This window comes from Mesoplodon densirostris, chromosome 13 (genome assembly GCF_025265405.1).
Source record: "Mesoplodon densirostris isolate mMesDen1 chromosome 13, mMesDen1 primary haplotype, whole genome shotgun sequence".
NCBI lineage: Eukaryota > Metazoa > Chordata > Mammalia > Artiodactyla > Ziphiidae > Mesoplodon > Mesoplodon densirostris.
The window spans coordinates 58,297,392-58,441,570 of record NC_082673.1 but is presented as its reverse complement, the minus strand read 5'-3'; the positions used below and the strand labels follow the sequence as shown (position 1 = coordinate 58,441,570).

Below are 144,179 nucleotides of genomic sequence, written 5' to 3'. Positions count from 1 at the left end.
AGTTTTCAACACATGCCTGATTCTCAGGGTCTGCTCCTTATAGAAACTCACTCAACAGTTCTGGGATAGGAAGTGAGTGAGCACATGTGGCAGAGACTTCTTTTTTCTTTTGGTTAACAGCTTTATTGAGATATAATTCACATATTTTACAATTCACCCATTTAAAATGTACAATCCAGTGGTTTTTTGTATATTCACTGAGTGATGCAACCAAATCCATGACCAATTTTGGAACATTTTCATCACCCCCTAAAAAAAACCCTGTGCCCATTCATCATCAGTCTTCAATCCTGCTATCACCCCAGCCCTAGGCATACACTAATCTACCTTCTGTCTCTATAGGTTTACCTATTCTGGACATTTTATATAAATGGAATCATATAATATGTTGTATTTTGTGACTGGCTTCTTTCACTTAGTATAATGTTTTCAAGGATTCATCTATATTGTAGTATATATCAATATTCAATTCCTTTTTATGGACAAATAATATTCGATTGTATGGATAGGCCATCAATTACTTATCAAGCCATCATTTGATGGACGTTTGGGTTGTTTCCAGTGTTAGGCTATTGAGTAATCTGCTATGAACCTTCATGTATAAGTGTTTGTGTGGACAAGAATTATTTTTAAAGCGCTCCCCTAGATCAGTGGGAACACTTTCTCAATCAGGGGTAATTTTGCACACCAGGGCACCAGGCAATGTGGAGAGAAGTTTTTGGTTGTCACGCCTGGAGGAGGAGTGCTTCTGGCATGGAGTGGATACAATTCTCTAGAGTGCCATTATTATGTGCAATTGCTTATATGCAGCCAAGGGTTACCAAAATTAGTTCTTTGCTAGTGTTTCCTAAGGACTGATTTAACATTCAATGGGGGAGCCTGGATGGCAAACCCTGTTCTCAGGTGTTGCCATCTCCCACTGTGCGTGTGCATGGCATAGGTGGAATTCCTGCCAATTTTAGGTGGAAGCTTTGTTGTTATTGCATCATCAGTGTTGTTTAGAGAGGATCATGGTTTTCTCTTGCAGTTTTTTCTTGCATTTTAATGATAACTTTTTGTTTCTTTTCATCCTTGGCAATCTGGTTCATTGTGGGTTTGTGTTGTCAGCCCTGGAGGTTGTGGTAGGGAATGTTTCATTAACACTACTCTGTCACTTAGGTTCTAAGTTGTGTGTATTTATTTTTGCACCTAACTGTCACTTTAGCCTATCCAGCTTCTGCTTTCATGCAGAAACAGCACTCCAGTTTTACTTTGGGGACCCCTTCCCCAACCCTCGTGTGCCTAGTCGGGCTGTGTAACTTGGAGTCTTGCCTCCCCTGCCTCCCTCCTTGCCCCTGCCCCGGGGTGTTCAGCTACCCAGGCTAGCCAAGAAGAGCACATCCTTCTTCTAGCCATAGTGAGCCTGGGTTCGGTGATGGGGTCTCACCCATTCTAGACAATCAGGGTCCTCACTATGAGTTGGCAAATTGATGCTCATTAGGAGGGAGCAGGCTGCCCTCTTCCTCTAGGACAGTGGTTCTTAAAGCCAACACTTCCTTTTTATAAATATTTTGTTATTATCCCTTTAACACACCAAAAGGGAATTCATAGATAATACATATGCCGTTAAAAACATGTTGCCCTATCTCTAATGCAAAAGAGAAAAATCGCTCATAAAAAATAACATAATAAAAATAGTTTATAGAAACAGTTTATAATGGAAGAATAATGCATCAATATACACATGCATGGGCATGCCTACACTAGAAGATATAAGATAATTATATGCTTGCCCCAAACATATAGAATCACTGTGAGCAGAGCAGTGACAGAAGGAGACATGTACAGGTGAGCTGTATGGTACCTCTAATACCATTAGTGACATTACCATTGGTGATGTGATACCTGAAATAGTGAACAGCCTTGTTAAAATTCCAAACAAAAGAAAGTACAATTTTTCCCTCACTTTACACATGGTAGTATTCATGGACAATTTAGTGTATATTAAAACTGTACAGCAATGGGAAAATATGTATACATATAGCTGATTCACTTTGTTATACAACAGAAACTAACACAACATTGTAAAGCAATTATACTCCAATAAAGATGTTAAAAAAAACCTGCACAGCATATCTAGGGGCCTACCAATGTTCTCTCTCGGGACGGGGGCCAGGGTACTCTATCTTTGCTCTCTGTTCTTCTGCCTCTTTCCAGGTCACCAGTATCTCCCAGAAAGGAGCTTAGATACTCTTCTGGCCTGTGATTTTGGTAGTTGCCATCCAGGGGACTCCTCTAGATCACCTGGCTCTGGTGGCCAGTGGGGTTTAAGCTTGTGGGCCCCATAGAACTGTAAAAATGAAGAGTTCTTAACTGGCTACCACCCGCAGGGAGAGTAGAACAGCAGAGAGGCAACAGACTGAGGAGCCCAGTCTTTCTGTGAAAGAGGCCTATTAGCTTATCTCCATAGCTATGGCTTGAGGCTCAGGCTTCTCATTAGACACACACCTAAGGCTATCCGTAACCCTCTCCAAAGGCCTCAGAGTGTGGGTGCTATCTTCGCGTTAGTCCTCTGCCATGCTTCAGAATGCAGGTACTCTTGGCAGCGCCCCAGTTTTTACATCTGTTACCCTGGTTTTCGTGGCTGCCACCCAGGGGACAGGCCTATGTCACCTGTCTGGGGTGGCCAGCGGGGCTTATGTTCACAAGTTAAATAAGATTGTAGCAAAGAAAGAAGCTATTCTTAACTGGCTATAACCCCAGGGCTCAGTGCAAAGGGAGCAGACAGAAACAGCCATCTCAGTCTTCCCCCAGAAAAAAAAAATTTACATACTTTAAAAGCTGCAGCCTGAGGATCTACTCTTCAATCAGCCTGAATCTAGGTGCTGACTGAGGTCATCTCCTCTGAGACCCTGACAGGTCTTTGCACACTCTCAACTACTAGGAGCCACTTAAAAAAAAAAAAAAAAAAAAAAGGCTGCACAAATGTTTGAGGACAAAAAAGAGCTAGGCAGGGTTGAACAAAAAGGCTCATCTCCAATATGAGGTTATTCCTTTAAGACTGGAAATGGTGGTTGCTTTATCTAATGCATAGAAACCAACACAGAGAGTCAAAGCAAATGAAACAGAGGAATATGTTCCAAATGAAAGAATAAGATAAAATTTCAGAAAAAGGCCTTAATCAAATGGAGGTAAGGGATTTATCTGATAAAGAGTTCAAAATAACGGTCACAAAGATGCTCACCTAGCTGAGGGGAAGAATGGATGAACAAAGTGAGAATTTCAAAAAAGATATAGAAAATATAAGGTATTACCAAATACAAGTCACAGGGCTGAAGATACAATAACTGGACTGAAAAATACACTAGAGGGGTTCAACAGCAAACTAGATGTAGAAGAAGAAAGGATCAGTGAGCTCAAAGAAAGGGCAATGGAACTTACCCTATCAGAGTAGCAAAAAGAAATAAACAATGAAAAAGAATAAAGCAAGCTTATGAGACTTATGGGAAAACATCATGTGGACCAACATTCACATTATACGTATCCCAGAAACAAAAAAGAGGGGCAGAAAACTTATTTGAAGAAATAATGGAGAAAAACTTCCCACACTGGGGAAGAAAACAGATATCCAGATTCAGGAATCCCAGAAAATTCTAAATAAGAGGAACTCAAAGAGACCTACATCAAGATACATTACAATTAACATGTCAAAAGTTAAAGAAAAAGAGAGAATCTTAAAAGCAAGAGAAAACAACTTGTTATGTATAATACAAGGAAACTCTGATAAGACCATCAGCAGATTTTTTTTAGCAGCAACTTCACATACCAGAAGGGAGTAGAACAATATATTCATTCAATTGCTAAAAAAAACAAAAAGCCAGCCAAGAATATTCTACCAGGCAAAGTTGTCATTCAGAATTGAAGAGATAGAGTTCTCCAGAAAAGCAAAAGCTAAAGGAGTTCATCACCAGTAGACTGGTCTTAGAAGTTAAAGGGACTCCTTTAAGCTAAAAAAACAAAAGTGTGCTAATTAGTAACAAGACATGTGAAATAAAAAATCTCACTGGTGAAGGTAAATATTAGTAAAATTCAAAATAATCTAATGTTGTGGTGGGTTAATTAGATTAACCTAATCTAAAGGAGGTGGGTTAATCACTATAAAGCAAGTGTGAAGGTTAAAAGACAAAAGTAGTAAAACTAATTGTAATAATTTAAGGGATACACAAGAAAAAAAGATGTAAAATGTGAAATTAAAAGCAAAATGTAGGGGTGGGGAGTAAAAATGTAGAGCTTTAGAATGTGTTCAAACTTAAGTGATCAACTTAAAATAGATTGTTATAAATATAAGTCGTTTTATATAAGCATCATGGTAAACACAAAGCAAAAACTTCTAGTAAATACACAAAAGAGAAAGAGAAAGGAATCTAACATACCAGTATAGAAAATCATCAAATCACAAAAGCAGAAAGCAAGAGAAGAAGAAAGGGACAAAGGAACAAGAAAACAGCCATAAAACAATTAACAAAAAGGCAATAAGTACATGCCTACCAATAATGAAATATAAATGCCTTAGATTCTCCAGTCAAAAAGCAGAGTGGCTGGAGCAGAAGAAAGAAGGACAGAAGCAAGAAGAACGACAGAAGCTAGAAGACCACAGAGAAGCAAGAAAGACTACAATCCTGCAGCCTGTGGAAGAAAAAACACATTCACAGAAAGGTAGACAAGATGAAAAGGAAGAGGGCTATGTACCAGATGAAGGAACAAGATAAAACCCCAGAAAAACAACTAAATGAAGTGGAGATAGGCAACCTTCCAGAAAAGGAATTCAGAATAATGGTAGTGAAGATGATCCAGGACCTCGGAAAAAGAATGGAGGCAAAGACTGAGAAGATGCAAGAAGTGTTTAACAAAGACCTAAAAGAATGAAAGAACAAACAAACAGAGATGAACAATACAATAACTGAAATGAAAAATACACTAGAAGGAATCAATAGCAGAATAACTGAGGCAGAAGAACAGATAAGTAACCTGGAAGACAGAATGGTGGAATTCACTGCTGTGGAACAGAATAAAGAAAAAAGAATGAAAAGAAATGAAGACAGCCTAAGAGACCACTGGGACAACATTAAATGCAACAACATTTGCATTATAAGGGTCTCTTGTAACCATACAATACAATACAACACATCCTTCTCAAACTCTTCCAAAAATTGCAGAGGAAGGAACACTCCCAAACTCATTCTATGAGGCTACCATCACCCTGATACCAAAAGCAGACAAAGATACTCCAAAAATGAAAATTACAGACCAGTATCACTGATGAATATAGATGCAAAAATCCTCAACAAAATACTAGCAAACAGAATCCAACAACACATTAAAAGGATCATACACCATGATCAAGCGGGATTTATCCCAGGGACGCAAGCATTCTTCAGTATATGCAACTCAATCAATGTGAAACACCATATTAACAAATTGAAGAATAAAAACCATATGATCATCACAATAGATGTAGAAAAAGCTTTTGACAAAATTCAACACCCATTTATGATAAAAACTCTTCAGAAAGTGGGCACAGAGGGAACCTACCTCAACATAATAAAGACCATATATGACAAACCCACAGCAAACATTATTCTCAATGGTGAGAAACAAAGCATTTCCTCTAAGATCAGGAACAAGACAAGGATGTCCACTCTTACCACTATTATTCAACATAGTTTTGGAAGTCCTAACCATGGCAGTCAGAAAAGAAAAAGAACTAAATGGAATACAAATTAGAAAAGAAGAAGTAAAACTGTTACTGTATGCAGATGTCATGATACTATACATAGAAAATCCTAAAGATGCCACCAGAAAACCACTAGATCTAATCAACGAATTTGGTAACGTTGCAGGATACAAAATTAATGCACAGAAATCTCTGGCATTCCTATACACTAATGATGAAAAATCTGAAAGAGAAATTAAGGAAACTCTCCCATTTACCACTGCAACAAAAAGAATAAAATACCTAGGAATAAACCTACCTAGGGAGACAAAAGACCTGTATGCAGGAAACTATAAGACACTGATGAAAGAAATTAAAGATGATACCAACAGATGGAGAGATCTACCATGTTCTTGGATTGGAAGAATCAATATTGTGAAAATGACTATACTACCCAAAGCAATCTACAAATTCAGTGCAATCCCTATCAAATTACCAATGGCATTTTTTTTTTTTTTTACAGAACTAGCACAAAAAAACCTTAAAATTTGTATGGAGACACAAAAGACCCCAAATAGCCAAAGCAGTCTTGAGGGAAAAAAATGGAGCTGGAGGAATCAGACTACCTGACTTCGGACTACACTACAAAGCTACAATACTCAAGACAATATGGTACTGACACCAAAACAGAAACATAGATCAATGGAACAAGATAGAAAGCCCAGAGATAAACCCATGCACCTATGGTCAACTAATCTATGACAAAGGAGGCAAGGATATACAATGGAGAAAAGACAGTCTCTTCAATAAGTGGTGCTGGGAAAACTGGACCACTACATGTAAAAGAATGAAATTAGAACACTCCCTAACACCATACACAAAAATAAACTCAAAATGAATTAGAGACCTAAATGTAAGACCAGACACTATAAAACTCTTAGAGGAAAACATAGGAAGAACACTCTTTGACATAAATCACAGCAAGATCTTTTTTGATCCACCTCTTAGAGTAATGGAAATAAAAACAAAAATAAACAAATGGGACCTAATGAAACTTAAAAGCTTTTGTACAGCAAAGGAAACCATAAACAAGATGAAAAGACAACCCTCAGAATGGGAGGAAATACTTGCAAACGAATCAATGGACAAAGGATTAATCTCCAAAATATATAAACAGCTCATGCAGCTCAATATAAAAAAAACAAACAACCCAATCCAAAAACAGGCAAAAGACCTAAAGAGACATTTCTCCAAAGAAGACATATAGGTGGTCCAGAAGCACATGAAAAGCTGCTCAACATCACTAATTATTAGAGAAATGCAAATCAAAACTACAATGAGGTATCACCTCACACCAGTTAGAATGGGCATCATCAGAAAATCTACAAACAACAAATGCTGGAGAGGGTGTGGACAAAAGGGAACCCTCTTGTACTGTTGGTGGGAATGTAAATTGATACAGCCACTACGGAGAACAGTATAGAGGTTCCTTAAAAAACTAAAAATAGAATTACCATATGACCCAGCAATCCCACTACTGGGCATATACCCTGAGAAAACCATAATTCAAAAAGACACATACACCCCAATGTTCATTGCAGCACTATTTACAATAGCCAGGTCATGGAAGCAACCTAAATGCCCATCGACAGATGAGTGGATAAAGAAGATGTGGTACATATATGCAATGGAATATTATTCAGCCATAAAAAGGAATGAAATTGGGTCATTTGTTGAGATGTGGATGGATCTAGAGACTGTCATACAGAGTGAAGTAAGTCAGAAAGAGAAAAACAAATATTGTATATTAACCCATATATGTGGAACCTAGAAAAATGGTACAGATGAACCAGTTTTCAGGGCAGAAATTGAGACACAGATGTAGAGAACAAACGTATGGACACCAAGTGGGGAAAGCAGCGAGGGGTGGTGGTGGTGGTGTGGTGAATTGTGAGATTGGGATTGACATGTATACACTGATGTGTATAAAATGGATGACTAATAAGAACCTGCTGTATAAAAATAAATAAATAAAATTCAAAAATTAAAAGTTTGCCCCCCCCAAAAAGAGTGGCTAAATAGATATAAAAAAAACAAGACTCATTACATGCTGCCTACTAGAGCTTCACTTCAGATATAAGGATACACACAGGCTAAAAGTGAAGGGATGAAAAAAGATATTCCATGCCAATGGAAACCAAAATAAAGCTGGAGTAGCTATACTTAGACAAAATAAACTTTAAGATAAAGGCCGTAATAAGAGACAAAGAAGGGCATTACATATGCTAAAGGTATCAATCCAATAAAAAGATATAACATTTTAAAATGTTTATGCAGTCAACATAGGAGAACCTAAATATAGAATATTAACAGACCTGATGAAAGAAATAGATAGCAATAATAGTAGAGAACTTTAATACTTCACTTTCATCAATGGATAGATCATCCATACAGAAAATCAATAAGGAAACATTGGTCATAAACAACACGGTAGACTAGATAAACACTTAGAGAACATTCCATCCAAGTAACAGAATACACATTCTTCTCAAGTGTATGTGGAACATCCTCCAGGACAGATCATATGTTAGGCCACAAACAAGTCAATAATTTGAGAAGATTGAAATCATGTCAGCATCTTTTCCAACCACAATGGTATGAAAGTAGAAATCAATTACAAGAAAAAACCTGGAAATTCACTAATACATGGAGATTAGACGACATGCTACTGAACAACCAACGGTCAAAGAATAAAAAAATACTTTGAGATAAATGAAAATGGAAATACAACATACCAAAACCTATGGGATGCAGCAAAAGCAGTTCTAAGTGGGAAGTTCACAACAATAAATGCCTACATAGAGAAACAAGAAAAATCTCAAATAAAACATCCCAATGTTACATCTTAAGGAACTAGAAAAAGAACAAACGAAACCCATAGTAGAACTAAGGAAAAAACAAGGATCAGAGTGGAAATAAATGAAATAAAGCCTAAAAAGACAATAGTAAACATTAAAAAAAAACCCTAAGGTTTTTGAAAAGATAAAACTGACAGAACATTAGCTATGTTCATCAAGAAAAAAAGGACTCAAAATCAGAAATGAAAGAGATGTTTCTACCAATACCACAAAAATATAAAGGATCATAATTACTATGAACAATCATACACCAACAAATTGGACATCCCAGAATAAATTCCTAGAAACTTACCAAGACTGAATGATGAAGAAATAGAAAATCTGAACAGACCAAATAGTAATAAGGAGATTGAGTCAGTAATCAAAAACTTCCCAACAAAAGTCCAGGACCAGGTGGCTTAACTAGTGAGTTCAACCAAACATTTAAAGAATACCAATCCTTCTCAACTATTCTAAAAAATAGAATGTCCACTTCCAAACTCATTTTATGAGGCCAGCATTACTGATACCAGAATGAGACAAGAACAGCACAAGAAAAGGTCAATATCCCTGATGAACATAGATGCAAAAATCCTCAACAAAATATTAGCAAACTGAATTCAACAATACATTAAAAGTATCATACATGATAAAGTAGAATTTATTCCAGGGATGTAAGAATGGTTCATTATCCACAAATCAATGTGATACCACATTGATAAAATGAAGGATAAAAACCATATAATTATCTCAATAGATGCAGAAAAAGATTTGACAGAATTCAACATCCATTTATGATAAAAACTCTTAACAAAGAGGCTATAGAGGAAATGTACCACACATATATGGTGCGTTTAATAAAGGCCATATATGACAAGCCCATAGCTAACATCATTCTCAACAGCAAAAAACAAAACCAAAAAACCAAAAAACAAGAAACCCCCCCCAAAAAAAGTGAAAAAATTTCCCCTAGAATAAGAAACAAAACATTTCCCCTAAAATCAGGAACAAAGCAAGAATCCCCAGTCTTGCCACCTCTATTCAACATAATGTTGGAAGTCCTAGCTACAGCAATTAGTTAAGAAGAAGTAAAAGTTATTTAAACTGGAAAGGAAGAAATAAATTGTCATTATTTGCTGATGATACGATATTATGTATATAAAATCTTAAAGATACCATCCAAAAACTTGTTGGAACTAATAAATGAATTCAGTAAAGTTACAACATCTATACACTAATAATGAACAGTCAGAAAGAGAAATTAAGAAAAATCCCATTTAAAATAACATCAAAAAGAATACCTAGGAGTGAATTTAACTAATGAAGTAAAAGACCTCTATACTGAAAACTATCAGATATTGATGAAAGAAACTGAAGACACAACTAGTTGCAAAGATATTCCATAAGAATGGATTAGGAGAATAGATATTGTTAAAATGTCCATACTACCCAAAGCAATCCACAGTTTCAACATAATCCCTATCAAAATTCCAAAGGCATTTTTCACAGAAATAGAAAAAATTCTAAAATTTGCATGGAACCACAAAAGGCCCTGAATAGCCAAAGCAATCCTGAGAAAGAAGAACAAAGCAGGAGGCATCATGTGCTCTGATTTCAAATTATATTACAATGCTCCAGTAATCAAAACAGTATGGTATTGACATAAAAACAGACACACCGATCAATGGAACAGAATAGAGAGCTCCAAAATAAACCCACACATATGTGGTCAATTAGTTTATGGCAAAGGAGTCAAGAATATACAGTGGGGAAAAGACAGTCTCTTCAATACACAGTGCTGGGAAAACTGGCCAGCCACATGCAAAAGAATGAAACTGGACCACTAATTTACACCATACCCACAATTAACTCAAAATGCATTAAAAACTTAAACATAAGACCTGAAACCATAAAACTCCTAGAAGAAAATATAGGCTGTAAGCTCCTTGACATTGGTCTTTGCAATGAATTTTTGGCTGTGACACCAAAAGCAAAGATAAATAAGTGGAACTAAGTCAAAATAAAAAGCTTCTGGGGCTTCCCTGGTGGCGCAGTGGTTGAGAGTCCGCCTGCCGATGCAAGGGACACGGGTTCGTGCCCCGATCCGGGAAGATCCCACATGCCGCGGAGCGTCTGGGCCCGTGAGCCATGGCCGCTGAGCCTGTGCGTCCAGAGCCTGTGCTCCGCAACGGGAGAGGCCACAACAGTGAGGGGCCCATGTAAAGCAAAAAAAAAAAAAAAAAAAAAAAAAAAAAAGCTTCTGCACAGCAAAGGAAACCATCAATAAAATGAAAAGGCAACTTACTGAATGGGAGAAAATAACTGCAAATCATATAATCTGATAAGGGGTTCACACCCCAAAATATATAAAGAACTCATACAACTCAAGAGCAAAAAAAAAAAAAAAAAATCTGATTAAAAAATGGGCAGAGGACATTCTTTTCCAAAGAAGACATACAGATGGCCAACAGTCACATGAAGACATGTTCAACATCACTAATCATCAGGGAAATGTAAATCAAAGCCACAATGAGAGATCACCTCACTTCTGTTAGGATGGTTATTATCAAAAAGACAAGAAATAGGGCTTCCCTGGTGGCGCAGTGGTTGAGAGTCTGCCTGCCGATGCAGGGGACACAGGTTCGTGTCCCGGTCTGGGAGGATCCCACATGCCGCGGAGCAGCTGGGCCCATGAGCCATGGCTGCTGGGCCTGCATGTCCAGAGCCTGTGCTCCGCAGCAGGAGAGGCCACAACAGTGAGAGGCCCATGTACCGCAAAAAAAAAAAAAGACAAGAAATAAATGTTAGTGATGGATGTGGAGAAAAGGGAAGCCTTGTGAACTTTTGGTGGGAATGTAAACTCGTTCAGACACTATGGAAAATAGTATGGTGTTTCCTCAAAAATTAAAAATAGAACTACCATATGAATCTGTCAATTCCACTTCTGGGTATTTATCCAAAGGAAACAAAAACATTAATTTGAAAAGATATGCACCCCCATGTTCAATGCAGCATTATTTACCATAGCCAAGACATGGACAAGTCCATCAATGGATGAATGGATAAAAAGATGTGTACACACACACACACACACACACAGGAATAATATTTAGCCTTAAAAAAAAGAAGGAAATCTTGCCATGTGGCAACATGGATAGGCCTCGAGGGCATTATGCCAATGAAATAAGTCAGAGAAAGACAAATACCATATGCTTTTACTTATTTATGAAATCTAAAAAAGAATAAAAACCTGAGCTCACATATACAGAGAACAGATGGTGGTTGCCAGAAGCAAGAGTGGAGGGTGGACAAAATGGGTGAAAGAGGTCAAAAGGTACAATCTTCCAGTTATAAAAAAGTCATGGGAATATAATGCGATGGTGACTATAGTTAATACTATATTGTATATTTGAAAGTTGTTAAGAGCATAGATCTTAAAAGTTCTTATCACAAGGAAAAAATGTGTAACTATGTGATGTGATAGAAATTAACTAGACTTATTGTGGTGATCATTTCACAATATATATAGGTATTGAATCATTACGTTGTATGCCTGAAACTAATGTTATGTCATTATGTTATATACATCTCAATTAAAGATAACCCCATTTTATATATAAAGTCATTTGCAGAGTCTAGACTCTGCAAACTGTGTCTAGACTCAGTTCATTATAAATAGGCTTTCCACCTACATGAATGTCCAGTGGTATGTTAGAAATTTGTGTAGAACATGAGAGCTCTTCTTTGTATAGGAGTGCTCCGTACTCTGCCGGATGTCTAGCATGAAATTCAAGCAGTAGCTCCCCACCATCATTGTGACAACTGCAACCATCCCCGCAGATTTCCAAGATGACTTCCAGGGGAGTGCTGCTGCCGCCCCCCACCCCCGCTCCTCTCATTGAGTAGCACTGTTCCAAGATGGTGAACTTTACGCTAGGGCTGCCTGCGGTCCTCTCTCCCAGCTTCATGGAAGCAGCCATTTGTGGAAGCTACGTATGAAGCCAACGTGGAGAGGATGGCAGAACGTAGGGGGGCAAGAGAGAAAGGCAGAGTCCTCAAGATATTATTTGAGCTCCTGGATCCAGCTATGCCTGAAGTCAGTCTAACATCTATACTTCCCCCTTCACATGAACATTAAATGTCCTTTTTGTTGTGTTTGGTTTCCGACATGTGCAAACAAAAATTTAGTCTAATACATGCTTCAAAAGGCAGTTGTAGGCACAACTTAACTTTTTTTTTGCTTGTTCAGTTTTATTTTATCATTACTACTGACTTATTTTTTCTTCTGCAAAGTAGGAATAGAAAGGGAAGGTGAACTCTAGGGTGTTACGTTCCAGTAGGTCAGACTTAGTGACGCATATGAGCAAATGACTCTACCTTCTCTTTTTCTCATGGAATTGATCTACACCCTGCCCCCCCCACACACACACTCATGAACTCTAGCAGGCATATTCATACACTATGGTCACGTTCTCTGGGTATAACTGATTGGACCAGGGATGCACCACTCAAATTCTCTTTCCCTGGAATTTCAACCCAGGGCCTGGTGGACTGAAGCACTCTCTCCAGGGCTGGAACTGTTACCAGGTAACAATGAGCACTAGGGTCGGGGAAGGGGAGAGCTGTAAGGCAGCTTTATTCTGCCAGGTGACTTCGGGAGATAGGGGAAACTGATTAGCAGATACATAGAAAGAGGAAAAGAGACAGAGTTTCAGGGCTTCCCTGGTGGCACAGTGGTTGAGAGTCCACCTGCCGATGCAGGGGACACGGGTTCATGCCCCAGTCCAGGAAGATCCCACATGCCGCGGAGCGGCTAGGCCTGTGAGCCATGGCTGCTGAGCCTGCGCGTCCAGAGCCTGTGCTCTGCAACGGGAGATGCCACAGCACTGAGGGGCCCGCGTACCACAAAAAAAAAAAAAAAAAAGAAAGAAAAAGAAAGAGACAGAGTTTCAGGAACGTTCTAGTTCCAAGACCCACTGCTTCCCAAAAAACAACTATAGTCTGCTCTTGGGCTCTTTAAGAAGCCCTGTATCTTTAAGTGAATTTCCAGTCTTTGTTTACATCTCCAGTGGGTTTCTATTACTTGTCTCTAAAGAAGTCTAATCTAACACTTTATTCCTATAGGTATTCTAAGTTCTCTCCTCACATCAAATCAGATCACCAGGAAGCCACACTGCATGGTGAGGGTAAGGGGGTGGGTCGTCCCTGCAGAACCAGGGGGTTGGGAGAGGTGGTGGGGAGCTAAGTGTTACCCTTGGCTTTACTTTTAATTTTTTTTTCAGAGTTCCTTTTCTTTCTTTAAACATCTTTATTGGAGTATAATTGCTTTACAATGGTGTGTTAGTTTCTGCTTTATAACAAAGTGAATCAGTTATACGTATACATATGTTCCCATATCTCCTCCCTCTTGTGTCTCCCTCCCACCCTCCCTATCCCACCCCTCTAGGTGGTCACAAAGCACCGAGCTGATCTCCCTCCCTGTGCTATGCGGCTGCTTCCCACTAGCTATCTATTTTACATTTGGTAGTGTATATATGTCCATGCCACTCTCTCACTTCGTCTCAGCTTACCCTTGGCTTTAATCAAAAGTCAACACAAGAAACAACCACAGGCCTTCGCAATCAAATCTAGAATCAAATCTTCGCAATCATCAGCTGTTTCTTTAGGTAAGTTACTTAACTCCCCTGATCTTTCAACTTGGGCAATAGTGACAACCTGCCTCCCAGGGTTGCAATGGCAGCTCAGTGAGATGAAGACAGAAATGTGCTCAGCACAGTCGTCTGGGCTCAGTAAATATTTCTCCTACGTCCTCCCCTTTCCTCGTTGCCACCTTGCTCTTAGCTGTTAACCAGCTCCTCAGTATCGGCACAACAGGTAATGCCTCTCTTGCACTTGAATTTTAATCTGAAATTCTGACAAAGCACAGAATGATAGAGGAGGATTGGGTCTTAAAGGTTATCTAGTCCAATCCCCCCCTGTTTAATTTAAATTTTTTTTAATTTTTAAAAGGTTAGAGTTGCATATAGGTTAGAGAGTCAACTAATTCTATAAGGCTTATGAAGGCAAACAGCAGTCTCTAGACCTCACCACCATCTTACCCTCCCTAGAGGCCATCTTTCCTTGTATCTGGCTGATAACCTCCATGCCAGCAAATACCACGCTTGTAATGCCACATATTTTTCGGGATCAGGCATCATCTATTGACCTCTCACTATAGAAAATGAGGACCTGCTCCCTTATTTTGCAGATCAGGAAGCTGAAGTGGTTCAAGACCAGTGACTTGCCCAAGGCCCCACTTAGATAATTTGAGGTGGAGGTCAGCATTGTTTTTTTCCAAAGCTTCTAAGCATTGTCTCACACTCCATGCAAGTTTGAGAGTGGCTGCCAAGGCAGTGAGAGCTTCGGAGGCGGAACTTCAGCATTGAAGTCTTGGCTCGGATGCCTCTGGCTACGTCCTCTTGAGAAAACCTTTTCTGAGCCTCAGTTTATCTCTAAACTGGGCACATTTTAAAGGACTTGCAGGAATAAAGGGGGACGACATGGTCAAATGCTGTGTGAAGATGAATGATGACTGTCAGTTCCAGCTACAAAAGCATAGGCACAGTAGTGGCCTCCCAGAGCCTCATTTTCCTCATCAGCACAATGGGCCTCACCTGGCCCCACCTTACCTCCTGCTCCTCCACTCTGATTCAACGGCCTTATTTCTGTTTCTCCAACTGAACTAAGGGCTTCCTCCCACTTGCCCATTTTTCTACCTTAAACACTTCTCTTTCTCACTCTCTTCACAGGCTCTTCATCTGACTAATCCTGACTCACACCTCAGGTCTCAGCTAACTGTCCGTGGTTCAGGGAAGCCTTAGCCTTTGCCCCTGACTCAGCGATGACCTCCCCTTCCCCAACCCCATGCATGCTCTGTGCTCTATGCTTGTCCTGCATAGAACAGATCGTGCTTAGAATCTATTGTGTTTTTTTCTTGCTGAATGTCTGAGACTGTATGAGCACTGAAACAACATCTGCACGGTCCCCAGGTACCCACAGCCCGGGCACAGGGCAGACACATGGTAGATCTCCACTAAACATTCTCTCTCTTGGCTGAATACCAGTCCATCTTGCTGGACCAGCTCACTGCTGGAACCACCAGCTCAACCTTGCTCTTTCAACTCCCCAACTAGAGATGCAGAAAAGCTGGTTGTCCTCAAGTTCATGTTTATTTCAACAAAAGCAAAGTCTGATAGTTGAATAGGAAGACAGGCTCAGCAGGCAGGGCATACCCAGGCAGGTTATTGTTTACAGAGTGTCCTGACCTGGCTGGTAACGCACTGTCTTCATCGCCAGCCATGGACCTGTGGCTCTCATTTCTCTTGAAGGAACCAAATCTTCTTTATATGACTCCTTAAACAATAGAGGGTCAAGTGGCAGGGAGAGCCCAGCTCTGCTGCAGAGCTGCGGGGCATCACTGCAGTTCACATGGTATCCTTGCAACTGAGGAATAGCAGCCAAAAAGAATCAAAAGCAGAAAGAAAGCTTTTCCGAAAAGGCATTCCAAGAAAACCTGTACCCTCAGAAAAGGGTGGCTTGGGTCATTTCCAGTTGTACTGTCGGGAAAAGAGTTCTTTTTCTTTTTAAACTTTCAAATACAAAGATACTATTCAGTGGCAATCATGTGTTCCTGATTTTTGTTGATTTTCAGAAGTCAAAAGTATTCTTTTAAAAAGATAAGGCCAGGGCTTCCTTGGTGGAGCAGTGGTTGAGAGTCCGCCTGCCGATGCAGGGGACACGGGTTCGTGCCCCGGTCCGGGAAGATCCCACATGCCACAGAGCGGCTGGGCCTGTGAGCCATGGCCGCTGAGCCTGCGTGTCCAGAGCCTGTGCTCCACAATGGGAGAGGCCACAACAGTAGGAGGCCCGCATACCACAAAAAAACAACAACAACAACAACAACAAAAAGATAAGGTCAGCTGTGTTATGATAGTCTATCACTGGAACAGAAATTTCTAGTGCTAAACAAATTCATACCTAGAAATATTTTCCATTCAATGAACACCTGAAATAGAAGTTGTAAGGGGACTTAAGCATGAGGCAGGACCATTTAGCTGACAAATTATGGCAGTTATTAAAAGCCTGGGCACTACAAATACAAGGTACAACTGCCATCTCCCCACCCCGACATATGACAGGGGTGGCTAAGTTTTGGTAACAGTTAAGCAGGACAGTTGAGAATGTTGGCTCTAGAATCATGCTGTCTGGGTTTGAATCCTGTCTCTGCCCTTTAACACCTGCATGACCTTGGGCAGTTTACTCAACCACATAGTCCTTCAGTTAGCTCATCAGCAAAGGAAGAACAGAAGAGCACCTGCCTCCTATTGTGTGATTGGCTGAATGACTAAGTGATTTGAGATATACACATATACACATATATATATATTGCACTTAGAAGGGTGTTTGGCCCAAAGTAAGTACTCAAAAAATATTAAGCTCTTAAGTCAAAAACTAGACACATCCCATGTGCCCATCAGCAAGCCAATGGATAAATTGTGGTATATACATACAATGGAATACTACTCAGCAATGAAAATAAAAACTATTAACACACACAAGAACCTGGATGAATCTCCAAATAACCGTGCTGAAGGAAAGAACCTAGACCAAAAAAACTATATGATTCCATTTACACAGAACTCGTGAAAAAACGAACAAATCTGTAGTGACAGCACATCAGAGGTTTCTTGGGACTGGAGAGGTGGGAGCGAAGAAAAAGGGGCACAAGGGAACTTTTGATGGTGATGGATATGTTTACTGTCTTGACTGCGGTGACGGTTTCAGGAGTGTATGCCTATGTCAAAACTGATCAAATTATACACTTTAAATGTACGGCTTGTATGTCAATTAGGTCTCAATAAAACTTCTTAAAAAAAAAGTCAGCCATTACAATTTCCCACTAATCCCACCCTTGTTTACACAGTGCCCCAGGTGGTCATTAATGAATCAGTCACTCAATTCTAGTCCTATTGGTTATCCCTGGTTTAGATGAGCTTTTCTGATTCTCTCCTACTTTTGAGAATTTATGATTTTGTAACTTACTAGTGCTCTCACCTTAGACAAGTCACAAACTCTGAGCCTCCATGTTTTCCATCAGGAACATGGAAATTCTATCTACCTGCCTTTCTGGATAGTTGTGAAGGTTGAATGTGGAAATGTTCATCCAAGTGCTCCAGTACAGTGTTAGGCAAACACGAGGGACTGACATGTGCTGTATTCGTTTGAATATCTGATGGATTTGCCAGGACTTGGTCTGCCAGCAGTTTGATACTAAGCACCTCTTAAAGCAGCCCTTTTTACAAATACTACTTGGATTTATGGGTTTTGCATGAATACCGTTTTAGCTCATTTTTATGGTTACTCATCAGGCCGTGGAGAGGAGGATTCAGAGGTGTCAGTCTTGAGGGACCCAGGCCAGGCCACTTGGAGAGGCATGGCCAGTGTTAGCTGGATCATCTTATACAGGAATTTTCCAGGTGGAGACTCTGCTACCTATCAAAGCTTCTTCCTTCTGGCCAGGGCCCCTTGCCCTTTGATGAGTTAAAGTCTGCTGTTGAGTGGTGTAGCAGGGCCTGGTTTGATCCCTTGTGTTAGAAAAAGACAATTGTTTAGTATCACTCCAGAGAGCCTGCAGGGGTGTTTGCAAGAAACAGCACTTGTTAGAAGACCTCATTTTAGGGGTGAGAGGAAGTTTATAAACCCGGAGTGAAAAAGACTGGAAAGATACAAACTAAAATTGTACCAAGTATGTGCCAAGAGGTATAAACCAAAACACTAACAGTGGTTACACTTTGACTTAGGGTTAAGCTTTTTACTTTCTTCTTTCAGCTTATCTGTATTCTCCCAATTTTCTACGAGTGGACATCACTTTTTCAATAAGAAACTTAAAAAAAAAAAGCCAAACCAAAGTATTTCTGGTATGGAATTGCTACCTTTGTTCAGAAAAGCAAGAAACATTCTTGTTACCTCTAACCAATAAAGATAACATCAGCTGTAAACAGAAAAAGAATTAAAATGCCTAAGTATGATCTGCCAGCTCAGGCATCCGCCTCTGAAACCTGTGCCACTGGGTAGTTTCAGGAAGGTCCTGCTATGCCCCTTGACACCCAAATGAAAAAGATAAGGCTGTCCCCAAGCCTCCTTATGTCCCTTAATGCTAGATCTTGCTATGTAATCCATACGTTAACCTCAATTCATCTTGAACCCACATGTTTTCTACCCGTATGACTCAGCTTGAGACTACTCCTCTTGTATCTTGAATTCCCCCAAGACTATTAGTCACTGGGTCCCACCAAGAGTGATGAAACACTGTCACCAGTTCATGGCCATCCCTGCTCAAACCGAGACCAGAAGCCACCGCAAAGAACTTCCTAAAAAGTATGGTGATCCCAGGAGCATTTCATGTGTCCACTTTGGCTATGCCTCACCGTTGTCCTTTTGTCTTACATTTCACTGCAGAGCCCAAACAGTCGAATTTCAAATCCTGGGATTTACCAGCTGTGTAACCTTGGGTGAGATACTTAATTTCTCTGTATCTCAGTTTCTTTATCAGTAAAATGGGCACAATAATATCTTTCTTTGGACTAGTATGAGAATTACGTGAATTGATGTTGAAAGTGCTCTGAGTCGTGCCTGGCACACAGTAAGTACTCATACATGTGAACTATTTTTGTTCCTGCCCAGCGCCTCTGCTCAGCTTTTGAGCATCCACTTACCTCCCTCAGTAGGTCCCCAGCAGCATGGGAAGCAAATCTTCATTCTGCAGGTGAATGAAAAAAGACTTTGAATAAAATCCCAGGCGATGCTTCACAGACTTCAGTTTTATCTCAGCAAGCAGCTTGGATGAAGCTCTTAATGCAGCCTCCTAGGTAGCCATCTCTTCAAGACGAGACGTCATCTCGCACAGAGCAAGCTGGAGCCAAACTCAACCTTCAGAATCCTGAAAACCTACGAGGGACTCTGACTCTAACGGCTTTTATTCACCCTCCCGTAACTTTCACACCTGGGAAGTTTTAAAAACCAGATGCCCAGGATGTAGCCTCAAACCAATTAAATCAGGATCCCTGAAGGTGGGACTTAGGCTTCAGTATTACAAGCTCCCCAGCTGATTCTAATGGGCAGTCAAGGCTGAGAAGCGCTGCCTGGGTCTAAACCAAATGTCATGGGTTTATGTTTTCACAGTAGTAATGGGTCACAGGTGGTGACTAATGTGTTGCTATTTAAAGATATGCGATGCTAATAAACTGGCAAGATTGGGGGGCAGAAAAGGTTCAGGAATGGAGCCCTTTAATGAGACAGGCTGGGACTTGGGAACCGTTGCTGCAGTGCTTGCACCTGGACAGACAACTCTTTGAGCAACACATTCCATAAGGTGTTACGGATAAAACCCGAACGAACGTTTTGGCCAACCCAATACAAAGACACTATAAGGGACTAAAAATAACTGCCTGAATGCTCAGTTAGGGCAAATTATGAACAACAGATACAAAAAGACAAAAACCCAGCTTCCACTTCTGAGGTGCCAGGAGCAAAAGCAGGAGCTGCGCATGATCCCTGCACACGGCGCCACCCAGGGGCGGGCAGACCACCTAAGCCGCCCCTCTGGCCCGACCCACCAGTCCTCCCCCACCCTCCCTCCATCTAAGGGACCAGCCCACTCCGCCTGGGGGAGGGGGCAAGCAAGGGCACATGTTACTCGTTTTCGCTTCTTCGTGCTGCAGCAGGAGTCCCAATAAAGCCTTGCCTGAATTCCTCATGCGGCCTCTTAGCAACTTCTATTGATTAGAGAGTCCAAGAACCTAGATCAGTAACGTTAAGATGTCAAAGCTCCATAGTAGTTGATCTCCTTTTCAAGAGATGCTTGGTTTGGGGGGTCCTCAGGTAGTACTGCTTGTGTTCTTGTAATTTACAGAGCTTTAGGGGAACAGTTCCCTCTTGTTTGCTAACACCCGTCCTGCTCTCAGAACCTCCTACGTGAACCCAAAGGCAGGGCTGGGCAAAGGCAAAGCTGAGCCTCGCACTTCCGAAACGGCCCTCACGGAGGAGAACTGATGTATAAAGGGGAAATGACCAACCGCCCCGCACATGCTGAAGGTGCAATGGGAGCCGCACCTGGAACATAGAGAAGGGGGCTATGGAGAGTCCCTGAAGAGGTGAGAGGAGGCTGGAGGAGGCCATGAGGGAGGGATGAGGGGTGTGTGTCCCTAAGAAAGTTTCTCAACCACACTGTGCCTGTTTCTTCAAAGGTCAAATTGGGATAATAGCATGTATCTCAGGGTCACTGTGAAGACTGAGTTAATACAGTATATGGAAGGTAGATAGGGCTTGGCACGAGAAAACCCTTACAGGTTTAGCTGTGCTTATTATCATGACCAATATTAAGTAGCAGTGGTTATTCAGACTCTTCTACAACCTGGATTAAGTTTTCCTTTGAGAAACTTTTTTTTTTTTTTTGCGGTACGCAGGCCTCTCCCTGTTGTGGCCTCTCCCGTTGCGGAGCACAAACTCTGGACGCGCAGGCCCAGTGGCCATGGCTCATGGGCCCAGCCGCTCCGCGGCATGTGGGATCCTCCCGGACCGGGGCACGAACCCATGTCCCCTGCATCGGCAGGCGGACTCTCAACCACTGCGCCACCAGGGAAGCCCTTGCACCCATTTTTTTGTAACTAACTGTTTTATAGGAAAGATCTGTAAATGGCACACATAACTTTTGCTCACAGGCTCCTGGGAGGAACTTAGCTGCAAGGCTAACACTAAGTTTCAACTCTTACCTGAAATGCATCTGCACAGATCCTGTTTCCAAATAAGGTCACATTCAGAGGTTCCAGGCATACGTGAATTTTGGAAGAACACTATTCAACTGATTACAGTCAGTCTCTGGGTTTAGGTGTTCCAGATCAGAAAATCACCCAGGAACCATGGATATTTCATAACTACCCATTAGTAAAATTTTGCAGCTCTTATGTTTTCTCAAGTTCCAAAGGACCCAAAACACTCAACATAGCCCAATACAGGTAGAGTCAAGACAAAGACAGACACACAGCCCAAGCTCTCCAGTTTACCTTTCTGACTCACCTGTCCGAACCTCAAAGGACTAAAGAGAATGCTGACAAATGAAGAAAAATAGGGTGGGAAGATTTCATTCCACACCCCTTGTCTTATGCCTCTTATACCTTGGTATATTTGCTCAGAAAAGCTTCCCACCGAACCAGAAACTCTTGCATGTTTGCTCAGGTACCTTTGTTCATATGGCTCACGGCTTTGACTATTGGTGCCCAAAGACTGGGCTATAAGAAAGGAGGGAGCAAAGAGCACTTATGCACACATTGGATGGGTCCCTGCAGTGTACATGAGAGCACCAGCCATTAGGAACCACCCAGCTGGCTCTCTAGGGGACCCCCACTACACTGCGCATCCCAGAGGCCCAAGGGTATGAAGGACTCAGGAGAGGCAGAAAGCTCAAGCTCATTATCCACACCCTCAAAAGAGTGTGGGTACCATACAGCAAAGGACCAAAAAATTACACAACGTAGATAAGGGGCTATATGCAAATAACGTTTAAAAGGCTTAAAAAGCAGTAGATGGATTGCGGCAACCATGATGCCAAAACGAAAGAAGCAGAATCAGCAGCCGTCACCGCCGCAGCAGCAGTCCCCCCACCCCTCCCCACTGCCAGAGCGGGAAGAGCCGGGAGATGAGGAGGATGAGTCCCATTGGACCCCCCAGCCTTCTGGGCCCTCCCCCAGGGCCAATGGAAAGACTGGTGACCCCAAGTCAGACAAATTCGACCGCCCTGTCTGCCGACACTTTGCCAAAAAGGGCCACCGTCGATACGAGGACCTCTGTGCCTTCTATCACCCAGGCGTCAATGGACCTCCTCTGTGAGACTGTGCCTCCCCATCCACACTGGAAGGAGCTCTCTGACCTAGCGGCCATATACTTCCCTGTGGCTGTGATGGCTACCATGAGGCTGTTCCACCCGCCACCCTCAGTGAGTCCAACCCCACCACCACGTCCTTTACTTGGGGTCCAGAATCGTGTTCCATCACTGGTGCACGGTGTGCACCCTTTCTTCCGATCCAGCCTCTAGAGACTCGCCTCCCGGACCCTATCTTTGCTCCATTCAACTGCCTCCTGGATCTTCTTCCCCCTCGCCAGCTGACTGTGGAACAGGAAACCTCTTTGGTGCCATTTCTTGTGCATCTATCCACCCAGCCCTCGGTATTGCCCTGGATTCCTGAGAGCCCTGGAGCAGTTTCCTACCATTCCCTTCTTCAAGCTGCTTGTTCTAAGTCCTTTTTATGTGACACCCCCTCCCCCCCACATGTTGTCAGCTGCTCTGTGCCACTCACCAGGTTGTCTGACCTGGGGTCAAGTTGGGATGACTGGTGCAGAGTTACTCCTGAGAGGCCACGTTCCCTGCTTTTGGATTTTGTGGTTTCTGTGACAGCAGCGTGATCCCCACCACTGTGGTCTGTGATCACTGTAGCTTGTGAAACTGTGCATCCCCTCAAGGCGTTTCTCCTTGTCCGCGGCATTTCTGTGACTTCCCAACACTAGAGTAAGTTTGTCTGCCAAAATGCGTGGGGCCGTTAGTGCCCTCTAAACTTTCCCCACCTCCTGACATGGGAGAACTGTGAAACTTCCACAAGACTGCCTCCCTGGTCCTCCCCATTCTTCTGGTGTCGGTTTCTCTGGGTTTGACACAGGCCCGAGAGATGTCCTCTAAAGGCTTGGATGGGCCTACCCTATCTCCTCTCCAGCCCATTTTAGTTAGACTACATTATTGTTAGGCCACCAGCCCTTTCGTTTGAATTCAGTGAATCTCCACTTGGTCTTCCTGTGGGGGAACTTGGCGACAGTACTGTTGCCCTCTTCCAACCGTCTTCCCCTACATCCCTGGCACTGGTTATTTCCTGTGAAAATGGCAGTGAACAGGTTCAGTTTTGAACTGGCCCTGACGAAATGTGTCGGGAGTTGTGTAGGCAAGAGGGAGGGATGAGAGCTGTTGGAGAACTGAGAATTAATATTTTTCTTTTTAACATTTTTTATATTAGTAATAAAGTCAGTGGGAACAAAAAAAGCAGTAAATGGTGTATATGTTTGGTAATACTACGGATCACACTACAGAAATAGCCTTTAAAAAAAAATCTATAAACTAGGCTGTAGGTTCTATGAGGTTGGGATACTGAATCTGTCACGGCAGTGCCCAGCCTATAGGAGGCATTCAGTAAATTGTCCTTGACTGAAGGAGTGTTAAGCTTTTGTCGAATGCCTACCATGTGCCAGGCACAGAGTAAATTAAAATACCCCTTAAAAATAATATAGAGTTGAGGCTTCCCTGGTGGCACAGTGGTTGAGAGTCCACCTGCCGATGCAGGGGACACGGGTTCATGCCCCGGTCCAGGAAGATCCCACATGCCGCGGAGCGGCTGGGCCCGTGAGACATGGCCACTGAGCCTGCGTGTCTGGAGTCTGTGCTCCACATCGGGAGAGGCCACAACAGTGAGAGGCCCGTGTACTGCAAAAAAAAAAATATATATATATATATATATATATATATATATATATAGAGAGAGAGAGAGAGAGAGAGAGAGAGAGAGAGTTGATTCAGAGATTGAGCACCATAAAATTTATTTACTTAAAACTGCATTAACTGTTAAAAACTATAAAGGGCATCATGGTAAAGTAATGGCAGAGATTTCACAAGGCACCCTTGAAAAGCAGCTTCCTAGAACATGGACTGTAGATGCAGACTGCCTGCTTCATATCCCAGCTCCACCACTTACAAATTCTGCCATTTGGAGCAAGTTTCTCAAATGTTCTGTGCCTCAGTTTTCTCATCCATATATCAGGATAATATTAGTACCTACTACATGTGGTTGTCGTGAGAATTAAATGAGTTCATTTATGTGAAGTGTTCAGAACAATGCCTGGGAGAGTAAGTTCTTAAAGTGTTAGCTATTATTATCATACTTATCTCTTGGACATGTTTGAGCAATGTATCTTGCATAGTGCTGGGTACACAGAAGGAGCTCAACAATGTTCTTTGATAAATTGTAACATCAATAACCTAAAATGTGAGGGGAAGAAGCAGAAACATAGAATTTCTATATGCTATCAAATTTAAGTTATCAGCTTAAACTAGGATGTTATATTTTATGTAAGCTACACGGTAACTACAAAGGAAAAACCTGTAGTAGATATGCAAAAGATTACGATAAAAGAATCAAAGCATACCACCACAAAAGGCATCAAGCCACAGAGGAAGACAGCAAGAAGGACTGAAACAAAGGACATATAAAACGGTCAGAAAACAATTAATCAAATGGCAATAATAAGTCCTTACTTATTAATAATTACTTTAAATGTAAATGAATTAAATTCTCCAATAAAAAGACATAGAATGGCTGAATGGATTAAAAAAAAAAAAGAATCAATGACATTCCCCCTCAAAGAGACTCTCACTTTAGACTGAAGGACACACAGGCTAAAAGAGAAGAGATGAAAATATATATTCCAAGCAAATGGTAACCAAAGGAGAGCAAGGTAGCTATAGTTATACGAGAAAAAATATACTTTAAGCTAAAAATTTAACAAGAGACAAGGAAGGTTATTACATAATCACAAAGGTGTCAATTCATCAAGAAGGTATAACAAATGTAAATATTTATCAACTCACATAAGAGCACTGAAACATATAAAGCAAATAGTAACAGAACTAAAATGAGAAACATCAGTAGAATAATAGTAGGGGACTTTAATACCCCACTCTCAATCATGGATAGATCATCTAGACAGAGAATCAATAAGGAAACAGTGGATTTGAACAACACTATAGACCAAACAGACTGAACAGACATGTATAGAATATTCCATCCAACAACAGCAGAATACACATTTTTCTCAGTGCACATGGAATAATCTCTAGGATAGATCATGTTAGGCCACAAAATAAGTCTCAACAAATTCAAGAGGATAGAAATTATATCAAGTATCTTTTCTGACCTCAATGGTATAAAATTAGAAATCAATAGGAGGAAATATGAAAAATTCACAAATACATGGAAATTAAACAACACTCTCCTGAACAACTAATTGATCAAAGAAGAAATCAAATGGGAGATTAAAAAATTCTTGAGACAAATAGAAATGGAAATACAATATATCAAACTTAAAGGATGAAGCAAAAGTAGTTCTAAGAGGAAAGTTTATAGCCATAAATACCTATATTAGAAAAAAGAAAGATCTCAAATAACTTAGCATTATGACTTGAAGAAGTAGAAAAAGAATAAACTAGGCCAAAGTTAGCTGAAGGAAGAAAATAATGAAGATTGGAGCAGAAATAAATGAAATAGAAAATAGGAAAAAGACAAGATAACAAAACTAAGTACTGGTTCTTTAAAAAGATTTAAAAATTGACAACCGTTAGCTAGACTAACCAAGAAAAAAAGAAAGGACTCAAATAAAATCAGAAACAAGAGATGTTACAACTGATACCACAGATTTAAAGGATCATAAAAGACTACTATGAACAATTATATGCCAACAAACCGGGCAACCTAGAAGAAATGGATAAATTCCTGGAAATATACAATTTACCAAGACTGAATGATGAAGAAACAGAAAATCTAAACAGAGCAATTGCTAGTAAGGCAGTTGAATCAGTAATTTAAAATCTCCCAAAAAACATAAGTCCAGGACCAGATGGCTTAACTGGTGAATTCTACCAAACATTTAAAGAAGAATTAACACAATTCCTTCTTAAAATCTTCCAAATCTAGAAGAAGGAACACACCGAAACTCATTGTCCAAGGCCAACAATACCCTGATACCAAAATGAGAGAAGGACACCACAAGAAAAGAAAGGTACAGGCCAATATCCCTGATGAATATAGATGCAAAAATTCTCAATAAAATATTAGCAAACTGATTTAACAATACATCAAAAGGATCATGCACCATGATCAAGTGAGATTTATTCCAGGTAAGCAAGGATGGTTCAGTATCTCAAATCAAATAATATGATGTACCAAACTAACAAAATGAAGGATTTAAAAAATCATATGATCATTTCAATAGATGAAGAAAAATCATTTAGAAAATTTAACATTCATTTATGATAAAACTCTCAATAAAGTGGGTATAGAGGAAACATACCTCAACATAATAAAGGCCACATATGACAAGCCCACAGTTAATATCATAATCAATGATAAAAAGCTGAACGTTTTTCATCTAAGATCAGGAACAAGACAAGGTGCCCACTCTCACCACTTTTATTCAACATAATATTGGAAGGCTTAGCCAGAGCAATTAGACAAGAAAAAGAACTAAAAGGCATCTAAATCAGAAAGGAAGAAGTAAAACTATCACTATTTGCACAATACATGGTATTATACATAGAAAAAACTAAAGACTCAATCAAAAACCTGTTAGAACTAATAAATGAATTCAGTAAAGATACAAAAATCAACATGTAAAAGTTTGTTGTGTTTCTATACACTAACAACAAACTACCAGAAAGAGAAGAAAGCAATCCTATTTACAACTGCATAAAAAAGGAATAAATTTAACCAAGAAGGTAAAAGACCTATACAATGAAAACTACAAGACACTGAAGAAAGAAATTGAAGAAGACACAAATAATTGGAAAGATATTCCGTGTTCATGGATTAGAGGAGTTAATATTGTTAATACCAGAACTTCCCTGGTGGTGCAGTGGTTAAGAATCTGCCTGCCAATGCAGGGGACACAGGTTCGAGCCCTGGTCTGGGAAGATCCCACATGCTGCGAAGCAACTAAGCCCGTGCACCACAACTACTGATCCTGCACTCTAGAGCCTGAAAGCCACAACTACTGAGCCTGCATGCCACAACTACTGAAGCCCACGCACCTAGACCCCATGCTCCACAACAAGAGAAGCCACAGCAATGAGAAGCCCAAGCACTGAAACAAAGAGTAGCCACCGCTCAATGCAACTAGAGAAAGCCCGCACGCAGTAACAAAGACCCAACGCAGCCAAAAAAAAAAAAGTAAATAAGTTAATTAATTTTAAAAAAATGTCCATACAACTCAAAGCAATCTACATATTTAACACAATGCCTATCAAAATCCCCATGGCATTTTTCACAAAAATAGAACAAACAATCCTAAAATTTGTGTGGACACACAAAAGACCCCCAAGAGCCAAAGGAATCTTGGAGAAGAGGGGCTTCTCCTCAGCTGTGCCTCCTTCACCCCTAACCCCCAGCAAGGAGCCTGAGCCGAGATGCTGGGGCGGTGTGGGGAGTAGTTAGTGAATTACTCATCAGGCAGGGGCACGGGACATCTATGCAGCTGGAGCAACGATTTTTAACTTTTGTGGGTTCGAGGGACCTTCTGAACATCCGATGAAACCCTGGACCTTCTCCCCAGAAGAATTCCATCACCTCACCCATCCACGCACAACTTTCCCCAAAGAGCCCCCAGGAGTCCATAGACCCCAGGGTGAAACCCCTGGCCCGAGGGAGGCACTGGCACTTTCTAGAGTCTCTCTACCCTGAATTGCGTCTCAGGCTCCGCCTCGCACCTGGGAGCCCTGCCCGGGGCGCAGGCCTGCCTGGGGTCTGTGCACGGGGCCCGGGCCCTTGGCCGTGGCCGCGCTCCGCCTCCCTCCCTTCCCGGGACGAGAGTGGCGCAGCCAGAGCGGGGCGTCGACCAGGAGGCCGGCCCCACCTGCGGACACTAGAGCCGAGGGGGCAGCGGGAGCCCGGCCCCGCCCCGGACCGCGGGGCCAGCCCACTGCACCCACAGCCGCGGGGCTCAGAGCAGAGGACCGCGCCGCCGCCGCCACAGGTCCGGCTCCCCCGCCGATAGCGGAGTCCGGATTCGCTAACAGCGCCGCCGCCGCTGCCACGGGTCGGGTTCCCAGCGCCGTTCCCGGGCCTCCGCCCAAGCCATGAAGATGCATTTCTGCATCCCAGTGTCTCAGCAGCGGCCCGACGCGCTGGGGGGCCGCTACGTGGTGCGCCGGGGGTCGGGGTCCGACTGAGCAGGGAGGAGGAGGCCGGTGACAAGGCGGGGGCGGGAGCTCACCTCGCTCGGCTAATCCGGACGTGATGACTCTGTTTGCAGCTGTACTCGGTGTACCTGGACGGGTTCCTGTTCTGCAAGGTGCGCTACAGCCAGCTGCATCGCTGGAACGAACAGGTGAGCGTATCCGAGGCGGGTACCAGCCCGCCCACCTGAGGCAGGCGAGGAAAAGTGCGCCCAGGGGGTTCTGGATGCTTGACTCTGGCAGGACACTGCACCTCTTGAGGGCTTCAGGCTCTTAATCCTGGTTGTGGTAACAATTAATTGTGAATTGCTTGGCATGCAGCTCAATGAGTACATGATATCGCTCCTAATCACCTATAGCTGTGAAATGAGGGAATAGGGCGCAGGCAATTATCCCAACCCGTTCCAGCCCGGTGATCCCCACCAGCCCCACCTGGGCTCCATCTCAGTGCCCGCTGTTCCCCCAGGACAATATCCCTGTTCAAAGTAAACAAACCAGGGCTTCCCTGGTGGCGCAGTGGTTGAGAGTCCACCTGCCGATGCAGGGGACACGGGTTCGTGCCCCGGTCCAGGAGGATCCCACATGCCGCGGAGCGGCTGGGCCCGTGAGCCATGGCCACTGAGCCTGCGCGTCCGGAACCTGTGCTCCGCAACAGGAGAGGCCACAACGGTGAGAGGCCCGCGTACCTCGAAAAAAAAAAAAGAGCAAACAAACCAAGTCTAGATCAAGGCATAGTCTTAGGAATCTTGTACATGGGTATTTAATCTCCTTTCTCCCAGAGTTTAATTGCCCCCTCTTTAAAAAGTTGTGTCTTTATTTTTGTTTTCAAACGAAGGTATTCATAGGCTTCAAACACGGGCTGTCTGGAAACCCAGGAAACAGACGACTTATCAAGTCAGAAGGCCATTTCTCACTCTAGTGTCTCACAAGTCCTGATGGCATTTTCTTCCCGGAGGTAGACTGATTTATTAGCCTGCCCTAATGGGTTTTATTTTCCTAATAAGGAAGTGTTGCAAGTCTTCAAAGTGGGTTAGAGGAGTACCTGGGAGTTTGAAATGAACTCCACCCTTCCCCCACACTCATGCACAGTGTTTTTTGGTTTTTTTTTATTTTTTAAGATTTTGTGTACTGATTATAAAGAGCACATACCTAAAGTTGAAAGAAAGAAAGAGAGAGAGAGAGAAAGAAAGGAAGAAAGAGAGAGAGATGGACGGAGGGAGGAAGGAAGAGAGGAAGGAAAGGAAGATGCTTGCCTAGGCAACAGCTATTAACATTTTGGGGAGAGTCCTTTCAGACAATCCTGGTTTCTAGTGAGTAGATACATCACGTTTCCTTTAAGACCATTTTCTGTTGATAGCTCAGTTCCACTGTTCTATTAAAAACATCATTGCAGTGAGCCTTCTTACTCATACATCATAGTGCATTGGAAAAGTCCATTTTCAAGGTATGACTAAGTTTCTTTGGAGTCAACAGAAACAGGTGTCATGTGGTTGTTAGTTAATTTTTGTGCTTGTCTTTGAATCGGTAGCACCTAACACAGTGCCTGTGACCTGGTAGGTCCTCAGGAATGATTGTCAATGGCTGAATAAAAAGGGCATGGATTCAGACCTCTGAAGGAGGACAAGCTACTTGTGACCGAAACATGTCTGGGGAGCTGGGAGGACTGCAGAGGAAGGCAGATGCAGATCTCGAAGGAAGAGAAAGTACGGGTCGTTTAGGCATTTGGAGGAGGAATTTGAGGGTCATATCCCACCCTCATCTGTCTTCCTGTGTGTGAGGTGTGATCAGGGAGGTGACTATCACAGGGGAAAAGCAGGAAACGGCCGGGAGGAGCAGGGAGGGTGTGGGATTGACTGACCACTTCCTGGCTGGACACTTCACCTCTTCTCTGATCTTCAATTTCCCTTTCAGAAATAATCAGGTAATTGGTTATGGATGTCAACTTCACAGAGCACTTATGAAGATTAGGGTCCAGTTTCTCACAGAGCGTGCACATAGTTTACGTGCTCAGTAAACATTTACTGGCTCAGATGCTTGCAGAATTCCTGAATCTGGTCTTTATTAACCAACAGACACAGGAAAATGCTTGTTTTCAGGAAAATTTGGACCTATCCAATCTTAGAAGGTCCAGAAGTGGAGATATAAAGCCAGTTCTTTTGACCTTCTATTTTGGAAGCCATGAACAGGAAACTGTCTGTTATTCAGTACAGTGGACTTTTTTTTTGGTTTTTCTTTATTTTTTTGGCTGTGTCAGGTCTTAGTTGCAGCACATGGGATCTTCATTGTGGCGTGCAGGCTTCTCTCTAGTTGTGGTGTGTGGGTTTTCTCTCTCTAGTTGTGGCACGCAGGCTCCAGAGCGCGTTGACTCTGTAGTTTGCAGCACACAGGCTCTCTAGTTGAGGCACGCGAGCTCAGTAGTTGTGGCGTGCGGGCTTAGTTGCCCTGTGGCATGTAGGATCTTAGTTCCCCAACCAAGGATTGAACGCTCGTCCCCCACATTGGAAGGCAGATTCTTTACCACTGGACCACCAGGGGAGTCCCTGCAGTGGACTTTTACATATGGAATTGCCACAGCCCAGTGCCCTCTGTGAAGTATACAAGAGGTATTAATGAATACTTCATATCTGTCCCAGGTTTTTCAAAATTCTAAAGTGGGGATTTCTTTATCCAGTTTCTAACTACCTTACACGTGTCATTGCTTCCCTTTTCTGTAGGAACAACTTCATTTTAAAGAAACTATTTAGATCTTAGGAGGTGGCTATTGGTATTATTATTAATTTAAAACAATAACTAACATCAGTTAGTCTGTGCTAAGGTTGGTGCCAAGAGCTTTCCATGTCATATCGTGTTTAAGTTTTACAACCGTCTTATGAGTTAGGATTATAATTAGCCCCTTTTAACAGATGAGGAAACTGAGGTACAACTTGCCCAAGGTCATACTGTTAGTAAGTGTTGCAGCCAGGATTTGATCTCTAGAACCTGCTCTAACCCATTACACTTTGTGGTTCCTTATCAAAGTTGACAAAATAAATTGCATCAGAAAAACAATTGCATCCTAAACTACCATCCTGTGAGGCATAACATAATAAAATCCCCCAATTTTATGTATTGTGTGAGGAATTTTGGTAAATGTATAAAATTACTACCACTATAATCAAGACAGAGAACAGTTTCCACATGCATAATGTTCCCTTGTCCCCTTGCCCTTGGTCCCCTCCCTCCACCTCTAGCCCCAGACATCTTATTTCTGTCATTAGAGTTCCAGGTACAGGATTTTATTCTACCTGCCCAGGAAACCCCTGTAAGGTTGGTATTGCAAGATGAAGAGTCCAAGTAAGGTTGCTAGACTTAGCAAATAAAAATACAGGATCCCCAGTTAAATGTGAATTTCAGGTAAACAACGAACACTTTTTTAGTATAAGAATGTCCCGTGCAGTATTTGGGGTACTCTTAACTGGTCATCCTCTATTTGATCTGGCAACCCTAAGTCTGAGACTGAAGGGTTGGGTGACTTCTCCCAGCCACTTCTCAGCTAGTTTTTATTCTTCCTATTCCATGGAAGATGTGAAATGGCTCAGAATTCTTAATCTGATTTAATACTAAGCACTACAAAAAGGGAAACAGTATAAAGGCCCCATCTGTGTTTGTGTGTGTGTGTGTGTGTGTGTGTGTGTGTGTGTGTTATGTGTATGTTTGGTGAGTATAAGTTCATTTCCAATTGATTTTTTGGGAAGTTCTGCATCACAATAGAACAGAACTTTCATCTTAATAGAATTAACTGATTTACTATTTACTTAAGAATATTTACTAAGTACCTATTACATACCAAGCACTATGTTCAATTAAGTGAAGACTCTTGACTTTCACATGTGTGATTTTTGAATGTACGAATTGGATTTCTGTTTTGTATATTGGAGAACTCTACAATCAAGGAGGAGAACCTGGCCCAGGTGAAGTGGCCCCTGCTCCTCTCAGCCAAGCTGTGTGGAGGCTAATGCCCATAAGACTGACCTGAGGAGAGATGGGTGTGTTTCCCAGAGGTCAGCTGCGCTCTCTGAAGTCATCACTGGCAGCCCTGTCCCCACTGAGGTTCCCTTAAGGTCTGGCGGCTTCCCTTGGCTGCTGAGTCCTGCCCATCTCTCTGCTGTGTGAACTGCCTGACCTGACTGCTTTCTGTGCCTTTAGATGAACAAAAACAGTTTGATCTATGCCCTTGTCTGTACCGCCTCCCTCAAGGGGACTTAAAGAAATCTGTAAAAGAAACCTTTAACTAGCTCATTTTGGCCATCCTGTGTAAGTGAGGCTAGACTCTGTGGGAAGGATGCTTGCCTCTTTGAAAACACCCTGTCGATGCCAGACATGGCAAGGCAGACAAGCCATGGGAGCTTGCAAAGGATCCTTCAGTGGGAGAGGAGGGCTACACACCGCTCAGTCCTCCTCCCTGCCGAGTGCTGACTCAGCTTCGCTTCTTCCCTTCTTTCACCTGATCTCCCCTCTTTCCCCCACTCAGACCCTCTGTTCTCATCAAACAGCCCATTGCCTCTGCCTGGCTCACTTCCCCCTTCTGAGAAGACCCCTGCTTTCTGGCCCATGGGTTAGGGACCAGCCCTTTCTCAAGGCTCACCTTAAGCCTCACCTCCTCTGGGAAGTCCCCCTGGATTGCACAAGATGCCTTTCTCTGATTCCTGTGCCACTTTATGTTTAGACCTTGTCACGTTCCTTTTGAGTGTGTGAAGATCTTGTTTCCCCTGTTTATTTAGTTGAAAAACCCAAATACTTAAATGAAGGAATGAATGAAGGCTGTAGGCATAGTGTATCCGGCACAGAATCCTGCTTTAGGAGATGCCCAAGAGATCTGAGGGAGGAGGAGGATGGGAGGAAGAGAGGGCAAGTAGAAGGACAAAAGAGTAAAAAGACTGTGTCCAAGTTCTGCTGCTGTAGGATCTTGGTTTAAGTCACTTCAGCTGCCTGAGCTTCAGGTTACTCATATTGTCAAGTAACCTTGTTGTCAAGGTGGAAGGATGTTGTGAGATTGCCCTTGTTGTCAAGGTGGGAGGGTGACAGTGTTAATGGCAGGGATGATCATCTACCTCACAGGACTGTTTTGAGGAAGAAGTGGAATAATATACAAGACTAGTGTTCTTTGGTGCAAGATATCACAGTCCAGATTGCTTTGAGCTTGTGGCCCTTTATCTGGAGAATCTGAGATTTTTATTACCAGGGGCCTTGGAGAGGTGGGATGAATGAGTCAACAGTAGAAAAAGAGACTGTAAAAAGGACAGCATTTGTGACTGTACTTCTACTTGTCCCAGGTCACTACTGTGGGATGGGAATAGGGGGCTGTGAGTGCATGGGATGGGGAAGGAGGTGACATTTTCAATTGGCCAGTGAAGTTCTCTTCATGTTAAGAGGTAGAACTGTACGATGGAGAAATTAGAACAGGAAATTGTGCCGGGATTTTTAAAATATGCTATCTGAACATGGTCTTTCAAAGCAAACAAACAAGCAAAAACACCTCATAATAAATGAATGGAAGAGGTGTGTTTTCCTTTTGATCTCTTGAAACAGTTTTTGAAAGAGTGATGGAGGTAAACTCTAATGCCAGATAATTCTTAGTATGTGAGTGTTTTAATAACTAAACTGTGTGCTATTTGAGACCAGTGGAAAAGACTGTATTTTGATAGAGTTGAAGAACTTGTGGAGTTGGTGATTGACTTTTGGTGGACTTAACTGTTCAGTTTATTGTGTGTTTATCTCCCCCCTTAGACCAGTGCTCAAGAAAGGAGGGGAAAGATTCCTTGAGAAGTCAGCTCAGGTTGTAAAACCGGCTGGGAGAGTTTTTGCTCTGGGTTGGGTAGTAGGACCTTAATCCTCGTTGACTTTTTCCCCAGCTCTTGGCCTGAGGGCTCCCCCCTCCAGATGCTCCCCTGTAGATGGGTAACCCAGGCAGCTCTACTGGCTCAAGGCTGCTGTGATTCCAACCAATTTGGGAGCATCTGCTACATTTATGAATACATGCCAAGGAAGACAATTGCCTTTTAACGATCACTCACTCAGTTCATCAGGAAATAATTGCATGCAAAGAGACAAATTCCTGCTTCTACTTCATGGAATTAGCAGAGATGGGGTGCATAAATTCCAGGTCGTTTGAGCAGCCCTGCCTGGGGTGGTGCTCTAACTGGGGGGCCTTTGGACCATCTCTGTCACAGTAGGAAAATTTCCTTGAATTTAAAAGAAACGTATCATTGCTCTAATATTTTATACTACTAGATTTAGAGGAAAGATGGCAAACTAAATGGCTACTGGGGTCAGGCAGGTAATTTAAATGAGAGGCACGGATCAGGTGAGAGGCAGTGGTGGGTGGTGGGAACAGCCTGAGAGAATATAAACTTGGTGATTCCAGACCTTCCGATTCTTCAAGAGAAGCCAGAACATCAGTTTTTCTTTTTTAAATAAACATTATTTTTGTGACCCAATCTTAGATTTATTTTTAAAAAATGCGAAGATAGTACAGAGAGTTCCCATCTACCCTGCACCCAGTTTCCCCTGTTGTTTTCCATGAGTATTATACTTTGGTTACAGTTAATGAAGTATTGATACCATGTTATTTATTCAGACTTCTTTAGTGTTTACCCAATGTCCTATTTCTGTTCCAAGATCCCACCCAGGTCCCACATTACATTTAACTGTCATGTCTCTTTAGGCTCCTCTTGACGGTGACAATTTCTCAGACTTTCCTTGTTTTGAATGATTTTGACAGTTTTGAGGAGACTGGTCAGGTAGTTTGTGGAATGTCCCTCTATTGGAATTTGTCCAATGTTTTTCACATGACCAGACTGGGATTATGGTTTTGAGAGGAAAACCACAGGGGCCAAGTGCCATTCTAATCACATCATGGCTAGGATACTTGATATTGACATGACTTAACACTATCGATGTTTACCTTGGTCACCGGGCTGAGGTAGTGTTTGTCAGGTTCCTCCATATAAAGTTACTTTTTTCCCTCCTTTTCCACAGTGTGCTCTTAGGAAGGAAGTCACCATGCACAGCCCATACTTAAAGAGTAAGGATTTATGTTCCATCTCCTTGTGGGATAAATATCTACATACATTATTTGGAAATTTGTCTATTCTCTCCAATTTGTTTATTTATTCAATAATTTATTTATTTTTAAAATACATTTATTTATTTATTTATTTCTGCCTGTGTTGGGTCTTTGTTGCTGCGCGCGGGTTTTCTCTAGTTGCGGCGAGCAGGGGCTACTCTTCGTTGCGATACATAGGCTTCTCATTGTGGTGGCCTCTCTTTGTTGCAGAGCACAGGGCTCTAGGCGTGGGGGCTTCAGGAGTTGTGGCTCGCGGGCTCTAGAGCGCAGGCTCAGTAGTTGTGGCACACGGGCTTAGTTGCTCCGTGGCATGTGGGGTCTTCCCAAGCCGGGCATCGAACCCACGTCCCCTGCATTGGCAGGTGGATTCTTAACCACTGTGCCACCAGGGAAATCCCTAAAATCATAATTTTTTTATAGACGGGTTTTTAAGTCTTCATGGGAGGGATCAGCCTGCATTCAGCCTTAGCTTTTAAGGTAAGTTGATCAAGTGTGGGTCCCAAGCGGGGAGGGCAAGTTCTTGCTAATTAACAATCATCCTTTTGGTGAATTAACATTTTTCTGGAGCAGCAGGAGGAGCAGTGAGGCAATAGATCAAGGGGCTTAGGAAGAGGAGCCACGTAGGCCACGTACCAGGCCACGTAGGGCCACAGTGGACATTCTTAGTCCTTACATGTCCCTCACACTGCCCAGAACAGTGAGCAGGTCAACCGCATAACAGGGCAACAGGGACATCCTGAGGTGGGTGTATAAAGAAGACGGACAGGACATTGGAAACAAATCACTGCATACGGCAGTGGAACCAGTGTCAAATCTAGGGTGACCCCAGTGACCCAGTCCGGATGCCTGGCTTAGTGCTGCTGTCCCTGTGGAGAACTTCCCAAGCAGGAGGGTGCTTCCGGGAGATGTGCACTGGTAAAAATGAAGCTGGAGACCCTGGTGGAGACGCAGATGTCAGGTGTGGGTAGTTCATGGTCAGGACACAGCAAATGGAGGCCTTGATCGGAGGGGCAGGAGAGAAGCCAGTGGACGGGTGCAGTGTGTACATGAACCACTCTCATCAAAGGCCTGGCAGTAGTGAGCCCTTGTGGAAGTCCCTCAACCTCTCTGAGCTGGACACCCCTCCTTTCATAAATGGCAATAATAATAACTGAGTCACAGCACTGGTTTGGTTGGGTAGATAAATGGAGTCAGTCACAGGAAAGTCATCAATATTGGTTCCCAGAGAAAAGATAATCCTGTCCACGAGCGCGGGGCTGGGGTATGAGCAGGACTTCTGATGTGGGGATCGGCTGGCAGAAGTGTCAGGATGGACAAGGTGTTCTTTCAGTCCCCAAACCTGGGTGGGGGGCAGGCGAGGAGTGAAGTGACCAGACTCCCGATATCCTGAACCAGGCAACCTGGCATTGAAGCCCAGATCCCTGTCCATTTCTGGGAGATCACAAACAGATGACACATCGTCTCTGTGCCTCAGTTTCCTCTCTAGAAAGGGTCCATTAGCTGCACAGGTTCTTCTTACTCTCTTACCACCTGAAACTCCTCCAACATCACTGCCAGCCATATGTGCGATATCCATAAGGCCCTTTCTCCAGTGTGAACTCTCTGATGTTTAATCAAGTGGCACCTTTGGGTGAAAGAGTTACCACATTCCTTGCACTCAGAAGGCTTTTCTCTAGTGTGGATTTTCCTATGGATGCAGAGGAGCTGTCTTTGCTTAAAGGCTTTCCCGCATTCAGTGCACTCATAAGGCGTTTCTCCAGTGTGAACTCTGTGATGATCATAGAGAGAGGATCGAGTAGTAAAAGATTGCCCACATTTACTGCACTCATAAGGCCTTTCTCCACTGTGAACTCTCTGATGACGAAGAAGGCTAGAGCTACCAGTAAAACATTTCCCACATTCACTGCAGTCATAGGGCCTTTCTCCACTGTGAACTCTCTGATGATCATGAAGGCCTGACCTAGCAGTAAAAGATTTCCCACATTCACTGCACTCATAAGGCCTTTTTCCACTGTGAGCTCTCTGATGATATTGGAGGCCACTCCTAGCAACAAAACATTTCCCACATTCACTGCACTCATAAGGCTTTTCTCCTTTGTGAACTCTCTGATGTGCAAGGAAATTGGATTTGCGGGCAAAACATTTTCCACACTGGGTGCATCGATAAGGTTTTTCTCCAGTATGAACTCTCTGATGTTCAATTAAGATGCACTTTTGGATGAAAGATTTAGCACATTCCTTGCATTCATAAGGCTTTTCTCCACTGTGGATTTTCCTATGTGCTCTGAGGTACTTCCTTAGGCTAAAGGATTTCCCACAGTCACTGCAGTCATAGAGCCTTCCTCCACAGTTAACTCTCTGATGTCCAAGGAGACCAGATCTGTGGCTAAAATATTTTCCACAATGGCTGCATTCATAAGGCCTTTCTCCAGTGTGAACTGGCTCATGCTGAATAAAGTTACATGTTTGGGTGCAGGCTTTCCCACGTTTGCTGCACTCACAAAACCCTTTACTAGTAAGGACTCTCTCATCCTGAAAAAGTATTTCTGTGTGGCTGGAGGCTTTCTTGCCTTCTCCCCAGCTGTGATGACCTGTTCCACTGTGAAAAACAGCTCCACACTCCTTACTGTTGTTCGGTTTCTTCCTGGTATTAGTGGCCTGTGGCTGAAGTCCCATGTTGGCCACGAAGTCGTTCCCAATCTCCAGTAGGTAGGTAGATTCCCTATTGTGTGGATTGTGCAGCTCTTCCAAAATGAGGATCTCCCCATATCATATCACATGAGATTCTCTCTAATATGCGGCTCCTGGTGCTCTTGAAGGTCTGCAGTGAAATGGAATTGTTTCCCGCATGCCCCACGTGTGTATGCTTTCTGCCCCCTATTTGTTCCTTGCTCCTCAGCCAAGTGCAAAATGTCTCTCAAGACTGGGGTGCACGTCTTACAGGGCTGGGTCTTCTCAGGAGACAAACCTGCTCTGGGGATCCTCATCTGTGACACTCCTTCTGCAGATACGCTCTGTTCAGAAGGTGTCTCTTCATCCTCAACTCCAGGAAAAGAACCTGCAGGAATTCCCTGGAAGTCCAGTGGTGAGGACTCAGAGCTTTCACTGCTTTAGCCTGGGTTCAATCCCTGGTCAGGGAACTAGGATACTGCAAGCCTGAATCCTTAGCTGCAACTTTGGGGCTACTGGTGTTAGGGCACTAAGGAGTAGGGATGCACTCTGGCTAGCCATAGTAACCACAGCACATGACCAAGCAGTTGAAGAAGAAAGCAGTATCCATGGTCCAGATGTGAGAATGACACAGCAGCCCCTAGGGAAAAGGAGGAAGACAGAACCTAGCTCAGAGGATAGGGGTGGGTGTGAGAGCCTTACCCAGCATGCATACAAGTGCTAAGTTCTCCACCATGACATCAAGGTACAGGTGTATCTGAACCTCATCAAGAAGACACCATTCCTCCCAGGAGAAGTACATGGCCACATCCTCAAAGGTCACACTGCCCTGAGGTGGGTCCGTCAGCGCAGGCGCCGCCATCGGATCCTTTGAGCGGAGCGGAGCAGCGACAGTCCAGCAACCGGGTCAGACTCGGCATGGTTACTCCCCACCTATTCAATAATTTATATCTATGTAGACTCCTAGATATTTAATTTATACTTTAGGTTGTACTTCAGTAAGACTTTATTTTATTGTTCGAATTGTTCCAGCTTGTCCTATGGGAGCTCTTCCAGTTTGCTCCTGTGTTTCTTTGACATACCCCTATTGTTGACTTTTGTTTGTTTTGCCCACTTTCTTATTTTCTGGTGCTACAAGATGCCCCAGACTCACCTTGTATATTTCCTGCCTTGGTCCTGGAGTCAACCATTTCTCCCTGGAACGCTAGTTGCTTTTTGGAGAATGATATTAGAAACCAAGATCTGGGCACCAGATGTGTTCCCTGCTACTGCAGTGTCATTTCTTCTAGGCCCTCTCAGCTGACACAGCAAGAAAATATATGTGTATATATGCATGTCTGTAAATACTTCTATGTGTAACCATCTGTATGTATATCAAGTTAAACATGAGTTCATACCAACATCTCTGACAATAATCCATTACCTCATGGCTTACTCTAGCCTATTCCCTTTACTTACCCGAAAACTCTCATTCCAACAGTGAGAAACCTGACTCCCACCGTCTGCCATCCATTTACTTAATTATTCTATTCTGTACACACATATAGTGGTATTAGAATTGTTAACCTGTACCTGTGTAGGAAACAAGTTTATCAGCTAAAGCGCAGTGCTTCTGTACAGCTTCTTTTGCCTTTACTGTTACAGACTCCACTCATTTGCAAAGTGACTTAGGTCAGCACCTTTTCCCTCACTCCCTTCATTGCAGTTGTTTCATATATTTGTAATATAGTTAAATTGTTTTCTCACATTCTGCATTCCATCCTGGGTTTTTCCCCACTACCTAAATGGTTTTTAAAAATATTTGGACACATTAAGGTTGTATTGTAAAGTTCAGTAGGTTTGACAAATGCATAGTCTCATGTATCCACAATGACAGTATCATACAGACTAGTTTCACTGCCCTAAACAATTCCATGTGCTTCACCAATTCAGTACCCCCATCCCAAGCTCCTGGTGATCATTGATGTTTTCACTCTCTCTATAATTTTGCTTTTTTCCAGAATATCATATAATTGAAGTCATATAGTATGTAGCTTTTTCAGACTGGCTTTTTATTTATCAATATGTATTTAAGATTCCTCCATGTCTTTTTATGGCTTGATAACTCATTTCTTTTTATTGCTGGGTAATATTCCATTGTAGGGATACACCAGAGTTTGTTTATCCATTCACATACTGAAGGACATCTTGGTTGCTTTCAGCTTGTGGTGGTTATGAATAAGGCACCATTTGTGTGCCGGTTTTTATGGACATAGTTTTCAACTCTGTTGAGTAAATAACTAGGAGTGTGATTACTGCACTATGTGGTAAAACTATGTTTACTTTGTAAGAAACTGCCAAACTATCTTCCAAAGTGGCTGTACCATTTTGTATTCTCTCCAGGACATAACTTAAAAATTTTTTTAATTACAAAAGTAAATGTTGGCATCAAATGAAAATTCTTTAGTAGTCAAACAAACAACCTAGCACACCAAACAAAACAAATCAGGGAGCTGTATCTTCCCTACAGGTAGGCAGTTAATAACATTTCTAGGTGTTAGATCAACACTGTCCAATAGAACTTTATGTGCTGGTGGAAATGCTCTATATCATTTGTGTCCAATTCAGTAGCAACTTGCCACATTCCTAGTGGCTATTGAGTATTTACAATGTGGCTTGTATGACTGAGGAACTGGATTTTAAATTTTATTTTATTTTAATTGAAGTAGTCACAGGCAGTTAATGGACATCTTATCGGATGGTACAGTTCTGGGCCACTCTAAGGATTTTGGCTTGTACTTGAGTGAGATGGGATGCCATGAAGGATTTTGCACAGGGCAGAGGAATGATCTGACTTACATTTTTAAGTTATAACCTCAGATTCTGTATTAGAAATAGACAGAAGGGAGCAAGGGCAGAGGCAGAGAGATCTGTTGGAAGGCTACTGCAGTAAACTGGAAGAGATGATGGTGGTTTGGGCCAGGGTGATGGCAGTGGGGGTGGAGAGATGTGGTCAGATTCTGGATGTATTTTGAAGTTAAGGCCTATGCAAGGTAAATATTTGCCAAACACACACTGTATTTTTGACAAAGGTCATGGAATGAAAGTTCTTATTTGTTTGCAGTCTCATTTCTCTTAGATCTGCTTTCATTTTCTTTAAGCCACTGAGCCTTCCTGCTCCAGAGGTACCATGTTAAAATCTCAGTGGGTTTCTTACTGGTTTCCTTTCTCCTATTTTAAAGAGAATGATGAGGTATCTTATCTACAAGCTATCACTGTAAGCGTAAGGCTAGAATGAAGGAAGATGCACTTTTGGTTATCTTAATTTAAAAATTATTTTTGATGCATCCACTATGAACTTGCATAAAAATAATTTCTGCCATGGTCTTGGGTCATATGTGTGTGGGGAGGAGGAAGGGGCCTGGCTGGGTTTCAATCAGGATCATATGTCAGCATTATAGGAATTCTAGAACCCAGCGCTGTCCACTAGAAATATAACGTGAGCCACGTATGTAATATAAAATTTTCTGTTAAAATTTTAACATGTTAAAAAGCATAAAAAGAAACAGGTGGAATTAATTTAAGAATATATTTTATTTAATCCAACAGATCCAAAATATGATTTCAACAGGTAATCAATATAAAAAATTATTAACGAGATGTTTTGCATTCTCTTCTCTCTGTACTAAGTCTTCACAGTCTGGAGTGTATTTTACATTCACAGCACATCTCAGTTCGGACTAGCTGCATTGTCAGTGGCTACCAAATTAGCACAGCTGTAAACACCTGCTGTTATGTTCAGATTGGGTGGGGGGCAAGGTGGGGGAATTAAATTCCTAACTCTCATTATTGACGTCACAGATACTATTGGGGAATTAATTAAATATTAGTATTGTATGATGTAATATTAAGATTGTGTTGTATGGATATTGTATGATGTGACTGGGGGGCAGTTTTGTAAAAACAAATGAAAAAGTAAAAGGTACACCAAACCTACCAAACTCAGACTGGAGTTGTCAGTCCATGATATTTCTAATAGTGTTCTAGAAACCTATACAGAAATAAACTGCTCCTTAAGAAAATCGAGGTATCTCCTTTTGGCCATCAGGAAGGGTTCATTTTGAATAAAGTGCTGGAGAGAGACTTGCCCTAAGAGGAGGCTTTGGTATCTCACCAACCCTGAATTTCAGGCGCTTTGCCTTAACCGTGTGTTTTCTGGATCTTTCAGCTGAGGCGGGTGTTTGGAAATTGCCTGCCACCCTTTCCACCAAAGTACTATCTCGCAATGACCGCGTCTATGGCTGATGAGAGAAGGGACCAGTTGGAACAGTATTTGCAAAATGGTACGTGTTTGGATTTTTTAAAACAGATTTATCGAGATGTGAAAGTCACCCATTTTATATATATACTCAGTGGTCTTTAGTATATTTACAGGATTGTGCAACCATCACCATAATCTAATCTGAGAACATTTTTACCACCCCAAAAAGAAATTTTATACCTATTATCAGTCAATCCCTGTTTCTCTCCTCCACCAGCCCCTGTCTTTATACACTAATTTCTGCCTTTATAAATTTGCCTGCTCTGGATATTTCATGTAAATGGAGTCATAAAATATGTGGTCTTTGTATTTGGTTTAAAAATGCTTTGTTTAGATTCACCACCCCGCAGCCCCTGCCCCCGGGGGCTCTGTGTTGGCTTTGATTGTAGAAGTCAAAGAAATATCTCTGGATTAAGACTGAACAAACGGATAAAATGAACTGCTTACGTGAAAGCTCTCAGGAGATAGCAGAGATGTTTACTGGCAGCACCAGAGTTGGTTATTCCATCTCTGTCTTCCCCAGGAGCCATGCTAAGGCACCAGGGATACTCGGAGGTCTGCTCTGGCCCTGTGAGGCTGGCAACACAGAGGTCCTGGCCCATTGCTGGGTTCCTGAAAAGTGTTTTGCACAGCAGGACTGAGCTCTCACAAAGAGAAGGGGGTGGGGAGAAATAGAAACATTGGCATTCAAATATTTAAAGGTTTAAAAAGGGGGAAGTGGTATAGACATAAAATGTTTTAAAAATATAACCCGTCCAAAGAGTATAAAATGAAAGGTACATTCCCTTCCACCTCAGATTCCCAAGCCTCTAGAAGAAAACACTATTACAAGTGGCTTGTGTGTTTCTCAGAAACCATCATGTGTATTCTAGTGTGTGGGTACATCCCTGTTGGTTAAACACAAATTGAAACTTACCTTATACACATTTCCGTATCTGAGTTTTTGAAACTTTTTATTCTGAAAGAATTTCTGATTTACAGAAAAGTTGCAAAATTGATGCAAAATTTTCTGTGTTCTCTTTACCCAGATTTCCCAAATGTTAACATTTTACATTTGCTTTATCATTCTCTCTCACTTTCCCATGTCTGTGTTTGTATTTATGAATGTGTGCATACATATATATTATATATAATTTTTTGAGATGCTTGTTTTGCATATACAAGCCAGTTTACCCTTAGATACATCTATGTGTATTTCCTAAGATCGAGGACAACTCTTCTGTAACTACTGTATAGTTATCAAAATCAGGCACTTAGCATTGATATAATAATGCTATCTAATATAGAGACCTTATTCAAACTCCACCAACTACCCCGCTAATGTCCTTCATAACAAAGGAAAAAAGCTTTTTCTTCTGTATGCTATTTTATTCCTTTTAAAATATTACTCTTACAGGTCATTCTAGGTGAGAGATTATAGATTTACCTCATTATTTCTCAGGGCTGCACATATTTTTTTTTAAACATAGTAAATAGAAATTCTAGAAGTCATCTATTTTCCATTCATCTTTTGTAGTGGAGATTATACCTCTTTTAGACCTGTTAAATAAACCCTTTCAAGCTCAAAATGTAATATCTTTTGAATTTTCATTCCTTCTTGGTTTGTGTTCTCATATCTTCATGAAATACTCCTTTTAACAGCTGGCCTTTTCACAAATGATCACACTGCTTAAAGGGTCACTTCTCCAGGCCTGGCCTTTATCTGTAGTCAGGATGCTTCGTGAATCCTCTTGGAAGGTAAAGGAAGGAGACAGTGCAGCATAGTGCTGTGACTGTGAACACAGGCTCTATTCAGACCTAGAGTCAAGTCCCAGGTTTGCACCTTGCTGGCTGTGTGACCTGGGGCAAGACACTTACCTTCTCTGAGCTTCAGTGTCTTTATCTGTAAAATGGAGATACTATTTACTTCAGGTAATCTTCTTTTGTTGTGAAGATTAAGTGAGCTCAAATATACCAAGTGCTTTGCATAGTACCTGGTACTTAACAGTTGTACAGTAAATACTAGTTGGATGAACACTTTTTCAATAGCTTTCCCCATCCCCAAGGATCCACGCTAATGATTATAATGATTAGTTTGCATACATGGCACACATACTCCAGAAAATAAGACAAGAGCTTTTTCCACCTTTAAAAAAGAGGGAGTACCTTTTATTAAAAAAAAAAAAAGTTTCTCCTGTTACAGAAACACTCTCTCTCTTAGTTACTTTATTTTGAAAAACATGGCATCGTTTGGGAAGCACTACCTCAAATGACCTCAGTCAGTGCTAGTTTTGAATGCTGGTAGAAGTTATTTGACAAAATCAGTAAAACAGCAACAAAAAGAAAGACATTTAATACAGATTTAGAAATTGGATAAGTTTAGCTCAAGTGCAGGGTCCAGGAGAGGACTTGTGGGGAGGAAGATAAGAAGTGAGGAAGCCGCTGAGAAGCACTTCACGGGTGAGTGTGAGGTCCTCAGGGGAGAGTCTTGGCCCATCTGCTCGGGCCACAGCGCTGGGTATTGGTATCTGGAGCTTTAAAACTAAGGAGGAAATTGCTCTTATAAGTATAGAAGAATGACATTTTAAATATCTGACAGCCTTATAATTGCTTTTTTTTTGGTAACCTCTTGAGAGCTCCCGTCGTGAAAAGAAGTCCTCTCAATCAGTGTTTCTTGGTTGATTTAAAATTTTCAAATTACCAAGCATCTTGCTAAAGTCAGAGTCTAGGTCCAAGATTTTAGATCTTACTCTACCTCGTATTAACCTCATCATCCTTCTAGTAGGGGCAGCTAGATGGATATTGGGCCAGGGGTGTGCATGAATAGAGTAGGATTCCTGGAAACAGTCAGCCGGATTTGTGTGATGGGTTCATGCTGCCTGCGATGCTGCCTGGAGGAGGCGGGCTTTGTAGATTTTCTTGAATTTGAGAAGTCACAGGCTCCATCGCCTTCAAGGAGGCAGCGGTGCACTGGCAAGGCCTGGAGGGCTTCCTGGAGGACAGAGCAGTTTCACAGAGCAGTCAACCCAGCCCAGTGGTAACCTGGCTTGCTGTCCCTGTTTTTCAGTAACCATGGACCCAAACATGTTGAGAAGCGATGTCTTCGTTGATTTTTTGAAACTGGTGCAGCTGGTAAGCTTGCTTTTCTTGACTAAGGTCATTATTTCACTGCAGAATATATCTCCATGTGTGCTTTTCTGGTCATCAGCCCTACAGAGCCTGGATTCAGATAAAATACATTCGTTTGGAGTAACAGGAAAATGGTTCCTATTTTGTTGCTTTGGAAGTTTAGATTCTAGATGGAAAATTAAGTGTGTCACTTGACCTTTTGCCCATTTTATTTAAGCAGATACCTTTTTTCCTGTAGCTTAACATTGTGCATCTCAAAACTGGCCATGGAGAAGAGAACCTTTTACCATTAAGGGCCCCCATGACAATTGTGGGACCCTACTTTTGTAGCTGGGACTTCCAAGTGTGCCACAGTGAAGACCTCAGGACAGCAGTAATAGCCATGCCAGCTATCACTTGTATATTCTCTGCTCCTAACTTTATCGTAAACGGATCATGGAGAAAATTCAGTCTCAACAGAATGACAGACAGCAACACCCTTTCCTTTGTTAGTCTAAAGAACAACTGGCCTCTTGTCCCCTAGAGGCTGGAACTTGGCCAAGTACATTTGTTTAGCACAGCACCCATTCAGGTGGTACACATAGGAACATTTTGCCTGCATGTACATTCTTTTTTTTTAATATGTAGATTTAATTAATTAATTAATTTTTGGCTGCATTGGGTCTTCGTTGCTGTGCGCGGGCTTTCTCTAGTTGAGGCGAGTTGGGGCTACTCTTCGCTGTGGTGCACAGGCTTCTCTTGTTGCAGAGCACGGGCTCTAGGCGTGCGGGCTCAGTAGTTGTGGCATGCGGGCTTCAGTAGCTGTGACTCGCAGGCTCTAGAGCACAGGCTCAGTAGTTGTGGCGCACAGGCTTAGTTGCTCCGCGGCATGTGGGATCTTCCCGGACCAGGGCTCGAACCCGTGTCCCCTGCATTGGCAGACGGATTCTTAACCACTGCGCCACCAGGGAAGACCTGCGTGTACATTCTTGACTGAATGGAAGAGCTTCAAAAGGATTGAAATTGCACAATGACGTGATATTATTGAACTGGCTCCTTAGGTCAGGGAGGAATGGTACCTTGATCAGACGTGTAAAAACTGGGAGCAAATTTGCATTTACTCAGTTGTTCAAGTGTGTTGACAAACTTACTGGCCCAGCCAACTGAGAAATGCCCCTAGAGCCTCCCCTCCCATGGTATAATTGCTCGTACTTTCACATACACTTAATGGTATGTGTGTATATATATATACGTATATGTATATACTTTTCTTTTCTTTGAAAACGTTGTTTTTGAGGCGGTGCTGGTGGTAACATTCCAACAGCACAAAAGGGTCTATGATGAAAGTAATCTCGCTCCCACCACGGGTCTCCAGGCGCCCCCCTCAGAGACAACTGTTGTTTACAGTTTAATGTATGTCCCTTCTACACGTTTCCATGCACATGCAAGCATTCATATGTATGCATATCCTTTTTTGCTTTACAGATAAGCGCACACTCTACCCACTTTCTGAACCTTGTTTCTCAAAGTTTACATCTTGCAAGTCATTCTGTGCGAACGCATGGAGGTGCAGTCAGCCGTGGTTCTGTCATCTTTGTGTGCATTATGGTTTTTGCTTTCAATGCTTTCTAAAAGTCATTCAGAGGGTGGCAGTGTTTGGAGCTTTGTTTTGAGTGTCTTTTTTTCCTGATAATTTAAAGGAGTTTTTTTTTTTTTTTAATGTGTTTTTCTTTCCTCCTTTCTTTCTTTCTTTCTTTTTAATTGGGATATAGTTGTTTTACAATGTTGTGTTAGTTTCTACTGTACAGCGAATTGAAATAGAGTTCCCTGTGCTATACAGCAGGTTCTCATTAGTTATCTATTTTATACATATTAGCATATATATGTCAATCCCAATCTCCCAATCCATCCCACCCCACCTTTCCCCACTTGGTGTCCATACATTTGTTCTCTATATCTGTTTTATTTGATTTTAGTGCTCTCAGTATTTTTTTATCTGTATAACGCACAGAAACCTTTTGCCCCCGCTGCATTTTGCAGCATCTCCTCCTGCTTCTTCTGATGAGATTTTCACTTTTGCAATGGCTTTATTTTTCGCTTCTGTTGCTTCCGTGAACTTGGCCAGCTTCCTTTCACATCTATTCGCTTACCTCTTTTTTGAGACCTTGATCTGTTCTTTGAGGTCTGAGTTCAGAGAAGCCTTATTTTGATTAACACAGCCATTGTTTTCATCTCCTTGGTGGCATCAATTTTGGGGGGGATATATTTTTCATCCTTAGTTGGTCATGTTTCTTTCCTCCTTTCTTGCGGGATTTTTGCCTCTGGTTCTTCCCAGGTGATCTTCAACTTTGAAGGGGGTGCATTCAGTGAGCCAGCTGATGGCTGACCCACGGTGTTGGGAGTTGCTGGAGCTGAGCTGGTGGAACCTGTCTGCCGTACTTCTGGATCTTGCCTCTCCATTTCTGAGGACTTTCTCACTAACACTTTGCCCCAGGCCAGAGCAGCATGTCTGCAGTGAAACCCAAACCACAGTTCCTCTTATCAAGATCACATCTTCAACCATCCTGCTGACTAATCAGCCTCAGAACTGGCTTAGTGGTTAGGAGTGCAGGCTCAAAGTGAGATGGCCAAGGTTCAAATTTTGGCTGCCCTACTTTGGATTTGTGTTTACTTAGTCTCTTTGTATCTCAGTCTCCCCATCTCTAAAATGGGGAGAATGGCTCCTCTCTTAGTGTTGTTGAGAGGATTAAGTGAGCCAGTGCTCTTAAGGCACTTAAATGTAATCTGGCCAATGTTATAACACTTATGAGGTCCTCCTGCTATTACCAACGCCAGTCCTTTTTCCTCTCCCCGGCCTGCTGAGAGATTGCTTCCGGCAAAGATGGCGGGCCAGCACATCTCTCTCCAGACACTAGGTGGTGTCAAATGGGCCCAGAGTTGTGCTCCCAGACCTGCCTAGTGCCTCCTGATGAGCTTCTTTAACACAGCTTCTATGTGGCTTGAGTCCTGCCCGCTGCATCTTTGTACCTCTGCTTCCCTCCTCCCTGACCAGACCCAATGTTCACCAGAGACAGCCCCTCTGAAAACCCAGTTGTCTAGGCTTGGGACCATTTTCAACTTCTTCAAAGATGGTGAGGTGTGGGTCTGCCAGACCATTAAAGGAGCCCAAGGAGCAGGGATTGGGAAGTTTCCCCACCTCAATATTATACAGACCCCACCTAAATATTTTCACTGCCTTTGATAAGTGCCTGGCCTGCAGTTTCCCAGTGGTTATTGTCAAATAATCACACGCTCACGGGCGTGGCTCTCCAGGACTCAGCAAGTACAAGCACATCTTCCTGTCTCTGGGCAGGGACACACTGTGTGAGAAACGTGAATACATGTGACCACGTAGGAGCCTTCCGAGGAGCCTCTATCAAGGATGGCCAAAGGCAAGCTGCAGTCATCAGAGGGGTTGCCTCTACAGGGCATTCAATCTGGGCCGGACCCAGTGCTTTCGGTGTGGTTTCTCATTCCTCCCTCACAACGTGGTGAGGACGGTGCTCTTAGCGTCTCTTTTTCAGGTTAGGTACTTTGTCAAGGACCCACATCTTCATAAGTGGAAGCCCAGCGAGCCTGGATCCACTGAGGTCATGAGATATTTCTAGAGTGGTGGCAGCCCCCCAGCCCCGCCCCCTGCCAGGTACCCCTTGTTGTGTGTGTCTAGCCTCCACCCCCACCCCCCTGTCCCCGACTTACCATGCTCTGTGCTTTTGCCCTGCAATTGCCTCTGAGATGAAGGGACTTTTGAAAAGGCAAAACCAAAGTCTTTAGACTAAAGACTTTTTATGTTCCTGGTTCTTAATCTAAAGTGTGGACAACATGTCTGAGAAAAAGGAGACTAAGAAGGTATTTGGAATGGCTTTTGTATACTTGGGAAGTTAGGGGCAATTTATGTATCTGGGAGGTGTTGCCCACCATAGCTCTGGGGGCTCTAGGAAATGACTGTTTCCCCATTTCCTCTTAAGAATGTTTTCCGGGCCTCCCTGGTGGCGCAGTGGTTGAGAGTCCGCCTGCCGATGCAGGGGATACGGGTTCGTGCCCCGGTCTGGGAGGATCCCATATGCCGCGGAGCGGCTGGGCCCGTGAGCCATGGCCGCTGGGCCTGCGCATCCGGAGCCTGTGCTCCGCAGCGGGAGAGGCCACAACAGTGAGAGGCCCGCATACCGCAAAAAAAAAGAAAAAAACAAAAAACAAAAAACAAAAAACAATGTTTTCCGTGTCCCTTGGAGTGAAATGATTAGGGCCGAATATTAAGTGTGATGGAAATTTAGAGGTTAGCGAGTCCAAATATGGATTTTCTTGGATAATAAAGCTCAGGATAAGCAAGTGGCTACCAGACATTCTTCTGCCTCAGAGCAGAGTATCAATAAAGCACACTGATGGAGCTTCTTTGATAAATTAAACAATTTCTCAGGGTGTTACATTCGATTTGAAAAGAATTAGCACATGTTTCAAAATGTGTTAAGGCAGCCCATGGTACTGGAGAATTTCTAAGTTTCTTAAAGATAAATGCATTCCATTTACTACTGTGAATTTTGTGTTTTAATTCCTGATCTGCCCTAGATCAAGATGAGTTAAGTTTTGTTTTCCTACAATCCGAACCCACCACTTTGGTTTTCTTCCTCTAATTGCGTTTTTGTATGGCTTTTACATTTTATAAATTATATATATACAAGTAAAATTCAAATATCACAAATAGAGCCAAATTCCTCCTTGATCACCACTCCAAATGTTTTATCTGTTGTTCACTTGCTTTTATCTCATAATACAAAGGTTTTTCAATGGTTTATTTCTCCTGTTTACCATATTGCTCTAAAAATGTTTATTTTTTAAATCAAAGCAAAATATGCTGATAGTTTTAAAGGTAAAATGGTGCTAAAAAGGATTTAAACGTAAAATAGTGCTAGAAAGGACTATACTATAACCATCTCCTGCTTTCCAGAGGCAATGGCTTTCAAATCTTTTAGCTTTTTCTTTAGATATTTAAATATCTAGAGGTTAATGATATACATCTCTTTCCCCTGTTCTTCAATTTGAAGACATTATCCACTGACTGTCTGTTATGGGGGACGAGGATTCAGCTTTCTTGTATCACCTTCTTTCATTCCCCTCTTCTCCCCAATTTTGTTATATTACAATTAAAAAAAATTAAATCCTTAGTCAGTATTTTGGTCATTATAATACAGAAATATTTCTTACTACTGAACAAATAATGTTTATGATTACCTTTACTTTCTTGAACAACTTTTGTGGGTTTTTTGGGGGGGGAGTTAAAAATGGCATCATTTAAAAGAAAAAAAAATGTGCGGGCCTCTCACTGTTGTGGCCCCTCCCGTTGCGGAGCACAGGCTCCGGACACGCAGGCTCAGTGGCCATGGCTTACGGGCCCAGCCGCTCTGCGGCATGTGGGATCTTCCCGGACCGGGGTACGAACCCGTGTCCCCTGCACCGGCAGGCGGACTCTCAACCACTGTGCCACCAGGGAAGCCCATACTGAGAATCTTAAAGAACAGAAATTCCTAAAACTGAGAAATCAATTCTTTGTGTGTGTGTGCAGAGAGAGCAAACTCTGTGGTGTCTCTTCCTACAAGGAAACTAATCCCATCATGAGGGACACTTAACCCTAATCACTTCCCAAAGGCCCCATCTGCAGATACCATCACATTGGAGGTTAGGGCTTACATATGAATGGGGGAGGAGGGACACAAACATTCACCGCAAGGCAATGCTGGACCAGCCAGGAGATAAGTCCAACCTAGTTGAGCCCAGGCTGTAGAGTCATGAGGAGCTGGCCTTGAATCCTGCCTCTGCCACCACCTAGCAGTCTGTCCTGCAGGAGTAAGTTAACCTTTGTAGACTTGTACTTCATCTGAAAAAGGGGGCTTAATAAGTGTATATCCCTCATGGAGTTGTTATGAGAATTACATGCGCTACTGTCAATATATGTGAAGCAGTTAGCACAGGGCACAGTTATCAGTATCGTGATCTAACAATATATTTGTATGTAATAAATACATAGATATTATATTATATTTACTCATAAATGAGATGCTATCTCTACAAGTTGCCTGTGTATGTGGATATAACACATTCACAAACTGCTGCTTTTGTGGACGAACCCTTTGAATTTGGGAAACAGCAGCATTTCTCTTCTAAAGTACTTAGGTTCAGAATCATAGACATTTAGTGATTGTAAGTAAGTGGGTTCAGGGCAGGCGTGGTTAAGATTTAAAGTCAAAGCTTGCCCTTGGATAACAAAATTAGGAAGAAATAAGCCTGTCACTAACATGATGGACCTTTTGAGGTACCTGGGCGGTGCGATTGGGTTGTTGGATTTCCTGGTTCCCTACAAAGCCTGGTGCCTAACCCGCTGTGTCTGTGAATGGCAGGGGGTGGTCAGGAGGACTAAGGAGGGCGAGGTGCTGCCTGTTGAGGGGAAAGGGGGTCTCACCTGGTCAGCTGACCTGAGCCCCAACCCCGTGATCCCCCAATAATCTTCTGATCAGTCATCAGGATCTTCCCTCCCCCAAACGGATACCAGGAAGGAGGTGACCTGGATGTAAATTTTCTGGTCACTAAAAAGAGATACTGCCTCTCCCCCCATCCCCCCTGCCCCCATCCCCACACACTGTGTTGCTAATTACTAATATTCTGGCTTATATAGCAGGCTCAGAACACAGAAAATGATTTGAATGGCTCTTTTCTCATTTCTCCCAAGGATGACACGTCACTAGTGCTGTTCTAAATGCCTAGGAGAGAAGTGAACACATTGCATGCAGTGGCTGCGTCAGGGTTTAGTCCATCGTGGAGCCTGAGATGAGAACACTGTGACCGGGATCAGCCTCCCAGAGACAAGCAGCTCTGTAGACTGACAGGGTCCCTTTCAGAGGCACTGAGGACAGCCACCCCCAGATACAGCTGCCCTGGAGGCCCGTGTGGGCAGCCACTGGCCCTGCCTCCCCGCCAGGGTCACTGTCTCTATGGTAACTGAGTGCCAACCTCAGCCTCGCGCTTTCCTGAACTCGGACGGGCTTCCCTGTCTGTAGCATGTCTCTGACATCCTAGAATGCTCCATCCGAGAGGTTCACAGGTCCCCGGATTCGCAGTCCCCTCTGGCACACACGCAGCCCCTCACAGAAGGCCAGAATGTGAAAGTGCAGGCAGGGCTGTGCTGAGCTGGGGTGTTGGCCCCTTAGCTGGGTGCCCATTCACCAGATAGAGACCTGATCCCCACACAGGCCTCAGAGTTTGCAGCTTCAGAGTTTTGCTGCAGCAGAACCATAAATTAGTGCATATTACAAACTTTTAGGGATGCCTAGCAATATTCAATATGAGTTAAAATCTGCGATGACCAAGAGTCATGTGGATGATTTTCTCAAAAGCTTTTTTCCTAAGACAGATGCCTTGTTTATTTGGAAATTATTCAAGCTGCATGCCATTGCTTTGCCTGAGCTCCTCTCCACCCTCTCCTCACCCCCACCCCACCCCCAAAACCAGTCCCCCAAATCTCTGCACTTGGCTTTCATTTGCTTTGGATACTGTATGCCCCAAGGGCCCACAGAGAGGAAGATGACTGTCTCCTGCCTCAATGTGCCCCACGGAAAGGCGCCAAAGCTTATTGTGCTTCCTTTTGCTTATAGGACACATTTAGCATCACTACCAAGAAAGCGTCTCTGGATATATTTCTGCCCGATGGAAGGAGCATTAAAGTCGAAATTCTAACATCAGATACTGCCGAAAGAGTCCTAGAGGTAAATTCTATCCAAATTCCAGCCCCAGAACTGAATTTAGGAATCATTCTGTTTGAAGGCAGGGACTAGGATTCAGTTACCTTCCAGAAGCTTCCTGCCTATCATTTTACTCTGGATGACTTATCTGTAGAGATGCTGGCTTCTTCTGACAGACTGATGGAGGAATCTCAGCTACAGCCAATCCCCAGGGTCTCTTTGGGTTTTTTTCCCCCTCTGTGGGGGAAAGGACCTTTCCAGGTCCTTGCTTAGGCTGCTGTCGGTTCTCTGGAACTCAGCCAGGGATGTGCCCTGCAAATATGCCAAGTGCTTTATTACGGGGTGTCCCTACTTGGGAGCAGGAAGGAGGGTGGAGCCCAGATGAGACTACCCAGGTGGGCTGGTGACAGCTTCTGGCAGAGAGTGACCGTGGGGTTGTCAAAGCCAGAAAGAGTGGTCCCTCCTCCCTCACAGGGGAAAACCCCTGAAACCAATGCCCAGCACTTCTAATTCTGGGTCCACAGGGCCAGAACTGAGTTCTGGTCCGTTCTCTGAGGACTCAGAGGACGAGACCCAGAAAGCATCCTTCCTTCTCCAGATGCAGCCATTACCAGCTCTGTCCCAGAGGCCTTTCCTTCCTCGAGCTGGGCTTCAGAGAGGACTCCGTCTTCTCTCACCCACACACTGCTCTAGGGCCAGCTCCCAGGTCCCTTGCCTTTGGAGGATTTTAGTTTGTCAACTTAAATAAAAAGGTTAAATGAGGCAGCTCAAAACTGTCAAGAAGGTGAGTGTGTTTAGGGATAGCAGAGGAATTGCAGCTGGGGACGTGAAAGCTGGAAAGGCTGCCCAGGTGTCCGCTGAGGGTTTGGGGGAGGCTTTATTTATGGGCCAGGGATGTAAAGAGGGGAGAGTCTACTGAAATCAAAACAAATGGAGACCAGATTTGAAAATTCCCCCAGCAGACAAAACCGGTCCGGTCACACAAACAAAGCTCAATTCCACTTATTTTGTGAGACCAACCTGACCTGGGTCATATCTTGTTTGGGTCTCTGGAAACCATAAGCAAAATTTCCCAAGACTGATATGAAGCAACCCCGGACTAACTCCCTATCATTTAAGAAAATTCCAATATTATCTGTTTTCTGTGAATTAGGCATTTATGGGAAACCAGCCTCTCAGTCCTTAAGTCTTGTCTTCCTGAGGCACACTTGTGGGGCTTTCCATCTTATATCCTCCGGTTCCATTTAGATTGAAATTCTTTCACAAATTCTAATCCTCCAGAGAAACATTCAAGGGAGAATAAGAAGTTATAAACAGGAGGAAGTCGGAAAGTTTCTAGGACCTTTCCAAGGATGGAAGTTTCTTGTGCTAGGGTCCTGGTGTCTGCCACCTTCTGAGCCGATGACCGGAAGTGCTCCCTGCTGGGCTCCCAGCTCTTGAGCCTGCCTCTACCTGAGACTGTGGGACCTTCCTCCTGCATTATGGCTCCCCTTACCAGCCTGGAGATTTGAGCCCACATACGCCCTCCTGGTTGAATCCCCAGATTAGGAAATACTCCTTCTCTAGATCTTGCTCTGCTCGAGAATGATTATTTTGCACCTTTCTTCCTACTCAAGTCACTACATACACCCTTTTCTTGGCTCCTGGATTGTGACCTGGTTGCACGGTATCAGCAGCCACCTGGTTGCTGAGGCCATCCATTGACAAGTTACCCTGGGTCCTCCTCCTTCACCCCCCAAATCCTACTGACACTACATCCCAAGTCTCTCTCCTCTTCATCCCCATGCCCCTAGCCGCTCCCAAACTAATCTCCCTGCTTCCAGTCTTGCTAATCTGTACGGATTTCTAGAATGATCTTTCTAGAAATTATCAAGGGCCCTTGATGCTTAACACTTGAGTGGATTTATACCAAGAGACCCCAAAACACAAAACACAGTTCCCTAAATTGCCCTCCCAGGACTTACAAAGTGGGAGATAGACACATAAAAGAAAGAAGAGAAGACAGTAATAGTGAGGGTAGGGACCACAAACTCAGGTACTCTGTGGCCAGGCAGGTAAGTCAGGGGTGCAGCTGTAGGATATAAGCTCATTTGGAAATGGTTGGGCCTACAGAGAACCGGAGAGTAGCTGCCCCGCCCAAGGACACCATTATTGATATGTTTTACACACACTGGGCTCGCTGGCCAAACTAGACATAACTGTAGCTGAAGATGGCTGCTGGTGGGAGTATGGGGTCTCCTATCTGCTGGGGTTAGGACAAGTCCCAGATTCAAATTACAGAGCTGCTACATGTGAGTTTGGGTAAGTTATTTAATTTTTTGAAATGATGTCTAAGTAATTATAGCAATAGCTCACGATCCATCAGCAGTGGTGAGTATGGTTCTTTATCATTATTGGTATGATGTTAGAGGGAGTGCTGAATAAGTATTGAGTAGGGCAGTAAGTCTAGGGTTCCACGGTGCCACTTGTTTTGTCCGGTTCCCCTTGTAACTGATAGCAGAAGTTGAATGAGGTACATTAACCTCAGAAAAATGTCCTTCCTCTCTTCCATCACATTGGCTCGTGAGAAATTCAAATCCATAGCATGGACATCATTAGCAGTGGAGGTAAAATGAAGTAAAGGAGTTTCTGTATAAGGTAAAGCGAGCACTTGGCCAGGCACAGATGTGAATTATCTTCCAGGGGCTGGGAAATTCTCTAGCTGACATAAAAATGTAACGTACATTTTGTAGTTAAAAATTATTGTCCGTATCTTCTCAAGCATACTTGTCACCATGCTCACTTTGCTTCTCCAGCCATCCTGATGGGCTCTTTAGTTTCTTTTTCTTTTTCTTTTTTTCTTTTTTTTTTTTTTTTGCGGTACGCGGGCCTCTCACTGTTGTGACCTCTCCCGCCATGGAGCACAAGCTCCGGACGCGCAGGCCCAGCTGCCATGGCTCACGGGCCCAGCCGCTCTGCGGCACGTGGGATCTTCCTGGACCGGGGCATGAACCCGTGTCCCCTGCATCGGCAGGCGGACTCTCAACCACTGCACCACCAGGGAAGCCCCTGATGGGCTCTTTAAGGACCAGCAACAAACTAAAATCTCTTTTTTGCTTTCTATGCATTTGTGCTAATGTCGTTTTATTGGTGGTGTTTGTGTCTTGAAGCATCATTAACATTTGCTAAGAAGGAAATACTATTGTGTCTCTTTTTGTGCTGCTTTCTCCTCCTCGAAAGGTGTCTGTATTTATGTCTTTATAAATTATAGAAAGTGTCTCCGTTCCCACTCCTCTATCTTCCTTGGCATGTAAGCTTGCTGTTTTCACTGAATGAGGCAGAGAAGAGAGAAATCTCATCTGAGTGGGCATGGGTTCGTGTTTACTCTAGGAGAAGACGACTTTGCAATGTTACCACTGGTGCACACTCAGCCCCACACACAGAGGTGCCCTGTGTTTTGGTTCAGGGTTTTGCTTTGTTTTGTTTTTTTGTTTTGCAAGGGCATGGGGAAGAGAATAAGGTAGAAAGAAAGAGAATGGGGATAAACATTGAGTAAAAGTTGTGAAAAGTTCCCAGGCTCTTCTTTATTTTCAGAGCTATACTAGAACACCTACTCATACCATCCACCTAATCAGACTGTCTCCCAAGGTAATTTACAGACCTCGGACAAGAAAGTACCCCTTTCAGGCTGGTACAACTGCCAACTTGAGAACTTGGAGCCATGGTCAAGGGGTCAGCTCACGCACAGAGCCATACAGGTGGACCCCCGCGCAGAGGGTTGCAGAGGTGATCTAGCAAATTCAGACTAGGCATGCAAAGAAATCACCCAGGAACCCAGCCTTAAAGAGGGGGTGGGCTGGCCGAGTGGAGAGGAAAGAGCCTGTGGAAGCATGAATGTTCCTACTAAGGGAGGGTGAATGGATGTGAAATGTTTCGAGGTTACAGCCTCATGACCAGTTGGTAAAAACGAAAACACTGGTGTTGAAATGAAAGCTGTTTGAGGTAAAGGTCAAAGAGGAATATGAAATGAGGGCAGCCTGTGCCCGGGATCTGAGGTTTCACTGAACAAAAGCCACATAAATTAGACTTGAGCATCACAGCAGACATCAGAGAGAAGCAGGCCTGGAGTGTCATAGGCGGACATTAGCCTGTATACTTTTATATGCCAGCCAGTGGTGGGGAACATCCCTTTTCCCAATATCTGGTAATCCAGCCCCCAGGGAAGGTACATTGGAGCGTGGGCCCCAGGGGCAGGTATTACAGAAGGGCTGATGATCCTGGAGAATGGCTACTGCCCTCCAGTGGACAATAGAGACCAAACCAATCTGGGAGACGAGTCCTTATCCCAGATGGGACAAACCAGTCTCAGCTGGGGCCAGTTCATGTCCATTGTTGGGGGGACTGATTTTTTTTTTCCCTGTAATTTTTAAAAATTTCTAAAATAAGTATATACCATTTTTAGATTCAGAAAAGATTTCTCTTAATACCCACTGGCCCCTTAAAGCTCTTTTTATTGATTTTACAGGTGGACACTCATAACTTTTCCCTCCTCTTTCTCATCTTTGGTTAAAGGTGGTATCACACAAAATTGGACTGTGTCAGGAGCTGCTGGGATACTTTGGACTATTTCTCATTCGGTCTTACAAAGAGGGCAAGCTGTCTGGTAAGGAGAGAAGGAAATGCAGGCGGCCTGAGATGGGGTGGGCAGGTGTGGGCAGGCACTCAGCCAGGAGATGTGGGGTTGCAGCTGAGGGGCCAGTCACCCCCCAGGGGAACGCCCCAGTGTGTGGTCTCTACTATGACTCTCGGCCCCTGAACCGGACATTTGGGGATGGGGGGCTGTGCCTTTGTTCAAGGTGAGCTGGGGGTGAGCAGCTCCAGAGGGGCAGCATGGTCAGGAACAAGACATCAGTTCTCTCCAGTAACCACACTTCCTCTTGTGCCTCCTGAGCCCCAGCGCTGCTGTCCGGTGCACCTTTATCCCTGCACGCTGGGGGCTGCTCTCCAGCCACGCCACAACACCCTTGTGGATGGAGTGCTGGACTCCGGGCATCAGCAGATCCCATCAGACCTTGTTAAGGAATATCTCCTTGTTGAGGAATATTTGCTATGAAATGTGCATGATATAAATAAGTTCTTAGGTTCTTTAAAAAATATACATGCAGTGAGATAGTGACCAATGACATTGTTTCATATAGCTTTTGCTTTTCTCTACAGTGCATTTCTAGATATTACAATTATTTTTGTTGTGAGATGGTATCAGTTGTCTTCGAGTAGTTTACATATGTCCTCAGAAGCTGTGGGGAGGTGATTTGGAGATGGAAGTTAGCTTGGCCACCAGGAGCTGTGTGGTGTGCTGGTGAAGGCACTGGACCTCTCTGGACCCCAGTTTCTTCATCTGTGTCACAGTGAAAATGTCCCCTACTCAAGCCATTGGTCTTTTATGAGAATCAAATGCTACTTATTTTTAAAATAAACTTCAGAAAGTTAAAAATTACATATAAATGCAAGACAGTATTAATTATTCTTCCAATAGTAATGCTCTATTTTATCATTTTAAAGCACTGCACTGTATGAAAACTATCTGTGCTGTTTCAACCAATAAGACTCTTTTCCCTTTCTCTAGTCATTAAAAAATTGGTGGACTTTGAACTCCCTTATGTTAGCCTTCACAGTTCTGAAGTGGAAAACTTCAAGCTTGGACTCAGGAAGTGGTGAGTAAGCATTTAGTGTGACAGAAGGTATCTCAGGATATCTTAGCTTTGCAGATCAGAGTTTGTCAGAATCTCCCACATCCAGCTCACAGCCTGACAGCTCTAGGGAGCTCAGGAGCTTGGGGAAGGTCCAGGAAAGCAATGAGGAAGAGAAAGGAGCGAATGAACCAGAACATTTGTCCTAAAGAATAGGGCGCTGAGGATGACTTTCACTGGTCTCAAGTTAAAAACTTGAGGGATATTATCATGAGGATGGCAGCCATGAAGTTAAGGCTGTGGGTAGGGGGATTGGGGATTGAAGCAGATAATGGTGAGGAATTATAGGTCGTGTGTTTGCTTTGGAATAGATGACTGACTGTATTTAATTGAAGGACTTTGTTGATGATTACAAGCAAGTCTGATTTATCTGTTGAACTGTGGTATTCCCTGAAGGCAAAGAGTGGACTCAGCCGATTCTCAGTGAATTTTTTTTTTTTTTTTTTTTTTTTTTTTTTGCCATGCCACACAGCTTGCAGGATCCTAATTCCCCGACCAAGGATTGAACCTACCCGCCCTCGGTGGTGAAAATGCAGAGTCTAAACACTGGACCCCCAGGGAATTCCCCCACAGTGAATTTGAACTCTACGTATTTGGCTTATATTCCTAAAGGATTCCAACAATACATGCTTATTTACTAGAGCCAGACATATTTTCTTAGGTTGATAGGACACAATCTAGGAAAAAAATCTGCAGTATTTTTGCAGAAAATACTTTTATTTCTCGTAGAAAGAAGGGGTCCTCTGAAGAACAAACAAAATAACAATGGGGGGGCTACCCTGGTGGCGCAGTGGTTGAGGGTCCGCCTGCCGATGCAGGGGACGTGGGTTCGTGCCCCGGTCCGGGAAGATCCCACATGCCGCGGAGCGGCTGGGCCCGTGAGCCATGGCCGCTGAGTCTGCGCGTCCGGAGCCTGTGCTCTGCAACGGGAGAGGCCACAACAGTGAGAGGCCTGCGTACTGCAAAAAAATAATAATAATAAAAATAACAATGGGGGAATGGGGGAATTAATCTGTAATTCCCAATGTTTATTACTGTGGCTGTATTGGATTGCTTCTTTGGCTCACTCTTGCCCAGCCCAGTTAATCTGTAATCTGAACACAGAAGTTTTTAAAGAAAGGCATTTTGACATCGAGGAATAGTAGATATCTTGACCTTGTGATGCCTTGCTAGAGCTCCAGGCTGTGGCTTTGAATTTCGGAAGAAGATTCCCAGCAAGGCTAGAAGTTCATATACTGCTATTCAAAAGTATTCTGAGAAATGGTCAAAACCTGTGGCATGGAGCCCTGAGAAGGGGAAAAGGATGCAGTTCTGTCTGAGAGTTTAGAGAGTAGTTATTCTTCTGGAAGCTGCCCATAATAACAGGTGGTTAAGCATAGTTGTTCCTGGGAGCTGAGTATGTGAATTGCAGGGTTTAGCTGAACTTTAGTCATGTTATTCAAGCTCTCTAAGCCTCAGTTTCTTTATCTGTAAAATGGGAAATAATAATAATAGGGTCTATCTCATAGGATTATAGTGAGGGTTAAATGAAGTAATCCTATATGCTCAATAAATTTTGGTCATGTTTATTATTGTTATATTGATGATAATAATGATGATCATAGTAACCCCCCACCCAAATCCCTGGGGCTTAGACTGTTTTGTCCGTGGGCTCTCCAGAGAACTCGAGATCAAAGAAGAGATGAGGATTCTGTCCCTCACCTCGAAGCTTGAATTGGAAATTGGGCTTTGCCTACGTCTTCATTAAATAGATAACTTCTGGATCATAAGTGCAAGACAAAATGTCTACCCCATCACCAGCCTGTATCTCAGATCTGGGCAGATTGCCTTTGCTCCTGGGGACTGGGAGGAAAGGAGGTCCCACTTCAGCTGTTAGAGCTGAGGATGAGGTCCCTGGAAGGGGAGAGCCTGGAGAAAGGATCCCGCAGGTGCCTGGCCCTCTGTCCAGAGTGAGGTCTTATTGGGTTGGAGCAGGGAGGCTCGCTTGACTAACACTAGCTGTGGGATTCCCAGCTGGTGAGGCCTCGCAGTGAGACCTAGTCAAGTTTTAGGGATTTTTCTCTGTCTGTGAATTTCCTGGTGCATCTCTCCAAAGATGCTATAGTTCCTTCCAGACCAGAGGGTGCCTGCCCTGGCCTCGCAGGGCCCCAGTCTGGGGTGGGTCTGGGAGTTCTCCAACTCTGGTGCAACAGTTGCTATTCTCTGCCACACAGGGCACCTGGGGAGAAGGGGTGAAATAGCTAAGTGGAATACAGGGAGGAATACTTCAGCTTCTCCTCCCCAGCCCCTAGAATGAAGCTGATCTTTAAGCAACATTTTCATCCTTTTCCTGGTCTAGGCCGATCCCACTGTCTCTGCCCCCTCCACTGCTGAGTGCCCTGATTCTGCTCACCTGTGCCTTCAGACTGGTGATAGATCAGCCCTGGCGCACCCTCTCTTGGTGGTTTCTGTCGGTTCTTAGCATGCCACTGGGCTCACACAGTACTTGTAACTTCACTTGTAACATCCTGGCAATTCTAGAGCTGTTAGACAGACATGAGGCTCTGCTATTTGCAAGTCCCTTTGCCAAGGTCCAGAGGGGCAAGTCTGAATAGGACCCAGCACTGATCTAAGGGGTCTTCACACCTGGTGTCAAGATCCGCTTGATCAGAGCAGAAATCAGGATAAACTCAGCATGCTGAAGAAGCACGGGGTGGGGGGGTGGGGGGGTGTTTGCTAACACAGACTTGAGGAGTAGGGACCAGAGGAGGGCACATGAGGATGAAGCTTGTGGGAGAGGCGGGTAAGGCCGGGAAGGAGGCTGCTGAGGCGAGTGGTCTTCGGGGTGGAGGGAGAGAAGAGAAAACAGGGTCGGAATGTAGAGTGTGGGGGAGGGGAGAGAGGCCAGAGATGGAACTGGAAATGACATTAGAGTCTTGGGAGCAACCAGGATAAATGCTCTAACTCCTGGGACTATGAGGGTCTGAAAAGTTACTCGGGGAAGACCACTCGAGTTAGAATGTGGAGTGTGGGACTGAGGGAACACAACCAAGGCAGAAAGTCTGGTGAGGAGGTCACCGGAGCAGCTCAGGCAAGAGATGACGTGGGCTGGGTACCAGGCAGTGATATAGATGTGGGTACAGGGCAGATCGTTATGCCAGGAATTGCCGGTGGGGAGAGGGCGTGAAGACTTGGTGGCCAAGAGGGGAGCTGGGTGTGAACAGTGATGTGCACCATTCCCTTCAAGCTATTTTTTTTTTTTTTTTTTGCATTTCTATTCTCAGAGCCCAACAGGTAAGCTTACAATATAAGGACAATAGGAAACAGAAGAAATGGAAGGACAGTTGAAGACTAGGCAAGCAGAGGGTTGTGGCTTTGCTAGAAGAGGGGGCCTTGGTTCAAGGCGTCGAGGACCACCACTTCAGAGAGCATGTACTCCCAGGTTTGTCCATTAGCCATGTCATGAATTAACTGAACGCTCCTGAATCATGCAGGTACCTGGATCCATCCCTCGACGCCAGGCTGATGGACTGCAGAGCAGCTGTAGATTTGATCTACATGCAGGTGAGGCGAACCAAGAGCTATCAGAACACCAGATACTATAGGCCTTTTGAGTTTGAAACCATTACAGAACACGTGTGGCAGTTCAGAATTCTACCTCCATACCTAGAAGAGGCAAATTCATATAAACAGAAAGTAGAATAGAGGTTACACGGGGCTGGGAGAAGGGGAGGCGTTATTGTTTAATGGGTATAGAATTTTTGCTAGGGATGATGAAAAAGTTTTAGGTATAGAGAGTGGTGATGGTTACACAGCATAGCCAGTGTTTCTAGTGCCACTGAATTGTATACCTATAGATGGTTAGAATGATAAATGTTATGTATATTTTAACCACAGTAACTAAATAAATAGAATATAAGTAGGTAAATAGATAAATATTTTTAAAGAAGTAGAGTTTAGAGGGAAGAGAATTCTACCCCATTCTAACAATCTCTCCGAATTGGCAGCTGATACTCCATCACCTAGGCTAATTTACACGAGCCCGGAAAGGATATCCCTGCTAATTTAAAGTCACGCATGGTCCCTAAATCTCACTTTAGCATAATCTTCTTTTTCCCTAAACCAACAAGTAGCGTACCTGCCCCCGGGGCCAGCCTCATGGGCAAGTGGCCTGTGGGGCTGCACTACCCCTGCCCTCCGAGCGCAGACGGCCCCAGGCTTGTTGAATGCTCTGCTGTCCCATCTTGAAATTCTTAATTTTTTAACAAGGGACCCTGCATTTTCATTTCGTACTAGGCCCTGCAAATTATGTAGCTGGTCCTGCCTTACCCCTGCCCCTCCGTCTCCAGAAAAGTAAATTTAGTGTTTGGCCTCCTTTCCTTGCCCGACTTAATGTGGTGAAGGCTCTGCTCAGCCGTGGTCAGCAGAGGCTGCCTCTGTGATGCACCACTGGTTACCCCCATCTCAGCTCCTGCCTGCTTCCCCAGCTCCCCGCCACTCTTCACCCTCAGCATCTTCGGAGGCCTGATCCTTTCCCAGGCCTGGCCTGCCAGTTGTGGGAGGGAGGTTTGGAAACTTCTTTTAAGGTGTTCCATGAGGTTATCCCTCAGTTTGTTCTCAAGCAGCAGAATGGTGGGTCGAATTCCTGGCCTGTTCAAACCCTCCCACGGTTTTCTATTCCCTCAGACTAAACCCCACATCCTGACGTACTTGCTTTATCTTCTCCTTAGCATTTCCACCATTTCACTATATATAACATTTTTGTTTACTGTCTCTGTCCCTACTAGAATGATTTCTCCATGAGATTGGGAATTTGTTTTGTTCACTGCTGTATCTCCAGAGACTAGAACTATTCCCAGCATGACCTTAGCATTAAGCCTCCTGGGGGGCCCCTCATAGTACTAACTGTTTTAAATGCATTGTTTCATTTAAGCTTCATAATAATTCTGTCAGGCAGTTGGTACCATCTGCATTTTTAAGAAAAAGAAAAAATAACGTTTGCTGACAAAGGATTGAGTAGGCTTAGAGGTGGAGGATTTAGAAAAGGGATTTAACACATTTGCAGGTGGCTTTTATGTAGTGCGGTTCTAAGCTGCTGTACTGTGTGGCTTTTCATAAACTAAGTAGGTAAAATTGAAGAGAGGGGAGAAGTGTCGGGTCAGACATTACTTTTAATGAGCTTTGCAAGGGGACAAGGAAACATTGATAGAACCTCCTGAAGTACTTTGGTTGTAGCAAAAAAGTGAAAGGGTGGATTTTGATGCTTTGGTTTACGAAAGAGCATAGAAGAGGAAAAGCACATACTTCTGGTTTTGTTTTAAGCAATTACATTGCTTTAATTGGATTCTTTTAAGCAATTCTTCATTTTGGAGTTGTTTGTTATGCAGCAATAGCTAACTGATACATAGCTGTTCATACTGTTTTCCCTTTAGTTGGATTAGGTGTGTTGTTGACATATGTGTTGAGTCTAATTGTCATGTAAACTTACTTCATAGAGTATGATTCTGCATGGAATGGGAGTTATTGCTTACACAGAGAGGCAAAGAGTGGGTGGCAGTGTTCCCTTTTACACTGGAAAAGCAAATGTTCATCTTTGAAGAAATGACCACAGTTCCATGTTTCACATTTTCTCGCAAAGCAACAACCAGGTGCTTTATGTTCCCAGAGAGAGGAAACTGCTCCGTTTTATACTAAGATTAAGCAAAAGGACTGCCTAGCACAGGCTGAGCAGTGCTGCTGAAGGTGAAAGAATTTGCCACATGCCTCAGAAGAAATGAAAGCAATTACCAGCTGGGAGAGACTGGCATGAGCAGTTCATGCACTGCACAGTACTGCCACATGACACTGTGTTATAATTCAATTGGCTGTGTTTTTTCTTAGTGTCACACAAGACCATCATATTGTAAAACCAACGGAATCATCAGTTTGACAAAATAGAGCATCATTTGTGTATATATCTCCCCCACTAGACCACCAACTCCACACAGGGACCTTGGCTTTTTCAGCACAGGGCAGAGAACCTGGGTGTATGATTGAACAGAGCAGACCCCAGCAGCCAGAATGTCACAGGACTCACAACCTTAATACACATTTCTCCTTAGGTGATTTTTTAAGAGACCAAGACCATCTAGTAAATGATTTCCATGAAACTCTTCTAAATTCTAAGAAGGCAAATCAAAATATCACTTATTAAATAGTTAATGTTCACTATGGTATTTTTTATGGCTAGGATATAGTTTTGAGCTCGTTTCATATCCCACTTTGATCCATGTATAACCATGTTCAGTGTACTTACACCCCTGTTACATGAGCTGGAACATAATTTACCATTTTAAATGTTTACTGAGGCTCTGCGCCACTGTATTCTTGCTGTTATGATACATTATTAGTGTCTGTTTTTTTTGCCAGCACATCCTTCATTGAGAATGCATCACCTAATTCTAATATTGTTTCTGTGGCATGGTTTCCAGGGATACAGAGTAGTGAGAATTAGGAACTGCTAGCATCATAATATGATATTTACCTGTCTTCATTAAGGAGTTGTAAACCAGAGAGACATCGATGGTGTCTCCTCGTCTTATAGCTGGGGGAAAGATGGCTTCATGGAAAGCACACTGAATTGTAGTTTCAAAAATGCATTCTAGGGCTTCCCTGGTGGCGCAGTGGTTGAGAGTCCGCCTGCCGATGCAGGAGACGCGGGTTCGTGCCCCGGTCCGGGAAGATACCACATGCCGCGGAGCGATTGGGCCCGTGAGCCATGGCCGCTGAGCCTGCGCATCCGGAGCCTGTGCTCCGCAACGGGAGAGGCCGCAACAGTGAGAGGCCCGCGTACTGCAAAAAAAAAAAAAAAAAAAAAAAAAAAAAAAATTCTATCCCTTGCTCTGTCACTGGCTCTCTCTCTCTGGGTGACCTTGGGACAGTCCCTTCATCCTTCTGGAACTGGAACTACAATTTCTCCCTGTGAAGCGACGAGACTGAACTAATAGTCTCTAAGTAAGTTTTCTTCCAGGTTTAACAGACTGACATTCAAACCTTAGCTCTTTGCCTGGCAAAGTCTTCAAAAAACTGTAGTTGATGTCATAATAACCTGTGCCATTATCATTCCTTGAATGATATTAGATCAGTGCTGGGTCCTATTCAGACTTGCCTCTCTGGACCTTGGCAAAGGACTTGCAAATAGCAGGGAGCCACTGAGAAATGGAAAGGGGGCCCCAGGCCAGCAGGAGGGAGGGAACCACAGTGCTGCCTCCTTGGGGAAGCCTTACTTGCCTTCTCCCTCCCTGCCCCCCTGGTATTTTTTTCTGCCCTCCATTATGGTGCCCGCACCTGGTATTGTGAATACTGGTTCACATAGTTATCTCCCTAGCTAGACTCTGAATGGCCAAGGGCACAGACTGTGTCCTGGGTGCTTAGGATATGTGAGTGAAAAGCAATCATCCTTTTAAAAAGTTAATGGAAAAAGTTCTGAGGAGTTCTGATAAATAACAGTGCCATCATAATTAACCATTAAGGAATACTCTCAATTTTTTTTAAAGCAAGCATGTCCAGTGATGTCCCACAAGCCAAGTGGGCTCCCGCAAGGTGTTTCCTTCCTCCTTCTTTAAAAAAATTTTTTTTAAATTAATTAATTAATTTATTTTTGGCTGTGCTGGGTCTTCGTTTCTGTGCGAGGGCCTTCTCTAGTTACGGTGAGCGGGGGCCACTCTTCATCGCGGTGCGCAGGCCTCTCACTGTCGCCGCCTCTCTTGTTGCGGAACACAGGCTCCAGACGCGCAGGCTCAGTAGTTGTGGCTCACGGGCCCAGTTGCTCCGCGGCATGTGGGATCCTCCCAGACCAGGGCTCGAACCCGTGTCCCCTGCATTGGCAGACAGATTCTCAACCACTGCGCCACCAAGGAAGCCTCTCTTTTTTAAAATTTGAGTGACATTAAACAAAATGGAAGATTGCATATAAAAGTATAAGTTTCTGGATTTTCTAAAAAATACTGAAGGCTCAGTCAATTCTGGGCCTACATTCAGCAGGGCCACCACTGGCCCATTTACAATTTGTGCAAATTAGAAAAAGGTGCCCCTTCCCCCAGGCAGGCCCAGCCCTGCATCAGGGCCCATGGTATGATAAGGGGAGTGTGGGCTGACCACTAGCCTCCTGATACCCCCATGGCTCAGTGCCCTTGTATGGGCCCAATCTGCTCCCGCATCCCTGGCCTTGCTCTGCTCAGCCTCAAACACCCGGAGCCAAGTGGCTGATGCCTTGTTTAAAAAGGCCTGCACTCTCCATTTCTCCCTACAAAAGCCTCTGCAGAGGGCACTAGCGTATGTGTGATTGAAGCTCATGAAAACCTTGACTTACGTGATTTCATGCAGTTTTAAAAATTAGGTTCCGCGTGAGTCTCCATCAGCCAGTCTTCGGGGAACCATATAACTGAATAGAGACATTTATCTAAACTTGACTCTCTCATTGCCTGGAGTGAGGTACTGTATATAATACATTTGAGTGATGACTTCTGAAGTCATAATCAGGGGCAAAGGTTTTCAAAGGTAGTAAAACAAAAACAGTTATGTTACCTCTCCTGTAGGATATGTAAATCTCTGTGTTTGAGACTCCCAGATCTTCTAATGATGAATGATGTATCTTTGGTTAGTACTTACATACTAACCGCCATGATTGCTGTTTACCTTGTTTTTTTAGCCATGTTTCTCTTTGACATCGTTGCCCTGTTCTAACAGTCCTTACAGGGCTCTAAGATCAAGTAGAATTCTGGAAAGAAAAAGGTGTTTTCTTCTTCACACCCATGCTGATTCCATTCTGGTGTGGTATCTAGGTTCAGTTTTGAGAATAGTTGGCAACAAGGAGAAAGCCTTGGGGTGTGTAGCTGCCTACATGGTCAGAATTCAGTGTCTTGGGCAATAGGAGAAGGGATTGGTGGAGTGGCCAGATCTGGGTTTTAATCCAACCCTTGCCACTTACTTACTGGGTTGTCTTGAAAGTCATAACCTCTCTGGACGTTGATTTTACCCATCTGTAAAATGGGGGTAAATGTTCCTAACCCACAGAACCGTTTGGAAAAAGTCAATGAGAAAACTTATGTAAAACAGGTTCTCAACAAATAATAGTTATTCTTCGTCTCCTCTCTAAATCCATCTCCTTTCCTCCAACCTAAAGAGCAACGTCAAAAATTTATTCAGCTTTTCTTTCTCCTCTTGGAGATAAGGCATAACCTGTCCTTCAGTGATACGAGGAACATGACACATAGACTTACATTCAGACTAAGATATAAATAAGTGCTGATAATTGGCAAAGAATTGTTTGCAGTTTTGCTGTATGTAAGACATTGGACAAGATACACTGAGGTAAAGGACTCAGGCTCTTTCCTTGAGGTGTTAACAGTCTGAGGACCACTGGAAAACTCTTTTAAAGCATGATGGCAGCATAGCACAGGCTACGTGTATGCAGCTGATGAGATGGAAAGCTGATCTCAGAACCTGCCCTGGGGCCAGGCGGGATAAAGGGGTAAGGGAGGCTGGATGCCAGGAAAAGAAAGGAAGAGCACAGAAGAAATTGCTGAGGGCTTAAGTTGTCTTCAGGTAATTTCTCTCTTTAAGACCAGCGTTGTTCTGCTTAAATCATCAGTGCAGATTAGGAAACAGAACTGAGCAGCCCATCAGGGAGTTGGAGTTTGGGAACACTAGCTGGTGGCAGTTACCCAAAGCTGAGCAAAAAGGGCCTAACAGGGGCTTCCCTGGTGGCGCAGTGGTTGAGAGTCCGCCTGCCAATGCAGGGGACACGGGTTCGTGCCCCGGTCTGGGAAGATCCCACATGACGCAGAGCAGCTGGGTCCGTGAGCCATGGCCGCTGGGCCTGCGCTCCGCAACGGGAGAGGCCACAACAGTGAGAGGCCCGCGTACCGCAAAAAAAAAAAAAAAAAAGGGCCTAACAGTATATTCACTTTTTTTTTTTTTTTTTTTGCGGTATGCGGGCCTCTCACTGTTGTGGCCTCCCCCGTTGCGGAGCACAGGCTCCAGACGCGCAGGCTCCGGACGCGCAGGCTCAGCGGCCATGGCTCACGGGCCCAGCCGCTCCGCGGCATATGGGATCCTCCCAGACCGGGGCACGAACCCGTATCCCCTGCATCGGCAGGCGGACTCTCAACCACTTGCGCCACCAGGGAGGCCCTATATTCACTTTTAATTGTTTTTCAATTGTAAAATTGTTTTCATCTTATAAAAATATGGAAATATGGAAGAGCGCAAAAGTAAACATCATCCCAAATCTTAAATCAATCATACGTATAAACTCAACTTTTTTGATGTGTTTATTTTGTATACTACATTTCACTCATACGTACATCCATTTTTTTGACTCCTAAGTGTGGATACAAGGTCTTTTGGCTTTTGTTTTACATATATTTTTTGTTTTATAAATATCAGGATCTACTACTATGCCCTTATTTTGTAACTTGACATTTTTTCATGTATCAATGCATCACAGACTTTCCTCATGTTGTTAAATATTCTATATAGTTTTAAATGATAGCATAAGCTATTATTTGGTTGTACCTAAACTCAATCACCTATTTTTGGGTATTTCATAATAGTACCTATTTCATAGAGTGGCTGTGAGGGTTGACTTTTTTCTTTATGTGGGGGGTGGGGGGTGGGGAGGAGCGCTAAAATAGTAGAAATTTATTCTCTCACAGTTCCATAGGCCATAAGTCTGAAATCAAGGTGCTGGCAGGACCATGTTCCCTCTCAGGGTGCTAAAGAAGTTTCTGTTCCTTGCCTCTTCCATCTTCTGGTGGCTCTGAGCATTCCTTGGCTGGAATACTACTCAGCCATGAAAAAGATGAAACCCTGCCATTTGTGACAACATGGATGGACATGTTGTATTTCACTCAGTATTTTGCTGAGTGAAATAAGTCAGATGGAGAAAGACAAATGCCATATGATTTCACTGAAATATAAATTAAATAATCAATAAATAATGTGATAAAATAAATGAACAAACCAAACCAAACAAAAACAAATGCATAGATACCGAGAACAAATTAGTAGTTACCAGAGGGGGAGGGGGTGGGATTGACTTTTGTTTTAGAGCAATTAGAACATTGCCTGCCTGACACATAGTAAGCACTATACATGTGTTTGCCACTATTAATAGTTGAAAATTTTTCAGTATTACAAACAATAGTAGTAATAGCCTTATCAGTACATTTTCCCCACGTCTATGTTTATCATGCCTATAGGTGGCTTTAGATTTATATGCCAAGTCATCTCCATAAAATTTTACCAGTTTAAATTGCATCAGATCCATATGAAACTTCCTGTTTCTCCAAACCCTTGCCAACTCTGAATATTATATATATTTTTTGTCTTTACCAATTTGAGAGGCAAACAGATTCTTTGACTACTAGTGAGGTTCAGTCTATATTTGTCATTTGGAATTCCTTTTTATTAATTGCTGATACATATCCTTTGTCCATTTTCCTATTAGGGATGTTTACATTTTTACTGTTGGTTTACGTAAATAAGATCAACTCTTTGCGACATATGATGCAGTCATTTCCCCTGGTTTGCCATTTGCTTCTTAGTTTTGTTCTTGGTGGTTTTATATACAGAAGTTTTTGTATTTTTATGTAATTATACATTCATTTATATGACATTTTATCTTTGTATCTTAGAAAGGTATTTCCTATCACAAGATCAGATAAAAATACCTTTTATTTTCTTCTAGTTCTTTTATGTTTTTTACGTTCAAATCTTTAAACTATCTGTGTTTATTTGATTGGATGGTGTGGGGAAAGAGCTAATTTTATTTTCTGTCCTAAGTGCTACCAGTTGTCCCCAAACCATTGAGAAATTGCTTCCCACATCCAACTAATTTAAAAAGTAACCTTTATAACATGCTAAATCCTTATATGTGTCCACTTGGGTCTGTTTTCATAGCCTTTCATACACGAGTATGTTTTTGTCAGATTAATTCATTTCTGTTAATTTTGCTAATTTTACAACTTATATTGTTTTAAGGCAATACAGGACATTGAAAAAGAATGGGCCAAACCCACAGAGGTGCAGAGGCAGAAATTAGAGGCTCTCCAGAAAGAAGACAACCAAACTAAGGTGAATGAAATATTGCACCAAGAGAAATCTCTTGGAAGGGAGTTAAAGAAACAGGCTGGAATTGAGCTGTTTCTGTAATTTATAAACCCATGAAGCACTAAAAATGGGGCCTTTTTAAAGATGAGAATACCTTCATCGATTTTTCTTTTCATAAAATTAATAAAGGCTTATTGTTTAAAGATTCTAAAAAATACAGACAATATATTGTGAGTTCTTTGCCAGGTTAATTAATATAGACCTTTAACATCATTTTTAGTGACACAGAGTATTCCATTTTATAGTTATGTTATCATTTAGCTAACCAATTTCCTATTATCGGAAGTCAGGTTGTTTCCAGGATTTGCTGCTATAAATCACGTTGGCAGTGAGCACCACGAAGCCCAGGACTGAGTCTAATTTATACATACTCTGTGTGTTCCCAACACCTGGTATGGTTCCTGGCTGAAAGTCCCTGAATACAGCAGCCAACATCCTCTGTCTTTGAATACATGTTCTATTATTCTTTAGGATATATTTCTAAATGTCCATTTTAAAAACTTACATAAATATGATACCAACTCACATTCCCCCAAGCAGTGTATACGAGTCTGACAAGTCATATTTTAACAGAAGAAATGGCCTTTGCTTCATTGTGTTGTCTCTTTTTTTTATCCTTTACACTTAACCAGTGTTCACCACCAAAGCACTGATTTTGAGGAAAATGCCAACAAATTTAGAGGACTCATTTATACTTAGGTTGATATAGAAAGTAATTCTTCAAAGTCTACCATGAGAATTTTATTGATGAGCTGCAAAAAAAGAGAAAAAGCATATACTGCCATGATTTAGTATTGCCCCCCTTAGTATTCCACCACAGCTTTGTCTGAGAAATTTTGAAGTTCAGTTTCTCTGTGTATTTGTAAATTTTTATAATTACAGCTTCTATTTTGATGGACAGCATATTGCTACTACTTTGGATACAGTTACCAATTCTAAGGACATTTCTGCTCTATAAACTTCTTAATTTAATAAGAATGCCATTTTTAACCATGCTGCTTTGCTCTACCAAAATTTGTATCTGTATTTTTGCCACAAAACAAATTTTCTTTTCTTTTATTTAAAAATGTTTTATTTATTTATTTATTTATTTGGCTGCGTTGGGTCTTCATTGCTGTGCATGGGCTTTCTTCTAGTTGTGGTGAGTGGGACCTGCTCTTCCTTGTGGTGCGCAGGCTTCTCATTGCGGTGGCTTCTCTTGTTGCAGAGCATGGGCTCTGCTGCGGGCTTCAGTAGTTGTGGCTCGCGGGCTCTAGAGCGCAGGCTCAGTAGTTGTGGCACATGGGCTTAGTTGCTCCGTGGCGTGTGGGATCTTCCCAGACCAGGGCTTGAACTCACGTCCCCTGCATTGGCAGGCGGATTCTTAACCACGGCGCCACCAGGGAAGCCCTAAATTTTATTTTCTATGTTGAATGTTTTACCTGATTTTATCATAATATTTTGATAGTGGTCTTTTAGAAACCTCACTTTGAGTGTATGAATTTAGTCCTCTAAATTTTCTTTGCATTTTGTTCAAAATCAATGCTTTAGTGGTTAACCAAATATAAAGAATAAAATAAGATAACACAATGAAGCAGAGGCCATTTCTTTTGTTAAAATATGTCTTGTTTGTCAGACTCATCTATACTGCTTTGGGACAGGGTATGTGTGGGGTTTTTTTTCATTTGAAAAAATATTGAACCATTATTCAAGTTAACAAATTATTTTCTCTTGAAGCATCTGAGAATACTGCTATAAAACCAGCATTATTTAAGTGTTTGTGAAGTTCTACTAATGGAGTGAACACATTAACAGCTATTGCTTAATTTTACGCACATGTACAAGAAAACTTGGAATTGAAAATGAGTGAGATTAATCTAAAGGAGCAGTCATTTGATCTAAACCAGAGAGAGGCTAACTGTGGCCCATGGGCCACTGTTTGTGTAAATGAAGTCCACGGGCACACAGCCACACTCATTCATGCATGTATCATCAAAGGCTGCCTTTGTGCTAGAGTGGAGGAGGTTAGTAACTGCGATAGAGATCATATGCCCACACAACTGAAAATATTTACTATGTGGCTCTGCAGAAAAGTTTGCCAGGGCTTCCCTGGTGGCACAGTGGTTAAGAATCCACCTGCCAATGCTAGGGACATGGGTTCGAGCCCTGGTCCGAGAAGATCCAGCATGGCGCAGAGCAACTAAACCCCGTGCCGCAACTACTGAGCCTGAGCTCTAGAGCCTGTAAGCCACAACTACTGAGCCCACGTGCCACAGCTACTGAAGCCCGGGCACCTAGAGCCTGTGCTCCACAATAAGAGAAGCCACCGCAATGAGAAGCCAGCTCCACAATGAAGAGCAGCCCCCGCTCGCCACAACTAGAGAAAGCCCGTGCGCAGCAATGAACACCCCATGCAGCCAAAAATAAATAAATAAATTTATTTAAAAAAAAAAAGGTTGCCAAACCCTGATCTAAATGAAAATACATAACCATACCTTCGGCAGTTACACATGTTAAATTATCTTTTTCAGGCACTTTTTTTTTTTTTTAGGCCACGCCATGCAGCATGCGGGATCTTAGTTCCCAGACCAGGGATCAAACCCATGCCCCCTGCACTGGGAGCACAGAGTCTTAACCACTGGACCACCAGGGAAGTCCCTATAAAGTACTTCTTAAAAGAGCTAATTTTCAGGAATTCCCTGGCGGTCCAGTGGGTAGGACTCTATGCTTTCACTGCCGTGGCCCATGTTCAACCCCTGGTTGGGGAACTAAGATCCTGCAAGCTGTGTGCCACAGCCGAAAACAAAAACGGAACTAATTTTCAAATAGATAATCCTTTTAGATTTCTGTCCTCTGGTTTTCACACAGTCAGGAATATCAGTGCACCTCCTTTGAATGGCAAATGCCAGCCAGCATTTTGAGCAAAGTACTTATTCATCAACGACTTTCTTGAGAAATGGAGCTTAACTTTTAATTAAACAAATACTTTCATCTCTTTTAGAGCATTGCAGCCAAGAGTTTATTACAAAAATTTTTAAGTGTTACCAAAGAATAAACTAAAGGAAATTTATTTTAATTTAAATTAAAGATTTATACCATATAATAAAAAAGAACTTTTGTGGTAAAAGCCATGAAACTATTCTGAATGCTCTGTGGCAAGATTGCTCAGCCCCGGTGCCCACCCACACAGGTAGGTAGCATCTACTTACAACCTGTCATTTCTGTTGTTGCCCACTGACCCAAAGGGAGGCCCGGCAGCTTAACGCATCTCCTAAGCTGAATGCATGCGCTGCAGCACAATGAGCTGGTCCAACATGTGGCCGGGAGGGACAGTAGCCTGGAATCCTCTGCCACCTAGTAGCAAGCGTCAGCTGTCCCTCACCGCATATGTCTCAGCAGGTTTCCCTTTATCAGAGAGCGTTCACGTGGTCCTTGAAAGGGAGGTGTAAGTTACCTTGCTTCAGGGAAGGATTGGGAGAGAGCCAGCTTGTCACTGGGTGGTCCTTCTGACTTAACCATGTGGTAAAGTGAGAACTATCTTCTCTGAACACACGTCTCCCACCCCATCAGGCAGGACCATGGTGAAGGCTGGAAGAACAAGGTGGAGGTCACTAAACTGATACCAGGTTATTTGGGTTTTTTTTTTTTTTTTTTTACATCTTTATTGGAGTATAACTGCTTTACAATGGTGTGTTAGTTTCTGCTTTATAACAAAGTGAATCAATTATACATATACATATGTTCCCATATCTCTTCCCTCTTGCATCTCCCTCCCTCCCACCCTCCCTATCCCACCCCTCCAGGCGGTCACAAAGCACCGAGCTGATCTCCCTGTGCTATGCGGCTGCTTCCCACTAGCTATCTGTTTTACGTTTGGTAGTGTATATATGTCCATGCCTCTCTCTTGCTTTGTCCCAGCTTACCCTTCCCCCTCCCCATATCCTCAAGTCCATTCTCTAGTAGGTCTGTGACTTTATTCCTGTCTTACCCCTAGGTTCTTCATGACATTTTTTTTTCTTAAATTCCATATATATGTGTTAGCATACGGTATTTGTCTTTCTCTTTCAGGTTATTTGAATGCAGTCATTAAAAATCACTTAAAAAAAAAAAAAGTCCTCAGTAGACATTAACAAGACAGGATGCCAGGAACACAGGTGTGAAATGCAGCTATCCTCTGTTCTGGAGTAACATCAGAAGCGGAGGGAAAATCTAAACCTTAAGCATCACTAACATTAAACATTCCCTTGACACCTTTGGGCTGTGGAGCTCAACCTAGAGAGAAGTCTCACTCTTGCCCTCATTTAGTTGCCATTTCCAAAAACTCTGTCTCTGACAATTAATGCCACCAGCATATAAAACAGCCTGTAAAAATGAACTACTTCCCTCCTATACTGATCTCAGCTTAGTTTTTTAAAACACAGCATTTTAAATATACACTTTTTGTTTATTTTGCTGCTATAATCTGCTGAGATAGAATCCTAGCTCTTCATTCGATTTCCTTCTACTCTTTTCTTCCTTCTTCATTCACGCATCGAATATTTTTATTTCCACGATGTCTGAGCACTGTAACAGGAGCCGGGACACAATGGTCAACAAGGCAGGACACACCATGAACGTGGACGGCCTTTATTGTCAGCACAAGGGGCATTGTCTTCATTTGTATCGTCCAGAAGATAAAGGTGCTTTCACTGTGACTCCATTCCATGTGTTGCATTAGAATGGTAGTAGCTTCTGACATGAGATTTTCATCTGCTTCAAGCAGTCTTTTGCTTCCTCCATCCCCCACCCCCCTTTGGAGCAGTTTTTGGAGCTATCCCAAGAGGTGTGGCACTATGGATACATACAGCTGGATCCCTGTACCTGTGACTACCCAGAACCCGGCTGTGGGACCGTTCTTTCTGTTGGCAATAATGAGATCAGCTGCTGCATAACCCTGCCTGATAACCAGACCCAGGATGTCATTTTCCAGATGAACAGAGTGAAGTGCTGGCAGGTCACTTTCCTTGTGAGTATCTTGGCAGCTTGCCTTACCCATGATTTAAAGCCTCCACCCATGATTTTAAAATCCTAGTGTTCTTGGATGAGAGCAGTTGTATTGGGGAGACAGATTTGCCATTCGAATCAGTACCTTGAGTGGACTGGCATCTAAGCCACAGGACACATCACCTAGTGGTAAAAACCTGTCTATTTTCTGGTACAAGTTCCCCACCCTTGCTATAGAGACAACCATCTTCCCACCTTCCACCTTCAGGCTTCTTTACTGCTTGAAGGGTGTTTAAAGTAATAACAACGAGTAGCAATAACAGCTACCATTTATTGAGCGCTCAGTACATTCTCAGTACCGACAAGATCTCTGTGCTTGGAAACTGAACGCTGCCCATCATGATCCCTGTCATCGTACCTACATTGCCGTCTCCTCCCAAGAGAAACCCTTCTGATCAGACTTATTGAGTACCTACTTTGTACCAGGTGCTGTGCTGGGCAATGCCACATCTGCTATTTAATTAAGTTCTTAAAAATAACCCAGCGAGGGTTTCCCTGGTGGCGCAGTGGTTGAGAGTCCGCCTGCCGATGCAGGGGACACGGGTTCGTGCCCCGGTCTGGGAAGATCCCACATGCCGCGGAGCGGCTGGGCCCGTGAGCCATAGCCGCTGAGCCTGCGCGTCCGGAGCCTGTGCTCCGCAACGGGAGAGGCCACAGCAGTGAGAGGCCCACGTACGGCAAAAAAAAGAAAAAAAAAATAACCCAGTGAGCTAAGAGGGATTATCCCCTTTACACAGGAAATGGAGGTTAACTAGTAGAGGATGAATGCTACTAGAGCAACCATGATACCCAGTTGCTAAATCCATGAAACCCACAGGGATTTTTTAGCTGGCTTGGTACTAGGTCTGTCTGTGGCATTTGATACAGTCAACCATGTCTTCCTTTTCAAAACTTCCCCTGCTTCCTCCCCTAATTTTGTGGGCTGCCTCTCCCTCTGACTCCTGACATGCTGGTGCTTCCTGGGGCTTCCATTTCTAGCATCTTTCCTCTACACATTCCCTGAAATCAAGTACAGATGACTGGTTAAAAGTCCAGTATTTCCTACTGCATTCTTGACATCTTCACCAAGTGTTTCATAGACACCTCAAACTCAACCTTTCCCCAGACCAGACTCATCTTTTCCCTCTCATGCCCATCCTAAGGTTCTTCCTCCTGTGTTCCCTGTCTTGATAAAGGGAACCTCTACCACCACTCCTTAATTGCCAAACCAGCAATCTTGAAATAATCTCTGGCTTTTCTCTTACCTTACATGTTTTTTTTGTTTGGTTGGTTTTTTTTGCGGTACATGGGCCTCTCACTGCTGTGGCCTCTCCCGTACATGGTTTTTTAAAAACCCTTACATGGTTTTTAAAAAAAATTTTTTTTTATTGAAATATAGTTGATTTACAATGTTTCAGGTGTACAGCAAAGTGATACAGTTTCATATATATATATGTATATATTCTTTTTCAGATTCTATTCCATTATAGGTTATTATAAGATATTGAATATAGTTCCCTGTGCTATACAGTAGGTCCTTGTTGTTTATTTTACATAGAGTAGTGTGTATCTGTTAATCCCAAATTCCTAATTTATCCTCCCCCCACCTTATACATTTAATTGCTGATAGAGACCTATCTATTCTATGACCCTGCTATCCCTCAAAACTCTCCCTTTCTCTCTGCCCTCACAGCTTGGTCTCAACATTTCCTGCCTGGATGAAATTCACAGCCTCCTAACCCTTCTTTCTGTGCCACTCTTTCCCTCTGGGGGTCAGAAAAAAATATATATCATATGATTTCAGGCTTTTTAAACTATGGGAACTTGTTTTGTGGCCCAAAGTTTGGTCTATCTTGAAATGTCCAATGTGCACTTGAAAAGAATGTAAATATATGCTGCCACTATTGGGTAAAATAGTCTATAAATGTCAATTATGTCAAGCAGTTGATGGTGTTCAAATAGCCTCTGTCCTTACACATTTCTCTCTACTTGTTCTGTCAGTTATTGTGAGAAGTGTTAAAATCTTCAACTATAATTGTAGATTTGTCCATTTCTTTGAGTTTTATCAGTTTTTTCCTTTTCCTGCCTTCTTTTGACTGAGTGACTATTTTATGATTCTACTCATTTGCACCATTGGGGTTTTTTTTGAGCTATACCTTTTAAATTTATGGTGATTTAAGAGATTTTAATATATATCTTTAACTTATTACAGTCTACTTTCAAATATTACACTATTTCACAAAAAGGGTAAAAACCTTACAACCGTGTACCTCTATTTGTCCCTCCTGTCCTTTGTGGTATTTATTGCTCTACTTTATTTCTACATATAAGCCTCATGCTATGTTATAATTATTTTTGCTTTAAACAGTTAATTATTTGTTAGGTAAACTTTTAATTTTGACATAATTGTAGATTCACATGCAGTTGAAAGAAATGGTACAGAGATCCTGCATACACTTGACCCACTTTTCTCCAATTATTACATCTTACAAAACTATAGTATGACATCACCACCCAGGGTATTAATATTGATACAATGAAGAGTCAAGACTTTTCCATCATCACAGGGATCTCTCATGTTGGCTTTTTATAGCTGCATCCACTTTCTCCCACCCCCATCCCTCCTTAAACCTTTGCAACCACTAATCTATTTGACATTTTCATATTGTATCATTTCAAGAATATTATATAAAACTTTTGGAGGTAATGCATATATTTATTACTTGATTGTGGTGATGATTTCATGTATATGTGCATATGTCCAAACTCTTCAAACTGTGTACATTAAATAAGTGCAGTTTTTTGCATATCAATTTTACCTCAACTGAAAAAACAAACACACATAAAACAAGGTTATGTATTGATCGGTTGATGAAAATGTTGTGACCAGAGGTCCACAGGAACCTAAACCTATATTTCCCCTTGGACTGTTTTTCAGTACCCACTAATTTAGTGCTTATGGTGTCATTATAGAACACGACTACTGTGAATAATAAGAATTGACTGTGTTTAGGAGGTAAAAATATAAATACAAGCAAGGAATTGATTACCCTAAAAAATAAAATATTACATGAATATAATCAAACATTATGTAGCTTTTTGGGATTTCCTTTACTTAGCATAATTCTTTGGAAATTCATTCAGCTTGTTGTGTATTTCAGTAGTTTGTTTCTTTTTGTTGCTGAGCAGTATTCCATGGTAGAGAATGGCTATAATTTGTTTAACCACTATCTAGTCATTTCCAGTTTTTAGCTATTATGCATAATGCTTCTATAAATATTCATGTGTAAGCTTTTGTCTGAGCACAGGTCTTCATTTTTCTAGGATAAATGCCCAGGAGTACAATTGCTGGGTCATGTGGAAGTTACATATTTAATTTTTTAAGAAACTGCCAAACTGTTTTCAAGGGGGCTGTGCCAGTTTACATTCCCACCAGTGATGTAGGAGCAATCCAGTCTCTCTGTATCCTCCTCAGCAACTGGGTGTTTTCACTGTTTTTTATTTTATCCACCCTGATAAGTGTTTAATGGTATTTAATGATTTGATTTGATTTGCTTTTCTCTCATGGCTAATGATGTTGAACATCTTTTCATGTGCTTATTTGCCATCTGTATATCTTCTTAGGTGAAATGTCTTTTCATATCTTTCACCCATTTTCCAATTGGATTGTTTGTTTACTGTTGAGTTTTGAGAGTACTTAAATTTATTCTAGATACTAGTCCTTTGTTGGATATGCGGTTTGCAACTATTTTCTTTCACTTTGCAGTTTTTCATTTTCTTTTTCTTTTTTTGTGGTACGTGGACCTCTCACTGTTGTGGCCTCTCCCGTTGCGGAGCACAGCCTCCGGACACGCAGGCTCAGCGGCCATGGCTCACGGGCCCAGCCGCTCCGCAGCATGTGAGATCCTCCCGGACAGGGGCACGAACCCGTGTCCCCTGCATCGGCAGGTGGACTCTCAACCACTGCGCCACCAGGGAAGCCCTTCATCTTCTTAATAGGGCCTTTTGCAGAGCAAAAGATTTTAATTTTGATGAAGTCTAATTCATCTGTTTTTTTATTCTGTTTCTGGTGTCAAGTCTAACAATTCTCTGCCAAACCCTAAAATCCTGAAGAATTTTTCCCCGAGTTTTTTTGTTCGTTTTTTTCCCCTAAAAGTTGTATAGTTATAGGTTATACATTTAAGTCCATGACCCATTTTGAGTTAATTTGCATATAGGGTATGAAATTTAGAACATGGTTCTCTTTTTTGCCTATGGAAGTCCAATTGCTCCAGCGCCACTTGTTGAAGAGGCTATCTTTTCTCAACTGAACTGCTTTTGTACCTTTGTCAAAAATCAGTTGTGCACATTTGTGTGGGTTTATTTCTGGATTCTCTGCTCTGTTCCACTGATCTTTGTGTCTGTCCCTCCACCAATACCACACCATCACTCTCTTCCTTTGTAACAGTTTTAGTGAGATATAATTCATAAACCATGCAATACATGTGCCACCACCCTCCAGGAGGGCAGCATTTCCTGACAGTCCTACCTAGAGAGCCACAGCAAAGAGGGAAATTTTTCCCAAGGGAATTTGAAACTCCAGTACTAGAAGAGAAAGGGATAGATGCTGTATAGCAAAAACCACAGGGGCTTTCTCCAGGCTTTCAGGATCTGGCCCTACCCTGCTTCTCTAAGCCCCTTTTCTCACCACCCTCCATGCCTTGCAGTCTGCGCTTCAGCCACACTCCAGTGTGCCAGGTTCCCTCAGGCCTCAATGCATTTGCACTTGTTTTTTCTTCTACCAGGACCCACTTGTCACCATCACCCCCCTTCCCCCCCAAAAAACATACAACAAACTTGGATAATTTCTACTTCTACTCAAATAACACCGCCCCCCCCCCCCGCCCCCCACCGCAGCCTCCGCCAGCCTTCCTTTACATCCTAGTCTGGATTAGGTGTCCATCCTATTTACTTCCATAGACCTGTATTCATTTCCCTTATAATATTGATACTTATTATATCACACTATGATGATTTGCTTTAATGGCTCCCAAATAGATTGATATTTATAGTTTCTTGAGAATAGGAATAGTCTCACTTGTTTTGATATTTTGCCCAGCACATAGTAGCCACTTACATTCCTACTGAATATCAAATAATATCTTTTCCTTTGTAGGGGACTCTGCTGGATACAGATGGGCCCCAGCAAACTCTCAACCAGAACTTAGAGCTCAGATTTCAGTATAGTGAGGATAGTCACTGGCAGTGGTTTGTTATTTACACCAAACAGGTAAGTTCTTAGGGCAGAGCAGGAAAACCTTCTGTGCTAAAATGCTCTCTTGCACTCTGGGGTGGACAAAGCACATTACCCTAACCCAACTGGATCAGAGTACTAGAGAATGCTACACATGCTCCTTTGAGCCTGTAATGTCATTTATTTTGTTTGGTTTCATTTTATTTTATTTTACTAGTCACCAAAGCTTTCATATCAGTTAGAAATGAATTTAGTTACCAAGTAACAGAAGACTCAACTAACAGTGACTTAGACCATGGGTCAGTAAACTTTTTCTCAAAGAACCAGTTGGTAAATATTTTAGGTTTGAGGTTCATATGGCCTCTGTTGCAACTAGTCAACTCTATTGTAGCACAAAAGCAGCCACAGACAATACATGAATGAATGGGTGTTTCAGTAAAACTTTATTTATAAAAAGAGGTGGGGCGGCTAGATTTGTTTGCCAAACCCTGGCTTAGACAATACAGACATTTGTCATCTTACTTAATAAGAATAGCGGAGGCAAATGATTGGCATCTCTATAATTCTTTTGGCATTTTCCAAGTAGATAAAAGTTATCCCTTTTATCTGGAAAGCCAAAGCCTTACCCCAGAAGCCCCCCAGTAGACTTTCCATTTTGTCTCATTGGCTAGAACTGGGTCACATGGGCACTCCTAGCTGCAAGGGAGTCTGGGAATCAAGCATTTAGCATAGAGGAACTGGATTCATGATCAGTTTAGAATAAGCATCACTGCCTAGAGCTGGGTACTTCCAAAATCAGTGTTCTCTTACGAGGGAAGAAGGAACAATGGCTGTTGGGTAGCAATAATTAAATTTGAAGTAAATTTGAAATAATTGAAATAAAAATCCATTAAAAAATCTAATTTTCTAAATGCCAAATCCAATTGAAAATTATTTTTACCGAGATAAACTATTTCAATTTGGAGTCAAAATTACAAAAGTTCTAAAATGAAACCAAAATATCAAAGTAATCTTTGCATCAACATTGTATTCAGCTTGAGTCCCTGGTGATCATACTCACTTGTGTTCCATGGAGCATTCTGGTCTCAGGCACAAAGCTCCCTTTCAACTCCTTATGGTACAGTGGTGATCAGGAGATAATAGATATCAATGTCCTCTGAAAAACACAAAGTACTAAACCAACATCCTAGGTTAAAGAAATGTCTCCCCAGGTTCACCTTAAATAGAAAACATTCTTAGGGAAATGATAGGATGGTTTGCTGAGGCGAGATCTGCAGTCACTTGGAGAGACACAGAGAGATTTTGGCAGTGAAACCATGCCCTTCCGCTAGCATGTTATGTGCAGTAGTTAAATTTTATTATGGTCTTTTAATCTAGTCCGAGGCAAATGAGTTTAAGCCACTATAGAGAGGTGCAATAAACATTCTTTTAAAGGATTCCTGGTAAGGTCTTATTTCCTTTGGAGTGTGGGTTTTTTGATATGCACCCAAGGGCTACTTCTGCAAAAGACAGAAATGTGGCTTGTGTGCCTTGCAAATACAAAAGAGGGCTGGGGCCCAAATCGTTCCTGAGCCCTTTAAACAGAAGCTCAGTCCCTTCATATTTAATAAACCTTACCTGGCTTATAGCAGAATCCTAACGTACATATCTCTGTAACTTTGTATAGGAGCATGGAAGCAGTCCCCACCTTGCGAGACACCACTAAACACCCTTCCTAGCTGCATCGGCTCAGTTTGTTGTTTAACTATTTCGTACCCTGGTTTTGTGTAGGTTACATATAGGCACAGATAAACAGGGTTAGTTTTCAGCTAAATCAGGAAGGCAAATGTTGTTTCTGTGTATAAAACCCACATCTGTGACTCTTTTCCTTGTTGGTGGCAGCCCTTTCTTTTCCCTTCCCTCCTTTCTCTCCCCTTGAATAAAATGTAACCCATCATGCTCTACAGTCCTGCAAAACTTTGGAATGTTCCCTCTGTGTAGCCCAGTCGCCCTCTAATTCTGCTTTCTATGTCCTGTCCTCCAAGGGTTTTGTATATTGGCTACCACCCCCAGCTGAGTTTTCTCTCCCTCTCCCCCTCCTCCTCTCCATCATTCCCCCAGTCCCCAGCCACCCTGTTCAGTGACCATCCTTGAGCACAAATTTATACTAAAGTTTTATAGCCTCAAGCTTTGAGCTTCAGTTGTCTCAAACCTCAGTCGGGCTGAATAAGAAAAGAACAAGCCAAGAGTTGAGAACAGAAAAAAGAGGGGAAAAAAAGGATTTGTGGGAAAGGAGCAAATGGGAAGATCACAGGGAACCTTAAATTAGGCACATGGGGTGAAGTTCCTGGAAAAAGGAAGCCCCGGCTTTTGTGCAGCAAGATGGATGACATGTGTGTCTTGGCACTAACAGTGATGAGCCAGCAATAAGCTACAGGTGATGTTGGCGGCAACTGACTGTCTTGGCAGTGAATGATTAAAAATACCAGAAAATTTAAAAATGAAGAAAAACAACTAATTTTGTCTTTAGTTCAGTAAAAGCCATAAGGTACTAATATATTCTTTCAAACAGGTTAGTATGTATACGTAATAATAGGTCTCTCAGTCGTTATGCATACAGTTAAATATAAGACTGACCATCAGTTGATTTGATTGCAATTATAAGCAGTTTTTATTATTTGTTGCTCATAAGACATGAGCTGTTTACAAAGTAATAGAAAAAAATGGGATGTAAGGAGGGACTTTTGAAAGGGAAAAAGATTAAAAATGAGATCCTGGTCATTTTTAATCTACCTTTTAAAAAATTACTGCAAATATATCCATGTAATTGAGAAAATTTATGGTTATTTGCTAATTGTATCTTATGCAAATTAATGAAAGTTAAAGAAGAACTCTAAATTCTTAAAAGCATACTGTTGTAGGGCAGAGAACAAAATCTGCTTTGCTGTATGAAGAGGGAAGGAAGAGAATGAGGATCTCTTCAATTGAGAGAGTTCTTTATTTCTGGGTTTCTTAGGCTTTTTTGCTGAGTAGCTGCTTGAAAAAGATGATCTCAGAAAAGATGGCAAAGCAAGCTGCAGAGAATCCAGAAATGGTAAGTGCTCTTATCTGTGTATATGTTTCACTTTATTTCCACCATCAGCTGACACTAAACTACACGGATGAATTCCCTGGGCCAGCAAGTCTGGTCCTCAAGGGAAGAACCCAACTGCCCAGAAGTGAGCTTCCCTGCCTTCCGGGAGCTCAGTCTTCAGAATGCAAGCCATTTTTTTCCAAGGAGAAGTCGTCCTTGGATTGCTGAGAACTCTCTAATCCTCTGCTCTGTATCCTTGTATTTCTGCCTTCCCCCAAACGGAAGACTCCAGATTTACCACAAAAGCAACATCATAAAGACAGGATCTTAAGAGGTCTGTAACACAGCAGCGATGAGCTTACATAAGCTCTGCAGTTTTGTCTCTAGAAAGAACTCACAGCCCCTTAATACTTCCACTGTGCCAAATTAAAATGCCTTTAGCGGTTTGGAGAAGCCATTGAGTAAAAGAAGCTCTCAAGGCTATAATTTTTCCTCAATGTAAAATTTACTTTGTTTTTCTAGTCTTCATCTCTTCAATAAAGGCCTAATTACTCACTGAAAGTGTTGGTGCTATAAAGAGAGTTCCTGAGATTTTAAACTTTCTACTTGCCTTGTCACCATCATTAAAAAGCTTGTGCCAGGGCTTCCCTGGTGGCGCAGTGGTTGAGAGTCCGCCTGCCGATGCAGGGGACACGGGTTCATGCCCCGGTCCGGGAAGATCCCACATGCTGCTGAGCGGCTGGGCCCGTGAGCCATGGCTGCTGAGCCTGCGCATCTGGAGCCTGTGCTCCACAACGGGAGAGGCCACAACAGTGAGAGGCCCGCGTACCGCAAAAAAAAAAAAAAAAAAAAAAAAAAAAAAGGTGGATAATACCATTAGTTTAACATTGATCTTTACTTGACTTAGCAGCTTTTTTCTAAGAAAAAACTTGCATTTTATCCTTATTTCTCTTTCTTATAGAACTGAAAATATTTTCCCAGGGAAGATAAAATTCACTGCCCCTTGGTGTTCAAACACTTCAAAATGTACTAGAAAGTAACAATTCAAAGCGATGAAAGAATCAAGGATGGTTTTTTATTTTTTAATTAAGAACGTGTCTTTTTTTTTTCTTTTTTTGGCTGTGTTGGGTCTTCGTTGTTGCTCATGGGCTTTCTCTAGTTGCGGCTAGTGGGGGCTACTCTTCATTGTGGTGCATGGGCTTCTCATTGTGGTGGCTTTTCTTGTTGCAGAGCACAGGCTGTAGACACGCGAGCTTCAGTAGTTGCAGCACACTGGCTCAGTAGTTGTGGTATGCAGGCCCTAGAGCGCACAGCCTTCAGTAGTTGTGGTGCGTGGGCTCAGTAGTTGTGGCTTGTGGGCTCTAGAGCACAGGCTCAGTAGTTGTGGCACACGGGCTTAGTTGCTCCACGGTGTGTGCGATCTTCCTGGACCAGGGATTGAACCTGAGTCCCCTGCACTGGCAGGCAGATTCTTAACCACTGCGCCACGAGGGAAGTCCCAAGGATTCTCTTTTTAAAAGAGTAATAAAATCTAACCTCCTAGGCAGGATGGACCCTCTTAGGCTCCAATTTACATATTTACATATACATATGATAAATATGTATAAACATAAATATATCATGTCATTATACATATGTGTGTGTATATATATGTAGGGAGAGAGAGAGACAGATACAGAGAGACAGAGAGAGAAAAGTAATTAAAGTAGCCCCATTAAAAGGGAGAACTACTCTCAAATGTGGTTCAGTAAAGTGTAAGCTATTTGTTGCAGGAAATACTCGTACAGTGAATAGCAAAAGAGTTTGCTCTATAATAGGAGAAGGTAGTAGTCTATTTAAAGTTTTAAAGAAAAACAAGCATGCTACCACATTCCTTAGATTTGCACGCAAATTAAAATCTATAGTTATCCCAGTGGCTGACAGCAAAATCAGCATGGTAGTCAATAAAACTTGTACTGTTTTATCCAAATATTCAAGTTTTATTCCATGAACTTTTTATTTCTTCCCTTATTTTGGTTCTTAGAAAGAAAAGTTAAGACCCTTCCTCTTGAAAATTGGATGTTGTAGGAATAGTCCACATTTCAAGAGAATGTTGTAGGAATAGTCCACATTTTAGTCTGGAATTTCATGTACAAACCCCTGGGTAGAATGAGACCCTGGAAGGGAAATAGAACAGACAGATCAGCTGTTTGAACTTCGACTAAGTTCTAGACCTCCTCACAAAGCACAATTGATGAGAACAAGTCATTTTATGGAGCTTAAAGTAGCCGTATAAATGTTTGACTGTGACATTCACTCATTTTCTAGGTAAGCACATAACGTCTGAACTGACACCTGTCGCTTATAGAAGGCTTGTATGGACTAAGATACAGAGGTCTCTAATTTGCAAGGCAGAATAAATTCTAAGATTTTGATAATTGTGAAGAATCTGGGGAGGGAAAGAGAAATTAAGAAAACTGTAACCAAATGAGCCCCATAAATAAAGCAGATGGTCCCTAGGGAGATTAAATAGTACTGTTTTATCCTGGTAAGAAGGAAGGAGTGAAAGAAGAAATTTAGTGCTAAGAAAGTTAATTAGCTTAGTTAGCTTTAAGCAATGCTTTCAAAGGTAAGACTTGAAACATTTATGAAGAGATCATTAAAATTTGATCATTAAAATTTGAAGTCAAACAAATGCACTAAAGAAAAATGTAAACACCCAACTAAAAACATGTTAAATTCTTCAGACAGTATTAATTGAAAACCAGAAAGGGAAAAAGAAGTGTAACATTCTTCTTAGAGCTATGCTCCTACACAAAAAGCTAAATTGTTTTTTTTTTAATATTTGCTACTTGTAACTAGAACAGAATTAAAAGATTATTTTATTTGAAAATAAAGTCTATTAGTTAGGAATAGATTTGGCATCCTGTAACAAAAAACAAAACAAGACAAAATAAGTGTCTTGGACAAAATAAAAGTTTGTTTCTCTCTCATCTAAAAGAAGCCAAGAAGTAGGCAGTCTGGGGCTGGGATGGTGACTCCATGATGTCACCAGAGACCTTTCTGCTCCACCGTCTTCTGTGGGTCTGAATGTCTAAATTGGTTTTCCGAAAAATGGCAAAGAACAGGTAGCATTCTGATTCCAGCTTGCCTCATACCTCCCATCCCCTCCCCAACTACCATTGCCATAAATATTTCTCTCTCCACTCCTCTTTCATTTGGGGCAAGATCAGACTATGTAAAAGGCCGCTGGGTTCAGAGATGAGTGCTTTGAAGTGTGCTTCTGCTATGTGATGAGAAGGGGAAACACCAAGGGAGTGCTGTCTGATGTCCCAAGAATGGTAGCCTTTGCATAGCTGGTCCAGTTCAGAAAACAGAAAATGTACTGACATTACAGTCATCACAAGAATGGTCTGAGCACAGCAGGAGGACAAAGTTTTAGAGAGCCAGGGGGAAGTTACTGTGCAGGAATGAAGGGTTATATTATTAACAGAAATTCTGTTGATGAGAGAGAGAGTGCAGGGATACTGCATTATGAAAAAGGATTACCTTTTTCCCCCAACTTTATTACCCCAGTATATAAAATATATAAAGCCTATTGAAATAAGTCAAGGAAACTGATTATTTCAGAAGTTGCTTAACATTTGTAATGGGTTCTATTTTATTTCATTTCTACATGGGGAGGGGGAGGGGAAGGAGACTAGGAGAGAGAAAAATTCTGGGAGGTTTCTCCCAACTTCTGTATTTCGTCGCACAAGACTACTTACAAACTATAATGTAATACCATAAAATAATAATAATGAAACACATAAGATATCAGAACATTAATTTCTCATTTACCAAGACCTAATAATGATTTTTTTAAACTATTGATATAGGCTTCAACTATATAACTATCTCTGTTGAGAATATTAACCTAAAGGAAGTCCTACATAGCCTTCAAAGCAATGTATTTTATGGCAAAATTAAGTTAAAAGATAATGTTCTTTTGCAGTGTCATGTTATTTATCCCACTTATTTTGTAATGTCCCACTCTATAGTCTCATGAATAATAAGCAATAGTAAACAACTTAGTTAATTCACCCCCTCATTCTGTCATTTACCAATGCCTATGTTTACCATACAGTGGCTAGAAACTGAGAATCCAGTGTTAAGAAGTTTATTTGTTGAAGGAGAAAGGCAATTAGTACAGAAACATTCAGGATTATAGAGTGATACGTTGAGATACGCACATGATGCATAGTTGTTTAATAGCAGTTCTTTTCTTTTTCTATAAGGAGAGTCTAAGAGCACTTTCCCCTAAACCCTGGCTAGGAGACTGACCTTTGTGTGCTGTGACCTTGCCCTCTGACCTCCAGCCTCCAACTGGTGTCACCCAGGGGGAAACCCAGTGAGGTTGGAGAGTGGGAGAAAATGGAGACTGGGGTATTTATTTCTCCAACTCTGTCCCAGCTGGGTCTCTGGGGTTGGCCCGGCCCTCTACTGAGGGCCACAGTTCCTGTAGGCGACCTCTCCTCCCTGCTGCTACGGCCACTCTGGTTCCAGTACCAGCTGCTGCCCTCGCCCCTTCAGGCCTAGAAGCGGTAAGAATTACTCCCACCCTCCCTAGCCCCTCACTGCTAGCCTCTGAGGGCTCCCACACCCCGTCACTGATTCACTTGAATCCTCCCCACACCTCCATTAGGCAGTTCCTTTTAGAAACTCCCCTCAGCTACCCCAAGAGTGGGCCATCTGTTTTCTGCTGGGCCCCTGACCGTTATATTAAGTTTACCTTATGTGCATGAGATATATTCAAGTATTTTAAACTTTGGTTTGATTCTTCCCTTGATTAATGATGCCTTCTGATTAATCAAAGCCCCATCTGGCTTTGGTTCAGCATATGGATTGGAGCTCTGTGGCTTATTTCTGGATTTAGGAGTTCATTTCGTGTGAAGTCCTTTTAAAAGCTGTGTTAAGTCACAAAATCCACAGGCAGCCACCAATGTTAAACATTAAGCTTCACTTCACTTTGGGGGACTCAATTTCTGCAACGCTGAGATACTTGCAAACGAAGGGGGCCTGTGCAGATGATGAGCAGGTGTCCTGCTGACTGGCAGCCTTCGGGACCATTAAGAAGATTATTGTGGAAGGAGAAATGTGCTGGTTAAATAGATTATTTGTGTGCTCGCTTCTCCGGCTGTGCTGACTGACATTTCACTAATCTATTTAGCAGATTGAAGTTCCAGAACAAGGCAAAAGTAAAAAACACCACAGTCAACAAAGCCAGGTCTGTGAGTAAAATTATGTAATGGATATATTATAATTCTGATAAATCTGCCCGTTTTTCCTCTTTAAGTAACCAGTCATTCTACTTTTAAGGTTAAGACAGAATTGTCTTTCACAGAAGCTCGTCCATACACACTGGTCCGGTTGGACACTTATCATAGAAATAGTGTTTTTTACCGTGGTACCCAGTTGGGCGAGGAGAAATACTTTCCTGAATTTATATATAGAAAACTTCCAAGAAGCATACAAAATTCTTTAGTAATTTTCTTCTACACTCCATACATTTTTTAAAACTCCTCTTTCTAGTTTGTATATTTTAGTTTCATCGACTTTCTGTGGTGAACTCTGTATAAAGGAACTTTTAAGTTTATAAACTACTTTTTCAAGCATTTAGGTCTGCTGTGCAGATAGCAATAACAATAAATATCATAATAGAAAGCACTAATAGACACTCATTGCCAGGCACTGTTTGAAGCACTTTTCTGTGGATTAATGCATTTATCCTTACCATGATCCTGTAAGTCAGTTGAGGAAATTGGGGCACAGAGAGTTAGGTGACTTGCTCTAGGCTGTACAGTTATCAGTGGTAGGAGGAAGCAGGCAGTCTGATTCCAGAGCTGTGCCCTTAACTAACTCTTCCTTTCGAGGTTCAAATCCTAGTGTGGGTGAACAAAATAAAGGTAGCCTCTAAGTAGCATTTGAATGGGATTTATTATTGGTCCAGCTCCTGTCACAGAGTCTGCTGTGTATATAAAGATAGTATATAAGTACAGTATTTATAAATATATAAGGTCCTTCCTTGAGTGAATGAGCTCAGAGAAAAATTTTAAAAACAGATTAAATGCAGAACTGTCTCTCCTACATAAGAACGGCATTTCTGGCTGCTTACATCAGAGACAGGAGGTGAGAACTCCACCAATTACTGGCTGTGTGTCTTCAGGCAGATCAAAAAACTAAATGTGTATAAGGGACTCTTGGGGTGCTTACTGAAATACAAATTCCTGGGCCTCACCCCAAAAGATGGATTCAGTATATCAGCATTTATAGCAAGAACTCCAGTGGGAAACACTGCACCAAGCTTCAGCTTCTTTATCTGGAAAATCACTCCGTCACTTAAATTCATCCATTTCGGCAGCATAGTGATGGCATAGAGGTGTAGTTCTCAACCTTAGCTGCATATTAGCACCTGGAGAGCTCGAAAAACTAATGATGGCTGGGCTGCACCCTCAAAGATTCTGATTTAACTGATCTGAGGGGCCTGGCAGCAGAATTCTTTAAAGCTCCCCACGTGGTCTAAAGTACAGCCAGGATTGGAACTATTATCCTAAAACAGTGGTTCTCAGAGTGGGGTCCCTAGACTGGAAGGGTCAGCATCCCTCGGGAACTTACTAGAAATTCAAATTCTCAGGCCCCCAACTTACTGGATCAGAAACTCTGGGGTTGGGGGCCAGCAAGCCCTCCAGTTGAGTCTGATGCATGTTTGAGTTTGAGAGCCACTGTCCTAGAACAACAGACAACACAATAGTCAGCATGGGTGAGCAGCAATGCTAAAGCAGGCAAACCTCCCTCATGCTCTGAGCCGGGCCAGCATGTCGGAAGGGGGCCTGGTGTCCAATTATATTGAATTCCAACTTATTTTAGCCAACCTTTATAGAGAGCTTATCCTGAGATGGGCACTGTTATAGTTGCTTTCCACATATAACTCATTTAATCTTCACAGCAACCCAAGTATTATTATTATCCTTGGTTTGTAGCCAAGGGAACTGAAAACACAGAAAGGTTAAGTAACTGTCCCAAGGTCACACAGCTGGTAAATGATGGAGTTAGTCTCCGTACCCAAGCAGTCTTTATTTGTTATTTAACAAATAAAGTTTATTTGTTCCTTTAACCACTCTGCCATGGGGCCTCTCTATCAAGACAAATCTCTCAGAGAAAAAAGAAAAATTAGCTGCTCTGCCTGGTGAGCTGCCACACATTTATTTCACCAGGGCCAAAGCCCACTCTCCATGGCCCTGTCTTAGAGATTTTATAAACACTGAAAGCCAACTGTTCACTTACTGAAGGTTTGCAGCAACCATAACTTCTTAAAATATTTTAAAATAACTATAATACTTTTTAAAATTTTGTGTGGGATGTGCACTAAAGGTTTTGGGTGAAGTTAACAATTGAAAGTCATATGTCTTTAAGAGAGGGGAAAAAGACAGAGGCAGAGTTCAAGTGTTACCTGGAGAGATCCCAGTGCCTGGAAAGGTGCTCTGGACATGCGTACCTCTCCATACCCATAGGAAGCATTCTCAGCACTAACAGATGTATACCTACCTCAGAAACAAAGCTTCTACACGATAAAGCCATTTAAAACAACCAGTGCTTAACAGATACAACCTTTTAGTTGCCTTTTTTATATTATTTTAAACTTTGGCTTTTTAACCATTATTGTTGTTATGGAAATTATTTCCTCTCATATATATTTCTAACCTCTCTGTTTACTTCGTAACAGAAAGACTATTCTAGTTTTCTGCCAAGAAAAAGCAAGATTAAGACAGCTGAAGTTGACTGTGGTTTGGGGACCATAAAGGAAGAAGGTCTTTGAAGAGAAAGTCTAACTTTTTAAAATGTTCTCAAAGGCTGTCTTGACCATAAGAGAGAGCTTGGGGGTTGAAAGTAGGCTTCCTACCACCAGTGGAAGAAATGTGACTCCTTCCCATTTTTTTCACATTAAGATGGACCATATTCATCAAGACTACTACTTCAGAACTCTGCTCATCTCAAGATTAAAAGGAAATGCAAAACGAAGTTATATAGTGTGCTTTTAGTGACTTATATATGACAAATGGCAAGTCTGAACCAATTAGTACAAAGTTCGTTGGGGTTTTTTTTCCCCTAAAATAGATATTTACCTGGCTTCATGAAGCCTTTTATATGTTCTGATATTGCATGAATGAAAGGCTTAATATAAAACACTAAAAATGCATTTTGGGTTAAGATCGGAGGACATGACTCATCAGCTGTGGCTCTAAGAAATGGAATCATTGAAAAAGAAATCTGGACTTCACTAATCCATCACCAGAGCAAGGAGTTGATGAAATACCGATTTGTTTCTTTATATAATTCTGAGCCTCCCAATATGGATGTACTCAAAGTAATAGGCTACCCAGTTCTCTGTTTCTCCACTGTTGTAGTTGTATTCTGTTCTTAGAATACTGAATTCAGTTCAATAGTCATGACACTATTTTGAATATTTTTATTTTGGAAACCAATGGGCCCCTGCACTTGATATCAGATACCTTAGCTTTAAAACTATGTGTACTTTTTCTCTAGACTTTTTCTTATCCAGTTTCAGTTCATCACTAATTAATAGAATTAAATATAGAACTAAGATTGCAGTAAGGGAGAGGGACAGAGGGATCAATGTAATTAGGTAAAGTATGATATTATAATGTTCTTTTCTAACTGGGTTGTGTAACTAATTATATAATAAATATGAAATATATTCTAGTGAACATAGAATTTATTGATGAAAATTCTGTGAATCATTTTTTGAAGTGTAGAATCTATTAAAGCCCTATAATATTTATAAAGCAATGTCTCTAGCCATAACTTCTAGCACCGTAAAGTTTTATGTTTATATTTTAGGCTGTAGTGGGACATTTTTGCAAGGGGAATCATTAACATCCCAGATCACTTGTGGTGAGTGTATTAATGGGCTAGGATGCATTTTCAGATTAAAATAGAAGCTTATCCTCTATTTCGCCAGTTTAAGAATAGTCGAAGTCTATGTCTATTTAATAGCAAATGCCTACACTGTATAAGGATCTATTGAAGACCCTAGGATTGCAAAGAGAATTTGTATTTGGGGTGAGAAGATGCATATATTAGATCGAACCATATGTAACTGCTGTTTTGTAGGTCAAAAATAGTTGAATGTTACCCATTTCATATGTTGCAACTTGATACATAATTGTGAGTAATCCAAGACAGCATGGATTAGGTGTCCAATGTGTAGTGTGGACCTGTGTGTCATAGGAAGTTGGTGGGTGGGGTGAGTCAGGAAGGCCTGAGGGGAAGAGGGACCTTGAAGAAAGAGTAGAGACAAGTAGAGGCAGAGATGGGGGCACACATGTAAAAGGAAAGGATAGACACTGATGGGAGAGTGAGTACAGTGTTTAGGGAAGGATAAGCAACTGTGCTAGCAAAGTTTGAGATTAAGGGAGTGATTAGGAGATAAGAGGAAAGAGGGATCAGTATATATGCGTACACGACTGCAACATCCCTATAATATAATAGAGCGATTTATCCCCATTTGAAGATGGCAAAAATTGAAATGTTGAATTTAATAGTTTTTTTCCAAGACATTGAGATTATCATCAATATCAGAATAATACAAGTGAAGAAAACTACAAGTGATGAAGTGCATTCCACAGTATATAACATGAAGAATAAAGGAACTGAGATAGCAGAAAATAAAATTCCTCAGCAGCTATGCAAGAGAAGAAGGGGCTGTTAGCCCCTTTGGGGGTTACTGGGCCTATCTTTCTCTAGACGGCGTTGGGAGTTTGAATCACTTGTGGATCAAAGCATTTCATCGTTGAGTAAAAAGCCTAAGCTCCACCTGTCAGAGTGTCCTGCCCTGCTGCAGGCTCCGAGAGAAGATGGAGAGTGAGACCCCGCCTCCGCTGGGGGTGATGCCTTCACTCTTCAGGTGGTGTTGCTGGGTCGGGACCTTCCCAACAGCACAGCCATCCAGCAGGGGAGAAGACATCATGCAGGGCATGAGTTATAAAGGTAGGCAACTGTTGAATTCCTTCAAGTAACTCCTAAGGGGTGCGACGTGGCTTTGCAAATTAGCATATGGTTTAATCTATAGATTCACTCCTCATGGTCCCCACTCAGCCAGATTTTCTCCTGCTACATCTAAATTCACCAACATCACTTCTCTCCACGTGTAGACATATGTATTTGTTTCTACTGAGGTTCAAACTCCTAAAATAAGTGTCATAAGCACTCTGCCCGCGGGCAAACACACTTGGGTTTCAAAATTTCACAAAAATAATTATGAGAAAAAAAGGACAGAGCTGATTAAATTGTAGGTAGGCCCGGAGGTCCGAGCCCCTTTGCGTCCCACGGAGGGAAGCACACGCGGGCTTTGTTTGAAGAGCTGATGTGCTTGCCAAAGCCACCAGTATGTGGTGAGCTTACAGCTTGCACAGGTCCCCACGTGGACAATCGGGAAGCAAATTTTATGTGAAATATGTAAACTAGAAATTACCTTACGTTCCCCCTCAGAGTGATTTTAAGAAGAGCTATGGGATCTTAATTTGCAGAAAACCAAATAGGTTACAAGCCTCAGTGGGAAAATAATGGCCAAAATGACCCTAAAATACAGAACGAAAGAAAACTCCACAGTGGAGGCAGCTACTTCTCCAGATGCTTTCTGGTCATCCCTCCTCCTGCAGCGTGTGGGCAGTGGTCCACCAGGCAGGCTCAAGAAGGGGCCCATGAGGACTCAGGGAGGAGATGGAGTAGAAAGCAATTCTCTCCTTCATGAGGAAGCTCTCAATCCTGCCATCAGTGATCCCAGAAAAAAAAGTCCAGAAAAAGTTACGTACATTTTGCTGGCTCATAACACCCCCAAAATAAGATGTGCTGAGTTAACTTAGAAAAAGTATGGCAAACTAATAATCCCTTATAAGATGGCTTTTAAGTCTTCTAATTGTACTTTCCCCCCACTTTATTGAGCTATAATTGTACTTATAAGTTGCTTTATAATAGATATTTGTTAGTATTTATTTATTACTTTTTTTTTGTTTTACGCAGGCCTCTCACTGTTGTGGCCTCTCCCATTGCAAAGCACAGGCTCCGGACGCGCAGGCTCAGCAGCCATGGCTCACGGGCCCAGCCGCTCCACGGCATGTGGGATCTTCCCGGACCAGGGCACGAACCTGCGTCCCCTGCATCGGCAGGCGGACTCTCAACCACTGCGCCACCAGGGAAGCCCTGTTAGTGTTCTTAATAAGCAAATCATTTGTATAACAATTTTCCAAATAAGAAAAATTAGACAGAGCTATAGAAAAAAATACATAGTGGGCTTGGGTCTTTGGTGTAGCCCCAGCACATGTACATTTTGTAGGGTAGTCTTTAGCTAACCATATGGGCTTTGCTTGTGTAATATTTTAGAAGAGGTTAGACATTCAGTTGATTTAAAGGCACTGACCTGGGCTTCCCTGGTGGCGCAGTGGTTGCGAGTCCGCCTGCCGATGCAGGGGACGCGGGTTTGTACCCCGGTCCGGGAAGATCCCACATACCGCGGAGCGGCTGGGCTCGTGAGCCATGGCCGCTGAGCCTGGGCGTCCGGAGCCTCTGCTCCGTGACGGGAGAGGCCACAACAGTGAGAGGCCCGCGTACCGCAAAAAAAAAAAAAAAAAAAAAAGGCACTGACCCTAGTGGTTTTGCACTGCTTTGCACCAAATGTGGTTCCTCTCCTGGAAATGTGGGTGTGGGAACACAGAGTTGGCTGTACTTCCTAATGGGTTTTCCATCTGTCCACATGAGCACATATTTGATGGGGTCTGTGGTACAGCAGTTGTCTGGCGTGGAAGCGCTCGGAGCAGCAGGCTGAAAAGTCTGAGTTGGCTTTGCTGTCCACATGCGTGCTCTTATTCTCACTAGAAACTGGTCCCTGTGGAATTTCTGAGGCGCTCCAATCCTTTGGAATGGGGTCTAGTGAGCAGAGGAAGAGATGATGTAAATCTACTACTTCGGGGTCCCAATCAAGGGAAGGTCAGAACAAAAATGATGAGTAAGACAAGTGAAATGGCAGTTATTAAACATATATGTTGCAAAAGTCAACAACTTGGAGACGAGTTTTATTCAAAAATCAATTAATTGTAGAGTTGATTCCTGGATTTTGCTTCACAAGAGCTGGTGGAGCTTCATGCTTTCCAGAAGCACTAGGCCAATAAGTACACATCCTTATGTTCAGAGGGAATGCAGTTCCACTCCCATCACTTGTATAGCACCACATTAAGGCAGAAAATAGGAAGATTGTACATCAGAGTTTATTTTCATGTATTGACTGAACACGTACCACAGTGGTTAAACCTAAGATGTTTACAGGTAACTGAATTTATATCCATTATGTATGTAAATATTAGTCTTTTGCAATTAACTACGGGTTGTCTGTATCACAGATGTTCTTTTTTCCCCTTTTTCTTACCTCATCTCCTCTTTTTCCTTTTCATTTGTCAAAATTAAAGCAGGTGACATGCAGTCTGGGGATTACAATGAAGATAGGCTGATTAAGCAAAGCAATGCATTTGCTTAAACCTTTGCAAAAGGTATTCCCTTGCTAACGATCAGTTACTTTACTTTTGGAAAGAAAGGTTAACTAGGGTTAGGCACTATATACATTCCCATCACGTACATTATTTCATCTAACGTATATGTGAAACCCTGTGTGGTTCTGCCATGTGTGGGTAAATGCAAAGAAAAATAACAAATTGGGTTTTCAGCAAGTAGCCGAGCTCGTTCCTTCTTCCCGAGGGGTCTAGCTGTTATTTTAACTCCAGAAATTCAAGGAGACCTATGATGTTTTCTTTGCAATTAACAAAAGACAAGAGATCTCTTTCCGAAAGATTTGCTTGATACTTCATTTCCAATTGTACTGTCTGCTGAAGGAAAATTTTCCTTAGTTTTGCAAATACAATACCTGACACACATACGTAATTCATTTTTTTTCTGGTGGTTTAAATGTTTAAACTGTTGGAGAACTGAAATGAACCGAACTCTGGCATAGATAAATATATGCTACCTATCTCTAATCCTGTGACTTGCTCACTCCATGGTTATGCCTTGAGAGCGCTCAGTGTTGTTAAAAACACCTGATACTTGTTAGCCTGGTGTAGACTGGAGACTGGGGGAAGCCAAGCTTTCTGGGAGCATGTCTCCCTCTGATGGTCATTCGTTAGTACTACCAAAAACTGGAATGCCTTCTGGAAATAGAGCTCAAAACCAAGAAATGCCCTTTCCTTTGTAGATACGGTGTGTTTTTTAAACACCTCTCCATTCCAACACATCTCTTTTCTACTGAGACAACTGGTTACACTGGGGTGGTTGCTAGATCACTCTGAGTCTCTTCTGATAAGCGTTCTATTACAAAGTGTTTTTTTTTCTTTTTAAAAATTTGAGGTATAGTTGATATATGTTACAGATGTACAACACAGTGATTCACAAATTTTAAAGGTTGTACTCCATTCATATTACAAATGTTATTTATCAAACATTGGCTACATTCCCGTGTTGTACAATATATCCTTGTAACTTATTTATTTTAACAATGTTTTTGAAAGACTTTTTTGCGTTTTCTAAGACTGAATAGGAATGTATAATCAAGATGGCCAAAACCCTTCTTTTCTTTAAACAGAAGAAAACCTCCTTAGAGAAAATCCTACCCCAAGCAAATATTTTCTGTCATTCTTTCATTCTTTACTCCTGTGGTTATATCTGACACAGTGGCTCTTAACGCTGACTGCACATTAGAATTCTCTGAGCAGCTTTAAAAACTATGGATGTTGGGCCACACTTCCAAACAATTCTGACTTGGTCTCGGCTAGGGTGTTGGTATTTTTAAAGTCCTGTAGTGACTGTAATGTGCTGCCAGGGCTAAGAACTGCTAAGCTAATAATCTTGAGTACCAACTATGTGCCGCTCATTGTGGTGGTGCTGAGGATTTGATGGCAGGGACACAATTCAGCCACACTGACCTTCTGACATCACTGTATTCCCAGGCCACACATGCTGTCCCCTCTGTCTGAAACACTCCCCCTGTTTGTTGTATAATTAATTCCTCATCCTGTGTATCTCAGTTAAATATCACTTATTCAAAGGCATTGCTGCCCTTCCATCTAAATTAGGTCCTGGACAGTTTGCCCTCATATAACATCTCTCTTCTTCTACTTCATAACACTTATCCCACTTATCCACTTATAATTACAGGTATTCCTCCCTGTTGGAACTCTCACAATCAGAACTCAGGACCAAACAGATTTTGGTAATGAGGAAGAAAAGGTAGATTTACCTGAAGGAAATGGAGTTTAAGCTTCAGGGCCCTTGCGGTGGGCTGAATAACATTCCCCTAAAGGTGTCCATGTCCTAATCCCCAGAATCTGTGACTATGTTAACTTGCATGGTAAAAAGGACTTTGCAGATGTGATTAAAATTAAAGACCTTGAAATGGAGGGACTGTTCTGGATTATCCAGATGTGCCTAACATAATCCAAGGGTCCTTATAAAGATGCAGGTGGGTCAAAGTTAGAGAAGATGCAAGGTTGGACGCAGAGGTCAGAGAGCTGAAAAGATGCTAAGCTGCTGATTTTGAACATGGAGGAAGGGGCCATGAGCCAAGGATTGTAGGTGGCCTCTAGAAGCTAGAGAAGGCAAGGAAACAGATTCTCAGAGCCTCCAGAAGGAAAGCAGCACTGCTTACACTTAACGGTCTCTACATTTTTTCAGATCAAACAAAAGCAGTAGTTCATGAAGGTGGAGAGATTCATTTGAACAGAAGTAATGAACAGGCTCTTGGATTGTTTGATAAACCAATTAATGAAAAGGAGGTAACTGTATGAACACACTAGGAGAAGCCTGAAATTCTTTGCTGATTTGACACAATTTACAGGCATCAATGAATATATAACAAACTTAACACACAACCTCAAGGAGGACATCAATGACAAATTGGTTAATAAATGTCATCAATTCAAAGAGTATTTAATATTTATGATTAGTCACTGCACAAGAAAATATGAAATGCCTGAAATCTTTTTCTTTTAATTAATTAATTAATTTTTGGCTGCGTTGGGTCTTCATTGCTGCGCGTGGGCTTTCTCTATTTGCGGCGAGCAGGGGCTACTCTTTGTTGTGGTGCGCGGGCTTCAGTAGTTGTGACTCACAGGCTCTAGAGCGCAGGCTCAGTAGTTGTGGCACATGGGCTTAGTTGCTCTGTGGCATGCGGGATCTTCGCGGACCAGGGCTCGAACCCGTGTCCCCTGAATTAGCAGGCGGATTCTTAACCACTGTGCCACCAGGGAAGTCCCTGACATCTTATTCTTATGTGAAAGAGATGTGATAGAGGTTTTCTCAAATTTGACAATAATCCTAAACATTTACATGACATTTCCAGGAGCAAACTGTTAGACTGAGTAGTAGCCATTGAATGGAAGGACTTGAGACCCCCCAGAGGGTGGCTTGGCTGAGCGAGTATGCTAGAATTCAGGGGAGGGAGGGTCACTGTGCAGGGCAAGTCTTCTTGGCTGTAGAACTGGAGTTGTTGGTAAGCCGAAAAAAAAAAAGTTTCCAGTAAATGAACTTCCCACGACCTGCCACCTTTTTAGTTCGGGCTGGACACATGTTGCATTTCGTCTGGGAATCCTAAAAAGTGGGATGTAAGTATTCAAACCCTTTTAGAAAAAAGCTCAGGGTCATATTTTAGAATTAGAGCAGCCAGTCGGTAGTTGCTATTACTAATACATCAATTTGGATTATAGAGAAGACTTACCTAAATTAGGCCAGCAACTATTAATTGATGCCTACAGCTCTTGGTAAAACTGTCCTTGCCTATGAAGCCATCATTTAGCTTAGTGGTGGTATGTTTATTTAGAAAAAGAAGTGAAAAATGCAAAATGCTCCTGGATTCAAATCGATGAAACCTCTTTCTGTTGTCTTTCTCTTCTCCCCCGTCGCAGTTTTGGTACTTTGCCTAGTTCACAGCGGAATCACTGAGTTTTTGATTCAGAGCCGGCAGAGCCGCCGTGCGGGATGCCCGCCTCCAGGGGGAGCACCAGCCGCGGCGCAGTGAGGCCGCTCTGGCCAGCTGGGGCCCCCGACTCGTCTCAGTGGCCAGCCTTTCCCCTCCGCCCGCCGCCGCAGGCGCCGCCGCCGTCGGGAACGTGCTGCCGCTGTCACCGCTGCTCGGCCGACTCGAAGGTACCTGGGCCTCGGCCCGCGAGTGGCCTCCGGACGGAAGCCACTGACACCTCTCCCGCCAGCCCCGAAGCACTGGAAAGCATCGGCCCGGGGCCTGGCTGCAGGGAACCAGACCCGTGGTGGTGCGACGGGTGGCTTCCTGGCGGGTCTGTGCCGCTCGCGAGAGCTGGGAGGGCCTGCGAGTGTTCTGGGGGTTTTGTGGGTAAAGGCTGCGCGGTCGGCCGCGGCGGTGGGGCTGGGGCGGGCGTGCTCGCGTGGCTTCGCAAGGTCGGAGGTCCAAGCCGAAGTCTGCGGCCGGCCCGAGAAGGTGCGCTGTGTCTTGGCGTTGGCACAGGTAGTACGTGGCCGTTTACTAGGCGCCCGCAGTCTTAGGCGTAAACAGAAGCTGCTGAGAGGTGAGTGGACTGTCCCGATGGCACACGATCCCGGGTGTCCGAGTTAAAAGACAGCATTGCCTCTTATTCACATGCAATGCTGGAAGCAGATTGTCTTCCAGTACAGTACTCTGCCTCGAGAAAAACACGTTTATTCTTCAGAACGGTCCACAGTGTTCAGAATTAGCTACAGAACATAACGAGGTAAAAAAAATATACCATTGAATAGTAACCCCCCTTCTCACTCTTTAAAAAATGACGGTGGTACCAAGGAGCTCCTAGCTTAAAGAGCTGTATTATCAGTGATGTAGGAATTATAGTAATAGCTCTCTTCAGTGCTTACTATATGTCATTGTGCTGGATGCTTTAAAACCTAGTACCTTTATTTAATCCTTGTAGCAACCGTAGGAAGTACCATTTCCATTTTACAGGTAAGGAAAACTGAGGAACAGAGTCTGAATTTACTTGTCCGAGGTCAGACAGCTAGTAAAGGGTGAGCTGGGATTTGAACGTCATCTCCCTTACTCCTGTGCTTCTACTTGTTACCTGTCAAAACATGTTCCCTAAGACTTTTATTTGCTTATTAATTTGACTTCTAGCTTGAACTGATTTCTCTCAGGTTTAATTTTCATGGCTAAATGCAAGAGTTCTGTACCAACTTGTTTTTAGTTTAAAAGGAGTTTAATGAGAAAAATGTTTACTCATTAAGGAGTATAGTGATAATAAAGTTAAACATGAACTAGGGCCCTCACCACTCTGATGCACGTTGATTTGAAGTAGAGTTGGGTTTATTTGGTTGTTAATGAGCTTCATGACTTTTCTTCATTATTTGCATTTTGATACCCTTTGTAGTGAGTTCACTTTGCCTTTGCAATATTATGTACAGTAGTGTTGAAGGGAAATGAAAGATTTTTCGATGACAGAAAGTTAATATTTTAGAGGATGTAGGAAAGACTGAAATAAAAAGGAATTAAGAGGTTTGGGGCATGTTATTTAGAGCAGATTGTGTTACTATATGGAAGAGAAAGATTTCCAGTTTCTGTCAGTGTCAGAAGGGAAATGGTATTTCCTTTTGATACTGTAGTGTCCTAAATCACTTAGCCTTATCAGGATTTAAGAGTTTGCATATTCAGCATTCCTGTAGGAAATGTACACTGAGTGCCTCCCAGGGCCAAGCACTGTTCTAAGCATTGGGGATGCAAGAGGAACAAAAGAAAACAACATTCTTGTCCTCCGGGAGGTAACATTCCACTGGAGGAAGGTGGGGATGGAGACAGTAAATAAAATACTTTATAAAAATTAAAATATATCCAGTCAGATGGTAACAGTTGCTTAAAAAAAAAATAAAGCAGTGAAGAGGGATAGGTAGCGCCAGAGAAGCAGCAGAAGCAGTTTTTTTGTTTTTAATATCTTTATTGGAGTATAATTGCTTTACCATGGTGTGTTAGTTTCTGCTTTATAACAAAGTGAATCAGTTATACATATACATATGTTCCCATATCTCTTCCCTCTTGCATCTCCCTCCCACCCTCCCTATCCCACCCCTCTAGGTGGTCACAAACCACCTAGCTGATCTCCCTGTGCTATGCGGCTGCTTCCCACTAGCTATTTATTTTACGTTTGGTAGTGTATATATGTCCATGCCACTCTCTCACTTTGTCCCAGCTTACCCTTCCCCCTCCCATATCCTCAAGTCCATTCTCTAGTAGGTGGTCTGTGTCTTTATTCCCTTCTTACCCCTAGGTTCTTCATGACTTTTTTCCCTTAGATTCCATATATATGTGTTAGCATACGGTATTTGACTTTCTCTTTCTGACTTACTTCACTCTGTATGACAGACTCTAGGTCCATCCACCTCACTACAAATAACTCAGTTTCGTTTCTTTTTATGGCTGAGTAATATTCCATTGTATATATGTGCCACATCTTCTTTATCCATTCATCTGTCGATGGACACTTAGGTTGCTTCCATGTCCTGGCTATTGTAAATAGAGCTGCAATGAACATTTTGGTACATGACTCTTTTTGAATTCTGGTTTTCTCAAGGTATATATGCCCAGTAGTGGGATTGCTGGGTCATATGGTAGTTCTATTTGTAGTTTTTTAAGGAACCTCCATACTGTTCTCCATAGCGGCTGTACCAATTCACATTCCCACCAGCAGTGCAAGAGTGTTCCCTTTTCTCCACACCCTCTCCAGCATTTATTGTTTCTAGATTTTTTGATGATGGCCACTCTGACCAGTGTGAGATGATATCTCCTTGTAGTTTTGATTTGCATTTCTCTAATGATTAATGATGTTGAGCATTATTTCATGTGTTTGTTGGCAATCTGTATATCTTCTTTGGAGAAATGTCTATTTAGGTCTTCTGCCCATTTTTGGATTGGGTTGTTTGTTTTTTTGATATTGAGCTGCATGAGCTGCTTGTAAATTTTGGAGATTAATCCTTTGTCAGTTACTTCATTTGCAAATATTTTCTCCCATTCTGAGGGTTGTCTTTTGGTCTTGTTTATGTTTTCCTTTGCTGTGCAAAAGCTTTTAAGTTTCATTAGGTCCCATTTGTTTATTTTTGTTTTTGTTTCCATTTCTCTAGGAGATGGGTCAAAAAGGATCTTGCTGTGATTTATGTCATAGAGTGTTCTTCCTATGTTTTCCACTAAGAGTTTGATAGTGTCTGGCCTTACATTTAGGTCTTTAATCCATTTTGAGCTTATTTTTGTGTATGGTGTTCGGGAGTGTTCTAATCTCATACTTTTACATGTCCCTGTCCAGTTTTCCCAGCACCACTTATTGAAGAGGCTGTCCTTTCTCCACTGTACATTTCTGCCTCCTTTATCAAAGGTAAGGTGACCATATGTACGTGGGTTTAACTCTGGGCTTTCTATCCTGTTCCATTGATCTATCTTTCTGTTTTTGTGCCAGTACCATACTGTCTTGATTACTGTAGCTTTGTAGTATAGTCTGAAGTCAGGTAGCCTGATTCCTCCAGCTCCGTTTTTTGTTCTCAAGATTGCTTTGGCTATTCGGGGTCTTTTGTGTTTCCACACAAATTGTGAAATTTTTTTGTTCTAGCTCTGTGAAAAATGCCAGTGGTAGTTTGATAGGGTTTGCATTGAATGTGTAGATTGCTTTGGGTAGTAGAGTGATTTTCACAATGTTGTTAAACCAAATAAAGAAAAAGAAAAAAGTCTTTTCTTATGCAACAATTAAACTAAAGCGATGTTTCCTAGCAATAATGGATGCCAGGAAGCAGTGGAGTGATAGCCTCAAAGTGCTGAGGGAAAGTAACCGTCAGCTACAATCTTGTAATCACATGAACTATCATTCAAAAATAAACTCAAAGTCACTTCCAAATTTCCAAAGACTGAAAGAGTTTACTACTCACGGATCCTCATTAAAGGACTGAAGAATGAACTTCAGTCAGAAGAGTGAATCTACAGGCATGGGATTTTTTTAAAAAGAGTGGTCTGATTGATAAAATGTTGATAATTTAGTTAACCATTCTTTTAAAAATTTGGTGTTTTTTTTTTTTTAAGGTAAAATTAAACTCTGGACAACAGTCGTGAAATGGAATGTTCTGTAGTGGTTATAGTGGACTCAGAATAAAATTTCTGGATAATTTTAGACTTTAAGAAAAATTATTAGCATGTATGTCAAAATAACATTTGTTGATAATTCTAACATTCAGGTGGAATAGGGAATGGCAAATAATTGTTACTTTGAAGAATAAATTTGGGAGACTTGCCATACAAGATACCAAAAACTATTATAAAGCCAGAGTAATTAAGACAGTGTGGTATTGACACATATATGTCCCATAGACTGTGGGAACAGAATAGAGATACACATAAACAGAAATTTGTTATATGTTAGAGCCACATTGTCCAGTACATAGCTATGACCACATAAGGCTTATTTAAAATTTAAATGTATGGTACCTAGCATTAATAACTGCAACACTGGTTCTCAGCAGTCTGGTGTTCTTGTATTTAGTAATATTTTAAAGTATTTTTGAAGATATATCTTTGTGGGGTTTGGGGATTTTTTTTTTTTTTTTTTTTTTTTGCGTTACACGGGCCTCTCACTGTTGTGGCCTCTCCCCCTGCGGAGCACAGGCTCCGGACGCACAGGCTCATCGGCCATGGCTCACGGGCCCAGCCGCTCCGCGGCATGTGGGATCTTCCCGGACCGGGGCATGAACCTGTGTCCCCTGCATCGGCAGGTGGACTCTCAACCACTGTGCCACCAGGGAAGCCCTGGGGATATTTTTTAAAACCTTATGTATATATGCCTTGGGACATAGCCAGGGAATTATATGTTCTAATTTCAAACTGAATGGTGCTACATGTGTTTTAAAAAAACTTCTCTTCTGTATTTCCATTATCTCAAAAGGAGAAAGAAAATTGTCAAATCAAATCTTCTGTTGTAAAAATAATCCTAACTAATTCAGAAACTTTCCAAATAAGCAAAATTTAAAATTGAGAGTACTGAAATTGATTGAGATATCCCTGATGAAATTAAGAGATGACAAATTGGAAATGTTTTCTCTGACACAGCTAAAAGCTCATTAGCAATAATAAGATTGCAGTTTCTGCAAAAATAAAGAAGTAATTAAAAGAAGAGATCAAACGATTTGAAGATGGAGTCAGAAGATGTGGAATTATATTACCGTTATGTTGCCTCCAGTTAATATAGAGAGATTTTTCAGCAGCTGGAAAAATTTGCACAAAAATATGCTCACAACTCATTTGCAGTGCTAGTAAATGCATTTGTAAAATTATGCTGTCAGAAAAAATCAAATTCATTTTTCGTTTTCAATTTTTTGGGATTCTTGCCATTTTTATTACTTCATGTGGTTTATTTTTAGATAATATTTCACTTTATTTTTCTGCTGATTTTTATTAGGATGATAGTATATGCCCAGTTATATTTTTATCAGTTTATATTTTATTTGATGCTCTGAAATGTTATTAATGTTTTTGAGGTGTATTGAACATTTAATTTTACTTGTTAAAACATGAATTCTGAATTTAAAAAAATAAAATAACCAGTATTAATGCTAATATTTCCATATTATATAAAATAAGTATTGAAATATCCATACTTTCATTTTGCTTTAATATTTCATTTCTAGCTAACATGTGCCTGCTATGGAAGGAGGTAACAAATATTGGTTTATTATTTCTAAGTAATTCCTACTTCTTAGACATCAAAAGACTTTCAAGAAGTAGTCATATGGGGCCTCCCTGGTGGCGCAGTGGTTGAGAGTCCGCCTGCCGATGCAGGGGACACGGGTTTGTGCCCCGATCCCGGAGGATCCCACATGCCACGGAGCGGCTGGGCCCGCGAGCCATGGCCGCGGAGCCTGTGTGTCCGGAGCCTGTGCTCCGCAACGGGAGAGGCCACAGCAGTGAGAGGCCCGCGTACAGCAAAAAAAAAAAAAAAGTAGTCATATGAACATGGTTTCCCTTTTTTTGTGTATGTGAGGTTTTTTTTTTGAAAAATTTTCAGCTTTATTTGAAATCAGTAGTAGACAAAGTGAAACAACATTTTATTATTTTCACCTAGAAGATTAACAAAGATCAGTCTCACCATGTTGATGAAGAGTCACTATCTCTTTTTTTTCTTTTTTTTGGTGTTTCATGTAACTTTTTAAGAAATTTTATTTTATTGAAGTATAGTTGATTACAACATTGTGTTAGTTTCTGGTGCACAGCAGAGTGATTCAGAGTGATTATACACATATATATACATTCTTTTTCATATTCTTTTCCATTATGATTTATCATAGTATACTGAATATAGTTCCCTGTGCTATACAGTAGGACCTTGTTGTTTATCTTTTTAGTGTAGTTATAGTCTGTGGCCACCTTCAGTGGGTGTCTTCATTCCTGTTGTCACCATTTAGGCATTATGTATGCTAATTTCCAGACTCCACTGAACGTATGTTTGAATGCATACTTTATATTACATTTGTACCATACATTCATTTAACCAAAAAAGTATGAAATGAGCACTTAGTTTGCAGTAGGCACTGCTAGACACTGTGGATCATGTTATCAAGACAGGCAAGCTCCTGCCCTCAAAGAACTTATTTTCAAATGGAGATATACAGGAAATGATTAACCAAATAAGCAAATAATAAAATTATAGATTGTGGTAAGAACAGGAATGAAGTAAACAGGGTGATGTGAGAAGTAAGTTGTGGGGATAAGTACATTTGAGCTGAGACCTGAGTGCTGAGAATGAGCCAGTTAAGTGAAGATCTATCCAGAGGAAGTACATTCCAGTAGAGGGGAGAGTAAGTGCAAAGGCCCTAAGGTAGAAAAGAGCTTCAGGGTGCATGAAGGAGGCAGGCGGGGCTAGAGTATAGAGAGCAAGAAGGGGGGATGGTGAAAGCTAAAATTGGGGAGGAGCGAAATCATTCAGGGCTTTTGCAGGCCATGGTAAGGGTTTTAAATGTTACCTTAAATGTGTTGTGTTGCCATCGACTTATTTAAAGCAGAAGAATGGCATGAAATGATTTGTGCTTTTGAAAGATTTTGCTTACATGTGGAAAATGAATTGTAGAGGGGTGAAGGTAAAAGTGGAGAATGGTTAGTAGTTTATTGGAGTAGGCTAGATCAAAGGTCATACTTGGACCCTGGGAACCACTAAAAAGTTTTTTTTTTTTAGCTTGGAAGTGATGTTCACAAAGAATGAAATGAGAAGATGAACTTGGCAACCTAATGTAGATTGACTGGGATGGGGGTGACAGGGGAGAGAACGAGACTGAGAGACCAACTGGGAAAGCACTGGAGAACTTCTCACATAAGGTTGTTTGTCAGAACCCAAAGTAAGAGTGGAAGTAGTGTAAATGGAAAGGAAAAGGAATTTGAGAGACAACGAAAGAAGAGTTGACAGGTCTTTGTGTCTGATTCAGTGTCAGGAGAAAAGAAGGCATCAAGGATGGTGATTAGCCGCGTGGTTTACTGGAGTCCCGTCTGGATGTCTTGCCTTCACCTCAACAGCATATCTGCGTACACACACACACACACAAACACACCCCCCCCAAACAAAAACCCTGTACCACTGACAGAAATTTGGAAGTGTTTTTGTTGGGGTGGGGGTGTGTGGAGTGGTGGGTGTTGGATGTGATGTGGAAGTGGAGGCAAGGTATGCAGATGGGTCTGTGTACAGAGCTGCCCTGTGTACTCACGTTCCAGTGTACGGTACTGACACTGTCTCTTTCCATTTCTCTGCTCACTCTGCCCTTTCAGAGCACAGACTCTTAAGAACGGCCCCTGAGCTCCTGCAGGGCAGAAATCTTTTTACCTGTTGTTACCAAAACGTGGAAATACTTTTACCCTTAATTCAGGCTGAACTTCTTTAAGGGGAACTTTCACTAGGAAACTAAGCAAAAAAATCTAGCATTTTATATTTATATATTGCCTTATAGTTTTCAAAGTCCTTTTGTAGAAAAACACTGTGAAGTAGATAGGGCAGATATTATTATCCCAATTTTACAAATGAGGAAACCAAGGCTCTTAGAGACTGACTGCTTAAGATCGTACCCTAGAAAATGGCAGTTAGGACCTAAGATGCAAATCTTTTGATTAATATGTAGTCCTCAGTGCCTATCATAAAGAATAGCTCTTGATAAATTCACAGAGCAAAAATCTCTTGATTCAAGTCTTTAGGTCTGCCTTTACTGTTTATAGCTTATGATCACCTAACTGGTTAGGTTTCTAGCTTCAATCTTACCTAGATTGAGAGGGAAGTGGTACCTTTGGGTTAGCAGAACCCTGACACTGAAATTTGATAGAATTCTTCATTTTTTCTGGAAGTTATTTTTTAATCTTTTACCCAGTTGTCAGTCCCCTTAGGCCTTCCCCTCTGGCCTTACACTTACACACACATTGTCTTTGCTTCTATATGTCATGGTCCTCTGGATGGGGAAGGCACCTTCTTCCCTGGTGGAAATGGGAGTGATCCTTAGAAGTGAGTGAGCCTTAGAAGGAACCAGAAACTGGCTGAAGAGATGGACAGTTGTACAGACAGATTTCTTCCTGCTCGAGGTAGCCAAAAGGGGGCTAAAGAAGAGGTTGAGAGATGTAAATGGGAGACATTTTGGGCTTCCCTGGTGGCGCAGTGGTTGAGAGTCCGCCTGCCGATGCAGGGGACACGGGTTCGTGCCCCGATCCCGGAAGATCCCACATGCCGCGGAGCGGCTGGGCCCGCGAGCCATGGCCACGGAGCCTGTGTGTCCGGAGCCTGTGCTCCGCAACGGGAGAGGCCACAGCAGTGAGAGGCCCGCGTACAGCAAAAAAAAAAAAAATATATTTCCATGGGAAACTGATACAGGGATTTGCCAGCCCCTATTCCCGTTTCTGAAAGATACCCTAGAACCTGATTACACCAGACCTAAGTAAACTGAGCCAACTCACAGATCCAATGTGTGGGAGCCAGGTCTCAGTCAGAAAGAGGATTGCTGTGATTCATTGTCCCTCTATTCAGAATTGCTGTTCTACTAAAGAAGCTACCAGGCCTGCTGGTTCAGTTCCACTTTACAATACTGGCATTTCCCACTTCTTGCCCCACATCTTAGGTTCCTAAGTGGCAGCATGAGGAAAACTCCAGCCAAAAAATAACAGCTTCTTCTTGTAATCCTATACTTATTTTTATCCTCATAAGCTGGGCTAAAAAAAAACAGAAAAAACCTAGTGGGAAAAAAAAATCCCTATTTCTCTTTCTTGAACCTAGAGCCATTTCTAAGCATATAACTCACTACTTTATTTTCTCAGGGTATCAAAAGATGCCTCCTGAAATAGGTTACCCACAGTCCAAAGGAGAGACCGCAGGAAAAGAACCAAAGGCTCCCTTTAAAGCCTCAGACACTCCTCAACTTTCTTATTAAAACTCTGTACTCACTTCCTACCAAAGGTCTCATCCTTAATTCTTATTTCCAGTGGGGAGAAAGAGGAAATTACTACCCCATATGGTATCTATACATAAACATGCCGTTTTTGAAGGTTTGGCTATGTTAGCCCCTTAGGCCTGTCTTTAGTCATTTTTTCATTGCACATTCTTATTATTTACCAGGGTCCCTAGAGGTTGGAATGAGTGGAGTAGGATGTGGGTCTAATGATGATGTGTAAGGAGTTCCTGATTTTTAAGGGTCTACCTAGGCCATAAGTGTAAACATCATGGAGCTCTAGACTAGAGTGATTTGCATAGCCTTACCAGCAGTCAGACCACACCTCAAAGTCCGCTAGGTCCTCTCTTGGGTTGTATAGCTTAGGGAGGGTCCTGTGTCACTAGAACGGGTGTTTTATATTAAGGATGCAATACAAGCTAGCTTCCATCTAGCACATAATTCAGAGCATGAATGGGAGCAGATTATAGGAGAACTGTGAAAGCCTATTATGTTGAAGATGATGTACCTTATATTTCTACCATAGATCATGAATAGGGCTAGAACCTTAGAGGTGAGGGTTGGCATGTAAAGTTACAGCCTCTCTGGTTCTCAGTATCCTTATTTGTAAAACAGGGAGATTGGGTTCGATGATCTAGGTTAGATGATCCTGGATGGCCCTTCAACTGTAAAAATTTCATAGAAATACTTAAGTTTCTCCTAAGAACACAGTCTTGTGCTTTCAAATTATTTGAGCTGAAGTCTGGTTAAATTTTGTGAACTATTTAGGAAATAAGGAATAATTTACAAAAGTTGTAATTCCGGGCTTCCCTGGTGGCGCAGTGGTTGAGAGTTCGCCTGCCCATGCAGGGGACACGGGTTCGTGCCCCAGTCTGGGAAAATCCCACATGCCGCGGAGTGGCTAGGTCTGTGAGCCATGGCCGCTGAGCCTGCGCTTCCGGAGCCTGTGCTCTGCAACGGGAGAGGCCACAACAGTGAGAGGCCCGCGTACCGCAAAAAAAAAAAAAAAAAAAAAAAAAAGTTGTAATTCCTATATTTTAAAATAACACCAAAGAAATGAATAAGAAAGTCATTTTTGTAGCACTTTAACAATTCTGTGTAAATGAAGTCTGATAAGGTGGGTTTAATGAGGTTTAGATTTTTTTTAAAGGCCTGGAATCATATTTATGCTATTTATTTGCTTGGTAAGCTGGTCTTTTTTTTTTTTTTTTTGGCCGTGTTGCATGGCTTGCGGGATCTTAGTTCCCCAACCAGGGATTGAACCTGGGCCATGGCACTGAAAGCGCTGAGTCCTAACCAGCGGGCCAGGGAATACCTCTTTTCTTTTCTTTTCTTTCTTCGTTGAGATATGATTGGCATACAACATCATATTAGGTAAACTTTTCTTTTTTAAGGAAAATTGAACTTCATCCCAATTCTGAACAGTTTCAAAATTAGTGAGAATTATAATAAGTGACTGTGAAATGGGACAAAGGGAAACTTCAAAGGCCCTCACTCCTCTTGCTTGTACTAGATGCTCACATTGCTCTTGAAGCCCAGGTAGGCCACAAGGTGGCACCATTAGTTCATGTAAATAAAATACAGCTGTGTCTAGGAAAAAACTGATTTTTAAAAAAATCAGATAACTTTATTACAGAAGTGATACATGTGCATGAAAGACTTCACATTGACCTCTCAGTGCTTATTTAATGTCTTTATTATATAATTACAGATTATAAATTGGAAACTTCTGTGGGAGGAGGTTCCTTGCTAAGAATTTTAAACACAGTAAACAGTAAAAATTTTGGAAAATACTGAAAGGCATTAGAGTAAAATAAAATATCCAAGATAAACAATGTTCTTTTTGTGAAAAGTTAATTTTTATTTATTTTAAACCAATATCTTTCTGAAATTTGAATTGTAACTAAATTTAAATAATGCAAGAAATAATAAGTAATATAAATATTGCAGGAAATATATATCAGAAACTCTTGTTTGGTGTGTTTTGATTTCCTGATGGAGAAATAAAAACTTAGGCAAGTGTTTTCTCACTATCCCAACAAGTAAGAAATAGTTGAGAATAACAAGTCCAGGAATGTAGTCACTCCCTGTAAAGTGGAAAATATTTCCAAGTATTTTTACTTTTCTCACACTTAAAAAAGTTTACTTTGTGTGAAATGATTGCAAAGAATTAAGCAGAATATATGTGTTAGACTGATGCTTCCTGTAAAGTAAGAAACATTTCCAGATACGTTTTTATCTGTTTTTCCGCAGTTTAAAAAGTTTACTTTTAATGAAATAATTCTGAGTTAATTTGGAGTGTGTGGGCTAGTCTGATGTTTCCCTTTATATAACCTTTGATGAAAAGATTTGCTAAACTAATTCATTATGTAAAAAGAATCTTATGAAAACAAACTTAGGGACTTAGTTTTTTCATCCATAAAATGAGAATAATGATAGTACTTACCATATAGGTTTTTTCATGAGGACTAAATTAGTTATTACAGGAAAAACCCTTAAACAGTACCTGAAGTAATAATAACTTGATAAATGTTTAACATGTTGCTAAGCAGTTGTTTGCAGAGTAATAGCAAACATACAAATACATCATTTTTCCTTTTTAATTATAAATAATAAACATAACAATAAATATTTATAAACATAAATAAATCCTTTGTTCCCTAAGAGCACCACCTAAGCAATACCCGATTAGCCTACTTTTAATTATTATTTGAACTTAAACACAATGAACTGACCTTTTTTAAAGTAGCATCTGTAATTCACACATTTGAAATTAACCTCCCCTTTAGTGCATTAAAACATTTTTAATTATGAGGTAATTGATAGCTTGGCATTGAAGAAATCACAAGATTAAAAGTTTTACCAGATTCGACTTGGAAATACCATAAAACATGTGTTCTCCACAGATTTAAATATAAAGTAAAAATGTTTCTGTGGTGGGTCCAGATTTATCTAAAAATTACTCTTTTTGAACTTCTGTTAATTATTTTTGAGCCTTGGAAGTAAAATTCAGAAGGTTCTACTTATAAACTTCCTCCTTTAAATGTTCTTCATGGTACTGCGATAACCTGAAAAGATAGTATTCTCAATTCTATTTTTGTTTACTTACTACCATGCTTTCAGAAGGGGGGCTACCCTTTTCCTTTTTTTAAGAACTCAAATATTTACATATTTTTTGCCTTTGTTTTGGTAGATACGTCAAAGGTTGAAATTTGGAATCCTACCCCTAAGATTTATGTGAATCTCAGACCCAAGACAATCTTCAAAAACACAGATAAATAAGGATCCTAAATCCAACTTAGTTTAAGATGAACTGTAAACCAGGATCTTGGAAGTTTTATAGTGAGCAAAATGAGCATTGCATCAAGATTGCTATCACAGTGAAACCATTTGCCAATAAAAAAATGAAATTAGTTCCCCAGCCGTACATTATAGTCAGATCCATCTGTGTCACATCTTTTAAATACATTGCCTGAAAACCCACTGTGATAGTCAAATTTTGACCAAAAATATTATTTTAAAATTCTCTTAGACTATCTACATTTTGATTGGCTTAAAATGTCAGTGAATTTGAATTTGTGTAATAATTTAAAAAGTATAGGGAAAATTCTGTTTTAGTGTGCTAAGAAATTCAGTAAGAAAATTATGGTGCATGCATACAATATAACATAACCATTAAAAATTGTAATAGAAGACTGGTAACATGGAAGCATGTTCACAGTATAATTTAAAAAGTTTAACATTAGTGTGTATATTATGAATTTTAAAAATGTAGAGGAAAAAAAGCTGTGAGACCATAGCCCCAAAATGTTAATTATAGTTATTTCTAGTTGGTGGGATAATGAGTAACTTATTTTCTTCTCTTTGTTCATATTTATTTTAAGAATTTTACAGTGGGGCTTCCCTGGTGGCGCAGTGGTTGAGAGTCTGCCTGCCGATGCAGGGGACACGGGTTAGTGCCCCGGACCGGGAGGATCCCACATGCCGCGGAGCGGCTGGGCCCGTGAGCCATGGCCGCTGGGCCTGCGCGTCCGGAGCCTGTGCTCCGCAACGGGAGAGGCCACAACAGTGAGAGGCCCACGTACCAAAAAAAAAAAAAAAAAAAAAAGAATTTTACAGTGAACTGTAGAACTAGTCATAAGAAAAAAAAATGTTACTTTAAAATCCTGTTACAGGGCCTCCCTGGTGGCGCAAGTGGTTGAGAGTCCGCCTGCCGATGCAGGGGATACGGGTTCGTGCCCCGGTCTGGGAGGATCCCATACGCCGCGGAGCGGCTGGGCCCGTGAGCCATGGCCGCTGAGCCTGCGCGTCCGGAGCCTGCGCGTCCGGAGCCTGTGCTCCGCAACGGGGGAGGCCACAACAGTGAGAGGCCCGCATACCGCAAAAAAAAAAAAAAAAAAAAAAAATCCTGTTACAATGAACTTAATTGAGTGTACATTCAGCAAAGAATTATTGGATTCTCTCATGTCTAGATTTCAAGAAATAACGTCAGGCACTGTGTAATCTGCCAGGGTGCACAGACAGGTCCGACCCACTTTTTGTCTTCTAGAGGAAGACTGTCAGGAATTTTAGAAAACGGTTCTGAACAAGTAACAAAGCTTTGTATGAACTGTTTTCTCCTGGTTATCTTCATAACTGTATAGAAGCTTCATGGCATATTGTAAATATTATAGACTAAATTTGAAGTCCACTCTGCCACATACAGTAATATGGCCTTAGACACATTAACTTTTCTGAGCCTTGGAAATTATTAAGAACACTCTATTAGAGAAGTATAGCTGCTGAAGATAAACAGACTGAAGAAATATATTACAGATATTTTGGGAAGGGGTTTAAATTATTGCTAAAATTTTTACTTGCGCACAGCTAAATTTCTTTTAGGTTGAGCTTTTTTTTTTTTTTTTTACCCTTTCCTAATCTCTGTGGATCTGTGCAGTGCTTAGGTTTTAAGAAGAGTAATTCTAAAGTGCAAGCAGTTAGGATTTAATGAATTCATTGGATGTTCTTGTTTTATGGTTCTTTGAAGTTATTTTATATTTTAAAAACAACTGTATCCTTTTAAAAGGGTAAGAATAACCAAGTGAGGTATAGTGAATACAGATTTGGGGGTTCCATTTACTGTATGTCATTCTCAGTTCTAGTACTTCGACATTAGAAAATGCAGGCATTGAGATCTGATAGCACATCTCTTCAGGTACGCCATTTTTCCCTTGAATTTTGTTGAAGTGTGTGGTGCTTTGATGTCTGATCAAAGTTGCTATATAGGCATAAGGCTGTCAGTCCATTTGAACCATTTGTAGCACTTAGTCTTGCCTTTCCCAGTGACCTTTCAAAATGAAAAATAATCAATACATTATGTATGGTTGGTGATATTGGGTATGGAAGACCAATTTAAAGATACGTTATAATAAGTATATGTTAAAATAGAACACGTTTTCTCCATTAGTTCTTCTTCTTTTTTCCATTTTTTTAAACATCTTTCTTGGAGTATAATTGCTTTACAATGGTGTGTTAGTTTCTGCTTTATAACAAAGTGAATCTGTTATACATATACATATGTTCCCGTATCTCTTCCCTCTTGCGTCTCCCACCCTCCCTATCCCTCTCCTCTAGGTGGTCACAAAGCACCAAGCTGATCTCCCTGTGCTATGCAGCTGCTTCCCACTAGCTATCTGTTTTACTTTTGGTAGTGTATATATGTCCATGCCAGTCTCTCACTTTGTCCCAGCTTACCCTTCCCCCTCCCCATATCCTCAAGTCCATTCTCTAGTAGGTCTGTGTCTTTATTCCTGTCTTGCCCCTAGGTTCTTCATGACCTTTTTTTTTTTCCTTAGATTCCATATATATGTATTAGCATATGGTATTTCTTTATCTCTTTCTGACTTACTTCACTCTGTATGACAGATTTTAGGTCCATCCACCTCACTACAAATAACTCAGTTTCGTTTCTCTTTATGGCTGAGTAATATTCCATTGTATATATGTGTCACATCTTCTTTATCCATTCATCTGTTGATGGTCACTTAGGTTGCTTCCATGTCCTGGCTATTGTAAATAGAGCTGCAATGAACATTCTGGTACATGACTCTTTTTGAATTCTGGTTTTCTAAGGGTATATGCCCAGTAGTGGGATTGCTGGGTTGTATGGTAGTTCTATTTGTAGTTTTTTAAGGAACCTCCATACAGTTCTCCATAGTGGCTGTATCAATTTACATTCCCACCAGCAGTGCAAGAGTGTTCCCTTTTCTCCACACCCTCTCTAACATTTATTGTTTCTAGAATTTTTGATGATGGCCGTTCTGACCGGTGTGAGATGATATCTCATTGTAGTTTTGATTTGCATTTCTCTAATAATTAATGATGTTGAGCATTATTTCATGTGTTTGTTGGCAATCTGTATATCTTCTTTGGAGCAATGTCTATTTAGGTCTTCTGCCCATTTTTGGATTGGGTTGTTTGTTTTTTCGTTATTGAGCTGCATGAGCTGCTTGTAAATTTTGGAGATTAATCCTTTGTCAGTTACTTCATTTGCAAATATTTTCTCCCATTCTGAGGGTTCTCTTTTCATCTTACTTATGGTTTTCTTTGCTGTACAAAAGCTTTTAAGTTTCATTAGGTCCCATTTGTTTATTTTTGTTTTTGTTTCCATTTCTCTAGGAGGTGGGTCAAAAAGGATCTTGCTGTGATTTATGTCATGGAGTGTTCTTCCTATGTTTTCCTCTAAGAGTTTGATAGTTTCTGGCCTTACATTTAAGTCTTTAATCCATTTTGAGTTTATTTTTGTATACGGTGTTAGGGAGTGTTCTAATTTCATACTTTTACATGTCCCTGTCCAGTTTTCCCAGCACCACTTATTGAAGAGGCTCTCTTTTCTCCACTGTATATTCTTGCCTCCTTTGTCAAAGATAAGGTGACCATATGTGCGTGGGTTTATCTCTGGGCTTTCTATCCTGTTCCATTGATCTATCTTTCTGTTTTTGTGCCAGTACCACACTGTCTTGATTACTGTAGCTTTGTAGTATAGTCTGAAGTCAGGGAGCCTGATTCCTCCAGCTCCATTTTTCATTCTCAAGATTGCTTTGGCTATTTGGGGTCTTTTGTGTTTCCATACAAATTGTGAATTTTTTTGTTCTAGTTCTGTGAAAAATGCCAGTGGTAGTTTGGTAGGGATTGCATTGAATCTGTAGATTGCTCTGGGTAGTAGACTCATTTTCACAATGTTGATTCTTCCAGTCTAAGAACATGGTATATCTCTCCATGTATTTATATCATCTTTAATTTCTTTCATCAGTGTCTTATAATTTTCTGCATACAGGTCTTTGGTCTCCTTTGGTAGGTTTACTCCTAGATATTTTGTTCTTTTTGTTGCAATGGTAAATGGGAGGGTTTTCTTAATTTCATTTTCAGATTTTTCATCATTAATGTATAGGAATGCCAGACATTTCTGTGCATTAATTTTGTATCCTGCTACTTTACCAAATTCATTTATTTGCTCTAGTAGTTTTCTGGTAGCATCTTTAGGATTCTCTGTGTATAGTATCATGTCATCTGCAAACAGTGACAGCCTTACTTCTTTTCCAATTTGGATTCCTTTTATTTCTTTTTCTTCTCTGATTGTTATGGCTAAAACTTGCAAAACTATGTTGAATAATAGTGGTGAGAGTGGGCAACCTTGTCTTGTTCCTGATCTTAGTGGAAATGGTTTCAGTTTTTCACCATTGAGGACGATGTTGGCTGTGGGTTTGTCATATATGGCCTTTATTATGTTGAGGAAAGTTCCCTCTGTGCCTACATTTGCAGGGTTTTTATCATAAATGGCTGTTGAATTTTGTCAAAAGCTTTCTCTGCATCGATTGAGATGACCATATGGTTTTTCTCCTTCAATTTGTTAATATGGTGTATCACGTTGATTGATTTGCGTATATTGAAGAATCCTTGCATTCCTGGAATAAACCCCATTTGATCTTGGTGTACGATCCTTTTAATGTGCTGTTGGATTCTGTTTGCTAGTATTTTGTTGAGGATTTTTGCATGTATGTTCATCAGTGATATTGGCCTGTAGTTTTCTTTCTTTGTGACATCTTTGTCTGGTTTTGGTATCAGGGTGATAGTGGCCTCATAGAATGAGTTTGGGAGTGTTCCTCCCTCTGCTATATTTCGGAAGAGTTTGAGAAGGATAGGTGTTAGCTCTTCTCTAAATGTTTGATAAAATTCGCCTGTGAAGCCATCTGGTCCTGGGCTTTTGTTTGTTGGAAGATTTTTAATCACAGTTTCAATGTCAGTGCTTGTGATTGGTCTGTTCATATTTTCTATTTCTTCCTGGTTCAGTCTCAGAAGGTTTTGCATTTCCAAAAATTTGTCCATTTCTTCCAGGTTTTCCATTTTATTGGCATAGAGTTTCTTGTAGTAATCTCTCATGATCCATTGTATTTCTGCAGTGTCAGTTGTTACTTCTCCTTTTTCATTTCTAATTCTATTGATTTGAGTCTTCTCCCTTTTTTTATTTTTTGATGAGTCTGGCTAATGGTTTATCAATTTTGTTTATTTTCTCAAAGAACCAGCTTTTAGTTTTATTGATCTTTGCTATCTTTTGCTTCATTTCTTTTTCATTTATTTCTGATCTGATCTTTGTGATTGCTTTCCTTCTGCTAACTTTGGGGTTTTTTTTTATTCTTCCTCTAATTGCTTTAGGTGCAAGGTTAGGTTGTTTATTTGAGATTTTTCCTGTTTCTTAAGGTAGGATTGTATTGCTATAAACTTCCCTCTTAGAACTGCTTTTGCTGCATCCCATAGGTTTTGGGTCGTCGTGTCTCCATTGTCATTTGTTTCTAGGTATTTTTTGATTTCCTCTTTGATGTCTTCAGTGATCACTTGGTTATTAAGTAGTGTATTGTTTAGCCTCCATGTGTTTGTATTTTTTACAGATCTTTTCCTGTAATTGATATCTAGTCTCATAGGGTCGTGGTCAGAAAAGATACTTGATGTGATTTCAATTTTCTTAAATTTACCAAGGCTTGGTTTGTGACCCAAGATATGATCTATCCTGGAGAATGTTCCATGAGCACTTGAGAAGAATGTGTATTCTGTTGTTTTTGGATGGAATGTCCTATAAATATCAATTAAGTCCATCTTGTTTAATGTATCATTTAAAGCTTGTGTTTCCTTATTTATTTTCATTTTGGATGATCTGTCCATTGGTGAAAGTGGGGTGTTAAAGCCCCCTACTATGACTGTGTTACTGTCGTTTTCCCCTTTTATGGCTGTTAGTATTTGCCTTATGTATTGAGGTGCTCCTATGTTGGGTGCATAAATATTTACAATTGTTATATCTTCTTCTTGGATCGATCCCTTGATCATTATGTAGTGTCCTTCTTTGTCTCTTCTAATAGTCTTTATTTTAAAGTCTATTTTGTCTTATATGAGAATTGCTACTCCAGCTTTCTTTTGATTTCCATTTGCATGGAATATCTTTTTCCATCCCCTCACTTTCAGTCTGTATGTGTCCCTAGGTCTGAAGTGGGTCTCTTGTAGACAGCATATATACAGGTCTTGTTTTTGTATCCATTCAGCGAGTCTGTGTCTTTTGGTGGGAGCATTTAATCCGTTTACATTTAAGGTGCTTATCCATATGTATGTTCCTATTCCCATTTTCTTAATTGTTTTGGGTTTGTTAATGTAGGTCTTTTCCTTCTCTTGTGTTTCCTGCCTAGAGAAGTTCCTTTAGCATTTGTTGTAGAGCTGGTTTGGTGGTGCTGAACTCTCTCAGCTTTTGCTTGTATGTAAAGGTTTTAATTTCTCCATCAAATCTGAATGAGATCCTAGCTGGGTAGAGTACTCTTGGTTGTAGGTTTTTCTCCTGCCACTCCTGTCCTGCAGAGTTTCTGCTGAAAGATCAGCTGTTAACCTTATGGGGATTCCCTTGTGTGTTATTTGTTGTTTTTCCCTTGCTGCTTTTAATATGTTTTCTTTGTATTTAATTTTTGATAGTTTGATTAATATGTGTCTTGGCATGTTTCTCCTTGGATTTATCCTGTATGGGACTCTCTGTGCTTCCTGGACTTGATTAACTATTTCCTTTCCCATATTAGGGAAGTTTTCAACTATAATCTCTTCAAATATTTTCTCAGTCCCTTTCTTTTTCTCTTCTTCTTCTGGGACCCCTATAATTCAAATGTTGGTGCATTTAATATTGTCCCACAGGTCTCTGAGACTGCCCTCTGTTCTCTTCATTCTTTTTTCTTTATTCTGCTCTGCAGTAGTTATTGCCACTATTTTATCTTCCAGGTCACTTATCCGTTCTTCTGCCTCAGTTATTATGCTCTTGATTCCTTCTGAGAATTTTTAATTTCATTCATTGTGTTGTTCATCATTGTTTGTGTGCTCTTTAGTTCTTCTAGGTCCTTGTTAAATGTTTCTTGCATTTTCTCTATTCTATTTCCAAGATTTTGGATCATCTTCACTATCATTATTCTGAGTTCTTTTTGAGGTAGACTGCCTACTTCCTCTTCATTTATTAGGTCTGGTGGGTTTTTACCTTGCTCCTTCATCGGCTGTGTGTTTTTCTGTCTTCTCATTTTGTGTGACTTACTGTGTTTGGGGTCTCTGTTTCTCAGGCTGCAGGTTTGCAGTTCCTGTTGTTTTTGGTGTCTCCCCCCAGTGGCTAAAGTTGGTTCAGTGTGCAGGCTTCCTGGTGGAGGGTACTAGTTGTTCAGTAAAGTTGTGCAGGCTTCCTGGTGGAGGGTACTAGTGTCTGTGGTCTGGTGGATGAGGCTGGATCTTGTCTTTCTGGTGGGCAGGTCCACGTCTGGTGGTGTGTTTTGGAGTGTCTGTGGCCTTTTATGATTTTAGGCAGCCTCTCTGCTAATGGATAGGGTTGTGTTCCTGTCTTGCTAGTTGTTTGGCGTAGGGTGTCCAACACTGTAGCTTGCTGGTCATTGAGTAAAGCTGGGTGTTGGTGTTGAGATGGAGATCTCTGGGAGATTTTCAGTTTGATATTATGTGGAGCTGGGAGGTCTCTTGTGGACCAGTGTCCTGAAGTTGGCTCTCTCAGCTCAGAGGCACAACACTGACTCCTGGCTGGAGCACCAAGAGCCTTTCATCCACACGGCTGGCACAAGTTGGCCATCCCTGGTTTCATGTCAACATGATCTCAGGCACAAACCTCCTTGTTTTTCCATTTTGTCTTTAAGTTACTTGTTGAAACAACTGGCCCACGGTCCCCAGTACTGTCGCGGCTTCGGCTGCCGGGACCACTCCAGAACCGGCAGCCTCAGTGAGGCCGCCCTCCCCTCGGTCTCCGGGGCAGTTCCGTGACAGCAGAGGGAAGAGACCCCGAGCCGGGAGTTCCAGCTCTGTGGAAACGCGGGCTCCGTTCTCTCCATTAGCTCTTAATACTTACCTTAAAGTTCTGTAGATTGACCTAAGATTAACATAAAATAAAATATAAAGGAAAGAGAGTATTAACTAGAACTTTCTTATCAAGCTGGGGACTCACAAGCTTTCACTAGAACCTCCTTATTGTTATGTGGGTTGAGACAAGTGCTGTTTGGCGTTAGGAGCTCTTGTTGCTTAGATCTGGGTGACTGCCTTGTCCCAAAGGATGAGTGCCTCCATCCTCATGAAGTTTCCTGGGCAGTGCCACAGAGCATGGAGTTGGAGTTTTAAATCTAAGCTGTGCCAGCCCTCTAAGATCTGACCCCCAAAGTCCTGCTTTTAACAATCCCAGGGAGTTAGCCTCTGAGCCAGTCATTGGACATTGTCCGTTATGGACACTGTCCCTTAGGAATCAGAACCAGGCCATGGTGAACAACCAGAGGACTTTCTGGGGCTTGACTCTTCCCATTATTGACTGTTCTTGTGGTTTTTCTTCTGCCAGGAGGAACCAGTTCTCTTTTTCTTTCCTGGAGGTCTTTACTCCCCACTAGATGTCACCCAGTTGTTAGAAACTGCTGTGTTACCAGAGGATCAGTGCTCTATGCAAGCTAGAGCACAGTTGAGGACTGTACCCAGCCCCAGGAGAGCAATAACTGTTATTTTTTGCGTGCTTAAGTCATACAGCTAGTAAGTAGCTGAATTGGGATTCAGACCCAGGCGTTCCAGCTCCAGATGCATTCTGGGTGGAGTAGCCAAGTTCTTTGAACGTCTGACAGTAGAGAAACCGCCTCTCTAGAGTGCTGTTCACTCCTGAAAGTAGCGCCTCTCAGGACAGTCAGACTGTGTCACGTCTCTCCTTTCTGCTTTCCCACCTCTAAAGCAGCCTCCAGTATGCCCGTATCCATTCACAAGGTGACAGACTCAGCCTTCTGTGAATCTTGAAAGATATCACACATTAGTGCCTCTAACTCTGCCTGTGGAATGGTTCTTATGACACATTCCCTTTGGTAAATACCAGGGTTTCCACCTGAGCCCTTCCAAATGGTAGGTCCTACAAACTCTTCCATAAATAACCTCTTACTCTCCTAGCACCCAGAGAAATGGCCTCAAAGAAGACCTTCCTTCCTTCCTTCCTTCCTTCCTTTCTTCGTGGAGATGAGCACATTTAGACTCAACAGTCTTTTCATCAAAATCTTTAGGCCTCTATATGACCCAGACATTGCACTCCTGGCCATTTATCCCGGAGAAATGAAGACTTAGTATAAAAATACGTACCTGAATGTTTTTAGAAGCCTTAACGTAACACCCAAAAACTGGAGATAATCAGATGTCCTTCAGTAGGTAGACAGTTAAACTGTGGTACATCCATACCTTGGAATACTACTCAGCAGTAGAAAAGAAACAAACTGTTGATACAGACAACAACCCAGATAAATCTCCAGAGAATTATGTTGAGTGAAAAAAAAATCCTCAAAGGTTACATACTGTATGGCTCTATTTATGTAACACTCTAGAAATGACAGAATTATAGTAATGGAAGACAGTAGTGGTTTCCAGGGGATAAGGAGAGGTAGGGGCAGGAGGGGAGTAGGTGTGGCTGTAAGAGGGCAAAGATCCTGTTGGGGCTGGAAATGTTCTGTATCCTGACAGTATCAATGTCAATATCCTGGTTGTGATATGGTACTACTTCACTCTGTGTTACCATCAGGGGAAACTGAGTGAAAGGTACACAGGATCTCTCTGTATTGTTTCTTACAACTGAATTTGAATGTACAATTATCTCAAAATAAAAAGTTTAATTTAAAAAATCTTTAGTTCTCTTCACCCTTTGGACAATAGTTATTAACGTGTCCCGATTTTTATTCATTTCTATTATTTCTTGGGGAACCTATCAATAGCTTTCTAGTGGTTTATTTAGAGTCTTCAGCATTTTCTTGGCAGGTTTCTAGTAATTAGGTCTAATGCATTTATATAGTATTTAGTTTGAAATCACATAAATTTGTAATTTGATCGTTTTTTTTCTTACGTGACCTTGTCATATCAAAAGAAACTGGCAGAAAATGGTCTTTCTTATGGATTTATGGAAACATTAGGATTACTTTGGGGACACATAACTATATAATCTATAATTCTTATCTCCAAATAAACAGCTACACTTGTCCTTTTCATAATATAAATCCTACTATCTTCAGAATAATCCCTGTACCATTTTAACATTGAAAAAGCCACATCTTATATTAATATATTAGAGAGAGACTTTAGTCATGAAGACTCAGCTCTAGTGGGCAGGACGAAAAAGGAAAATAGTAGGCTTTGGGTGAACACAGACTATTTGTTCAGGGAAATCAATTAAGTGGCTCAGTGATAATGAAGTCTGTCTAAACTGGTATTACAGACTTGCAAAAATATAGGGAACAGTTGAAGAGGGTTGAATGTTTTGTGTATTATCATGTCATCATGGTATTTGCTGAACTGTCGTGGGACTGGTCCTCACATGTAGTTTGTCTTCACTTCCAACCTCACACTGATAGCCCTTATGATACAACCTGACTTACATATGGCAAATGGAGCTTCATAAAATGCCATTGATTATTCCCTATAAGTTTATTTAAAGGGACTTGATGACAGCGTAAATGACTAGTAAAAGTCATGAATTTCAGCTGGAACTATAAATTTGGGATTTAGACTTTATATCCCAAATTTACCACTTAGCATATTATCTGGAACATTTTGGGCACACAGTAAATGTTTGCCTAACAAATTACTATTGATTTTTTGTGGTCCATGCTGCCTGTCCATGACCCCCTCGCTTCCACGTTCCCTCAAGAGAAGAGTGCAGTGGGACTGACGGGGGACTCTCCAAATGTCAGTGACCTAAGGGGAAACCTGAGGGGGGGTCCCAGCGAAAGTGTGAGCGTGGGGCTGCACCGAGATGCAGGAGGGGTGGGGTCAGGCATGTGGAAAAGACTGCAGATAGATTTGAGCCAGTTTTCTTCCACACTGAAAAGAAAAGATAGGGGGACAATCTCAGGAGGAGATTTAAGTACCAGTATTCAAGACAGATTAGACATTTTTTTTTTCTTAAATGTACCTGTCTGGTTTAAACACAAGTATTGGTTGTTTTTAATTTTTTCCCCCACTGCAAATAGCATTTTATTTCTAAAATTGCTTTAGCAGGCTAACCTGAGATGTAGCCACATTTATAATGGGAAAAATATGCAATCCAGATTCTGGTAAGTTAGAGTGAATTTTCAGAGCGCAGTTTCTCCCCTATTGACGGTAACATAATCTGGCTCTCTTTCTTTCATCTTTCTGACCGTGCTTTCTTGTTAGTGGGCAACAGAGCTTCTCCTTATTAAGCCCATCTTTCCTCCTTTTCACCACTTTATTACTCATCATTGACTTTAGTAGCCTCATAAGTTGATGCCTTACCCATAGGTTTTCTGGAAAATATCTACAGGTCCCTGTACCTTGTCCATGTTTAGTAGAATAGCAAGTCCTTTTTCACACCACATCTTTGTTATAACTGAATTTTCTATTTATTATAGATCCTTGCAGGTACATTTCTGGATAGTCTGTTGAACCTTCTTAAGAATTCAGAGAAACTCCCGTGTGACCACGGAGAGAAAGATCTAATCTTAAGGCTTGCGTGAGTATTTTCTACTGTGGACTTCCTCACAACATGTGAAAGCTTCAGTGAACTGTGGCCTTGCTTTTGGGCAGATTCAGTTCTATAGTCAAGATGAAAAATGTTATCTATCGTTGGGCTTATTAAATTTGGAGGTTAGTAGTTTCTCAAGGACACAAAGAAATCACAAAATAAACCATGCTTATTCTCACTTAAAAAATAGACAAGAAAGACTTGTCCTTTTTACCGAGCTGATATTCGAAAGAATCCCAGTCTGCAAACCACAAGAATTCTTAACTGTTTGAACCAAAAAGACCAAGTAGGTTGTTTTTCATTATCTATTCTTAGAGAATTTAACCGAAACACGGTACCTCTTGAAAAGCACTTGATATGTGGTATTTTAATTTTTTAAAAGCTTGTGATACCTCTGTCTTTTTTATGATCCAATCCAATGACTACCGTAGGGGAAAATAGGGAGATTACCCTTGAAAGAGAATTCTTTTTTTTTTTTTTTTTTTTTTTTTTTGCGGTACGCGGGCCTCTCACCATTGTGGCCCCTCCCGTTGCGGAGCACAGGCTCCGGACGCGCAGGCTCAGCGGCCATGGCTCACGGGCCCAGCCGCTCCGCGGCACGTGGGATCCTCCCAGACCGGGGCACGAACCCGCGTCCCCTGCATCAGCAGGCAGACTCTCAACCACTGCGCCACCAGGGAAGCCCTTGACTGTTTTTTTGAGAAACATCTTCCCATTGGGTTAATTTCTTTAAAAAGCATTATATAGTATCGTAATCTGAGGTTTGTCTTCTCTTGAGCCCTGTAATTCTTAATCATAAACATATTTTCCCGTTATTTAGAATTATCCTTAACAGCTCCTTCTCACCCTTTATATTCAACAGGTCACTGAGTTGTGTTCATTCTAACCAGTGTATCCCTCTCCAGTATGCCCCCTTCTCTCTGCCACTGCCTTAGATCAGGCTATCATCATTTCTTGCCTGGATCTCTACAATGACATACTGATTGATCTCCCTGTCTCCAATCTTGACCCCCTCCAAACTAACCTCTCTGTATTGCCAGAAAGTCATCTTTCTGAAACACTAATTTACTAAGACCATGCCATTTCCTTGACTTAAAATCCTTCAATGGCTCCTTACTAAAATTCAGGTATAATAAATCTTACTATGGACTTGTTAGGAAGATTAAATGAAATTCATTGAGACCCCTTAACGCAGTGCCTGGCTCAGAACAGGCTCTCAGTCTGTGTTAATGTTTCCCCCTTGCACGCATGGCAGCAGCAGAGCTTAAGGTGGCCCAGGAATAGAGGGACAGCGGCTCTGCTGGAAACCAGGCTAAAAGGAGTAGGGGCCAAGAATCTCACCGAACTCCAGAGCCAGGCTTTCCTAAACCCCCGGGAGGTTAGGCACAATAGATTGATCTAGCATCCAGTTCCATCTGTGTTCCAGGAAGACTTTGCCTGATAAATTATAAGCCAAGCTCATCTGTGACTAAGCTTTTTTAACCTTAGAGTAAGGGAGCCATCTTAACAAACACATCGGTCTCTGCCTTTGTGTTTTCTTTTTTTTTTTTTTTGCGGTACGCAGGCCTCTCACTGCTGTGGCCTCTCCTGTTGCGGAGGACAGGCTTGCTGAGCACAGGCTCCGGACGCGCAGGCCCAGTGGCCATGGCTCACGGGCTCACGGGCTCAGCCGCTCCGCGGCATGTGGGATCCTCCCGGACCGGGGCACGAACCCGCATCCCCTGCATCGACAGGCGGACTCTCAACCACTGCGCCACCAGGGAAGCCCCTGTGTTTCTTGTTTTGGTTTGTTTTCTCTTTAACTTCTTAGTAAAGTTTCTTTTGTCAGGCTTTAACTTTTTCTTAAATGAACCAAGGAAGGGACAATTGCAGGTGGAGTGGAGACACATCCACACACGCATGCACGCACGCACGCACGCATGCACTGAGAGACCAAGGAATTGCTGAGGGCGGGGAAGTATCAATGAAGGATGTGTGGAAGTACCTACTGGTGAACCGAGGCTACTCAGATGGGTGAAGTATTAGCATGGACACAGCTGGGATTGCTGCCTTTTCCTGCCTCTGCATTCCCACAGAGACCTGTTTTTCCTCATCTCTCCATCTTCAGACAGTGGGAGTTTGGCAAAATCAGATATTTAGATAACCACAGAACAAAGCAGAATAGGATCAATACTGTAAAAAGGACAGAATTCTTAATTTCATGATATTTCCAGTTTTTAAATTTAGTTTGTTGCCTTCCTTAGCTTTTCTCTTTCTATGAAAAATTTGAAGTTTATGCTCTAAACACAACATTTAGCAGGTCCTTATTGAGTGTGAATTAAGTTATTGTTTTTTTTCATGCTGATTTAGTTAACTTTTGAGCTGATAATTCTGTTTTACCATATAGAATATCTCAAATACAATAAAAAGCAAATATATGAAAGAGAATTACTTTGTTTTAAATAAGAATCTCTACCAGTAGTAGCATTTGTGTGTGTGTATGTGCATGTATAGGTAGTTTTATGAAGTTTAAGGAACATGCTGTCTTTGTCTTCTGACGATGTAATAAACTTAAATCTAAGCACTTATATCTTGCTTCACTTTTAAAAAGCTCAATCCAGGGACTTCCCTGGCGGTCCACTGGTTAAGACTCCACGCTTCCAATGCAGGGAATGCAGGTTTGATCCCTGGTTGGGGAACTAAGACCCACGTGCCACGTGGCGTGGCCAAAAAAAAAAATCTCAGTCTTTTTATACGATGAAAAGTGAAATACGGCTTTATGGTAATTTAATTGCAATTTTGATTCAACAGATATGAAAAAAATGAGACACTTTAATGGAAAATAAAATATAATAATTGATAGTGAGGTAATTTATTAGAGGCAGGAGGCCAAGAAGGAAAAGAAATAGCGCTTTTCTAAATGACTTCATTGTCCTGATTTAGTTGACTTCTCTGAATCTTGCTCACCTCATATTTCATTACAGGAACATTCCGTCACCACATCTGAACAATGTCCTACGTTTTTGTGAATGATTCTTCTCAGACTAATGTGCCCCTGCTACAAGCCTGTATTGATGGAGACTTTAACTACTCCAAGAGGCTTTTGGAAAGTGGCTTTGACCCAAATATCCGTGACAGCAGGGGCAGAACAGGCCTTCACCTCGCAGCAGCCCGAGGGAATGTAGACATCTGCCAGTTATTACATAAATTTGGTGCTGATCTCCTGGCCACAGACTATCAGGGAAACACAGCTCTTCATCTCTGTGGCCATGTGGATACTATTCAATTCTTAGTTTCCAATGGACTCAAAATTGATATTTGGTAAGTTCTGTGGTTTTTGAAGTCTTGTCACTTCTTCCCATTAGTCTGTCAAGCAATGATCTAATCTTGGAATCTGTTGATTTTGTTTCCTCACTGATCGAGCCTAGTGACAAGTTCAGAAGGGTATTGAGGACCATGAGTGAGGGAACAAGAGGCTGACTTCTAGATTTATGCTGAAGCAGTGTATGTTTTTCTATGAAAATAGTGGCTAGGTTCTGCTACTAATTAATTGTGTATTGTAAGACAAGGGCAAAAGAAGAAAAGAACTAACATTTGTTGAAAATCTCTTACGACCTGGGTGCTGCACATACTGTGTTTAGCTCATTTAATCCTCAGAATGAATAACTCTTAAAGTAGGTATTCATTTTATAGATGAAATAATTGAGACAAGCATTATGGGTTAAATGACTTAACAAAGGTCACACAGCTGGAATTTGAACCTAGTTCCACCTGATTCCAAAGCTTGTTTGCCTTCTATCGTATAATTTACCATGCTAGCTTCATAATCTCTCTGGGGCGCTCACAGTCCTTTTGATACTGAACAATTTGAAGAAGTAGTGGTTTTTTTGGTTTGTTTTAGTGATTCCTTGTTATCAGGCCACTTTAAAAAGTGACCTTGACCTTTAAGCTACAGTTTCATGTTGCCCTAATTTATTGGTGCTATAATGTCCCTAAATCTGAATAAGACAGTAAATGGTTCGGCTGCTACAGAACAGGATGTGGTGGGAATTAACTATAGGATTCAGTGTTACTTGGGCTCTCTCCTGTTGTTAAATAGCTAGGTGAACCAAAGCAGCTTATTTGATTGCTTTTGAGCGTGGGTGTTTTTTTTGTTGTTTGTTTAATTCTTAATTTATATATATATATATATATATATATATATATATATACACATACATACACCCTTGGGCTTCCCTGGTGGCACAGTGGTTGAGAGTCCGCCTGCCAATGCAGGGGACACGGGTTCGTGCCCCGGTCTGGGAAGAGCCCACATGCCGCGGAGCGGCTAGGCCCGTGAGCCATGGCCGCTGAGCCTGCGCGTCTGGAGCCTGTGCTCCGCAACAGGAGAGGCCACAACAGTGAGAGGCCCACGTACCGCAAAAAAAAAAAAAAAATATATATATATATATATATATATATATATATATATATGTGTGTGTGTGTATACACCCTTCTCATGAAATATATAAATGTCAGATAAGGATGAATCTAGAATTTTCCAATTAATTTCTAAGAAGATGCCCTCCTTTTCTTTTATTTATTCTCACTTATCTACTCTTGCCTGTATATATATATTTTTCCTTTTTCCCTAAAAGGAAAAAAAAAAAAGGTTAACTCAAAATTCAGGTTCCAACTCAACCGCTGGTTCTGCTCTGTGTTTTAATTTTGAGTTAATGGGGCCCATGCCCTCCTCAGTGAGATCAACACAAATGGCTACCAACAGTATAATATAACCTCTTTATTTTTATGAACTTTTTAGCAATCATCAAGGTGCTACACCCCTAGTTCTGGCAAAGCGCAGGGGAGTGAATAAAGATGTCATCCGATTGCTGGAATCTTTGGAAGAACAGGAGGTAAAAGGATTTAACAGAGGAACTCACTCAAAACTGGAGACTATGCAGACAGCTGAGAGTGAAAGGTACTTAAGATATCATTTTTTTAAGGGACAAGTCACTTTAAGTGAATCTTTTATGACAACTTTTTGTCAGCTTTATATTTATTTGCTTTCAAGTAAAGTGCTTTGATACTTTCTTTGAACTTATATTAGTCCTTCTGGCTCCAGATTACAATTTAAAAGCTATTAACGGAAAGTACTGTGTGCCCACATGCACAGAATGTTCTGTTAGCCACTGGGCAGGGCAGCCTGCTATATTGGTAGTACAAGTGAGAAGAGCTGAATAAGAGGGAGGGAAACAGGAGTCTGAGAATTTAAGTACAGATCACAAAAAGAATGGAATTTCGAAAAAGGAGGAGAAAGATAAGTCAGGACAAGAACTTGGACAGTATTAGAAAAGACCAAAAAGCTACCTTTCAAAGGTAGGGAATTAAAGTGCTGAGGAAAAGTAAAACAGGAGAGTAAGACAAGACTTAACACAGTTCAGTGATGTGAAAGTGACTTTTACATGAGATGGAACAATGGAAACGTGGGCTTCTGTAAGTAATTGAAGCTAAGATGTAGTGACTGACAGGACCTCAAACGTCTCATCATTTCTCATCTAGAAGCAGTTTAGAACATAGTTCACGGAGCTCTGGAAAGGTGACCAGTCATCTTTTCTCTGGCATCATGGGCTCAACAGGTAAAGTCTCTAGGCCACACTTAGTTGTACTAGCATGTAATTTGGTTGACCACCATGGAGTTTAAGCTTTCCAGGTATTACAGGGGAGGAAGGATGATGAGCTTTACAGTCTCCTCCCAAAATTTTCAGTGGACTAGGGCCCTCATGAGCTATTGACCCAGTAGCAGATTGACCAAGACTTGGAATTAGGAGCCTATGGTCCACTTAGACTGTTGGGATCATTGTTTCTGGGAGTTCCAGATGAAATCCTCTGTTTTTCATAGTTCACCCTTAATTTGATTCTTCTGTGCCCGTGACTCCTTTCCTCCCTCTTCATGGACTGCCTGGTGTACTCGTTGGGGACTGTTAATTCTACTCTCAAGTTTAGGATTATTTTGTTTGTTACAAATACTTATTATTGTCCAAAGAAATTAAACAGTTTTACTTCTAGAACATGCTCCTTATGAGTTATTACTGAAGGCTGGCAAGGACATAAAATAAGAAGCCAGAGGTGCATTGGCAAGCCCTTCTTTCACCTGTGTGCTCTGGATTGGCAGTCAGGGTGCTATAAGCAATTCAATAACATTGAGTTATCTGTTTTTTGTTAAAGATCATGTTCTTGCAAAATAACTTAAAATTTATTTTCGAAACTACTTTAAGCTCCTTTACTGTGAAAAATGTCCGAGAATGTGCATTTTCTTGGTATATATTCAGGACTTTGCTTGGTATATTTTGTTAATAGCCAATTTCTTGTCATCTCTTTATTAGAAATACACTTTATTTTGCCTCAGTTGTGATTACTTATTAACTAAGAAGTGATTAGTCCTTTGAGCAACGCAATATGAGGTATTTATTCCTACTTCTTTCACGTACCTGCCGTTGCACTTCAGCATGAGAACCTGCATTATTTACGGCATTACGTAAAGCCTGTCCTTTGAAACTTGAATTATTAATACTTGTACTACCTAGTTGTCCTATCTTACTCCTGCCCTTCAGTGTCATGGTAGGAAGGTGTGGTTGAAGCTTAAATTAAAAAGCTTAAAGCAGCATCATTGGTTATTAGGGAAAATGCAGATCAAAACCACAGTGAAATACCACTTCATACCCAATTGGATGGCTACAATCAAAAAGATGGACAATAACAAGTACTGGCAATGATGTGAAAAAATTCGAACCGTCATACATTGCTGGTGGGAATGTAAAATAGCATAGCTGCTGTGGAAGACAGTCTGGCAGCTCCTCAAAAAGTTACACAGAGTTACCATACGACCCAACAATTCTACTTTTAGGTATACACCCAAGAAAATTGAAAACACATGTCCACACAAAAACTTGTACATGAATTTCATAGAAGCATTATTTATAATAACCAAAAGGTGGAAACCACCCAAAAGTCCATCGATGATGAGTGGATAAACAAATGGTCATCTATCCATCTAGTGAGACATTATTCCACCATAAAAAGGAATGTAATACTGATACGTGCTACAACACGGATGAGCTTTGCAAACATGCTACATGAGAGAAGCCAGACACAAAAGGCCAAATATCATATGATTCCATTTATATGAAGTGTCCATAATCAGCAAATAGAAAGTCGTGGTTGCCAGGAGCAGGGGAAGGGGCAGTGGGAAGTGGCTGCTGAAGGTACAGAGTTTGTTATAGAGGCGACCAAAGTGTTCTACAATTAGACGGTGGAGATGGGTCTACAACTTTGCGAATTACTAAAAACCACTGAATCATGTACTTTAATTTTTTAAATTTTACTTATTTTTATTTTTGGCTGTGTTGGGTCTTCGTTGCTGTGTGCAGGCTTTCTCTAGTTGCAGCGAGCGGGGGCTGCTCTTCATTGTGGCGCGTGGGCTTCTCATCGCGGTGGCTTCTCTTGTTGCGGAGCATGGGCTCGAGGCACACGGGCTTCAGTAGTTGCAGCATGCAGTCTCAGTAGTTGTGACATGTGGGCTCAGAAGTTGTGGCTTGCGGGCTCTAGAGCACAGGCTCAGTAGTTGTGGCGCATGGGCTTAGTTGCTCCCGGCATATGGAATCTTCCCAGACCAGGGATGGAACCTGTGTCCCCTGCATTGGCAAGTAGATTCTTAACCACTGCACCACCAGGGAAGCCCCTGAATCACATACTTTAAAAAGATGAATTTTATAGTATATGAATTACATCAATTTAAAAAAAGTGAGGGATGGACTTCCCTGGTGGCACAGTGGATAGGACTCCACGCTTCCAGTGCAGGGGTTCTGGGTTTGATCCCTGGTTAAGGAACCAGATCCCACATGCATGCTGCAACTAAGAGTTTGCATGCCACACTAAGGAGCCCACGTGCTGCAACTATGGAGCTGGTGAGCTGCAACTAAGGAGCCTGCGAGCCACAACTAAGGAGCCGGCCTGCCACAACTAAGACCCTGTGCAACCAAATAAATATTTTTTAAAAAATAAAAAAAAGTGGGGGAAAAGCTTAAAGGGATTGGCTAGTACATGGCATTGTGGCATAGCTGTGTAATGATTAGCCTTTTCTAGAACAGGAGATAAAGCAAAATTTTGAATGTATTTAGTATTTTCCAGTTCCCTTATGATTCCCTGAAACATAGCATAACTTCTTAAGGGCCTATCAGTCACGTTGATGAAAAACATTTCCCCACAGCCCCTTATATCCTAAGTTTAATTAGTTCCTTTTTACTAAGGATGGGATAGGTATGGGATAACAGACAGTGTAGGTGACACATGTACAAAAAAGATTACACATGCACACACAGACCATCATGCTAGAATCAGGTATTTCCTAGACAGTAGAAAACATTTCATTGGATCAGGTTGCTATAGACAGTTCTGATTGGCAAAACTTCATGGGCTCCTAGAGAACGTGCAACTGGATTCTCATTTTACAGGTCCCTACCCCACCCGCCACTATCCAAAAGTAGAGTGTTCCTAGGAAAACTTTCCTTAAGCTGAGATGGCATAAAGCAATTGCCTTAGGACTCATCTTACTAATGGATGCACACAATATATCGAGATAAAGCACAGGTGCTCACAGACACAGTTCAAAGATATTGCAGCTGGATGCTGAGTGTAGTTCCTGGGGAAGGAGCTTGGTGGTGCCACTCTTGCTGCAAAATAAACATTGAACACTGTGTTTGCTTTTCGCCTTTTTTTGTATACAAGCAAAAATCCTCTTGGGATTACTTTCAGTTAGCAAACACTGGTAGTAGTGTAGATGTTTCTTAAAAGTGAGGTGGGGCTTCCCTGGTGGCGCAGTGGTTGAGAGCCCACCTGCCGATGCAGGGGATGCGGGTTCGTGTCCCGGTCCGGGAGGATCCCACGTGCCGCGGAGCGGCTGGGCCCGTGAGCCATGGCCGCTGAGCCTGTGCGTCCGGAGCCTGTGCTCCGCAACGGGAGAGGCCACAGCAGAGAGAGGCCCACGTACCGCAAAAAAAAAAAAAAAAAAAAAAAAAAAAAAAAAAAAAGTGAGGTGGCATAAAGCAGACTTTCAAAAAATGGAGGATACCTGTATATCTAACACTTTTAAGTATGAGAGCATGTTGACTCAGACGTAGTCAATAAATTTCATGTAAGTCAAAATTAACCTCTCCTGAACTTCTTAAAGTTCTAATCTTATTTTTGAACTTGCTTGAGTTTTCTTTAAATTTTTGTGTTGTTGTAGATTCCCATTGAAAATTTCTTCTCCTATTGAGAAGATAAATATAAAAAAAAAGTTTGGATGTCAAACAGATTGGCCCATTAAGAAATCACCTTCCCATGAATAGAGATGACTCTAAATGCCAGTAAACGCTGAAGTGCCTTTGTTTGACAGTGTCAAGAAGTAAAATAAAGTTGTAGGTTACCAAAAAAAAAACAACTGTCAATTTTGCATGATGAACCAGACTCTTAAGACATTGTTTTGTGCTGTTTCCATTGTTCTGCCCCAAGGTGGTTGGAAGAACATGAAGAGAAGGAGTTTAGGAAGGATAATAACAGCGGTAGGTAGTTGATACCTATGATTATGGTCATCATGGCTTTAATCTAAATGATACCCTGTTGTTGGTCCTGCACGTTGTGACATAATTGTGGGTGCTAATCCCTTAGAGCTTCAAATTCATCACTGTGCAGCCATCCAAATACCAATGTCAGATATACTGTATTTGTAGTGGTCATATTTCTCACTTATATAGTTACGAAAACCTGAATCAGTGTTTTTATGGTATTTGTGCTACCTTATTTTCAACTAGACTCAGCCTTTATATAGAAGAGGAATAAACATATTTTGTGTTATTCTACAAGATAGAACTAAAACCAGTAGGAGGAACCTATTAAGAGGAATTCCTAATGGCTAGCCCAGTCCAAGTGTACAACAGACTGAAGAGTAAGCATCCATTACTAGAGTATTACAGTTTAAAGAAGGAATTCCTTCATTGGTCAGATTATTGAACTAAATTAATAAAAATTCCCTTTTCACTTTAAGATTCACATACTTTATAGAACAGTTTTTTAGATTTGCCCGTCTTTGCTTATTTCCATTAACATGAATTCTCAAATTTTGAATCATCGTGTTGAATTCTAAATTTCAAATAACCAAATGTGTTTTGCTTTAGTACCTGGTGTAAACAACGCATTTGACCTACTTCAAGACTTCTGCTTGGGACGTTTTTTTTAGAAAAGGATTTTTAACTGACTCTTCTAGATACTAAGCCAAGAAACATAATCATTACTGTTTAGCAGTTTATAGTTGAAGTTAGATTGTCCAGATACCTGCACGTATATAAATCAGTACACAAATGGGTGAGAATATATATATATCTAAGTCAGTTTTCTTCTTGTAAATATTGTATTTTAAGGTTGGTCTTTTCTAAACAATGCAGTTCCTATGGTTTTATGTTTTTGAAATGTGTTGTTTCACGCCCTTTCTTTTCCCTTTGCTTCTCTCACAGTGCCATGGAAAGCCATTCCCTCCTCAATCCCAACCTGCAGCAAGGTGAGGGGGTCCTGTCCAGCTTCCGAACCACGTGGCAGGAGTTTGTAGAGGATCTGGGCTTCTGGAGGGTGTTGCTCTTGATCTTTGTCATTGCTCTGCTGTCTCTTGGCATCGCCTACTATGTGAGTGGGGTGCTACCCTTCGTGGAAAACCAGCCTGAACTGGTGCATTAGAAGAGCCCATGGGAGAGGAGGCAGATGCCAGTGTCCTGGCTTGCATTGTTTGTTCTCAGTTTCTCAAAGTTTTCTCTTGGTGCAAGGCAGTGAGGGCTGTACATTTTTTCTTTTTGCAGTTTTACACATTGTAATCCTTGTAGAAGAACTAACTACATACTGTAGTCACGTATATTGTCCTTAAAGCTACCTCCAACTCAGCCTGACTTCTTAGGAAAGGCTCTGCATAGCCTTGTTTGATAAAAACATGGAAGTGACTAAAGAATGAGAGATAGAGGATGAGACTAGGAAATCCTTGCTACAGAAACCTTACCCTAACATAAGACCAACTAAAGTGAAGTGTTTGAAGGTTGTCTTATATGATTAGTTTTGATTGGTAGTTTTGTTTTGTTTTTGTTTATTTTTGCAAGAGCTGCTTTTCTCTTTTTATTTACTTTCTCTGGGGATATCGGGGGTGGGGGCTAGGGGAGAATGAAGCATTCAGCTTAAAACTTGAAGTGCTTTTTTCAAATCCTGTAGAGCAAATCAGTATTTTTGGAATGTTTGGTTTGTTTTAATATTTTCAAGTCTAGTCACATACCAAACAGAACTTTGGAAAATGAGCTGTATTTTCCTCAAAAATGACTGATTTGATCTTATATTTATTTGTTTTTAGGATAATTTTGATTTTTTTCTAAGCTACTTTGCTTGTTGTTGATATCTGTGACGAACTTGAGAAGTTCATTTTGTTCATTTGTCAGTTTCCCCTAGTGTTTATTTCAGAGTTATTCTATTCATCAAAAATGCAGTCAGAAAACTTTCTCTACTCAGTAGTTAGCAGAGGAAAATAATTCTGATGTTTAAATGTCACTGTAATTCTGTAGTCCTATTATTATGGTGAAAAATTCAGTTCTATAAGCTAGCTGTGTTGTCACAATTGTATTGTAGTTCATAATTTTTTCATTTTATGTGCAATCCTGTTCAGAGGCCCTGTTAGAATTGTGGTGACAATCCCATCCATGTCAGTTGTTCTCTGATGGCAAGAATGGATGGTGTATTTCTGAATTAACAGTGTTGAACACTATTGTACTAGGTGTCGTAAACTCTTTATGAATGCTAATATTATGTAAATTGAAATATGGCCCCCAAACTTTATTGCAGCTTTTAGCAGTTTGAAGTCCTCTTTTGTTAATGATTCTGCTATGTTTTTTTTTTTCTGCTATGTTTAAGTCATATTCTTGGGTTATTAAAAAAGGATATGAAGACTTGAGAATTATTCATTGGGTGTAGTCAGAAAATTATAGTGAAAGAACTAATGGTTTTATTTTTTAGAACATAAGTCATCTAAGCTACTGCTAATTGAATTGTTGCTAGAATTAGAAATTATAATTTAAAGCAGAATTGGTATTTCTGTGATTCTTTTTGCTTCTTAATATTTTCTCTTTTGCATTTATATATCTAGGATTGAGGCATTTTTCTTTCATGTGACTTTATCCTGTCTTAAAGAGCTGTTCTAAAATTCCTGATTTACCTGGCTGCCTCAGGATCAGCTCATAGCATCTTGCTTTTAGGTTAGATACAAACAAAATTAATCATACTTGGTGTAAATACAGCAAACCGTGGTTGTTAGAATGGAGAGCACTAGAACTCAAAGTATATTCAGATTAAAAGCTTTGGAATTAGCTTTGCTTTTGTTTGTAACTAAACAGATGTGCAAAATTGGTTAACATGTATGTAAATATATTGCATTTTTTAAAGATTTGTGTTTCCTTTTAAGTGCTCATTTCTTTGTATTCTATTCTCTGCATTCAGTATTCAGTAATACTACCAATAAACGTATTTATAATCTCTTAATCACAATCTGTTTGCTTAGGTATCGTTTTTCTTTTAATTTAGGATTTTTTTAAGTGGGTTCCAGTTGGCTGTTCATAAAAACAAAGTTTTTTTTTTTAAACCTGTTGTAATAGTTATATCATGTTTCACGTATGTTAGCCTTATAAATGTTCTGACACTAATTTGGTTGAATTGCTTTTGGATTAGGCACCTCCCAATTTTACAGGTCAGTTCACGTGCCTCATCTCATTTCATCCTTGTGTTCACCCTACCCCTGCTGTATTTCCCCATTTTATAAGATGAGGAAACTGATACTAGGAGGTTTAAGTAACTTGTCCAATATCAGACAGCTAGGACATAGTGGAATAGGGATTCCACATTCAGGCTCTATCCCCAATTATGTTTGCTTTTTCCTCCTGCCCTGCTGTCTGTCATGAGTCTGGCAGTGGAACCATCTAGAGTCTTGCCTACTGTCATCTCAGCAACACCTGTTACTAAAATTTTCACTCCTGTTTCTAAATACTTATCTTTTCCTCCTCCTATAATGCACCATTTTTCCACATCCTCCCAGGATTACTAACCCTTCATACTGAAGCTCAAACCCTGGCATGTTCAGAAAACCTAACATAGTTAAACGTATCTGACTGCCCACTTCTCTACCTCTCATTCCTCATCACTTACCGTACTCAGTAAACAGGTACAGTTGACCCCTGAACACTGCAGGGGTTACTAGGAAGTAGGGGCACTGACCACCGCACAGCTGAAAATCAGCGAGTAACTTGACAGGGGGCCCTTGGTATCTATGGTTCTGCATCTGCAGATTCAGCCAACAGTAGATGATCTTGCAGTACTGCACTACGTATCTTTTTTTAAGATTTATTATTTATTTATTTATTTTTGGCTGCGGCTGGGTCTTAGTTGCGGCACCCGGGATCTTTGTTGAGGCGTGCAGGATCTATCATTGTGGCGCACTGGCTCTTTGTTGTGCTGCACGGGTTTCCTCTTCTCTAGCTGTGGCGCACAGGCTCCAGGGCGCGTGGGCTCTGTAGTTTGCAGCACGTGGGCTCTAGTTGAGGTGTGGGCTCAGTAGTTGTGGCTCATGGGCTTAGTTGCCCTACGGCATGTATGATCTTAGTTCCCCGACCAGGGATCAAACCCACATCCCCTGCATTGTAAGGCGGATTCTTTACCACTGGACCACCAGGGAAGTCCCTGTATTTAACAAAAAAATCCGGGTGTAAGTGGACCCATGCACTTAAAACCCTTGTTCAAGGGGCAACTGAATTTTTTTTTTTTAAAGCCTGGTGGGATTTTTTTTTTTTGGCTGCGTTGGGTCTTCATTGCTGCACGCAGGCTTTCTCTAGTTGTGGTGAGCAGGGGCTGCTCTTTGTTGCAGTGCACGGGCTTCTCATTGTGGTGGCTTCTCTTGTTGCAGAGCACAGGCAATAGACACACGGGCTTCCATAGTTGTGGCTCACAGGCTCTAGAGCGCAGGCTCTGTAGTTGTGGTGCACGGGCTTAGTTGCTCTGCAGCATGTGGGATCTTCCCAGACCAGGGCTCGAACCCATGGACCCTGCATTGGCAGGCGGATTCTTAACCACTGTGCAACCAGGGAAGTCCTGAACTGAATTTTTTTTTTTTTTTTGGTTTTTTTGATAAGTTTCATGAGAGCAGGGACTTGGTCTGTTTTTCCTTTCCTATTTGTTCACAGTGCACCCTGTAGAACTCTTTGAACACAAAGACTTTTTTTTACAATAACTGTATTTCTTCTTTTCAGATTTAAACGTGCTTTTCACACGTTTCCTCCAACAGGCTGCATATGTGAATGTGCTGACCATTCTTCTTCCGCAGTATGCCTGCCGCTGGATGGAAGGGCTAGAGTCTTGTACCCCTGGCTTCTTTATGTAAGAGCATGCAGGCTTTCCACTAGTATAGCCTCCCTCACATTTACCATAGGTTTTTTTAAAAAAAGCATAGTTGCTATCTTTTTTACCACATGGTATTAGAAGTCCAGAAACAATAGTCACCTTTTGTTGTTGTTGTTGTTTTATTTTAACCAGACCTCAGTCTTTGACTTGTGAAATTGTTTATGAATGTATCAAAGTGCTTTCAGCTGCAAGAAGCCAAAATCCAAACTCAAAGTGGCTTAAACCATAGGAAATGTGTTGACTTATGTAACTGGAAGCCCAGAGGTAGAGTAGACCCCAAGGGTGACATAATGCAAATCTAGCTCAGTTACCCTCTGCTTTTCGTGCTGTCCTCCCATTTGTTGGTTTTATCCTCCAGCTGGATCTGAGATGAGTCCAGAATTTTCAGGACTGACATGCATTTGTGACCATGTAGAGAAGAAGAAAGAAACCATCTTTCCTCTGGTGTTCTCCTAGGAAGCTTTCCTGCAGAGTCCCCAGCCAACTTCCTCTTGGTTTCATTGGCCGACATTACATCGTGTACCCTATTCTCAAACCAGCCAATGCCATGCACTGATTTACTAGGCCTAGCTTGAAGGATCAGTCATCGGGGAGGGTGGGGTTGGTAGGATTAATGTGATTGGCTTGGACCAATTGTTTTAGAAATAATGGGAGGTGCTGCTGGCGGTTAGTGGGCAGGGCCCATAGATGATTTATGTCTTACAGAACATGGGGCAGTTTAGCACAACAAAGAATCATTCCACATCCCACATGATTCTTTTTTTTTTTTTTTTTTTTTTTTTTTGCTGTACGCGAGCCTCTCACTGTTGTGGCCTCTCCCGTTGCAGAGCACAGGCTCTGGACGCGCAGGCTCAGTGGCCATGGCTCACGGGCCCAGCCGCTCTGCGGCATTTAGGATCTTCCCGGACCAGGGCACAAACCCGTGTCCCCTGTATCAGCAGGCAGACTCTCAACCACTGTGCCACCAGGGAAGCCCCCCACATGATTCTTGAATGTTCTGCTGGTCATTCATATGGGTGGTTTTTTTTTTTTTTAAGTTTGTTATCCGAGCCTAAACCCTAACTCCATTTTACATTTTAAAGTATTTTTTCATACGGTTTTAATATACCCTGAATTTTCTAAGAATACAACCACAAGGTAATTGAGGGGAGATTCTACTTGATTTTGTTCAAAGCTTGACCAGGAATTATACCTCTTCCAAGAAATCTTGTCATTGAAGGCGGTGTTACTGATGATAATTGAGTCCCCCATATAATTCTCTGTGTGGCTACTGATGACTTCATTGTTTATTCTAGTGTAGCTGTGCCTGGGTCTTCACATATTGAAATGCACACTTTGTTATCAATTACTTTCCCTTTATTTTTCCTGTATATTACATGATTTATATTAAATCATTTTATTTCAGCAGTTGTTACTCACTTTTATCTGGGATGTATACTAGAGCTTCTTTTAGTCATCTTGGTATACCTTTTCCTAGTAGTTTATCTTGGAGGGTACACCAGGAAGTAGCATTTCTCAAAGTTAATAGAACACTGAGGAGAAGAAAAGAAGCCAGCATCTGGTTAAACCTTTTAAAATTGTTCAAGCTGAAACAATCCCAGCTGTGCTAGATGAAGTAGGACTTTGGGATCAAGCCCATTCCTTTGAGCTCTGAAGTCGATTCAAAACAGTTTTCTAGGGAGGATCTTGGCCTTGCTATGGGTACCTCCTTGGCTTCCCTCAAAGTGCAGATAGGCTGGCACTCTGTTCAGTCGCTCATGTGTTCATTCTGTTCATTTTACATCACAAACGGACAGCTCCACATAAGGCATAGGGGTCTACGCTCATTAGGCAACAGAGGTTTGGTCACGCTCCAGTTAGATGTCAAGGAATAATACAGTGTGGAGTTCCTTGTTGCCTAGTAGTCATCAAAAACTTAGCTGATAACAGTATTAAGAGAGTATTCCTTGAAAGCTCTTTTAGGTCAGCACTGTCCAAATTTTCTGCAGTCATGGAGATTTTCTGTTTCTGTGCTGTCTGGTGTGGTAGCCACTCATGATTGTGGCTACTCACATTAATTTAAATTAAATTAGAAATTCAGTTCTTCATTAGCACAGTTATCTGAGCCTGAAACCCAACTCCATTTTACATTTAACAAAACTAGCCACATTTCTAGTGTTCAGTAGCCACAAGAGGCTGTTGTATTGGACAGCATTTTTGCAGAAACTTCTTTTGGACAGCACTGTTCTCAAATCTACATTGGGCTCGTCGGGTCTGGGTAGAGCTAGCTACGGAACTGTATTAAGGCAGTGTCCACCACATTTGCTTTTACTGAGCTTTGTTATCAAGTGGTAACACTGTAACAGTGCTTATTAACTCACTTAATCCTCAGCACATTGCTGTTGTATCCCCACCTCACAGGGCAAAGGAGGTCATCCTGAGGCAGGTTGGAAAAACGCCCCAGGTCACACAGCTATTAAGTGGCAGAGCTGGGGTTTGAAGTCTGACAGGATAGGACTGGAGTCTCTTCTAACCGTTGCGCTGTGATGCCTCCGTCTGCTTAGTTGTGGTGCCGTCATCTTGAAGTACGAATCGTCTCGAGGACTCGCCCAGTGTGTTAACCGTTGCATCTATTCTAAGGAAAGTTACTGAGCATGCTTTTGGCACAGTTCTTCAGTATGAAGACCTCGATTGCTTTTTACAGCCACAGATAACTGCATTTCTGCTGAGCTTTGCTTCCATCTTATGTTCTCTATGAATTATGTAGTTGATCAGGTAGAATCTCTCTTTCACATCAGATGCTGAAAAGCTTAATGCCAAATTTGGGTTCCACCAGAAGCAATTGTAATATTGGTCATTATGGTGATTTATTAGAACCTCATTCCTGGTTTATTTTATATCCTCATCTTTAGTTTTATTTTCCTATTCTAAATGTTCACTCTGAATTTATGCTATTCTGTATTATTTAAGCCCCCTTAAATCATTTTTGGATCATGATGGGGGGATGGATAGTTAATTAGACAGTTATGAGTTTGGATTGAAAGAACTGCTGCAAAACTACCTGTCAATTTCTGGAAACTAATGACAGAAAATGCATTGACCTTTTGCAGTTGGAAAAAATAGTTTGTGGCCTCCTATTCAGAATGCAGTTATGGTTTTTGGCATGGCTGGAGTTGTTAGTTTACCTCATTTATATATCTCTCCTTGTTCTGAAAAGGATTTGAGTTCAGCTGAATAAGCAGGTATTAGTCTAAACTTTGGAAATCAGATGTCCTGGTTCTATTCTAGCATTTTGGTGAATCATTTGAGTGAAGCCTGAAAAGTCAACATTAACAAGTACTATAATCATAGAATTTTAGAGATGGGGGGCCATTAGAAATCATCTAGAGAGGGTAGAAGACCAAGAAGAACTCAATGACTGTGGTCCCTCAAGTAAGAAAGGGGCAGAAATGTTAGGTGAATCCACTCTATCACTCTTACCTCAACTACACTGCCCCTTACTCACATGGTCTCCATCCCTCCAACCCCCACATGCTATTCTAAATGTTATTTTACAATGTGAGTATCTGGCGTTAGATACGTAAAGATAAACCTTGCATTGTGTTCTGTGTATTTTAATAATTAACCAAAATACTGACCTGTTTAGCAAGCTGATGCTGTCATAAGCCAAGGATGTATTTTCCTGTCACCCAAGTCTCCTTTTTTTTTATGAACAGGAGACTCACCATAAACTATCATCTTCTCTTGGTAAACATTTTAAGTGAGAAATCTTTTCACTTCTCAAAAAAAAAAAAAAAAAACCTGCAGCAAATAACGGACTTTCTCTGTAAAGTGCCTTACACCGTGGAAATGCTGTGAGGAAGCTAAGTAGAAAGTACCAGAGTACCACTGTGTCCCTGGTAAGTCACAGTACTTCTTCTTTTGTTTGTTTGTTTGTTTGTTTTGGTCACACCACATCGCTTGCGAGATCCTAGTTCCCGGACCAGGGATTGAACCTGGGCCCTTGGCGGTGAAAGCGCAGCGTCTCAACCCCTGGACCGCCAGGGAATTCCCCACAGTACTTCTTACTAGAACAACTATTTCTTCAATACTACTGTCTGTAACATACTTTTCATTCAAGTTAGGAGATTGATGGTTACAGGACCATTTGTAAACTCAAGCCCTAGAGTTATAACATGCCCTGCCTGATGGTGTTTAACAAGGCCATTCACTGCCTGGTTCCCTAGTAGGGATGTCTTGTGGGTGTTAATTGAGCTCTTCAATAAGTGTTCCTGTGTGTCCTTTCCCACATCTTTGGAAGCATCTCTAAGGAGAGAAATGTGTGAAGATAGGAAAATAACCCACACCAGGATAATGCTATCACTGTATCTGCTTAGGAATCACTCATCTTAGGGGTATTCACTAGACTCTTCTCCCCCCTTTCTTTTCCCGAAGGATTTGTTTTGTT

The 144,179-nt window shown here is 41.7% G+C and overlaps 2 protein-coding genes across 12 annotated transcripts; both read left to right on the top strand.

The window, feature by feature from the left end:
- The first annotated feature begins 28,567 nt into the window (after nt 1-28,567).
- SNX31 (sorting nexin 31) lies at nt 28,568-92,578 on the top strand. The gene is made up of 14 exons (XM_060116373.1): nt 28,568-28,633; nt 28,744-28,818; nt 42,649-42,763; nt 45,788-45,852; nt 53,511-53,621; nt 58,149-58,239; nt 59,203-59,290; nt 62,800-62,869; nt 71,330-71,422; nt 76,239-76,442; nt 81,615-81,728; nt 84,688-84,765; nt 89,933-89,989; nt 92,486-92,578. The coding sequence occupies exons 1-14, from the start codon at nt 28,568-28,570 to the stop codon at nt 92,576-92,578; spliced, it is 1,320 nt and encodes a 439-aa protein (XP_059972356.1).
- An 8,298-nt stretch (nt 92,579-100,876) lies between these two features.
- On the top strand, nt 100,877-137,814 carry ANKRD46 (ankyrin repeat domain 46). Of its 11 annotated transcripts, none has more exons than XM_060115953.1 (6): nt 100,877-100,965; nt 104,112-104,180; nt 125,175-125,275; nt 128,251-128,587; nt 130,068-130,226; nt 135,796-137,814. In XM_060115953.1, exons 4-6 carry the CDS (start codon nt 128,277-128,279, stop codon nt 136,010-136,012), a joined length of 687 nt encoding a protein of 228 aa, XP_059971936.1. In that variant the 5' UTR covers nt 100,877-100,965; nt 104,112-104,180; nt 125,175-125,275; nt 128,251-128,276; the 3' UTR covers nt 136,013-137,814. The 11 variants fall into 11 exon arrangements, with proteins under 11 accessions (XP_059971936.1, XP_059971935.1, XP_059971942.1 ...); XM_060115954.1 differs by lacking the exon at nt 100,877-100,965 and adding an exon at nt 100,975-101,111; XM_060115956.1 differs by lacking the exon at nt 100,877-100,965 and adding an exon at nt 101,134-101,360.
- The last annotated feature ends 6,365 nt before the right edge of the window (nt 137,815-144,179 follow it).

Coding starts and splice junctions, on each gene's coding strand:
- SNX31 (XM_060116373.1), top strand. CDS start 28,568: ATGAAGATGCATTTCTGCATCCCAGTGTCTCAGCAGCGGCCCGACGCG. Junction 59,291..62,799: donor AAGCTTGGACTCAGGAAGTG/GTGAGTAAGCAT, acceptor TGAATCATGCAG/GTACCTGGATCCATCCCTCG. Junction 76,443..81,614: donor GCTGGCAGGTCACTTTCCTT/GTGAGTATCTTG, acceptor TTTCCTTTGTAG/GGGACTCTGCTGGATACAGA.
- ANKRD46 (XM_060115962.1), top strand. CDS start 128,277: ATGTCCTACGTTTTTGTGAATGATTCTTCTCAGACTAATGTGCCCCTG. Junction 128,588..130,067: donor GGACTCAAAATTGATATTTG/GTAAGTTCTGTG, acceptor TGAACTTTTTAG/CAATCATCAAGGTGCTACAC. Junction 130,227..135,795: donor CAGACAGCTGAGAGTGAAAG/GTACTTAAGATA, acceptor CTTCTCTCACAG/TGCCATGGAAAGCCATTCCC.